Here is a 144,179-nt window from a genome sequence, read left to right as displayed (position 1 = left end):
TTGAAAGAAATTAGTACTACTAAAAAAGTAGTACTGGAGAAAACAATGGGACTGAAAGTTAATAAATCTCCTGGATCTGATGATCTACATCCCAGAGTGTTGAAAGAGGTGGCTGTAAAGATAGTAGATGAGTTGGTGATCATCTTCCAAAATTCTATAGATTCTGGAACAGTTCCTGAAGATTGGAAAATAGCAAATGTAGCCCAGTATTTAAGAAAGGAGGGAAAGAGAAAATGGGGAACTACAGACCTTTTAGCCTCATATCAGTAGTAGGGAAAATGCTAGATTCTATTATAAAGGATGTTATAATGGGACACTTAGAAAATAATGGTAGAATTGGGCAGAGTCAACATGGATTTGTGAAAGGAAAATCATGTTTGACAAACATGTTAAGAGTTTTTTCAGGATATAACTTGCAGAATAGTTAAGGGGAAACCAGTGGATATGGTGTATTTGGATTTTCGGAAGGCTTTCGATAAGGTCCCACACAAGGGGTTAGTAAACAAAATTGAACACAAGGGATTGGGGGTAATATACTGGCATGGATTGAGAATTGGTTAACGGACAGAAAACAGAGAGTAGGAATAAACGGGTCATTCTCAGGTTGGTAGGCTGTGACTAGTGAGGTACCACAAGGATCAGTGCTTGGGCCCCAGCTATTCACAATCTATATCAATAATTTGGATGCATGGGCCAAGTGTAACATTTCCAAGTTTGCTGATGACACAAAACTAGGTGGGAATATGATTTGTGAGGAGGATGCAAAGAGACTTCGGGGAATTTAGACAGGCTAAGTGAGCGGGCAAGAACATGGCAGATGGAATATAATTGGAAAAATGTGAAGTTATCCACTTTGGGAGGAAAAACAGAAATGTAGAGTATTTCTTAAATGTTGAGAGATTAGGAAGTGTTGATGTCCAAAGCGACCTAGGTGTCCTTGTTCATAAGTCACTGAAAGCTAATAAGCAGGTGCAGAAAGTAATTAGGAAGGCAAATGATATTGTCAGGCAAACCCCCCCCTTCCCCACCTACCAAGACTGAGGCACCAATTATTTCGCCTCATGAACATTAAAATGTAAAATTGCAAGCCCCTGACTGGAAAGACATTTGTGTATAGTAACGAGCAGTGTTGGAACAAAAGGGAACCAGTCGTTGCTTCCCCAATACACAGAAGTAGTGGTCAAACCAGTTTTAGTCACGTGACTAGCTGGCTGGAGTTTTTGAATTTGAACTTCCAACAAAGGATTTGAACAGACAACCTTGTGCTCATGGAGTGAAGATCTCTCCTGGAACTGAATCAAGAACTACAGCCTCGCCTGACTGCCTATTTCCATCTCCTTCCCACGGAACTGAATCTTGTGAGAACATGTGAAACTCAAAGAGAGAAAAGTTTCCTATGTGAACAAGGTTTTAAGAAGACTACTGAGCCCCAACGAAACGCAAGATCATATCTTCAATCAAGGACTACAGCGAGCTCGAGAAACAGTAACAAGATATTGCCTCAAACTGTTCTACTTTTCTTCTGCTCTTTTGTGCCCCTATTTGCATGTGTGTATTACGTGTGCATGCTAGCTTAAGCACGTCATATATCCGTAGGCGTGAACTGTATTAGAATTTAAGTTTTAAATTTTAATAAAATTTCATCTTTCTTCTTTAAACCTGAGAAAGCCTGTGTGAATTGGTTTATTTGAGTTATAATTGGAAAACTGTGAACAAGGATTCACAAACAAGGAGCTCAAAACTCAGTGTGTTTAAAATGAAACCCTGTTACAATAAGACCAGATAAAGATAGTAACAGACCTCTAGACACTTTTCGCACCTGGTCACGACAATACGTCGGCCTTTATCACACGAGGATTTGCATACAGGAATAAAGAAGTCTTGATACAGTTGTGTAGAACCTTGGTGCGACTGCACCTGGAGTACTGTGTACAGTTTTGGTCTCCTTACCTAAGGAAGGATATACTTGCCATAGAGGGAGTGCAATGAAGGTTCACCAGACTGATTCCTGGGATGGCGGGATTGTCCTATGAGGAGAGATTGAGGAGACTGGGCCTGTATTCTCTAGAGTTTAGGAGAATGAGAGGTGATCTCATTGAAGCATAAAAATTCTTACAGGGCTCAACAGGGTTGATGCAGGAAGGATGTTTCCCATGGCTGGGGATCTAGAACCAGGGGATACAGTCTTTGAATAAGAGGCAGGCCATTTAGGACTGAGATGGGGTGGAATTTCTTCACTCAGAGGGTGGTGAATCTGTGGAGTTCTCTACCCCAAAGGGCTGTGGAGTCTCAGTCATTGAGTATATTCAAGACAGAGATCAATAGATTTCTAGATATCAAGGGATATGGAATAGTGCGGGAAAAGGCGTTGAGGTAGAAGATCAGCCATGATCTAGTTGAATGGCGGAGCCGAATGGCCTACTCCTGCTCCTATTTCCTATGTTCCTACTGCAACTGATTGCAGAATTCTTTACTGGGAGGTTCCCAGCATGGAGCTGAAGTGATGTCAACAGGTTATCCAAGCACCCAATCACATTAAAGGATTTTCACAGACACCCAAACAGAAACAAAAAGCAGTAAAATAAAGTCATTTAAAAAATTTTTTACATGGAACAAATTAAATATTGGCTTGAAAGTTGAAGCTAAAATGTTCTGAAAAAATTTCAAAAAGGTAATAAAAATAGTTTTAAAATATGCTTATTAAGCATTTTAGATTTGTCCATGGTCTGTTGTTCATTAAATTTTATTACACACATTGCCAGTAAAAACCCAGTTACACCTGACTGAACAAAGTGCAACTTTTTATGGAGTTTCTGACAGCGATGTGGAAGCAGGAAATTTGAAGTTCTCACTGATTTCAATGATTTCTTGCTCTAGGCGTGAGGCAGGGGAGCGAAAGTGCAGCCTGTAATGGAGCACTGAATGACAGACTGCAACTTCAAGATTTCCTTGCTAATCTGTGCAGGCCTGGCATCCTGAAATTGTGGTAATTTTCAGAGCAATAATGATGGTGAACTCAAAATCCGGACTGTTAATCCGGTATCACAGAATCGTCAAAGTGCAGAAGGAAGCCATTCGGCCCATCGTGTCTGCACTGGCTCACCTAATGAACATTTCACTTAGTGCCACTCCCCCGCCTTCTCCCCATAACCCTGCACATTCTTCTTTTTTATATAACTGTCTAACTCCCTTTTGAATGCTTTAATTGAACCTGCCTCCACCACACTCTCAGGCAGTGCATTCCAGACCTTAACCGCTCGCTGTGTGAAATAAATTTTCCTCATGTCCCTTTTGCTTCTTTTACAGCTGGAGTACTGTGTACAGTTCTGGTCGCCACACTAAAGGAAGGATGTGATTGCACTGGAGAGGGTGCAGGGAAGATTCACCAGGATGTTGCCTGGGCTGGAGCATTTCAGCTACGAAGAGAGACTGGATAGGTTGGGGTTGTTTTCCTTAGAGCAGAGAAAGCTGAGGGGAGACCTGATAGAGGTATACAAAATTATGAGGGGCATAGATAGGGTAGATAGGAAGAAACTTTTTCCCATAGCGGAGGGGTCAATAACCAGGGGGCATAGATTTAAGGTAAGGGGCAGGAGGTTTAGAGGGGACGAGGAAATATTTTTTCATCAAGAGGGTTGTTGGAATCTGGAACACACTGCCTGAAGGGGTGGTAGAGGCAGGAACCCTCACAACATTTAAGAAGTATTTAGATGAGCACTTGAAACGCTAAAGCATACAAGGCTATGAGCCAAGTGCTAGAAAATGGGATTAGAATAGATAGGCTTGATGGCTGGCATGGACACGGTGGGCTGAAGGGCCTGTTTCTGTGCTGTATAACTCTATGACTCTATGAATCTATGACTCTCATTACTTCAAATCAATTGTCATGGTCCTGTAGTTTTTTGTCGGAATATGCAGTTTGCCTTTAAGGCTTGCAAGGGATCAGTATTGCTTTAAGAACCAGCAAGCCTCAGGAGTTATAGAATGGTGCATTTTTGTTGCCTTAGAAACAGCCATTTGGAGACTGCGATTCAAAGGGTGCATTCTCGTTACCATAGATATAGCCACTGGGAGTGAGTTTCATGCGATACATTTGTTGCAATTCAATTTTGAACTGGCTTTGAGTGAAAGGACAGAGCTGTGATGAGAACAACTGAAAAAGAGCTCTCAACCATTTAAATTGAAGGACGAGGATTGTAGTCTGTTTATTATTATCTCTCAAAATTCTAAAAAAAAAGTCAAGCCAAAACAGAGATCTCTGGTAATTTAAATTGAAGAAATGGAAGTTAGACTGTGACAATCTTTTATCCCTCAAAAACTCTAAAGACAGCTTATTTCCATTGAAAGTGTTTGCAAGTCGTTAATTGTTGAAATTTGTGGAGAAGGAAAGCATCACCTACTGAAGTTAGACTACGGACTGTTCTACTGTGGAAGAATCTTTTATCCCATATCAGACGACTGTGAGGACTTCAAGCAACTTGGACTGTAAATTTGCAAGGACTCTCATTTTTTCTATTTTAAATGTTGTTTATATTGTCATAATGTTTAAGAATTTAGTTATTTTAATTAAAGAGTTAATTTGTTGATTTAAAGACACCTGGTTTGGTTAGCCTCATTTGGGGGTTTAATAGATGGTACAATTTGGTTGCGTCTCTCTTTAATTTGGAAAGTTTCAAATGATATGTTAGCCGATCTGTGGAGCGACGGGATTGAATTAACAGTGCGTTGGTCCCACCACAATCAGAATTGTATATTTTGATTGGGGGCTTTGACAGGAGCGGTCGGTCGTAACACTGTGCTCTCTCGTTCTCGATCCTTACTCTCTATCTACTCTGTCCAGACCCCTCATGATTTTGAATGCCTCCAGCAAAACTCCTCTCAGCCTTCTCTTCTCGAAGGAAAACAGTCCCACCTTCTCCAATCTATCTTCATAACTGAAGTTCTTCATCCCTGGAATCATTCTCATGAATCTTTTCTGCACCCTCTCTAATGCCTTCACACTGTGGCACAGTGTCACAGTGGTTAGCACTGCAGCCTCACAACTCCAGCGACCCGGGTTCAATTCTGGGTACTGCCTGTGTGGAGTTTGCAAGTTCTCCCTGTGTCTGCGTGGGTTTCCTCCGGGTGCTCCGGCTTCCTCCCACAGCCAAAAGACTTGCAGGTTGATAGGTAAATTGGCCATTATAAATTGCCCCTAGTATAGGTAGGTGGTAGGGGAATATAAGGACAGGTGAGGATGTGGTAGGAATGTAGGATTAGTATAAATGGATGGTTAATGGTCGGCACAGACTTGGTGGGCCGAAGGGCCTGTTTCAGTGCTGTATCTCTAAATCTAAATCTAAATCTAAAATCTAAATCCTCCCTAAAGTGTGGCGCCCAGAACTTGATGCAATACCCTAGCTGAAGCTGAACTAGTGTCTTATACAAGTTCAATGTAACCTGTTTGCTCTTGTACTCTATGCCCCTATTAATAAATTTCAGGATATTGTATGCTTTATTTACCACTCTGTTAATCTGTCCTGCCACCTTCAATGACTTATGCACATATACACCCAGGTCCCTTAGCTCCTGCACCCCCTTTAGAATTGTACTCTTTATTTCATATTGTCTACGAACATACGAATTAGGAGCAGAAGTAGGCCACTTGGCCCCTTGAGCCTGTTCCACCATTTAATAAGTTCATGGCTGAAGTGATTTCTCCACATTACCACCTACCCCCGGTAACCTTCCACCCCCTTGATTATCAAGAATCTATCTACCTCTGCCTTAAACATATTCAAAGACTCTGCTTCCACCATCTTTTGAGGAAGAAAGCTCCAAAGACTCATGGCCCTCTGAGAGAAACAATTTCTCCTCATCTCTGTCTTAAATGGGCAACCCCTTCTTTTTAAACAGTGACCCCGGTTCTAGATTCTCCCACGTGGAAACATCCTTTTCACATCCACCATCCTGTCAAGACCCCTCAGGATCTTATATGTTTTAATCAAGTCTCTCCATGTTCTTCCTACCAAGATGCATCACTTCACATTTCTCCACATTGAAATTCATCTGCCACCCATCCACCGATTCCACCAACTTGTCTATGTCTTTTTGAAGTTCTACACTATCCTCCTCGCAGTTCACAATGCTTCCAAGTTTCATATCATCTGCAAACTTTGAAATTGTACACCATGGTCTTGGTTATTAATATATATCAGTAAAAGCAAGGTTGTTAACTTTGCTTCTCTCTCCACAGATGCTGCCAGAACTGCTGAGTTTTTCCAGCACTTTCTGTTTTTATTCCCAATGCTGACCCCTGAAGAACTCCACTACAAACCCTCCTCCAGTCCAAAAAACATCAATTGACCACTACTCTTTGTTTCCCGTCACTCAGCCAATTCTGTATTGTCATGGATCTGTATTTTTTTTTCCCTCGGATTAAAACAGTGAGCCTTGAAGACTCTATTAAGAACAGTGCACCTTTAAGACAGAGAGCGAGGCTTTTGGATTTCCGAGGCACAGTGTGCCAGCTGCACTTGTTACCTAGACGACAGCAGGAGGGAAAGGTCACATGGTACAATGTTTTGATTTGACTGTATGTAAAACTAGCAAAAACCAGTCTGAACCAGCCACCAGTGAGGCGTGCTACTGAAGAAAAGAGTTGTCTATTACCTTTCAGCAGAAATTCTACAAGGAACTACAGGCCAAGTTAATTGCCAAAGAAGGAAAAAAGACCTCTTTTTCAAAAAAGACCATTTGTATTGCTGAAGGTAGCAAAATTCCTTTTCATTATTTCCAAGTCAGGAAGTATTTCCTTCAAGATTCAATCTCTCTTGACTGATTGTATTTGTATTTTCTGGAATTCACCAGTGGTCTTGATGCCTGCTGCAGCCGAAGTGTTATGAATGTCTATCTACTGAAGGACTTTCATCAAATCTGTGCAAAATCTGTGAGAGGCATTTGATTATTTTCACACATCGGGAACATAACCCACAAAGACTTACGTATTTATTCTTAAGAAACAGCTAATTTTAAAAAACAATTTTTTTTTTTAAAGAAACTGGTTAACCATGATTTTTGAGTGTATATGTGTGAATGGGGAAGTTAGGTTAAAATATGAAGTTATAAGGTGTTACGACCAGGTGAGATAGGGGTCTAGGAGTTCCCTCTCAGCCTTTGCCATGTCTAACTGTGTTATATATGTATATATTGTTATACTATCTGTAAAGTGTTAGGAACTAATTAGCTCAGAATTAGTTGTTATGTTTAAGTGTTTCAATGGGGACAGGGGCTCATTCACAGCTGCACTGGGGAGTCATGTTATATGTAACACAAGAATCAGGTTCCACAGCACAAAGCATGGTGCTGAATTAAACAAGACTGACTCCATCCTTTTCCAAGATTAAAGTGTGATTCTTTCCAAGTGTAGGCTAGTTAGGCAAGCATGACAGATTTCCTCCCCTGAAGAGAATTTTTACAACAATCTGGCAGTTTCATGATTATCAATGAGACTTGCATTTTATTTCAGATTTATGAATTAATAGAATTTAAATTTCCCCCAGCTCCCGTGGTGGGATTTGAACTCATATTTCCAGAGCATTAGTCCAGGCCTTTGAATTATTAGTCCAATAACATTACTGCTATGCTACTGTACCCTTCAACAATGAAGGGATCTGGGGAGCAGGTAGGAAAGTGGAGTTGAAGTAGATCAGCCATGATCATATTCAATGGCAGAGCAGGCTTAAGAGGCCAAATGGTCTACGCCTGCTCCTATTTCTTTTGTTCTTCTGTTTTAAAGACATTAACAAAATTAAATCTGGATAAATGCATACTTAAGTTTCCATTCTTTGGTGCCCTATTTTTAGTGATGCATCACATGCTAATCCTCCTGAAAGGTGTTATTATGCAGTGAGTTTCATAGGATTTAGGAACATAGGAGCAGGAGTAGGCCATTCAACACATTGAGCCTGCTCTGCCATTTAATACGATTATGGCTGATCATCCACTTCAATGCCTTTCACCCACACTATCCCCATATTCCTTTATGTCATTGGTATTTAGAAATCTGTCAATTTCTACTTTAAACATACTCAATGACTGAGCTTCCACAACCCTCTGGGGTAGAGAATTCCAAAGATTCACAACCCTCTGAGGAAAGAAATTTCTCCACATCTTGGTCCTAAGTCGCTTCCCCCTTATTTTGAAATTGTGTCCCCTGGTTCTAGACTCCCCAACCAGTGGAAACATCTTACCTGCATCTACCCTGTTTATCCCTTTAAGCATTTTATAGGTTTCAATAAGATCACCTCTCATTCTCCGAAACTCTAGAGAATACAGGCCCAGTTTCCCCAATTTCCCATCATAGGACAGTCCTATCATCCCGGGAACAGTTCTGTTGAACCTTCGTTGCACTCCCTCTGTGGCACTAATATCCTTCTTAAGGTAAGAGGACCAAAACAGCACACAGTACTCCAGGTGCAGTCTAACCAAGGTTCTGTGCAATTGAAGCAAGGCTTTGCTACTCAAATCCTCTTGCAATAAAGGCTAATATACCATTTAGTCTTCCTAATTGCTTGCTGCACCTACATGTTAGCTTTCAGTGACTTATTGAGAAAGGACACCCAGGTCTCTTTGTACATCAACACTTTCTACTCTCTTACCATTTAAGAAATACTCTGCACATCTATTCCTCCTACCAATGTGGATAATTTCACATTTTGCCACCTTATATTCCATCTGCCATGTTCTTGCCCACTCATGAAGTCTATCCAAATCCCCTTGAAACCACTTTGAATTCTCCTCACACACATTCCCAGCTTGTTTTGTGTCATCTACAAACTTGGAAATATTACATTTGGTCCCCACATCCAAATCATTGATATATATTGTGAACAGCTGGGGCCCAAGTACTGATCCTTGCGGTACCCCACTAGTCACAGCCTGTCAACGCAAGAATGACCTGTTTATTCCTACTGCTTTCTGCCTGTCAACCAATCCTTAATCCATGCCAGTATATTACCTCCTATCTCATGTGCTTTAATTTTGCTAACCAACCTCCTGTGGGGGACTTTATCAAAATCCTTCTGAAAATCCAAGTATACTACGTCCATCAACTCCTCTTTATCAATTCTGTTTTTAACATCCTGAAAAGACTCCAACAGGTTTGTCAAACATGATTTCCTATTCATAAATCCATTTTGACCATGCCCAATCAGATTATTATCCATTTATCACATCCTTTAGAATAAATTCTAGCATTTTCCCAACGACTGATGTAAGGTTAACAGGTCTGTAGTTCCCTGTTTACACTTCCTCTCCCTTCTTAAATAGTGGGGTGACATTTGCTACCTTCCAATCTGCAAGAACCATTCCAGAATCTATAGAATTTTTGAAGATGATCGCCAATGCATCCACTATCTCCATAGCTACCTCTTTCAACACTCTGGGATGTAGAATATCAGGTCCCGGGGACTTATCAACCTTCAGCCCCATTAATCTCTCCAACACAAGCTTCTTACTAATACTAATTTCCTTTAATTCCTCATTCTCCCTAGTCCATTGGATCTCGAATTCTGGGAGATTTCTTGTATCTTCCTCAGTGAAGACAGACGCAAAGTAATCATTTAGCTTCTCTGCCATTTCTCTATTCCCCATTATAATTTCTGCTGACTTTGCCTGTAATGGACCCACATTTGTCTTAGCCAAATGTTTCCTTTTTACATACTTGTAGAAGCTTTTACAGTCCGTTTTTACGTTTTTTACTAGTTTATATTCATAATCTATTCTCCCTTTATCAGTTTCTTGGTCCTTCTTTGCTGTATTCTAAAATCCTTCTAATCCTCAGGTTTACTACTATTTGTGACAACTTCATAGGCCTTTTCTTTTAATCTTATACAATCCTTAACTTCCTTTGTTAGCCACAGTTAACTGCCTTTTCTTTTTGGGTTTTTGTGCCTTGAAAAAATGTATAGTTGCTGTAAGCTATGTAATAATTATTTAAATGCTATCTATTGCCTATGTACTATCATACCTTTTAATGTATTTTCCAAATCCACCTCTGCCAATTTCCCTATCAAACCTTCATAATTTCCTTTGTTCAAATTTAACACACTGGCTTCAGATTGAACTACCTCACTTTCAAACATAATGCAAAATTCTATCATATTATGGTCACTCATCCCTAAAGGTTCTTTTACAACAAGATTATTAATTAATCCTTTCTCATTACATAATACTAGATCTAAAATAGACCGGTTCTCTAGTTGGTTCCTCCATATACTGCTCTACAAAACTATCCTTAACACACCCCAGAAACCCGTCCCCAACAGCATTAGTGCTCATTAGGTTTAAGCAGTCTATATGCAGATTGAAGTCCCCCATGACTAATGTATTACCCATGCTACATGCTTCTCCAATCTCCTGATTAATACCATGCCCTGAAGTGATTTATGACTTTACCCCTTTTGTAGGGACTAAACCAAATCAAGAGAACATCCCCATGAATTTCCTTTAATCAAGTTCAAAGCAGATAAATTCTCAGACACATATTTGGTTCCAAAGAATTGCACTAGCTTTCCCTCAAAGAAAGAAAACTAACAGAGAATTTTACCATCTTTTGGATAGCCAACTTTTAATACTTTTAAGGCTAAGTCAAATATCCCAGATATTATAAGGGTCTGGGAAACTCTCTTCAATACATATCTCTCCACTTAAAGAGACACATAGAGGGATTCTTGTAGTTGTATGCAGAAGACTACAGAAGTCGATTTATTAACTTTAATATATTTATTAAAGAACTTAACATGCAATAAACTTAAGTGCATAAGTATATCACAATATCAAATATTACTGAGAGATGCAACATATTCTTATTTTTAACATAGAATCCAAACGTTTAACCTTGCTAATATTACAGCAAAATTATCTTAGAATATCCAGAATATGTATCAAAATTTAAAGTAAATTTGTACCTTAAATCCCCAAATAAGGCATGGGATGAGAAGTGTTGTCAAGGATCCAACACTCCTAAGTATGTACTGCAGAACCTTGTATTTTTATACTATTTCTAAGGTGTCATATGACTTTTGCATTAGATATGACCTTTCTGCGTTCCCTTTTAAAATCTATAATTTAATTTAATGTTTTACTGGAATTTGATGTTTGTGAGCTTTTAGCTGATCAAAATGTTCATAATTGTGTTCACTTGACCTCTCTTGTTCCTGTGAGTACGTTCCATTTACTATTAATTACCCTTTCCATGGCACCCACAGCAACCTCTGGAGTTGACCTGTCTGAACAACAACCCCATAAACCAATTAAGTTTTATTGCTACCTCTTACTGAGGTCATACAGGAGATTTCAATACGTGTGTTTATCTCCCAAGTCCCTGGTAACAGCAATTCTATTCTAACAGAGACCCCTAGCAACAGAGATTCTATTCTAACAAAGACTTTGAAATGTTTAACTCTTCCATCTTAAAGGGGAACTTCAGTGAGCTCTGAAAACAAACTATTTATTCAATCTTTAACTCTAAATGCAGAATACACTATTTCCAAATTCTACTTAATCAAGCCTATTATACCAATATTCCTTCACAGCCCCATACTACCGCCACTGTTTGGTGGCCTATAAACAACTCCTATCAACGTTTTCTGCCCCTTGCTGTTCCTTAGTTCCAAACAGATTTTACATTTTGTTCTTCCGATCTGAGATCCTCCCTTACTAATGTACTGATCCCATCCTTTATTATCAATTTTATTATCATTTTCCTTTTTGCTTGTCTTTCCTAAATGTCAAATATCCTTGAATATTCAGTTCCCAGTCTTGGTCACCCTGTCGCCACGTTTCCGTAATGGCAAATAGATCATACCCATTTAAATCTATTTCTGCCTTTAAATCGTCGACCTTGTTGTGAATGCTGCGTGCATTCAGGTAGAGTGCCCTTAACCTTGTCTTCTTGACATTATTCTGCATTCTAAGCCTATTTGATGTTCGCCTTTGTTTCGCCTTCCTTTTAATGTTGCTTGCGACTTTTCTACTTCCTGTTACCAGCTTTACTTCCTTCCAATTTCAGCAACCCCTCAGGTTCCCATCCCCCTGACAAACCAGTTTAAACCCTCCCCAACAGCAATAGTTGAGAGGATATTAGTTCTGGTATAGCCAGTCCATCTTGTACAGGTCCCACCTGCCCCAGAACCAGTCCCCATGCCTCAGAAATCTGATGCCCTTCCTCCTACACCAATTCTCCAGTCACGTGATTAATCCTCCTATTCCTTTGCTCACTAGCACGTGGCACTGGGAGTAATCCTGAAAGTACTGCTCTTGAGGTCCTGATTTTTAATTTCCTTCCTAACTCTCTAAAATCTGCTTTCAGCACTTCATCCCTCTTCCTACCTAAGTCATTGGAAGCAATGTGGACTACGATCTCTGGCTGTTCACCCTCCCCCAGAAGGATATTCTGCAGGCGTTCCGTGACATCCTTGACCGTGCCACCAGGCAGGCAACACACCATCCTGGAGTCACGTTTACTGCTGCAGAAACGCCTGTCTGATCCCCTGACTATCGAATCCCCTATTACTATTGCTCTTCCACTCTTCTTCCTCCTCTCCTGTGCAGCTGAGCCAGTGGTGGTGCAACAGACTTTGCTCTGTTTGCACTCCCCTGAGGAACCATCACCCTCACCAGTATCCAAAAGAGTAAATGGAGTAGCAAGCAAGATAGACTCAGGGGACTCCTGCAGTGCCTGTCTTGTTCTCTTAGACTGCCTGGCAGTCACCCATTCCCTCTCTGCCCTGCATGCTCTGATCCTGCAGTGTGACAACCTCCCTAAACGTGCTATCCACGTAGTGCTCCGCCTCACGGATGCACAACAGTGACTCCAGCTGCCGCTCGAGTTCCGAAACCCGGAGCTCAAGCTTGTGCAGTTGGTGACACTTCCTACAGATATGTTCGTTTGAGACACATGGCATGCCCATGACTTCCCACATACCGCAGGATGTACATTCCACTTGGACGAACTTACCTGCCATGCCGTAACTTTAAAAACTATTAATTACAATTAGAATAAGTAAAATAACATACCAGTTACTCACCAATCAGTTTCTTCCCATACCAAAGTAAGAGGCAGCTACTGGATGTAGAAAAAAGGAGCACCTCCCTCAATGAACTTTCTGATTCACCAAACTCCCACTTTACACTCTGTGCCCTCAAATCAGCACTCAGTGCAGACAAAGCAGTATTGAGGAAGCCCTACTTTTATACTTTCTGAACAACAATTGATTCAAGCTTATGAAAACCAGTTTAATCCAGCTACCTAAGCAACTAGCTGCAGCTGCTCCAGAGAGTTTGTATATCCGTTTTAACGCTGGAATAAAACTTACCTTCTCTTAATTTAAGGAGTAATTTTTAGTTAACTGCTAAATTGAAGAAAAAAACTAGACTTTAGATAGAAATTAACCCTGAAAACCCCTTCTCACCTGACTCAGCAGTTCTCAGTGTAGATTTCTTATGGGTGAGAATGGGAAATGCTGTCCATTACCTTGGGAAGCTAGGTAAATGAAAAGAGTTGTTTAGGTACTTTGGCTGCTGAAACACTGGCTTACTGAAGGAGAAATGTTTATGGATTGACCTTGTTGCCTTGAAACAAATGCTATCAAGAAAGGAAATCTCTAAATTTACATTTAAATTGGGCAAATGCAAGCCAGTAACTGTCGAACTGTTTTAAATAAAGAAATGCAAGTACAAAGAAATTGTCTGGGTCCTAGGGGAGGAGTATGTCTCAATATAATGCATTATATGGGAAGGGTGCAGTGTAGATTTACTAGAATGGTAACAGGAACAAGCGACCTAGTTATGAAGAGATATAGAAACAGGGGTTCTCGCTTTAGAGCAGAGAAAGTTAAAAGAACATTTGATAGAGGTTTTTAAAATCATGAAAGGTTTTAATAGAGTAAATAAGGAGGAACTCTTTTCAGTGGCAGAATGGTCCGTAACCAAATGACACAGATTAAAAGTAATTGACACAAGAACGAGTGGGTGAGATGAGCAACACATATTTTTACACAGCAAGTTGTTTTGATCTGGAATGCATTGCTTGGAAGGGTAGTGGGAGAGGACGCAACAGTATCTTTCAAAAGGAAATTAGGAAGTGGCAGGTCAGAGAGGGTGGGGTTTGCAGGGGAGTTGGCGGGGAGGGGCAGTGGAGGCAAGGGGATCGGGAAGCGCAGGACAGGGCAGAGACAGATCGTGGAGAGGAGTGGGGGGTTTGCTGGTGTGGAGAGAAGGCGGTAGGGAGGTGAGCTGAGGTTGCAGCAGAGGGCCTGGTGGTTAGAAGAGCAGTGGGGTGGAAGGGGAGTGAGTGTTGGTAAGGTGGAGGGAGGTTTGAATAACAGGCATGGTGGATGAGCGGGTGACGGACCAGGAGGTAGCAGAGCCGCAGTGGAGGAGGGAAGGGACCAGCTAGAAGATGGTTTGAGATGAGTGCAGCCTGAAGATAGCACCTGTTTGCACGCGCGTCGAGGGCGGTGCGCACGCGTGTCGAGGGCAGTGTTTGGGCGGTGCGCACGCGCCAGGCGAACCCAGGGACGGGAGCAGGTGAGGGAGAAGGAGCGAGGCTGTAACGGAAATTTTGGTTTTTTACAGGTAAAGGGGATTATTCTGAAATAAGATAAAAGGCGGTGTTGTTTAAAAGTGGGAGAGGTTGATCATTGTTGAGAAGATGTTTTAATTGCTGTTGTATGAACCCGATCGTATTTTTGCGGCGCAACTTCGCACAGATTTAAACGAACAACAACCGTAATTGAGATAAACGTTTATGGAGTTGGGCTGTCCCGCCACCGGGACAGGCTCTCCACAGCCCTCAGCACAAAGAGATCCTTACAAAATTAACGCCAGTCTTTCCAGGTGCAGTCAACCCCAACACAAGTATTGGAGTTTTTCAGACCATAAAATTACTCGGTCATCAAATGTTCCCCCAACAAGCTGCACAAAATATACAAAATACAGTTTAATTTACAGTGGTCGTTAAATCTGCCTTTAGCTCTGATCATTGATACATCAATCCTCCTACAGCCTGTCTTGAGAGGAGTAGAGTTGGTTGAAGAGCAAATGCTCTCCTGGTGGCTTCAGATGAAGAAGGCCATGAATGAGGAAACTTCATAGCTAGGATCTTGGGCATGTGAAAGACTGGTTGAAGACTGTGGCACCTGGGCTGCTGATGGGGCAGTCTGACCCAGCTGTCTTTGGGAAACCAGGACTGGCATGGGATGAGGCACGAGCTCGGGAGCAACTACATTTGCATAGAAGGCATCTCAGCACTCTCCCTATTATGTGAGAAAGCAGGCGTCTCTTGATGTGCTGATACATGTGTTACTACAGGCAGCAGTTGTAATATCTGGGTTACCATACTTTTTGTACTCTTTAAAGATATTTGTCTGTGGGTTAAGGTAACGAGTTTACTTACAAACATCTTGCATCTATGGCTTCCACTACAATACTCCTCACACAATTTCTGTACAATCTGTGACATCACATGCTTACAATCTATTTATATAATTACCCAGCAATCATATTATACTATATCTCCCCCAAGTCGCTGACTTCTCACCTGAGAGACCAGAGAGGCAGCAGACCTGTGAGGAAACACACCGTAGAGGGAGCTATAAGACCAGCCCGAAGCTTGGGGAAGACACTTAACCTGGGAAACCACAAAGGCTGGCTCTGGCGAAAGTCGGCGTGTGCTGGTTGAAGAAAGAGTGAAAAAAAATTCAAATTGGCACCACAGGAATGCTTAGAGCCCTAAATGACAAGTGCAATTTTTAAAGGGACTGTTATTGTACAGTTTTTAAAAATGAATAGCAAAGTCTTTCCATGCTCTTTCCCAACCCCCCAGTGGCATTAAACATCATTCCTGCTCTTCCCAACACCACCCCCTCCGGAATACCTAGAGTGATTATATAACCTTTCCCCCCACCAAAGTTTGGAACCTTTGTCCTTTACCCCTTCCCATCACCACCCCCCGCCCAACCTATCTGAAGTGTTTGACCCTGCTCCCTTTTTCCGCACTGAGAAAATCACCTCCTCCACCCTCCCTCCCCACAGATGTCGCGCCTCGTTTCCCCGAATGGGGATTCGAATGCGCAGCATTGCTAACTGCCCGAATGAAGGTCGGTGCTGTGAATAAGGAGGCGACGTGACCTTCATTAATTCAGGTGGGGTAATTTATTTAAATATGGAAATGGTGGTCCCATCGCCGAGTGGTGGGGGTGGGGGGCTTCCACGAGGCCTCTCCACCTCTGTTGGGGTCAGTAGCGGGCCTCATCCGTTGCGATCTTCTTGCTCCCCACCCCCCTGCCATCGTTCCCGGTGTCGGAGACCCTTTAAAATCCAGCCCATGGAGTCTGCAAAGGGATATAGATAGGGCAAAGATATGGCAGATGGAGTATAATGTGGGAAAGTGTGAATTTGTCCACTTTGGCCAGAAGAATAGAAAAGCAACAGATTAGTTAAATGGAGAGAGATTGCAGAACTTTTAGATGCATACGGATCTTTGTTTCCAAGTACACAAAACACAAAAAGTTAGTATGCAGGTACAGCAAGTGATTAAGAAGGCAAATGCAATGTTGTCATTTATTACAAGGGGAATGGAATACAAAAGTAGAGATGTTTTGCTACAGCTGTATAGGGCATTGGTGAGACCACATCTAAAGTATTGTGTGCAATTTTGGTCTCCTTACTTAAGAAAGGATATAATTGTATTGGAAGCAGTTCAGAGAAGGTTCAGTTGACTGATTCTTGGGATGAGAGAGTTATCTTGTGAGGAAAGGTTGGACAGTTTGGGACTGTATTCACTGGAGTTTAGAAGGATGAGAGCTAATCTTATTGAAACATACAGGATTCTGAGGGCACATGACAAGGTGTATGCTTTTTTTATTTAGACATACAGCACTGAAACAGGCCCTTCAGCCCACTGAATCTGTGCCAACCATCAACCACCCATGTATACTAATCCTATATTCCTATCACATCCCCACCTTTCCCCTACCACCTACCTATACTAGGGGCAATTTATAATTGCCAATTTACCTATCAACCTGCAAGTCTTTGGCTGTGGGAGGAAACTGGAGCACCCGGCGAGAACCCACGCGGTCACAGGGAGAACTTGCAAACTCTGCACAGGCAGCACCCAGAATCAAACCCGGGTCGCTGGAGTTGTGAGGCTGCAGTGCTAACCACTGCGCCACTGTGCCGCCCCGTTGAAAGGATGTTTCCCCTTAAGGGAGAGATTAAAACTAGGGGGCACAGTCTCCCATTTAGGACCGAGATGAGAATTTTTTTTCTCTGAGGGTCGTGAATTTGTGGAGAGTGGTGGTGGCAGGGTCATTGAATGTTTTTAAGGCAGAGGCAGACAGATTCTTGACAAAAAAGGGAATCAAAGGGTATCGAGGCTAAGTTGGAAAGGAGTTGAGTCCACAAACAGATCAGCCATGATCTTAAGAATGGCGGAGCAGACTCGAGGGGCCGAATAGCCTACTCCTGCTCCTAGTTCGTATGTTTGTTCATCAGGATAAGTAATGCTGTGGTGTTTTCACAACTCTGCCTCAATGTGTTCTCCTTTCACTTGAAGGTGTTTGAGGTTTGAGTCTTTTAGTTCTTCCTGCTCACTTGCTTGTATTTGAGGGAACTATTCGATGACTCAAGTTCTCTATTCCTGTTGTCCTCTGGGTTATCTGTTGACTGCAGCATCACTGGTTCATCAGCTCTCTCTGATGACTGATTCTCTTGCTTTCCATTTGTTTCTTCTGCAGTGCCAGTACCAATGATCCTCTGTTCCTTTTCATCATCTCCTGATCAGTCTGCAAAATGTATGATTGTGCATATGGTGATTTCTGTATCACTTTTCCATATTGAGTCTGGTCTTGAACCCAAACTGATTCTCCAGGTTGGATGTCTGACAGATTTCTCACTCTGTAGCATCTATCATAATTAGTTGCTTGAATTGACCACCCTCTATCCTCTCCCTTACTTTTCCAAGGCTTCTGCACTGATTCGTGGCTTTAGTGTGCTTGGAATTATCAGAAGTAGTGTCTTCCCATTAACAATTCGCATGGAGCTAACCCATTCTGTAGTGGTGTTGATCAGTAACTTAACAGTGCCAGTTGAAAAGCTTTGTTTTTCTTCAATAGCGTCTTTACAGTTCATACATCTCTCTGTGCTTCTCCATTGGCCTGAGGGTACCTCGGTAAACTGGTGACATTGTTAGGACCGAGGTAGGAGGAGTACACTGTCTTTTCTGGTTCCACTTCTCCACAGGTCACAACATATATTTAAATTTTTCCCAATTTCTGATATGGTCAATCATATACTCTACCCCCGAATAAAATACACACAACCAGATTTCTTTCATAAACAATAAAATTATCAGTATTTTATAAAACAAGACTTACCCAGTAATGAAACAAAGCATTAACACACAGATTGAACCAAGCTGAACCAAAATAATATCTCAGAAGTGAAACCAAACAGCAAATCAGAACATCCTGACCCTCATAAATCTTGACACGTCACTTCACTGTAAACATCTTCCCCAGGTCACTGGTTTCTGATGTTTGTTGAGCTTAAGGTATGTGACTTTCAGTAAAAGGTTGTTTTAAACAAGTCTTCTTAGTGACCCTTGTAAAAAAAATTTCCATGGAGTCTTTTCAACGAAAACAAAGTCCAGCTTCTATGAAATTTTCAACCTTCCAGAAAATAAATCCATTTCCACAATTTAAATATGAATCGTCAAAAAATATTTAACAAAAAACAGAAGCACTTTCATAACAACATGAACAAATCCATATGTTGTAGTAAACTGTTTGAAACTTTCATTGACAAATTCCAATCCATTGTCAGAAAAACAAAAGGTTAGTATGCATTGTATACCCATTGGAGTTTAGAAGAATGTGAGGCGATATTATTGAAACATATAAGATCTTGAGAGGACTTGATAATAGTGGATTCTGGGAGGATGTTTCCCCTCGTGGGGGAGACTAGAGCTAGGGGACACAATGAGGTCTGCCTTTAAGACAGAGATGAGGAGAATTTTTTTTCTCAAAGGGTCATTACTATATGGAATTCTCTTCCCCAGAAAGTAGTAGAGGCTAGGTCATTGAATTTATTTAAGGCTGAGTTAGACAGATTTTTGATAGTCAAGGGAGTCAAGGGTGATGAGGGGCAGACAAGAAAGTGAAGTTGAAACAACAACCAGATCAGCCATGAACTTATTGAATGGCCTACTCCTAAGTCCTATGTTCTTAAATTCTTGTATCACAATATCTGGAATGCCAAGTGTAGCAAAATTTTCTCTCAAAGATTTATCACAGCTGCTGAACTCTGGCCATGTAGTCGCTTAACTTCAACCCATCTCGAGTAATAGTCAACGACAACAATGAACAACTTCCCTTTATGCTCAAAAGATCCATTCCTAGACACTCAAATGGTCTGGACAGAAACGAAGATGACATGAGTGGCTCTCTCATCTCTTGTCTGGTAGTAACACATGTGTTGCATCTGGATATCATTTCTTTGATCTCTTTTGATATACCAGGCCACCATACTGAGTTTCTCACTCTTGCTCTACATTTGGTAATTCCTAAATGACTTTGGTGTAATTTTTCCAAGAGATCCAATATTAAAGCTCTTGGGATGACCAAACTTTTGTCATAGACTAGCATATCATTCACAATACTTAGAAGACTCCTTTGCTCATGCCATTTCCTTAAAACAGGGTTATGTGGCATATAGTCTGACCAACCATTTTGGTAATATTCTCTTATTCTTTCGCATATTTTGTCGTCTTTCTGCAAATTTCTGATTTCGCTCAATTTCTGAGCTGTTGCCAGTAAATTCTCGGTTATTGTTAAAGCAAAGACTTCTATCTCCTCCAAAAGTAGGAGATCTCCTTCTTCAGGTCTTCCAATTGCTGCTCATAATAATGCATCTGTTGTTATCTGCTGTTTCCCTGAACCATAGGTGGTCGTCGTATTATTCCTCATTAGTCTTAGTTGAAATCTTTGTAAATATTTGTACCCTTGGAGGTAACTTTGCTAGCTCTTCTGAATTCAACAGTGTCACAAGTGGTTTGTGGTTGATTTCAATCTTAAACATAAGACCCAATATGTAGTCCAAAATTTTGTCCAATGCCCAGGTTGTTGCCAATGCTTCCTTCTAATGACTGCACATCTCTGTTCAGTTTCAGTTCTGGACTTTAATCAAGACTGCACCTAATCCTGTTGCTGATGCATCTGCTGCAATTATGGTCGTAAGCTCTGGATCATAGTGTGTTAATACCTCTGATGAAGTTAACATCTCTTGGATTTTCTCAAAGGACTTTCTGTGGATTTCTCCCCAACACCAGATATTACTGCTCTTTAGCTGCTGTCACAAAAGCTTGTTTATAGGAGGTATATTTGGTAAGAATTTCTCTACCTGCTTCACCATTCACATGAATCTTTGTAGTTCCGTTATGTTCTTTGGTTCTGGGAAATCTCTTGTTGCCTTCGTCTTTTGTGTATCTGACTTGATACCCGACCCATCAATTATGTGACCAAGGAACCTCACTGTTGGTTGCGAAAATACAAACTTTTCATTCAATATGAGAGCTGCTTATTCTAATCTTTGTAATACTAATCTTACCTTGTGTTGTGTTCTTTCTGGTTTGCTCCATGAATTAGGATGCCATCCATGTGACAGATTATCCCCTCTTAAACCTTTCAGGATCCTTGTTATCATTTTCTAAAAGATCTCAGGTGCTGATGTAATACCGAATGGCGACCTGTTGTGACAGAATCTTCCAAATGATGTTATAAATATTGTCAACAATTTAGACACTTTGTCCAAAGGTAACTGTCAAAATCCACCATTTGCACCTAATTTTGTAAATATGGAGCTTTTTCCCAGTTTTGTCAAACTTTCATCCACTGATGTTGTTGGGTGGATCTCTCTCCACTGCTTTATGAAGTTCAGTGAGGTCTACACAAATTCTTATAGACCCATTTTGTTCCTTTACTGGAACCATACCAGAGCACCATCTAGTAGGTTTAATTATTGCTGATATCACTCTTTGGTTCGACATTGCTTCTATTTTTTTTAACCTTTTTGAGGAGTTGGTGAATAAACACACTGGCGCTGTTTCTTTTCTCAGTGATGTGATATTCTGTTTTCAATGTTCCCAATCCTCTAAATACCTTCAGTTATTCAGCCCTAAAAACTCTTGGCTGCTTCTCTTGTCTCCTTAATTTCTTCTACCCTACATAACAGTTTCAGGTCGCTGCAAACCTTCCTGCTGAGTAATGAATACTCTAATTCTTATTAATATACAGCATTTCAGGAATCTCTTTATCCTCATATCTTAAAGTCGTTCTTAGTTCTTCTGTAACTTTCATCTCTGTGCCTCCAGGCCCTTATAGCTTCTTGTTTGTTGTTCTTTATCTTCCCTTTAGCCATGGTTCCTTATCCAATTGACAGAAACCACTGCCCCTGTGTTTAATTTAAAGCTAGTTTAATTTTCTCCTACCATGATATCTGCTGTCCAACAATTTTCATTGGCTCCTTGTATTTCTCCTAAGAAAGGAGTTTCAGTTGTTTGCTGATCTTATACCTCGTTTATTCTCTTGTTTAAATGACTTGTCCCTTTGCTGATCTGCAGTATCTCCTTCTTGCTGCGATATATGGACCGGAAATGTTCCTTTTTACAACATAAAGATTCTGCCCCCCATGGCTGGGCAATTTTCCTGCCGGTGCCTCTCTCGACCACACCTACTGCAATTCAGTGCTGCTGCCTCTAAATGCCTTTCCACTTTTCTGGCTTTTTGGCGCCATTCCTTTTGTTTTTATTCCCACAAACTCTTCTGAGTCTAATGCCTTCAAGATCGGACTCTCCCTGTCGCCTCGAACTACGGGTCGGTTGAATTTTCTATCCTTCGCCTGTCTGCTCAACTTAAGTCTTCCCTTGACTATAGCTATATGACAGCAAATTGTCTGTAATTCCGGCTATGATTCTATCTTGAATCAACTCCTGACGCAAGCTTCCATATGCGCAATCTCCTGTGATCTTCTATAGGTCATTAATAAACAGATCAGTGCTTTTCCCTTTTCTCTGGGTACGCTTATTAAACTTTGCCTGTTCAACGATAATGTTTTTCCTGATCTTGAAATACTGTTCTAAAGATTTTATAACTTCAGCATAGTCTGCTTCTCATCGATTCCTTGTGTTATAAGAATGTCGTCTGCACATTCCCCATGGCAGACAACAATGTACTGAGCTGTACCTTGTCTGGTCTCTGTGCTAAACCTGACGCAGAACGGTACCTGTCAAACCTCTGGACCCATTTCAGCTGCACCTCGGCTTGGTTTGGGCCTACTACCCACTCAAAGTTCTTTGGCAAGGGCAATGACTTTTCCACCACCTTCTGTTTTTCAATGTTTTCATTTCTTCACTTTTCTGCTGCCACCGTATAATACCCGGGTTACTGTACTCTTTGTACCAAATGCAGATATTAGTCTGTGGGTTAAGGTAACTGCAGTTTACTTACAAACTTCCACTACAATACTTCTCAGATGAGGGGCTGAATTTAATTTGGGCATCACGCTGCGTGGCGGCACCCTTTAAACTCAGCAGGGTGCCCGCATTTAGCAGCTGCTGCAGAGCCCCCGCGATACTTCGCGTGGGGACTGATTAGAATCACTGCGCCGAGCAGCACCCCCCCCCCCTCCCATTTATTTTTTGTTATTCGTTTGTGGGTGTAACTGGCTAGGCCAGCATTTATTGCCCATCCCTAATTGCCCTCGAACTGAGTGGCTTGCTCGGCCATTTCAGAGAACATTTAAGAGTCAACCACATTGTTGTGGGTCTGGAGTCACATGTAGGCCCGACCATAGTGAACCAGATAGGTTTTTACAACAATCAACAATGGTTTCATGGTCATTATTAGACTAGCTTTTAATTACAGATTTATTAATTGAATTCAAATTTCACCATCTGCTGTGGTGGGATTCGAACTCATGCCCTCAGAGCATTAGCCTGGGCTCTGAATGACTAGTCCAGTGACATTACCACTACACCACTGCCTCCTTACGTAGGGAGAGGTGGGACATTTGGCGCAGTGAGAGGCATTTTGACAGTTGTGCAGCAGGTGTTGGGGCCCTATTTAAAGCACCCCAGTACCTGCTTCCTGACAACTGTCAAAAATGTATTTACCTGATGGCTGAAGAGTGGGGCTGCTGTCAATCTGGCAGCAAAGCAGAAAGTGCTGGAGAAACTCAGCAGGTCAGGCAGCATCTGTGCGTAGAGAGGCAGAGTTAACTTGACCAAGTTCACAGACCTGAAAGTTAACTCTGCTTCCCTCGCCACAGATGCTGTCTGACCTGCTGAGTTAGCCCAACACTTTCTGCTTTGCTGTTACATACTTACCCTGCTTTGTCCCAGTGTCCTATGAAGTTATGATCCTCTTCTTCCAATCAAGTGTAACATTCCTTCTTGCAGGCATGCCGCACCTGCATGAATAAACTTAATTTTGCAAATTCCAGGACATGAGACTTAAATATACCATAAAAGGCAAATACGCAACAGAAATAAAATCATAATTGAAGAATAATTACCTATTATGAGCATCTAATCATCTAACTGTGCAAAGCCGCAGACTGATATGCATTTGGAATCTGTATTAATTTCTCTGCTATTATCTGAAAATACATGTAATTGCAATTATACAATTTTTGTTTAAAAAGACAGGAAAATATGTTCATATTCTAGCTGCATTGCCAACTAGAAATATTACACCAATAAACATGATCAGCTGCTGCAGAAGCAAAGTGTTTGTAAACATGTGTCAATGTGTAATAGTTGAAAAACTATGACAACAGCATAGATTTTCCCACCAGTCCTGCATTAGTTTTCAAACATGTACAAGACAAACCTTGCAGCCAGAAGTTAAAGCTGTTACACGGTGGAGTCACCTTTGTATTTAAAGGACCACACCAAAAGCCGAGGATGGCAGAGGGCGCCCCATAGTGCAGCAATGCCTCCCTGCTCACTCTCCTCCAGGCTGTGTGGGCAAGGTGAGAAGTCTTTTTCACCACTGATGGTAAGAAGTGGCCCTCCTGCCCGAACAAGGCAGTCCAGCTGGAGATAACAGGAACTGAATAGCGGTGGGGCCATCCACTGTCAAAGGGTCCAATGTTGGAAGGGGATGAACGAGCATTTCTCCAGCCAGCCAGGGCCCTGCTAGGCCTCATGTCATCCACATCCAAAGGGCAATCAGATCAGCAGTCTTCCTCCAGTCAGGCTGCCAGTGCAGAGGTTGCACTAAGAAGGGGCAACCTCTCCGTTTACAGAGAACACACTGACACAAATGGGAATGCACAGGTGTCACAGCAATGTAAATGCATCTTTCACTAAATGTTCCTCATCAGCATATGTGTCCTTTTCTCTGTGTGAATGACGTGTGCCAGCATGCAGCGCCAGTGTCACATCCCTTTGCACCGGTGGCCCTTCAGGAGAGCCAATGTTTGCAATAACATCATTGCCATGCCACCATTACTCATGGGTGTCTCCACGGATGCAGTGACATGGACATTGGCTCAGTCAGCTGCTGCCTGTAATGGTTTACACAGGGATGTTGCTGATGTGGACTCGTGCACAGCAGGTGAGCGAGGGTGATGTGTGGCTTGCAGAGCTCATGTCGGTTCCGATGGAGCAGACAGCCTTTGTCTGATAAGCCACTGCCATATGTCCCTAGCTTACTGCTAGCCCTGCGTGCAGAGCCTGGGTGCCACCTGCCCTCCCATGCATCTTTCATGTTGCAGGTCTTCAGCGTCCTCATAGTCCGAGGAGGAATCCTGTTGACGTCTCTCCTCATCATGCCAGTCCTGGCCCCTATTGGGTTCGTAATTGTGCACAGCAGCAAAGAAAGGAGCTGGCCTTTTCGGCCCGTAGTACAGGGCATCACCCTGTCCATCCAGGCATTGGAAGCACTCTTTCAGCATGCCAATCGCCTGCTCGATGGTGGCTCTTGTAGCTCTGTGTCTGACATTGTATCTCTTCTCTGCAGCAGTGGTGGGGTCTCTCAATGGTGTCGGGAGCCATGTCTTTAAAGGTTAGCCCTTATCTCCAAGACGCCACCCCTCCAACTGAGCCAGTTCAGTGAGCAGTGGTGACAACTGGGACTGGCGCAAGTCCCAGGTGTCTTGGCAGCTGCCTGAGAAGCGGTTACAGATTTGCATGAAGCATCTGAGGTGTTCACATACCAGCTTCACCTAGATTGAGAGGATTTCTTTAATAATGACGTCTGCAGGTGGTAGCCTGGTGGGAGGCGTGATGGCCACATGAGTGCAGTCTATGAACTTTACAACCTATGATTTTCCGGCAATGGTGCTGAAACCAATGGCCCTCTGGGCCTAGCTGTGAGAGTCCGTCCTGAAGCGGACATACTCACTGACCCTCTGGTGCAGGGCATTGGTGACCTCCCTGATGCAACGGCGCACTGCTGACTGTGTGACCCCACAAAGGTCTCTGGTGGGCCCCTGAAAAACTGCATAGGTGTCAAGCTTGAGAACCGCTGCCACTATGAAGACCAAAGGCATGGGATGTCCACCATAGCCCATGAGCTTCAGGTCATCTTTGATCAGGGCACAGAGACGTGTCACCATCCTCTACATGCGCAATCGCCTCTGACACTGGTGCTCTGACATCTGATGGCATGCCATGTGGGGCCTGTGGATGCACAGCAATCGTAATGGCGAGCTCCCCTTGGGGGCTGCTGCTCACGACCAGGGATCTCTACATGGATTGCACCTGCCTGTTGATTTTGCCTTTAACGCATACGGATCCTCAGGAGCAGATGATCACACAATGTAGGATGCGCCGTACCTATTTCCATGTCATAAATAAAGGTGAACCCTTCATGTATTCGAAGGTTCCGAACAGGGCATGGATTGGTGTTGATGGGCACATCAGCTGCTTTCATGGATCAACTATGTGGTGTGCCCTGGCATTGCCCATCTTGGCCGACACTCAGAGAGGCACAGCATGACCACATCAGGATCCTACCAGCTGAATCGATTGCCCCCACCATCCATTCAACCTTCATGCTCCTACCGTTTCTGGCACCCTCCCTACACACAGGGTGACTAAAGTGCCATTGCTCCTTCACAAACACAAACAAACGCAGAGCGTACGCTGTTTACGGAGGGAGGGTACACAGTACCTCCCTTCATGCCTGCAGAGCTTTCCCTGCAGTAATCCCAGACCCCCTCCATCCTCCCCTTAAGAGTGCAGAGCTGCGACCCCTGTAATCTCCCCCTCCCTCCTCCCTTCCAGTATGCAGAGGGAGACCCCTGTGATTCCCCCCTCCCTCCTCCCTTCCAGTATGCAGAGTGTGACCCCTGTAATCCTCCCCTCCCTTCTCCCTTTAAGAATGCAGGGAGACCCTTGAAAATGGAATTTACCGTCTGTCGTGAAACCTGTTGCCATCGATGGCTTTTGAAATCGTGAACGGGACGGCACGTGACAGCAGCCCGTTCAAAGTAAAATCAAGAACTGTTAATGGAGAGGTGGCGGGCTGCATAATCTGCAGAGGTAAATACCATTTAACATATTCTAATTGGGGTGCTGCCGCTGCGCAGCGGGGTGTGGGGGGTGCCGCACCGAGGACCCCTGCCGCTGGTAATTTGTGGCGGGCCCTTCTCAACGCACCGAAGACCCCTGCCGCCGGTAATTTGTGGCGGGCCTCTCCCCGCAGAATTTTATCTGCTCCTGCGCTGCGATCTGTGGCCGGTAAAATGCAGTCCAAGGTTCTGTACAATCCATGACATCACATCCTGTAATGATGCTTACAGTCTATTTACATAATCTACCCAGCAACAATCTACATTATACTACAGCAGTGCATTTTAATAAGGCCTAAAGACAAACCGAATAATTGATTTTATTCAGTTAATTTTGAACTTGTACAAGACTTTAGGTCACTTTTGAAGTATTGGAAGAGTATGAAAGTAATGGAAAAAGTGCAGTGTGCAGGACTGAGCGGTTCCGTCTATAGAGAGGTTTAACAACTTCAGGACTTTTTAATAGACCTGCGATTCAGGTGACATTTTAGAGATCTTCAAGTTATGATGAGGTAACTAGTGGTTGAATGTGTCCATGGATCAGCAAGACAGGAATGAGAGGGCACTAATTTAAGGTATTCATAAAATTAAAGGAAAAATATTTGCACAAATGGTGGTTATAATATGAAATTCATTTTCACAAGGTATTATTGAAGCAGTGCATAAATTATTTTAGAAGCAATTGTTGAAACCTACAAGGAGCAAGCAGATAATGGAATTCAGCCAGATGTTTCATGGAGAAAACCGCGATGGAACAACTGAACTGTTTGTTTGCTGTAACACTTATGATTTGATTTCAGATTTTAAACAAATAGACTCATAAGACACGCTATGAATGGAGGAATCAGCACTGATGAGTATAGCTTTGCAGACTAAAACTGTTAATTGGACCTTGCTGTGTGCAAATTGACTGCTGCATTTTCCTCCATAAGGATTGTGCCAGAGTTCTCTGGATAACTAAAGATATAAAGATTAAAACGAAACAGAAAAAGGAGGCTTTTGACAAATGTTTTGTTGATTACATGGTAGAGAACCAAGCTGAATATAGAAAGCGCAGAGATCCAATAAAGGAATGAGGGACAAAGACAGAGTAAGGTTAGTTTACTGGCTAACATAAAATGGAACCCAAAAGTATTTTATAACCACATAAGAAGTAAAAGCGTAGTCAAAAGAAGTGTGGGTCTATTTGGAACCAAAAATGAGGTCTCTGTGTGGATGCAGAGGGCATGGCTGAGGTACTAAATGAGTTTTTACTTTTTATCTGTCTTCACTAGAGCAGAGGATGCTGCCAGTGTAGCATAACAGAAGCGATTGTAGTGATATTGGAGGGATAAAAATCTATAAAGAGGATGTACCTAAAATGTTGGTGATACTCAAAGCAGAAAAGTTGCTTGGTCTGGATGGGATGCATCCTAGGTTACTGAGGGAAGTTAGGTTGAAATTGTGGAGCTCTGGTTACAATTTTGCAATCCTACTTGAATAGGCTGGTGCCAGAGGACTGGAGGATTGAAACTATTACACCCCTGTTCTTTTTTTAAAAAGGGGAAAGGAATAAACCCAGCAACTACAGGCCAGTAATCCGAGACAAAGTTTTTGTGACTTGGAGAAGTATGAGATAATTAAAGAAAGGCAGCATGGATTTGTTGAAGGCAAATCGTGTTTGGCTAACCTGAGTTCTATGAAGTAACAGAGAGGTTAGCGTGATTGATGTTGTGTATCTGGACTTTCAAAAGGCATTTGAGAAAGTACCATAACAGACTTGTTAGCAGGATTAAAGGGACAGTGGCGTGTGTGTGTGTGTCAGGAAATTCAAAAATGTAGTACACCATGAGGAACATACATACCTAAAGTGCTTAAAATAAAGTGAAAAGAACAATTAATAAAGTTAAATTGCCAGTACAGCAATGTAGACAGCATTTGAAATTAAACAGGGGAACAGAAGGCAATAATTCATAGATTGCAACATGGCCACAGAAAGAATAAGATTGGCAGTTAACTATTGTAGGATGTAATATAAAATATTTAAAAAGGAAAGGACAGAAAATAGGGGTGATGGGGTGGCTACTTATTAGAGATAGCATAATGGCAGCAGAAAAAACGATATAGCATTAAGATAGAAACCAAATCCATTTTGATTGCAATAAAAGCTAAGAAGGCGTTGATCATTCTAATAGGGATACTACAGATTATCGAATAATGAGAGGGAAGTGTAGGAAAAAAATATGTAGACAAATCTGTGAAATGAGTAAAGTCAGAATAATAACTGGGGGAGATTTCAACTACCCCAAATAAACGGGCAAAAAGAGGTAGTGAAAGGGGATAAAGAATGGAAATTTTACACTGCACAGGATTCCTTTCTTACCCAGTATGTAAGAACGCCACAAAAATAGTCACTGCTGGATCTAGTAATGAGAAATCAGCCAGAGATATGGGGGGGTATCTTGGCAGGAATAATCACAGCATAATATGGTTTAAAGATAATGATTCTGAGAGAGAAATGTAACATAAAGACTAAAACAATAGATTGGAAAAGCTAATTATTTGAGGATGAAGCTAGAACTCTGGAAAGTAAACTGGAAAATTGCCAAAGAGATCAAACAGCAGTGGGAAATATTAAACAAAAAAAATATTATAGATCAGGAGAAACATATTCTGCTAAAAAAGCAAGAACAAGCTAGTGGACAATGTGACACCATGGATGAATAAAGATATGAGGGTGAAATTAAATCTATACAGAAAAGAATACGCTAAGTACATGGAAAATAAAGGAGCGATGGCAAAGGGAAACACAGAGGTTAAAAAAGACATTTTTAAAAAACAATTAGGAAGGCAAACTGGAATTACAAATGAAATGATCAAAGAATATAAAAATAAATACAAATGTATTCTATAGACACAAATAACAAAAGGACAATTGAGATAAGAACAAGAAGAACATAGAGAAGCTGAAAAACAAAGAATAGCACGGATTTCAAAAGGGAAAATCATGCTTGGCGAACCTTATTGAATTCTTTTGAACAAAGGCTAGACTTTGGTATTGCAGAGGATGGAGTATAGATGGATTTCATAAGGCCTTTGTTGTAGACTCATGACTAAGGTCAGAGTATGTGGAATCAAGGAACAAGTGGTAGATGGATAACAAATTGGCTACAAAACTGAAACAGAGTAGGGTGTAAAGGAAATTACTCAGACTGGTAGAATGTGGCAAGTGTTGTTTCACAGGGATCAGTGCTGTCGACACTGTTCAAAATTTACATCAATGATTTGGACTCCAATCATAAGTACAATATCAAAATTTGAGGTTGACACCAAATTGGGAATTAATTAATTTATTCAGAGATACAGCACTGAAACAGGCCCTTCGGCCCACTAAGTCTGTGCCGACCATCAACCACCCATGTATACTAATCCTACATTAATCTCATTACCCTCTCACATCCCCACCTTCCCTCAGTTCCTCTACCGCCGACCTATACTAGGGGCAATTTATAATGGCCAATTTACCTATCAACCTGCAAGTCTTTGGCTGTGGGAGGAAACCGGAGCACCCGGAGAAAACCCACGCGGTCACAGGGAGAACTTGCAAACTCCGCACAGGCAGTAGCCAGAATCGAACCCGGGTCGCTGGAGCTGTGAGGCTGCGGTGCTAACCACTGCGCATTAATTAATTCTGAGATGCATGCAACAAAATACAAGAAGACCTTAACAAACTTTCAGAACGGTTGTGTAAGTGGCAAATGAATTTCAATATTGTTAAGTGAGCTGGTGCATTTTGGTTGGAAGAATAAGGAGGCCACAACTCTTTGGGAAACTAGTAAATGGGGTAGAGATGCAAAGGGGTCTTGCAGTACAGGTGCACAAATTATTAAAAGTAGCAAAAGTGGGTGAACAAAACCATAAAGTGTCAAAGCATTAGGATTAATCTCTCGAAGAATTTGAAAGCCAGGAAGTTATGTTCAATTTATGCAGAAATTTGGTTAGGTGACACTTAGAGTACCATGAATGATTCTGGTTTCCATATGACTAAAAGGGTACAGAAGCACTAGAGCAAGTGTAAAAAAAGGTTTACAAGAATTGTCAGAACTGAGAAGGTACAGCTATCAGGAAAGACTGGGGCTCTTTCCTCTCAAACAGGGATGACTAAGAGTTAACCAGATAGCCTGATAGAGGAGTAAAATGATCAAATGGTTGGATAGGGTGGATGTAGAAAAGATATTTCCATTTTTAGATGAGTCAGAAACTAGGGGCCACAAATATAAGACAGTCACTAGTAAATCCAGTAAGTAATTCAGGAGAAATTTACTTACTCAGAGATTGGTGATAATGTGGAACTCGCTACCACATGGAATACTTGAGGTGACTGGCATAGTATTTAAGGGGTAGCTCCCTACATGAGGGAGAAAGAAATAGATATGTTGATCAGGTGAGATGAAGTAAATAGTGCGGGAAACGGCTCATGTGGAAAATAAACACTAAACATCCTGCTTCTGTACTGTAAATTTGAAAAAATATATGTAAAATAAGCCATTGAATTTTTTGTCATTGACCCCATATAGTAATTATGGAAACATTTCATACTCTTGATTTTGGAATGTTCTTTTCATAGTTGACATTACGCAGCTGATCTTTGAGAACAATTTCCCATCTTGATTTTTTGCATATTTCTGTAAGGTGGCTGCCGAGAATACAGCAGAAGATGGACTTCACCTTAAGAGTAGTGTTAAGCTTCTTGATGAGCACCTCGTGTACTCGTGAAAGTGTGGTAAGAAATGAATGAGACATCAATATTATCACTTAGATTCTTAATTTTATAATTTTTTTTGTAACATTATTATTTTGATGCAGGTAAACAGTTCAATGATGTCCACATCACAAGGTTCGTTTCTTGTAAGTAATTTTGCTGTCAGTTTTTTTTCAAATTTGACAATATAACTGGATCTCCCACATAATGTAGGTTTAAACCAAATATAAAGACAAGGAAACAAAGATCTTTTATAATACTAGTGATCTCCTATGTGTTTATAGATTAAGATTGCAATAGAGACCTGCCTGGGGCTGTTTCATTATGCCAGGAATTAAGGTTCTAAATGCAGAGATTTAGTTTATAGAATATATTAAAAGGAAGTTATACTCACAGACAACACAAATTATAATGTGAAGACTGTGGGATACCTCATTATAGATGGCGAATTCGATCGAGGGTAATTCACCCCCCCCCCCCCCCCCCCGCAGGTCTTTCCTAACTTCCATACAATATTCCTGCTTTTTATTGTCAGCTAAAAGGCCAATGTATCATGCCTCCCCCGTAACCTTCACTCTTGATTGTACAGTACATTATATCAATATCAGAGAATGGGTTTTGTAACAAAAACTGCCCTTACTTGCACAAAAAAGGTAAGCATATAGTCATCAAACAGATAGATGTACCTATTCAAAGATTAGAATGACACAAAGCGATTGATGATAGTTACAGTCTTACTAAACGGTTCTTTGGTAATTTGAACTGTTTTGGGGCATTATCTAGATCCCAACCAATTTCAATAGATTTTGTAAAAAATGTATAAAATAAATCCCTGAACAGAAAATGGATTCCTTCTAGTGTTCCTAATAGTGTTACTCATGATAAGTTAGACGTTATTCTGTTGCTGTAATGCAAAGGGCAGGGTGACTGGATATGGAGATGGTGGAACTGGTGTACAGCTCCATGAGGAGATGGTGGTGAACTTAGCCACTGCAGTCCTGGATGACGATGCTGCTATTAAGTAGAGAATGCCAGGATATTGACTCTGACGATGAAGAAAGAGCATTGTATTGCTGAAAACAGAGACATGTTGTCGAAGCTTTTCATCTTGCACATATGACGATTCGCAAGAATACCAATGTAAGGGAAAGCAACAAATTTATACTGTATGAGAAGAGAAGGCTGATTGGTTGGCAAGTGGAGAATGCACCAATTTATGGTGACTGACAGTTAACTGCCAAGCTTTGTTTGAAATTTAAACCAGGCAGCTTGACTCTGATTGGTCAAGGCATTGTCCTGAGGAATGAACCAGCGAATGGCTGTCACTTATTTTGTTTAGCTGAAACAGGCATAGTTTGTGTACAGCAAACTCAAGTTCTGTACTACAAAAGGACTAAGTATGTACAAGATGGTGTGATGAAAGGAAACTTGAAGGTGATATTGTAGGTATGACATTGTTGCTCTTGTCCTTTGTGGATATTATCTTTTGCTATTGTTCATTCACTGACGCACAAGCATATGCTGCACCTCAGCAGCATAACATATAATAGGGATAAATTTTACAAGGCACGCAACAACAGTGGAGCAAATTAGACTAAATTATGTAAATGATTTAGATGAAGCCAGGCCACATCTTGTGGTAAAGCCATTTCAGTCTATGGGGAAAGTTACACTGTAGCTGTTCCCTCCCCAAAAGGCTGTTGATGCTGGGTCACTTGAAATTTTCAAGATTATGATTGTTAGATTAAAGGGTATCAAGGGATATGAGTCAAAGGGAGATAAATGGAGTTGAGGTACAGATTAGCCATGGTCTAACTCGTGGTTTAAGGGACTGAATAGCCTTTTTCTGTCTGAGTGTTCTATAATTAGATTTTTGGGATATTCATAATTACAATTTGGGCAAGGACAGGTTTTAATCTGCTAAATTTCAACATTTATGTTCTGAATATTATCTGGTTTATCTGTAGATTATTAATTGAAGCAATCTGCATGTCGGCAAAATAAATGCAACCATAAAAAAAGGAAATAAACATCAAATGCTGTGGGTTGGATTCTATGTTGCTGCTGCCGAGTATGGCGGCGACCGTAAAAGATGGCGGCCCGCATGCACGGCTTTCACTCTGTGGAGCCGCTGTGATCTTATACGTGGCAGTTCATTAACGTGTAGGGCGGACTGCCCCCCCGGATGACGTGGAGGCATCGGGCGAGCCGTCCCCGGCAACAGTGTCCGGCGCCACTGCGCAAGCGCCATTTTTAAAAGACTTAGAGCTCTTGCTGACAGTTTGAATTATTAAAGGGACAGTGGATCTGAACTTATTAAAAATAATTGCAGAAATATTCCCAGCCCCTCTCCCACCTCCCAATAGCATTACATGTCATTCCTGCCCTTTCCCCAGAAATACTTACTTTGAATATATGATCTTCTCCCCCCCGCCCCCCGCAAAGTTCAGCATCTTTTACCTTTACCTCTTCCCATCACCCTCAGACCAATCAAATGAGTTTGACCCTGCTCCCTCTACCCGCCCCCGCAATGATAAACTTACCTCCCTCCCCACCCACCCCCAGAGGTTTCGCGCCTTGTTTTCCCGAACGGGGATCCAAAGGCACATCAGTGCTGTCCGCCAGGATGAAGATCACGGTGGCACATGAGGAAGGCAACTGGAAATTCATGAATGCAGGTAAGTTAATTGTTTTACATACTAAATTGAGGTCCCATGGCTGAGCAGCGGGGAGGAGGGGGTGGTGCTGCAGATGGCACCATGAGGTCTCGCTGCCACCAGCAAGATCAGGACGGGCCCTGCCAGCGTTGAGACCCATGGCGGGCCTCATCCAGGCAAACTTCATGCCCCCCCTCCCCCCCTGCCACAGAACTCGACGTTGAGGCCTCTATAAAATCCAGCCCTATAAATCTACAAACTGAAAATGTCACCAGTTTATAAAGTATCTGGACCAAACAGATAAATTAATTTTTCAAACATCAGAACTGAAAAATATAAGGCTCTGTTTGCTGACAGTGCAACCATGATGTGGCGCAGTAGTGGCAGTGTGCAAATGCAGCCTCATAGACTGAAACGTCACTGTCTGCGATGTCTTGGGCAGCTGCCAGGAATAAAAATGACACTAACACAAGAAATGCTGGAATCACTCAGCAGGTCTGGCAGCATCTGTGGAAAGAGAAGCAGAGCCAACGTTTTGGGTCAGTGACCCGAAACGTTGGCTCTGCTTCTCTTTCCACAGATGCTGCCAGACCTGCTGAGTGATTCCAGCATTTCTTGTTTTTGTTTCAGATTTCCAGCATCCGCAGTATTTTGCTTTTATAAAAATGACACTGCTCAATTTGTCACAAAACAAATTAAACCCAAACCCCCTCAATAGCTGCGATCATCACCTCCATCCCAGCCCCAAATGCATCCCGCTTCCTCCTGCCATCACGCTTCTCTTTGCTGCTCCCTCCTGTGCCTGTCTGCTTGCCGTTTGCTCCTTGCCTCACCGCTGCCTCTCCTCAGCCACTCATTCCCTGCCTCAATGCTCCCTCCCCCCAGCTGCTCGCTTCTCGCCTTGCCACTTCAGCCGCTTGCTCCCCGCTCTCCCCCCCCTCCCCCCCAACCCTGGCCACTCACTCCTGGCCTCTTCGCCTCCCCCCTCTCAGCCACTTGCCCCCTGCGTCGCTCGGCCACCCCCCAGTGGCTCGCTCCACCACCCTCGGCGGCTCGATACCTGCTGCTGCTGAGGTGGAGCGGTGGGGAGCGATCGGCTGAGGGGAGTGAAGCAGTGATCAAGTGGCTGAAACGGCAAGGTGGGGAGCGATTGTCCGAAGGGGGAGAGGAGGTGCGGCCAGGAGTGAGCGGCCGGGGGGTGGGGGGAGCGGTGAGGCCAGAAGCAAGTGGCGGAGGGGTGGCAGCGGCGAGTCCGGGAGCGAGTGTCCTGGGGTGAGAAGCGGTGGGGCCAGAAGTAAGCAGCTGAGGCAGGGAGAAGTGGCGAGGCTGGGACCAAGTGGCCGAGGGTGGGGGAGGGAAGCGGCGAAGGGGGATGTGAACGGCTGAAGTGGGGTACTGTTGGGGGGGAATGGAGCCATTGAGAGGTGAGGCAATGCTGGGACGTCATTGCGTCTGGTGTCATTGCAGGTGACGTTGGTGCGCACACATGCAGATTCATATGGTCAAGCTGGCAAATGTTCGGACACACTGATGATGTCAGCAGTCACACTGTGCATGCTCTGCGTTGTCAGGAGACAGTCTGAAAATTTTAAAAGTAACAAGCGCTTCAAGGTGGGAGGAAATATTAGTGAGATGGTCTATAACCAGCAACAATGACAGATTATTTTTGTGTCCAATAATGGAAAGTGGCATTAAAGCCAAAAACAAAATGTTCTGGGAACACTCAGCCGGCCAGGCAGCATCTGTGGATAAAACAGTTAAGTACAGAAAGCAGGAGTTGATGCAGTAGGAGAGACCAAGAAAGAGACAAGATGATGGGTACTAATGTAACCATTGTATCTAGTGTGTTTAAAATATATTAAATGCATAACGTGACCATAACTAAGTTATATTTACCATTTCTCATTTTAAAGAGATACAGTGAAGAGTCAAGCTATGTTTTGACTTTAAAGCTGAATGCGCAACTTAATTTCTATTCACAATATAATGTTGAACACAGGGTTTCCAAAGAAATCCAACTTAAAGTTTTATTTATTTTGTGCTGTATTTTTGAAATTTGGCTCTTTAACACAGAAGCCTGAATTTCTCTGTGGTATGCAAGCATTTTATTTATTTATCTTTTTACTGAATGATTTAAACACTGTTTACATTACTATGAATATCTTGCACAAAATCTACAGGAATAATTGTCCTGTTATCTCCAGGAAAGGGAGTATCAAGGCTGAAGGTGGGGTTTTAATTGGTAACAATGAAAAGTAGTTTAATAAATAGTTCAAGCTATGCCTTTCAGAGGCCTACTCTGTAGGTTGAGTAGCTTTCATTGTGAGCTGTGAACATTGTGTAGGTGTCAGGAGTTACAATTTATAATCAGTAGCATCACTTTGCACTGATGCTAAGTAGTTGTGCAAATCTGAAGTCAGGGCCAGACCTAAATTCTGAAGAAAAGCACTCACTCTCAGGAAGGGGGAATTTCTGTCTGTTTCACTCCAGGGTCCAGTGAGGACATGACTCTACATTTAAGGATAAAAATTAATTAATATTGAATCAATGATTAAAAATGCAGTACTGGTACGTTAATAGCATAGTAGATGGTTGGTTGTGGAATGTGTACTTTGACGTGTTTCCCATATTGTTAGTTCTTAATCTTAAATGCATCTTTGAAGAGTGTGGAAAGTGTAAGTTCCTAGGAGCCTGATCACTTTACTGCACTTATTAGCAGCATGTGTCAAAAGGCAGGGAGCAGGTTCCCTGCTTGAGTGTTCAATCAAGAAGTCCTAGTTGGGAGGGGAGGTAATCACCTACCTACCATAGAGGCTGGGATAACTCGAGGCGGAGACAGCTGACTTAGCAGCATTTATGAATGCCTGGGAGCAAGTTACCTTTCCACCCTCCCAGATGTAAATTGGCGTCCAAATAATGAGTGGAAGATACTCAAAACTACCCTGTTACTTTATATATATCTCAGACTCAATTTTCAGAATGTATTGATGATCAGTTTTCAGCAGTGAAAGTAAGAGGTGAAGATTTTTAAAGGAAATGTAATTTCAGGGCAGATAGAGTTCAATTCTGAGGATTTTACAGTGTGTCATTTATAAATATATTTTGCCAAAAAGAATGCAAAATATTACACAGATACACCCAGCAAATTCCTTTTCAGGAATTGCCAAATCAGTACACATCAGTGTACATTCTGCTTGAACCAGTCCAAAACTGTCAGTCATGAAGCTTTTTACCTGTCTTCACTTGACACCCTTCCCAAGGTCCCCAGTGTCAATCAGATGACACTTTTCACCACAGAATTTGTTCCATGACTTGCATTATCTTTTGCCCACATTCGTTCTTGCAGAGCCTAATGTACATCTAAAATAATTGTTTTGTTTTGACCTGATTGTGATGAAGACGAAGTATATATATCTTAAGAAATATTGCATCAAACATATATGCTTTGTGAATTTCAAAGTGAATTAAGGACTTCCTGAATAGCTGTCCAGATTCCTAGCATACATTTGACTCAGTTGTAGCAGTTTTTTGAATCGGAAAGTTGTGGATTCAAACCTAACTCCAGGACTTAACACCATTTTGGTAATCACCTACCCACTTTAGTGTAGAATTGTGGGATGGGATATCTTACTATGTTGAAAGTGCTAAACAATGTTGTTGCTGCATTGCTGGAGATGTTACCTTTCAAATGAGATTTCATTAGAATATACAGCACAGAAACAGTCCATAATAATATAAAATCAAAATACTGCAGATGCTGGAAATCTGAAATAAAAACAGAAAGTGCTGGAAATATACAGCCGGTCTGGCAACATCTGTGGAGAGAGAAACAGTTAACATCAGGGGTTCTGATGAAAAGCCACAGACCTGAAAAGTTAACACCACAGAAATACACCATTTGACTGAACTAGTTTGTGTTGGTCTTTATACTCCAGGAGTTTACTTCTATTTCATCTACCTCATTTCAGTCTTTCAGCATGTCTTTTTATTCTGTTTTCGCTTGTGTATTGAAAAGTTTCATTTTGAAAGCATCTATACTGTTCGCCTCAGACATTTCCTGTGGTATTCAGTTTCATGTTTTTCCACTCTGTGTAAAGATATTTGCCTATTGGATTTATTAATAACTATCTTGTACTTTACTTCTAGTTTTGGATTCTCCCATAAGTGGAAAAACTCTCTCCACATCTACCCTGTCCAACCATCCATAATTTGAAAGTCTTCTATCAGGTCACCTCAAGTCTTTTTTCTAAAGACAAAAAAAACAAACCATTTAATCTTTCCCAAAACCTGCAATCTCTCAGTTCCAGTACCGTCCTTGAAAATCTTTTATTGCCTTTCTCCCGTGCTTCTATGTTATTTTTAGAATATTGTGTAATGAGGTGGGATTAATTAATGATCTCATAGTTAAGGATCCTCCAGGGAAGAGTGATCATAGCATAATAGAATTTCAAATTCAGTTTGAGGGTGAGAAACTGGAGTCCCACAGAAGCATTCTGGAGTTAAACAAAGATAATTACATAGGCATGAGGACAGATTTGGCCCTAGCGACTGGGCAGGAAGACTAAAGAGTAGGACAGTTGATGAGCAGTGGCAGATGTTGAAGGAGATATTCAATTACTCCCAACTAAAATATATTCCAGAGAGGAAGAAAGATTGCAAGAGGGGGAAAAAACATCCATGGCTAAGCAAGGAAGTTAAGGATAGCATAAAGACAAAAACTAAGGCATACCATATTGCAAAGGTCAGTGGCAGGCTGGAAGATTGGGAAACTTTTAAAAATCAACAAAGGATTACTAAAAAAGTCATAAAAAGAGCAAAGGAAAATTACGAAAGAAAACTAGTGCAAAATATTAAAATGGATAGCAAAAGCTTCTATAGTATATAAAAGGGAAGAGAGTAGCTAAAGCGAATGTTGGTCCCTTGGAGGATGAGACTGGTGAGTTATTAGTGGGGAACACAGAAATGGCGGAGACATTAAATCAGTATTTTGTCTCAGTTTTCACAGTGGAGGACACTAGTACCATCCCAATAGTAACAGGTAATGCAGAGGTTATAGAAAGGGAGGAACTTAGAATAATCACCATCACCAGGGAAAAGGTACTGAGCAAACTATTGGGATGAAGCCCCCAGGGCCTGATGGCCTACATCCTAGGGTCTTAAAGGAAGTGGCAGCGGAGATAGTGGATCCATTGGTTATAATATTCCAAAATTCCCTGGATGCGGGAAAGGTTCCAGTGGATTGGGAAAATGCTAATATAACGCCGTTATTCAAAAAAGGAGGGAGGCAGAAAGTAGGAAACAGTAGACCAGTTAGTCTAACATCTGTCGTTGGGAAATTGTTAGAATCCATTATTTTAAGGAAGTAATAACAGGATATTTAGAAAGTCAAACCGCCATCCATCAGAGTCAGCATGGTTTTATGAAGGGTAAATCGCATTTGACTAATTTGCTAGAGTTCTTCGAAGATGTAACCAGTAAAGTGGATAATGGGGATCCTGTAGATGTATATCTGGACATGCAGAAGGCATCTGATAAGGTGCCGCACACAAGGTAAGATCACATGGGGTTAGGGGCAGTTTATTAGCTTGGATAGAAGATTGGCTAACCAACAGAAAACAGAGTCGGGATAAATGGGTTATTTTCTGGTTGGCAAGATGTAACTAGTGGGGTGCCACAGGGTTCGGTCCTCGGGCCCCAACTATTTACAACCTATATTAATGACTTGGATGCAGGGATAGAAGGTACTATACCAGATTTGCAGATGACACTAAAATAGGTGGGCTAGTAAGTTGCAATAAAGAAATAAGAAATTTACAAATGGATATGGATAGGTTAGGTGAATGGGCCAAAATTTGGCAGATGGAGTTTAACGTGGATAAGTGTGAGGTTATCCATTTTGGTCGGAAGAATAGAAAGACAAATTATTATCTAAATGGAGAGAAACTTCAGAGTGCTTTGGTGCAGAGGGATCTGGGTGTCCTAATGCATGAATCGCAGAAAACTATTATGCAGGTGCAGCAGGTAATAAGGAAGGGAAATGGAATGTTTGCATTTATTGCTAAAGAAATAGAGTATAAAAGTAGGGAAGTGTTGCTGCAACTGTACAAAGCATTAGTGAGACCGCACCTGGAGTATTATGTACAGTTTTGGTCCCCTTACTTGAGGAAGAATGTAGTTGCATTGGAGGCAGTTCAAAGGAGGTTCACTAGATTGATTCCAGAGGTGAGGTGTTTGTCTTATGAGGAGAGATTGAGCAGTTTAGGCCTTTACTCTCTGGAGTTTAGACGAATGAGAGGAGATCTAATTGAGGTATATAAGATGATTAAGGGGATTGACAAAGTAGACGCAGAGAGGATGGCCGGAATTTTATACTGGGCGGACGGGGGTCAGATGGGAGCCGGACTCGGACGTAAATGTTGGTGCCAAACCCGCTTCCGCCCAGCCTTGGGATCCGTCCCGTATTTTACGGATCCCCAGGCTTTAATTGGCCCGAGGCGGGACTTCCACCCACTTGAGGGAGGAGGCCCCGCCTCAGTGAGCTGCCGGCCAATCAGCGGTGGCCATTGCTGGGACTGCAGCCCAGCCGACTGAGGAGGATACCAAGGAGCCGGGACTGAAGGTAAGTTTGGGGTGCCTCACCAGGGGAATCGGTCGTTGCCCTGGTGAGGCTAGGGTGGTCGTTTGGGGGGAGAGGGGCGTTTTGGATCCCGGGGTTGGGTTGGGAGGCGGAGGCGGCCCTCAATCAGGCACCCTGTGCCCGATTGCCAGGCCCCTCCCTGGGTGCGGAAAGGCCGGCAGCTATAGCTGGGCGGCCTTTCACGTCCCCGGCACACCCACTTGCCATGGGTAAAATACCCGTGGAGGCGGGCGAGGGTCCTTAAGTGGCCATTTAAGGGTCTTGATTGGCCCTGGACAGGCAGGCCGCTTCTCACCCCCCGCCCAACCTCCGTAAACTTGGTCGGAGGCGGAATCAGGGCGGTTAGGCCTCCCGGAGCCTGCTGCTCAATTTTACGCCGCCCCCACACCACCATCCGACCTGCTGGGCGGCGTAAAATTCCGGCTAATGTTTCCTCTGGTGGGGCAATCTAGAACAAGAGGTCATAGTTTTAGGATAAGGGGTAGCAGATTTAAAACAGAGATGAGGAGAAATTACATCTCTGAAAGGGTCGTGAGTCAGTGGAATTCATTACCCCAGAGTGTGGAGGATGCCAGGACATTGAGTAAATTTAAGGAGGAGATAGACATTTTTAATTAGTAATGGGTTGAACGGTTATGGAGAACGGACAGGAAAGTGGAGTTGAGGCCGAAATCAGATCAGCCATGATTGTATTGATTGGCGGAGCTGGCTCGAGGGGCTGAATTGCCTACTCTGCTCCTGGTTCTTCTGTTCTTAGAGTTATGGAGTCCAAGACACTCAGGACGCAAAAATAAATATACCAGCTTGTAAGGTCTACAGGAGAGAAAGGGAAGATGGTAGGGGGAGAGAAGCAGCCTGAGTAATTATGGTGTCAATGTGAAGTGGTAGATTGTATGAATGCAGGGATTAGGGGCTGAATTTTCAGGGGAGGGAAGGGAGAAGGGCAGGGGTGAAAATACTGTTGGCAGCTGCCGTGCCGCTTTCCCAACGTTGTTGTCGGGGAGTTTCACCAAGGTGGGGGGAGGGTGGCCCCATCTATTAACCACGACAATTACGATTTTTAAAGAGCTCAATGCAAGGACAGCCTCCGTCACAGGCTACTGCTGCACAGATGCTCCCTCCATCAGAAGAGCCAAGGAGGCCAAAGGTGTTGGCACTGCAAGAGGGGTGGCACCTCTTCCTTGATGATGGCCTCAGTCCTTGTCTGGCGCTCTGGATGGATGGAGGGGAGCAGCAGCTGGGACGCATTTCTGGGTTATCAGTACCACTCACCAATCAAGGCTGCATAGTGTGACATGCATCCAGTGTATGTCAGTGCACCGGTTCCTGCATGCAAGTGTTGCTGTATATGGCTCTCCATGTGGTTGTCCACTATCTCAGTGGAGCAGCTCATGCGCTTGAAGCCCTGAGCCATTATGGCGCACGTAAGCTGGATGGACTTCTCCATTCTCAGACCATGACTTCGCACTGCTTCAGGCAACTCCACATGTGGGAGAACGTCTGTTGCTGTTATCTGGTAGAGCCTCCCTTCCTGTGACTCTTGAAGCTCTACATCTGTGCCCAGCTGAGCAAGGCTGTGTCTGTCCTCCATCCTCCAAGGGGGCTGCTCATAGTTGCTACTGCTTCTGGCACCTTCTCCTGCATACTAGTGCTGTGGTCATCACCCAGTGCCATTGTATCCAACCGCACGTAAGGACCCACAGAGGTGACAGTATCTGCGGTGGTAAAAGGTGTGCTTATAAGATGTGATGGTACTTGTTCTGGGTCTGCTCTGGCTACGCTTGGCCTGGTGATGTGGCAGGGGTTGGTCGTTGCTCCTGGATATTGGAACTTGTGGGAAAGACAAGAAGAGAACATGATAATTAACCTTGGAGAGCAAAAGCCTGTGCAGTGCTGGGGCTTCCTGGTGCAGCTGAGTCTTTGACACGTGGGATGCGGTGGAGTGCATTGCATCTCCTTTGTATATACTTTTCAGTTTGTATTCACTCTGTCCACATGGATTCCCATTTTGCCTTGCCCGACTTCCTCGTGGTCAGTGACCCTGGCAATGTCCATGGCTCCCTCCTCCATGGTGATAACGTGCAGGAATGGAACCCCCTCCTCCCGTCTGGGTCCTCTTGCAGGCATTGAGCGCATTTCTCCTGCTAGTACAAAAGGGAGGGAGCTGAGGCACTGTGGCCTCTATTAGCAGCTGGCATTCACCATATTCATTAGAAGCTGCATGTTTCACTGCTGGCAGGTGCTCAGCAGCACTATGGCTCTGAGGGGTCAGTAAGTGCCCTGGGCACACACTCCTCCCATGTTCAGGAGCAGCATGCGCCCTCAGGCTCCTCAGCTGGTGTGTCTGCTGGAGGGTGACTACCCAGAGGCCTGGCCTGAGGGTTCAGAGTTGCACTCACCTTGCCAGAGCAAGTAAGGTCATTGAACCTCTTCCAGTTTCTGCATGCCACACTCCATCTGCTGACTGTGTCAGCTATCTTCATCCAGGTTTGCTTGGTCTGGGTGGGTGACCACCTCTTACCACCTTCCAGGAGAAGGACCTCACTCTTCTCTTCCACGACCTCGAGGACCTCCAGGTCCACATCAGCGAATTGAGGGGCTGCCCTGCCCTGGGTTCCAGGCCTGTACCTCTGCTGAGACATTTTCAAACAGAAGGCAAAGCAGTGAAACAGCAGCCACAGTAATGGCTGCTGTGTCTGCTTAAATTGGGCTCACAGTTGCACAGTTCTGCCTCTGTTCCTGTCCCTGCAACCACAAATTTGCTGCCAAACCTTCTCCAAGCCAATTAAGGGGGTGCCCTTGTGAAAATTGGGGTGAGTGACTGTTTCCCCCAGGGCAGGGTTCAGGACCTGGAACTGGTCCCAATGTCTGTTGCTTGCCCCAGAAGGAAAATCCTGCCCCAGACAAAGACGGAGTGGTTTTAATAGGGGATTTTAACGTTCATATAGATTGGGATAGGCAAACTAGCACATGTCAGAAAGGTAGTGAATTTCTTGAGCGTCTTGTGATAGTTCTCTGCAGCAATATGCCCAGATGCCAACAAGAGGGCATGCCATATTAGATTTAGTAATGAGTAATAACCGGATGTGGTTAACAGCCTAACAGTGCGTGAACCTTTATCTAATAGCGATCATAATAAGATCGCGTTTAATGTAGTGTTTGAAAAGAAGTGCACACAGCGACTAAGATTTTAGATTTAGGTAAGGGTGACTTCATTGTGCTGAGACAGAGATTGTTTGCAGTAAACAGGGCAAATCTGTTAATTGGTAAAATCTCAGAACATCAATGAGAGTTGTTCAAAAAATAATTGAATGTGCTGCAGAACCAGTTTATATCCCAGAGGGGCAAGAACTCTACTTGCCAAAAAAAAGCCGTGGTAGAATAAAGAGGTAACAATGTAAAACTAAAAGAAAAAGCAGACAAAAATGCAAACAAAAAGCACAGATCCTGGCAAATGGGAAAAATACAAAAAACAGCAAATGGTGACAAAATGAGTAATCTCTATAAAAAGGGAATATGAAAAGAAATTTGCAAGCGATATTAAAGTGAAGATATATGTACAATATTAGGAAGCATTTGAAAACTAATAACGGTGACATTGTCATTGATAGTAAGGAAATGGCAGTCAAGCTTCATCCTGGAGTATAGTTACTAGTGGTGTACATTAAGGATCTGTTTTGGGGCCACTGCTGTTTGTCGTTTTTATAAATGACCTGGAAGAGGGTGTAGAAGGGTGGGTTAGTAACTTTGCGGATGACACTAAGGTCGGTGGAGTTGTGGATAGTGCCGAAGGATGTTGTAGGGTACAGAGGGACATAGATAGGCTGCAGAGCTGGGCTGAGAGATGGCAAATGGAGTTTAATGCGGAAAAGTGTGAGGTGATTCACTTTGGAAGGAGTAACAGGAATGCAGAGTACTGGGCTAATGGGAAGATTCTTGGTAGTGTAGATGAACAGAGAGATCTTGGTGTCCAGGTGCATAAATCCCTGAAGGTTGCTACCCAGGTTAATAGGGCTGTTAAGAAGGCATATGGTGTGTTAGCTTTTATTAGTAGGGGGATCGAGTTTCGGAGCCACGAGGTCATGCTGCAGCTGTACAAAACTCTGGTGAGACCGCACCTGGAGCATTGCGTGCAGTTCTGGTCACCGCATTATAGGAAGGATGTGGAAGCTATGGAAAGGGTGCAGAGGAGATTTACTAGGATGTTGCCTGGTATGGAGGGAAGGTCTTACGAGGAAAGGTTGAGGGACTTGAGGTTGTTTTCGTTGGAGAGAAGGGGGAGGAGAGGTGACTTAATAGAGACATATAAGATAATCAGAGGGTTAGATAGGGTGGATAGTGAGAGTCTTTTTCCTCGGATGGTGATGGCAAACACGAGGGGACATAGCTTTAAGTTGAGGGGTGATAGATATAGGACAGATGTGAGAGGTAGTTTCTTTACTCAGAGAGTAGTAGGGGCGTGGAACGCCCTGCCTGCAGCAGTAGTAGACTCGCCAACTTTAAGGGCATTTAAGTGGTCATTGGATAGACATATGGATGAAAATGGAATAGTGTAGGTCAGATGGTTTCACAGGTCGGCGCAACATCGAGGGCCGAAGGGCCTGTACTGCGCTGTAATGTTCTAATTCTAATTACTTTGCATCAGGTTTACAGTTGAGGAAGAGGTTAGTATGCCGGACATCCCAAGGAAACTAATATTAAATCAGGGACAGGAACTCACCAAAATTAACATAAATAAAATAACAGTAATGAAGACAATAATATCACAAAAGAGTGACAAATTCCTACGGCCAGATGGTTTCCATACCAGGGTTTTAAAGGAAATATGCAAGAATATTGCAGATTCCCTAACAATAATCTTCCAAAGTTCTCTTGATTCGGGAACCATTCCATTAGACTGGAATATTATGCATGAGACTCCACTATTTAAGAAAGGTGAGAGAGGGAAAACAGGAAATTATCAACCTGTTCGCCTGACATCTGTTGTCGAAATATTACCAGAGTGTATAATTAAGGATAGGATGACTGAACACCGTGCAAATTTTCAGTGGATCAGAGAGCATGAATTTGTAAAGGGTAGGTCATGCCTGATGAGGTGTCTAAAGTAGTGGGCAGGGAATATCCACGCATATTGTTCAAATGGACTTGGAGATGGCATTTTGTTTATTCATTCATGGAATGTGGGCTTTGCTGGCAAAGCCAGCATTTATTTCCCAACCCTAATTGCCCTTGAACAAGGTGATGTTGAGCTGCATTCTTGAACTGCTACAGTCCATGTGGTATAGGTACACCCACAGTGATATTAGGTAGGGAATTCCAGAATTTTGACCCAGCGACAGTGAAGTAACGGCGATACAGTTTCCATTCAGGATGGTGTGAGACTTGGAGGGGAACTTCCATGGTTTCATGATGGTAGTGTTCCCATGCACCTGCTGCCCTTGTTCTTTTAGGTAGTAGCGGTTGTGGGTTTAGAAGGTGCTGTTGAAGGAGCCTTAGCGAGCTGTTGCTGTGCATCTTGTAGGTGGTACACACTGTTGCCACTGTACGCCAGTGGGAGGGGAATGAATGTTTAAGGTGCTGGATGGGGTGCTAATCAAGTGGGCTGCTTTATCTTGAATGGAGTTGAGCTTCTTGAGTGTTGTTGGAGCTGCACTCATCTAGCCAAGTGGGGAGAATTCCATCACACCTCCAGACTTGTGTCTTATAGATAGTGGACTGGCATTGGGAAATCGGGAGGTGAGTTACTCGCTGCAGAATTCTCTGCCTCTGACCTGTTCTTGTAAGCATAGTATTTGTGTCAGATTCAGTTAGATTTCTAGTCAGTGGTGACCCCCAGGATGTTAATGGTGAGAGACTCATCGACTGTAATACCATTTCAGAGATCCTCAACCCATTCAAAAGGAGGCTGGATATGCACCTCAAGTACTCTAATTTGCAAGGCTACGGACCAAATGTTGGAAGGTGGGGTTAGAATAGGTGGATCGTTTTTTGGCCAGCACACACACGATGGGCCAAGTAGCCTCTTTCTGTGCTTTAAATTTTCTATGATTCTAATGATGAGTGGAGATGGTTAGAGTCTCTTTTGTTGGTGATGGTCATACCTGATACTTGTGTGATGCGAATGTTACTTGCCACTTGTGAGCCCAAGCCTGAATGTTGTCCAGGTGTAGCTGAATGCAGTCACTGACTGCTCCAGTATCTGAGAAGTTGTGAATGATACTGAATCTTATGCAATCGTCAGCAAACATTCCCACTTCTGGCCTAATGATGGAGGGATAGTCCATTGATGAAGCAGCTGAAGATGATTGGGCTAGGACACGACCCTGAGGAATTCTTGTCTCAATTTCCTGGGTCTTCAACCACTACAACCATCTTCCTTCTTGCTAGGTATGACTCCAGCCAGTGGAGAGTTCCAACCCACCAATTTTACTGAAGCACCTTGATGCCATACTCAGTCAAATGCTCCACTCTCACCTCAGCTTTTGAATTCAACAACTGTTCACCATTATTCTCTGTTCCTGTCACTTAGCCAATTTTGTTTCCATGCTACTACTGTCCCTTTTATTCCATGGGATCTAACTTTGCTGATAAGCCTATTATGTGGTACTAGATCAAATGCCTTTTGGAAGTCCACATCAACCACATTATTCCAATCGGCCCTCTCTGTTATCTCATCAAAAAATTCAAGCAAGTTAGTTGAACACGATTTGCCCTTAACAAATCTTTGCTGGCTTTTCTTTATTCATTCACATTTATCCAAGTGACTGTTAATTTTGTCCTTGATTATCATTTCCAAAAGATTTCCCACCACCGAGGTTAAACTGACTAGCCTGCTGGGCTTATCCTTACACCCTTGTTCAAAATTTACAGTTCACCAGCCTTCTGGCACTGTCCCTGTATTTAAGGAGGATTGGAAGATTATGGCCAGTACCGCCACAATTTTCGCTTTTACTTCCCTCAGTATCCTTGGATGCATCTCATCTGGCCCTGGTGGGGCCTTAGCTTTAACCTTAAGTGCAGCCAGCCTATCTAATACCGCCTCTTCATCAATCTTTGGCCAATCCAGTGTATCAGCTACATCCTTTCACTATGACTCGGGCAACATCTTTTTTCTTGGTAAAGACAGATGCAAAGTACTCGTTTAGTATCTTAGCCATGCCCACTGTCCCCGTGCATAAATCCCCTTTTAGGGTCCTAATCAGTCCCAATCCTCTACCACCTTTTTACTATTTCTATTTGGATTCCCTTTTATGTTGGCTGCCAGCCTCTTCTCATACTCTTTTCTTTCTGTTATTTATTTTTTCACTTCCCCTCTCAACCTCTATATTCAGCCTGGTTCTCAATGGTATTATCCACCTGATATCTCTAATACACACCTTTTTTTAGTTTCATCTTTCTCTCTCTCTCAACCGTCGTTCAGGGAGCCCTGGCTTTGGATGTCCTACCTTTCCCCCTCGTGGGAATGTACCTTGACAGTACCCGAACTATCTCATTTTTAAAAGCAGCCCATTGCAGCTTTGCCTGTCAGTCTTTGATTCCAATTTATCTGGGCCAGATCCATTCTCACCCCCTTGAAGTTGGCCCTCTCCCAATTCATTATTTTTACTCTTGATTGCCCCTTGGTCTTTTCCATCGCCAACCTAAACTTTATGATACTGTGAGCACTGTCCCCTAAATGTTCCCATATTGACACTTGATACACTTGACCCACCTGATTCCTCAGAACCAGATCCAGCAATGCCTTGGGCCTCATTCCTCATTGGACTGTAAACATACTGATGAAGAAAATTCTCCTGAACACACTCTAGAAACTCTTGCCCTCTCTGCCCTTTACACTATTACTATCTCAGTCTATATTAGTCATCATTATATTAGTCCCCATTATGACTACGTTATAGGTTTTGCACCTCTCTGTAATTTCCTTGCAAGTTTGTTCTTTTATATCTTTCCCACTAGTTGGTGGCCTATAAAATACACCCAACACTGTAATGGTATCTCTAATGTTTCTTAGCTCTATCCAAGTAGATTCTGTTCTTGATCCCTGTTAGATATCCTTTCTCTCCAGCACTGTAATGTTACTACCCCTCCTCCTTTCTTTCCTTCCCTATCTTTCTTGAATACCTTGTCTCCGTTATTGCGCAACATTATATTTTCACTTAGCTACCTGTGCCTGCAGCTCACCAACCTTATTTACGTACTGCAGGCATTCGCATACATGCACAGTACACCTAATTTAGATTTTATTATATTCCCTCTTACTCTGACCCCATCTAATACCTCACTATTTCCTACTCTAGTGCTATCTGTCTTTCCCAATTCTCTGTGCACCTTGGTTTTCCTCACTAACATTACCTTCTGGTTCCCACAGTCCTGCCAAGTTAGATTAAACCCTCCCCAATAGCATTAGCAAATCACCCCCCCATAGAACATTGGTCTTGTCTCTGTTCAACCCTTCTGGCTTGTCCAGGTCCCATCTTCCACCCCTCCCCTACCCCCAGAACTGATTCCAATGTCCCAGGAATCTAAAGCCCTCCCACCTACACAATCTCCAGTCACACATCCATCTGCTCTATCCTTCTATTCTGTACTCACTTGAGTGCGGTACTGGAAGTAATCCGGAGATTACTACCTTTGAAGACTGGCTTGCTAGTTTCTTTCATAGCTCCCTAAACTCTGCCCGCAGGACCTCATCCCTCTTTCTACTTATGTCCGATATGGTGCCGATATGGACCACGACTGCTGGCTATTCACCCTTACCCCTCAGAGTCCTCTGCAGCCGCTCAGCAGCATCCTTGAGCCTGGCTTTAGGGAGGTAACTTGCCATCCTGGATTCATGTCTGCAGCTGCAGTAAGGCCTGGTTGTTCCCCTAACTATTGAATCCCCTGTCACTATTACTTTTCCAGTCTTCCATCTGTTGCTGTGATGCTGTCTGTATACCCCAGATGAACCATCACTGTCGCCAGTCTTCAGAATGGAATACTGGTTGGAGAGTGAGATGCACTCAGGGACTCCTGCGCTACCTGTCTGGTCCTTCTTGACTGCCTATCGGTCACCCATGCCCTCTCTACTCACATACCCTTAATCTGTGGGGTGAGCAGATCTATAAATGTGCTATCCATGAAATTCTTAGCCCCAAGGATGTGCTGCAGTGATACCAGGTGCTGCTCAAGCTCTGAAACCGAGAGCTCAAGCTGCTGCAGCTGACGACACTTACTGCACATGTGGTTGTCCAGGATACGAGAATTATTCCTGGAGTTCCCACATGGAGCATGATGTGCACTCCATAGGACCAGGCTGCCATGCCATACCTCTGTTTGTTGGACTATTAAACTTACGGCTTAAATAAATTAAGATTCACCAATCAGTTGTTACTCTTGTGCTGCTGTCACTTTATTTTATAGGGAGGTTAACTGAAATGGTTTAACTTAACTCTTATTATCCAAATATTTTAGATTATAATTTCCTGAAAAATTTAGAACCCTTCAGTGTTACTATCCCTTGCTATTTAATTGTAGCTTTATCTCTGAATTTAACTAATTAATTGAACACTGATTTTAAATTATCAAATTGGCCTCAGTTTTATGCTAATTAATTGATCTAGTCTTACTTTAAAGTTGATTGATTTTAAATTCATAGCTTATTGGTGTACCCACCCCATGTGACTCCTTGTCCTGTGACATCACTTGGCAATATTTTTTTTAATTCATTCATGGGATGTGGGCGTCGCTGGCCAGGCCAGCATTTATTGGCCATCCCTAATTGTCTTTGAGAAGGTGGTGGTAAGCTGCCTTCTTGAACTGCTGCAGTCCACGTGGGGTAGGTACACCCACAGTGCTGTTAGGAAAGGAGTTCCAGGATTTTGACCCAGCGACAGTGAAGGAACGGCGATATAGTTCCAAGTCAGGATGGTGTGGGACTTGGAGGGGAACTTGCAGGTGGTGGTGTTCCCATGTATTTGCTGCCCTTGTCCTTCTAGTTGGTAGAGGTTGCGATTTGGAATGTGCTGTCTAAGGAGCTTTGGTGCATTGCTGCAGTGCATCTTGTAGATGGTCCACACTGCTGCCACTGTTTGTCGGTGGTGTAGGGAGTGAATGTTTGTAGACGGGGTGCCAATCAAGTGGGCTGCTTTGTCCTGAATGGTGTCGAGCTTCTTGAGTGTTGTTGGAGCTGCACCCATCCAGGCAAGTGGAGAGTATTCCATCACACTCCTGACTTGTGCCTTGTAGATGGTGGACAGGCTTTGGGGAGTCAGGAGGTGAGTTACTCGCCTCAGGATTCCTAGCCTCTGACCTGCTTTTGTTGCCACGGTATTTATATGGCTACTCCAGTTCAGTTTCTGGTCAATGGTAGCCCCTAGGATGTTGATCGTGGGGGTTTCAGCGATGGTAATGCCGTTGAATGTCAAGGAGAGATGGTTAGATTCTCTCTTGTTGGAGATGGTCATTGCCTGGCACTTGTGCGGAGCGATTGTTACTTGCCACTTAGCAGCCCAAGCCTGGATATTGTCCAGGTCTTGCTGCATTTCTACACAGACTGCTTCAGTATCTGAGGAGTCACAAATAGTGCTGAACATTGTGCAATCATCAGCGAACGTCCCCACTTCTGACCTTATGATTGAAGGAAGGTCATTGATGAAGCAGCTGAAGATGGTTGGGCCTAGGACACTACCCTGAGGAACTCCTGCAGTGATGTCCTGGAGCTCAGATGATTGACCTCCAACAAACACAACCATCTTCCTTTGTGCTCGGTATGACTCCAGCCAGCGGAGGGTTTTCCCCCTGATTCCCATTGACCTCAGTTTTGCTGGGGCTCCTTGATGCCATACTCTGTCAAATGCTGCCTTGATGTCAAGGGCAGTCACTCTCACCTCACCTCTTGAGTTCAGCTCTTTTGTCCATGTTTGAACCAAGGCTGTAATGAGGTCAGGAGCTGAGTGGCCCTGTCAGAACCCAAACTGAGCGTCACTGAGCAGGTTATTGCTAAGCAAGTGCCGCTTGATGGCACTGTTGATGACACCTTCCATCACTTTACTGACGATTGAGAGTAGGCTAATGGGGCGGTATTTGGCCGGGTTTGACTTGTCCTGCTTTTTGTGTGCAGGACATACCTGGGCAATTTTCCACATTGCAGGGTAGATGCCTGTGTTGTAGCTGTACTGGAACAGCTTGGCTAGGGGCGCGGCAAGTTCTGGAGCACAGGTCTTCAGTACTATTGCTGGAATATTGTCAGGGCCCGTCTCCCGTCTCTCGCTGCTGCTTCTCTCTCCTACTGAGCTTTGTTGCTCTGCCGCTGCTGGTGGTTCCCGTGCTGTTTTTAAAGGCTCATCTGTCTCTCCCGCTGTGCTTTGCTGCTCTGCTGCTGCCAGCTTTTTCCACTCTGTTTATAAATGCTTCTCCCTCCAGCTGTGGTTTGCTGCTGCCATTGTGAAGCACTTTGAAATGTTCTGAGAACATGAAAGACACCTTATAAAAAAAAAAGTGCTTCTATAAATCATCTTTTAAAATGTTGAAGGTCCATCGGGCTGATTTCCTACTTGTATGGTGTGAGCTGACCATAATGGATCTGAAGTACAGTGATGGAGACCACGTGCACAGCATTTGCACCCACAGTAGAAATTATGCACTGTTTCAGTCAGGCAGGACTTTGCACAGGTAAATGCGCATTTACCTTTTCTTGGGAGAAATTGTGAAGGCGAGGATTCCCTAGGCAGGACACTGAGAGTTCTGGTGCACATTACAATCTGACCTCATGCCAATCCCTTCTACAGTCGTAGTGATGCCAGTGGTTGTCACATTTGCTTTTACCTTTTATGTCTCAGGCTCATTCCAGGCAGCACTCATGATGCCTTTATTTTAAAGCTGCCCACCATGTAAGCCATTCATCCCCTTGAGTAAAAGCAAAATGCTGCAGATGCTGGAAATCTGAAATAAACACAGAAAGTGCTGGAAATACTCAGGTCTGGCAGCAGCTGTGGAGGGAGAAGCAGAGTTAATGTTTCAGGTCTGTCACCTCTCATCCCTTTGAGCCTCTTTTGCCATTTAACTAGATCATGGCTGATCTATATATCAACTCTGTTTACCTGCCTAGGTTCGATCCCTTTTAATACTGTACGTAACGAAAGTCTATCAGTCTCAGTTTTGAAATTTGAATTAGGCTCAACAGGTTTTTAGGGGAATTTTCCAGATTTCTGCTACAATTTGTATGACGAAGTGTTGTCTGACATCACCCCTGAACAGCGCATCTTTAATTTTAAAGTTATGGCCCCTTGTTCCCCACCAGAAGTAGTAGTTTTTCCATCTACCTTATCAAGTCCTTTAATCATCTTAAGCACCCCAATTAGATCATCCCTTAGCCCTTTATGTTTAAACCTAGTCTGTAAAGCCTGTCCTGATAATTTAATCATTTTAGCTCTGGTATCATTCTGTTGCATCAGTACTGCACCGCTCCAAGGCTAATATGTCCTCCCTGAGGTGTGATGTCCAGAACTGAATGGAGTACTCCTGATGCAGTCTAACCAGAACTTTATATAACTAATTGAAGTTTCCAATATGATAAGAGGAACAGATAAGGTAGATAGAGATAAATGATTTCCGTTTGTTGGTAAATCTAGGACTCTGGGCCATTGCCTTAAAATTAGAGCCAGACCTTTCAGGAGTGGAAGTAGGAAACACTTTTCCAGACAAAGATGCCAGATCAATTGCTAATTTTAAAACAGATTGATAAATTGTTAACCAAAGGTATTAAGGGATATGGGGCAAAGGCAGGTTAGGTTGCTAATCTACCCTGATCTGATTGAATGGCAGAACAAGCTAGGGGGCTAACAAGCCTCCTTCTCTGTCCCTATTTTATGCCTTCAGATACTCAAGAACTGTTGCTTGACCAGCCACAGCACGCCCAGAAGGTGTTAAAATAACTCCACACAAGTGATGAGGAAGCACCTTCACTTGGTCTGCCACTTGCAGCCGCCAGCTCAGATCCTGGCTGTGCGTGCAGCTCAGAGGCTAGTATAGAGCCAGGACCTGCAAGTGGTGAGACACTGGGCACTATTGGGCTGCAGCCAGAGAGGTGGATGGGCCAGTTCGTTTGCCAGCTCCCAGGAGGGAGAGTTCGCAGAGAGTTTTGCTACTGGGTACTCAGATGAGGACTTCAATGGGTGGCATACAGGAGAATGCTGATTTTGATGCACACCGAGTTGCTTGTACATTGTCATATCTGCTACACAGTCTGCTGTGACTGCCAAGGAGCCAAAGACTTGCGGGATGATAGGTAAATTGGCCATTGTAAAAATAAAATTGCACCTAGTGTAGGTAGGTGGTAGGAGAATTGAGGGAAGGTGGGGATGTGAGAGGGAAAATGGGATTAATGTAGGATTAGTATAAATGGGTGGTTGCTGGTCGGCGCGGACCCGGTGGGCCAAAGGCCCTGTTTCGGTGCTGTATCTCTCCATGACTCTATGAGCATGGAGGAGTCTGGCTCCACCATGGCTGAGGGCATCGTGCAGAGCTTGGAGCCCATCATTTCTATTGTGCAAGTGGTTGCCAACTCCATTATAGCACTAGCAGACCTAACTGTTATGGAGAGTCTGGTGGCTTCTGTCTCAGCTTTCATCCAGCACAGGCAGAAGCCACCCAGTGCCTTTGTGTTGCAGTGGAAGCTCATATTGAAGTCATGCAATCCATGTTTGCTGTCAAGCAGGCTCGGACTGCTGCCATTATGGCTGTGGATCACAGTGCTCAAAGGAGCAAGCAATTCAGCAATGTGTGTCCTCCAACAGATTATTAGAATAGCTGAGGTGCTGCCATGTCAGAGCAGTTGTGGTTCCATGGTGCACAAACTTCCAGCCCTCTCCTTGGATGGCAGCATTCGTGCTCCCACCGCTGCCACTCCAGCAGTGAACATGCTATTGCGTCTTGGACGGCCAGCCAGCCCAGACGACTGCCTCCCATGCCGAGGTGGTGCAGTCTGAAGCCAGGCCCCCAAGGCCGAGAGCTGCTCAAGAGCACCTACAAGGCCACCTGCAAAAGTCAGTTGCCTTCCATCAACCATGTTGCAGCCACAGGGGTAGCACTGCGCATGAGTACTCAACCGGCAAGAACACTTGCATGTTAAGCATTAAGGGAATGCACAAGGGTGAATAGTTCTGTTCTGTTTGTATATTGGAAGTTTTGTTGGATAAAGATGTTTAATGAGAAGGTTTTTGTGGGTGCCCTTTATTGTTGAATGTGGCCAAGGGGACACTGTGATGGGCATCTCAGATGGATGTAATGATGCGGACTGGTGAATCCATGGTGATCCAGGGAAATAGTTATGCGGAAAGTGAAGCCTGAGAAGGCACTGTCTGACAGCTCATTCAGAGTGAAGGGGTTTCGGATGCATCCTCCCTGTCTCCTCCTCCTCAACTTCCTTTTTCTCCTCCCCCTCCTGTGGTGGCCTCTAGATTCCTGGCTATGCCCTCATGATGGCAAAGTTATGCAGACAGAACAGACCAACCCAAACTTCAAAACCCATTCCAGTGTGTACTGGAGGGCTTACCCCGAGCAGTCACAGCAGCGAAACCATTGCTTAAGCAGTCTGATTGTCTGTTCCCATGATATTTCTTGTGGTTCTCATTATCCACTTGCTGTCCTTTCACGGTCAGATGACTGGATGTTGTGTTGGGGGGGTGGTGAGGTGGGGGGGAGGGGGGGGTGTTCGTCAGCCACCTGTGCAGTGGGTAGCCTCTGTCTCTGTGCAGCCGACCTCTGGTTCTCTTTGGAGGCCCAAAGACAGGTGTGCTGACTGTCACAGGCTGAATGCATTGTGGCTGCAACTAGGATAGTGGCAGACACTAACATGATGTATTGGGAGTGGTTGTACAACAACTGCACGTTTTTAGAAAGGTAGCCCTTGCGGTTCCTGTACCTCTATCCACTGTCATGGGCCCACAGGGCCATATGCGTGCAGTCGATGATTATCTGCTCTATAGGGAATGCCTGTCAGAGCCACATGCCCTCTCATCCTGCTTGCCCCTGCTGAGTGAAAAGACGATACATTCTCCCCTTCTAGAATAGATAACCTCTGTGACTTCCCAGCTGCTCTGCTGGATGGCATATTGGGGCATGTTGGAGATGTTGCCTGCTCCTGCTTCAAAGATCTAGTGTAATGACCCCAGTTGAGACTGTTAACTTTAAAACAAAGGATATGAATTCCCCAGACTGATTTAAAGAATTACATGACAAGATTTCACATTTTAAGACTTTTGCTATGACAAGTAAACTAAAAATCAATATTAATTAAACAGTACTTGGTAGGTAGCTAATACCCTAAGTTACAGAGAAAGGTATTTCCCAGTGACGTATTAAAACAATTGAAAACCCCACACCACATTTATAAATTACAGTGTTCTCATGGAGTTGTTAACTTAGCAGCTAAAAGTCCCAAACCTCTCCCAGTTGTAATGGGTTGGATCTCCCAGTCCTTAACAAAGTCAGTGTCCTTTCACTCGCTTCTTTCAAGCACACTCGATCTGGACTTGCATTAATAAGGCAATCTCTGGTGACCCTGTTGGTCTTTTCTCCTCTGCAAACCATGAGTCTCAAACTGGATTCAAATCTTAACAGCCCTGTGTTCTGAGTCTTCTGAGAGCAGTTGTTTACTCTCTCTTCTGAGGCTGTGCAGCTCCTGCTGGTTTCCTTGTGTCCACTACTTCCATGGCAGAACGAATGGGCTGCAAGTTCTGCGATTTGCCCTGGGAAACATTGCAGCTGGACTCCTCCATGCTCCAAGCCAGTGATTGAGATCTGTCTGGCAGGCCTGCAAATGCACCAGGCATCTCAGTATGCATCAACATCGGCATTTTCCTGTAGTCTGCCCCAACAAGGTCCTCATCTGAGTCCCCTGTAGCAGAACACATCTGTGACCTTGCCCTCCAGGGAGATCGCAAGGATGCTGGCCTATCCCCCCGTCCTTGTTGCAGCCCATTCATGCCCGGTCACTCACCATATGCTGATCCTGATTCTGCACTATCCTCTAACTTGCGCATAGTGCCAGTATCTGAGCTGATGGCTGTGGGCATAAGGTTAAATGACGGTGCCTCCTCTTCACTTTTGTGTGCTTGCTCTTCCTCTTCCTCATGGCTTTTTGGAGGTTGAGTAGCCATCAGTTCTTCCTATGCAAAAATACAAAATCACAAGGGGGGGATTAGAGTGAGGGAAGAAAGCAAGAGTTCCCTGGTCACTCCATCTGCAGTTACCATTTCGTGGCATCTTTCAAGATGAGGGTGAGGAGTGAATGGACAAGGTGCATCATCCTCGATGACCTCGGCGGTGTGGGTCATCTCCTCAAGGGCTTTGAGGGGATGCCGGCATGCTGGTCCTCCACTGGTCTTCCGGCTTTTCCGCTTGTTGGGTGCCACCTTCTCCTGCCAGAGAGAGTGCAGAATGTTATTGACTATGGCTGGAATTTTACCTGTCCCGGTGAGTCGGTGGTACGGGAGGTGGAAGTGGGTGCAGCAGTCGCTTCCGCTCTGTGCTCAGCTGTGGCCTTAATCGAGCGCTAACTGACCAATTAGCATCTCGGTGGTGGCTTACTGCTTGAAAAAGGTGCGTGCAGGCAGGGGTGGGACTAGAGCCAGAAGAAGGTGCTGAAAGCCATTTAAAAGGGCTTTCAGCACCTTCAGTGGCTATTAAAGGGCAGCTTTCATCAGGGAGGATGGTGGGAGGACCTAGAACTGAAATCAAGGAATATACCTGGCTGAGGGGGAAAGGAGTGCCATTGCAATTAAAGGGGCGACCCATTCAATATCCATAAATCTACCAGAGACCTTGGAGGACTAGAACCCGCTTGTAGCAATGTCAGAGAGAGCCAAACGCATGGCCCTAAGATTCACAGATGACTCCCTGCATGTCCTCCTCCAAGGCGGGAGGTTCTCTTCACAGCAGACAGAAGGAGGAGGCCTCCCCAGGTCATCAGAAAGGCATGGTTGGAGATTGCGGAGGAGGTCAGCAGCCACGGGGTTGTGAGGAGGACATGGCTCCAGTGCCACAAGCGGGTCAACGACCTTTTCCATTCTGCCAGGGTAAGGGGCATGTCTCAGTCATTGTTGTTTTGTACTTACACGGGCGGGTTACCAGGTGTTGATGCTGCAAAGTTGAAGCCATCCATCTCTAGTGAATGGCTGCAGCCCTGGCATGGGCCATATGCTGGGCACATATGAGACGCACAATGGTCCAGAAGTGTGCCAACCGCACAGTTCAATGGCAATGGTCCCAGAGGCAGCATGCAGCACAAGGGATGAGCGGGTGCTCCCTCAAGTCAAGTAACTGAACTTCTTGCCATGTGTTTCCACAGGAGAAGAGGGCCTAGAATGCCAGAGAGAGGACACGAGCTGGTGGCGGTATTGCCAGTGCTGCACTTCTGACGAGTGTGGAGGAGGAGGCATTGTTGCTTGCTGGGGAGGACGGAGGACGCTCGGTTGCCAATGATGAGGCTGGAGTGCCTGGCCAGGAGGTTGCACACCCCAGAGTGTGGGTGGGGGTGGTGCTGGCTCAAGCAATGAAGGTTCCTCGTGAGTTCAAAGTCTCACATGTGGCCACACTGCAGTCTGTGACATGTCCATCAGTCAAAACTGTTGTTCACACCTGATCATTCTGTTTTCCCCTGCAGATGAGACACAAGAACGGCCAAGCAATGTCTCAGAGGAGAAGGAAGGGACCTCAGAGGGTGCAGCGTCACATCCTTACCACACACCAGCTCAGATACAGTCACTTCAGCTGGGCTGGTTGCGTCTTCGAATTCATGTTTACAACCTGGTGCCAGCACTGCACAAATGCCAGACCAGCTGCCAGAGGCAGTATCAGCTGATGCCTCTGAGACTCAGAGGACTGTGGGAGGCCAGGCCAGTGCTGAGCCCCATGCTGATGATGACCCTCTGAGGACATTCATTTGGCGGGAGATGCTGCAGGTGCAGTGTGAGGTACATGGAGATCTGGCGGAGTTACCAGAGATAATATGTGCTCTGGCTCGGACTATGGAGGTTTCCATCCAGGCCATGAGTTCCACACAGTCCCTGTCATCTGCGCAACTGGCTTCCTCCATTGACAGATTGGCGGCTGCAGTGGAGGGGTCGCTCCAGCAGGCCCTGCCAAACCTCACAGAGAAAGTGAGCTCCATGCAGCAGTGCCTCAGTGAGCTGTTGACGAGGCTCCTGTGACTTCCAACAGCTGCTCATCCATCTGAGGTCAGCAGGGAGGCCCAATTGAGCCTCGTGAGGGCACAGTCAACAGCTGCATGCATCTGGGGGCTCCTGTCAGGGCACTCGTGATGTGTACAGTGGCTCCTTGTCCCCTCTATCAGTGACATTAACACCTCAGAATCCCAGGGTGAGGGAGGGTGGTCCTGAGACTGCTCAGGGTCACCTCAAAATGCCAGGGCTCTCACGGCCTCGGACAGTCAGAGGATGTCCGTCAAGGTCATCCCAAGCCATGGGGCATCCTGAAAAGCCACCTGCCTCTGCTGTGGCTGGCGGCGAGGGGTCGACACGCATGAGTACCGCAAATGTTTTAAGAAATCATATTAACTGCATGTAGGGTCACTGGTGCGATTTTTAATTATTTATTTGTTGTTGGACTATACACAAATCTTATTAAATTTCTCACTTGGCTTTCTCATCTGTTTCAAGTCAATGATGATGTATGAGGTGATCTTTTTGTTCTGCATGAGATGGAGACTTGGGGAGGTGCACAATTGGGCCTTGTTGTGTTTGAGGGAAAGGTGGACTGTTGCAACTGCGATTAGCACCTGCAGGTCAGTGCTTTTGCGCTTTCAACTGATGTGAATGCCTGAATTCAGGTTGACATGTCCATTGCTAGCATACTCCGATCAGCAGAAACGCCTGAATATCTGAGCCACCCCAGCCTCCCTTGTACTCAATTCCTGTAAACCTCTAACTCCTTCCCCCCGATGTTCTTGTGGCTGTGGCCCTTCCTCCTCCTCTTCCTGCTCAACCCTTTCACCCTCCTCGTCCGAGGATGCCTCATGCTGAACAATGTCCTCATCATCCAGGGCCTCCCTCCTCTGCAGTGCCAGTTTATGTAAGGCGCAGCAGACGACAGCAATGTCAGCTACGCTTGCTGGCAAGTACTGAAGGGCACCACTTGAGCAATCCAGGCACCTAAATCTCTTCTTCAGAAGACCTGTGCTCTGCTCAATGGTCACTCTGGTGGTCGCATGGCTCGCATTGGAATGTTCCTCTGCTTCATTCCGTGGGTTCCTCGCAGGTGTCATCAGCCACATCTTCAGCGGGTAACCCCTGTCGCCAAAGATCCATCCTTGCAAGCACTCGGAGGGGCTGAATAGTGTTGGAACCTGGGAGTTCCGGAGAATGAATGCATTGTGACTGCTTCCTGGAAAGTGAGCACACACCTGCATTAAACTCTTACGGTTGTCACAGACAAGTTGTACATTCAGTGGGTGAAACCCCTTTCGATTAATGAAGGCCCTTGATGGGCCTGCAGGAGCTCTAATGGCCACATGTGTACAGTCAACCGTGCCTTGGACCATGAGGAACCCAGCCTCTGGCTCTCACGGCTTCACTGGCTGAATTTGTCTGGAATTTGATGAACTGGTCGGCATGACTGAATATGGTATTCGTCACCACCTCAGTGCAGTGCTGTGCCGATGACTGTGAGATTCCGCACGTCTCCTGTGGAAGCCTGGAATGAGCCTGTTGTGTAGAAGTTCAGAGCGACTGTGACCTTTAGCGCGACTGACATTGGATGGCTATCCACACAGTTGGAGCAGGCCTCCGCTGCCATTACCTTGCACAGAGATATGACAGTCTCTTGACACAGGCATAGTCTTCTACAGCACTGGCGCTCCAACATCTGCAGAAAGTTCAAACACGGCCGGTAGACCCTGCCTGCTGGATAGACTCGTCTCTTCACAGGTCTTTGCTCCCGGTGCACTCTGTGTTCTTCTGCCCTTCCCCCAGTACCAGGCTACAGTTGGCCATCGGGTCGCTGATTTCCCTGGCCACTTGTTCGCCTGTCCCTCCTTGTGGCGTTCTCTTCCTCGCTAGAGGAGCTGCCTCCAGAGTGGATAATGCCGATGGCTGCAGTGTCCCAAAGATGTAATGAGGACAGCTATTTGCTGTCTGCTGCAAGGACAGGCACTCGCAACCCTCCTCCCCTGCACAGAATAAATCACTGATGCCATTGCCCTACCAGAAGTTTAACTCGTTCAGGTGAACCCTGGAGCGCCAGCAATATCAGCCCCGGCCTTGCAATCAACACATAAATCAAACAGAAAGAAATGAAAAATCCAGTACCTCCAGCTCCTTCACAGCTTCCGTGTTCATGACCCCACCTTTGACCCATTTACCAAACATAAAATGTGACAACTGACGTAAAATGGCTGGCAATTGCATTTTCAACTACTTCAGTTGGCCCTTAATTGATGTAAATCGGACGGTGAGCGGCACCTCCATCTCACCTGCCGTTTGACCTGCATAAGATGGGGATTGGGCATAATGACGTCGGTGACTCGACCCGACGTCATCGCCTGCCATTTTTCGGCTCAGCTGCCTTGGAGGATGCCTGATTTGAGCAGGTAAAGTTCCAGCCTATGTCAGTGTACTTGGGTGATGTGCCTGCCATAGCTGAATAGCTATAGGTTTGCGGAGGTGTGGAAAGTTTGTGTGGCTGACATGATTTGAAGGTGTATTTATGTACGGTGTAGTATAAGGATGTTAGGGGTAAGTCCTGAATGTCAGGGAGTGTTACTGGTAAGTGATGGGAGTGTAGTGCATTGCGCAGTGTGAAAGGCGGGTGGTCTGGTGGGTCTGAGATGTGGTGCAGATGCATTTACTCACCTTGACCACTCAAGTGTTATCATGAAACTTCTTTCTACATTATTGCCCTGTCCTGAGGATGACATTGTGGGCACTTTCTGTGCTTGCCACCTGCTCCCATTCCCTTCTGAGGTTCTGTCTGGAAGACTTCCTTCCCCCCCCACCCCCTCAGCGGCAGCAAGGCTTCTTTTCTGGCCTCCACCTGTCTGACCAATGCCTCCAAAGCAGTGTCACTGATTAGGGAAGCCATTTCCCTGGCATGTTGCAACATATTCCTTACTGTAAAAACAATGATGAAGCTATTGGCACTCACTGTTACTAATATAGATATTGGACAGCAACTTCTGATGCAATATATGCAGTTAAATGCGGAAATCCAGACGTTGCTGTCCAAGATACAATATTCCTCCAAAAACTTACTGTTTTCCTGTTCAAATATATTGAATGACATGACATGAAGTTGCTGTTCTTACCTCATTGATATGAACTAAACTTGGCAAAAAAAGTTGGGCCTTGTTTTTTCTTCTTTTTTTCTGTCTCTTTTATCATTCTAAACCAAATTTTCCTTCTTATTTTACTTTCTGTACCTGATTTGACATTGAATTAAATACTCTAACTGACACTTCCTGGTTCAGACGCTGCGCTGCTCATTAATTATTCTTCAGTTAGTTAAGGAGATATACAGCTGCTTGATCTACTCACATAGGTTCACCCAGAAGCTCTATAGAGGGTGCTGGACCTTTTGGATTGTTGACTGACAGGAACCTGCTGTGCAAAAGCCCATAGAAATTCTATGGGAAAATGCAAGTCCAATGAAACTTCATTGCCCAAAGCAAAATTCAGCCCAGTTCTGTGTCTGCATTCAAGTCCCCTTAACTATCGTCTTTATTGGAAAAGAGGGCTTTGCTCAGGTAAGGAAAGGAGAATCAGCAGGTGAATTTTTTTTGTGTGCTTTATGTAGTGACTCTGGATGAGGAGAGGGAAGAGTTGGCAGCAGGTCCCTAACAGCCCCTAATATTAAAGAATGATATGGGAGGCAACAGAGAGATCAGAAATAGTGTGGAAGGATCAAAATTATGTTTAAAATAACATAATTCTATTAAATTATATACTTCAAATTGTTATTGACTTTCAGATGTTTTCCACGAAATCGAAACAGACTTTGCAGAACTGGATATAGGTAGCAGAATAATGAAAATTAACAAACATCTGGGTAAGAAAATTGCTAACTTAAAGTTTTTGTCCAATTATTTTAGATATTTCCGAAGAAGGGTCACTGACCCGAAACGTTAACTCTGCTTCTCTTTCCACAGATGCTGCCAGACCTGCTGAGTGAATCCAGCATTTCTTGTTTTTGTTTTAGATATTTTCATGCTGCTCTTACAAAGGCCAATTGCTGTTTGTTGGACCTCTCTGTGTGCTCATTGGATGCTGTGCTTGCCTGTATTTCAACTGTGGCTGTAGTTTAAGTGCTTTATTGGTGTGAAGCACTGCGGGACATGAGGATGTTACGGATGAAGATGAAAAGCATTCCTTCCTTAAGGGTTGAAAAACTTAGGAGGCATGTGCCCAGAATGCCACTGGTAGAAATTTGCCCAGGCTGCACAAAGCTAGGATTCATGGAATTGCACCACTGTGTATTACACCCAATGAAAGCCAATACCATTACACAGAACATAATATTCACACATTTTAAGTTAGTAACACAAGACTGTAATTGTGTGACACATTATGGGGGCAGTATCCGGGGTTACAAATGATGTACTTGGTTTTGTAGAAGGAGAGGGTGATTATAGTACTTAGCAGGCAGAACTAGATTCTAGCAGTAACCTATGATGGGACCTCCTGCACCAGAGGAACAGTGCATGACGAGGCTTTGATCCACTAGGGAAGTTTCAATCATCTCTGCCATCTACTAAACCAAGACGTACAGTGCAGTCTACCATCCACTTTGCAGTACCAGGTACAATAAAAGTCACCACCACTTTTAACTTCAACACTGTGCTTTTAGTTACCAACAGAAAGCATCTCTGGGATCTGACAGTAATCTCACTGCATTAAAGAGATCCCAGATACTGGTTAACAAGGTAAGCTCCCACATCAGGTTGGAGTGAAACAACAGGACAGGCAGATGCATTTTTATTATAATTATGCCTTTCCTAGTGTGCAAGCATTGCAGATTGTATGCATATAGCCATCTTTCATTGAGAATCCTCTAGAGAATCATAGTTGTTAACCAAGCTTGATTTGGGCAGCACAGTGGCGCAGTGGTTAGCACCGCAGCCTCACAGCTCCAGCGACCCGGGTTCAATTCTGGGTACTGTCTTGCGGAGTTTGCAAGTTCTCCCTGTGACCGCGTGGGTTTTCGCCGGGTGCTCCGGTTTCCTCCCACAGCCAAAGACTTGCAGGTTGATAGGTAAATTGGCCATTATAAATTGCCCCTAGTATAGGTGGTAGGGGAATTAGGGAAAGGTGGGGATGGGATTAATGTAGGAATAGTATAAATGGGTGGTTGATGGTCGGCACAGACTCGGTGGGCCAAAGGGCCTGTTTCAGTGCTGTATCTCTAAATAAATTTGTTTCTCATGAAACTAGTTAATAAAGCTGTATGAATGTGACATTGACAGTTGAGATGAATAGTTCTGCATGTGGTTTCCTCACGTATCTTATAAAGAACAATATAAGTTAACTCTTTCACAGTTAGAATAATGGTTCTCTGCTTTAAGTATTGCATTTCTTGATGTTGAGGAAGAGACATAGGTTTGGTCCAGTGGGAAGTAAAATGTAAAACAAACTTAAACTCAAACCCAACCGCCTCAGACCCTCTCATTCCGGTTTTAACGATGGCAGGATAGACAGTGCGAGTGACGGACCCTTTCTCAGAGGACAGGTACCTCATTTAAATATTGTAATAAAGCTGGATACCTCATATTTTTTTCTCTGTTCCAGCTTTAATGCTGGCTGGGAAACCCAGGAGTCAAAAGGAGGTGAGGACTGCTGCATCAAAGTGGTAAGTGTGTTTTTCAGCACAGCTTGTGTGTCAGGAGGAGCAGGAGTGCTTCCCTACGCCAATCCAAGCAAACCTGTAAACCTTCCCAGCAATTGGGCTCCCCTCCCTCTCACCATCAATCTAGCTGGCTGCGGCTAGGAAACTGATTTCAAAAATGGTAATTGGGTCCTGCTGTTTAATTCAACAGGACCTAAGGGAAACTTGCCCTCATGCAAAACTGGCTGCAAAACTGCCATCCCTGCTGCCCTTGCGCCTCTTAGTAGATATTGAGGCCCCGAGGCAGGAAGAAAGATATACAGTTTCTTTTCTTATTCTAATTTGATTTTTTTTTAAAGTAATTTGAAAGCAAACCAAGCCCTTTTGAGTTGGACAGGAAGGGAGGGTAGATGATGGGAAGAGAGGAGGGCAAATAATTAAAGGCGAAGCGCTTTCGGTTTCTTACCACCAGCAAAACGGGGAGGGAGATCATAGGAGTTGATTGGGTTGTTAAAATGGGATAAGGGAAAAGTGATGGGTGAAAGGGGAAGGTAGGACAGAGAAAGGGTTTGAGAAGCAGCAGGAGTGATAAGTATAACTTATAGAGGGAGAGGTTGAAAGAGATCTGCTATGATATCACTGTTCCTGCATTGTATCCTATGTCATACCACCCATTTCCTCCCATCCAAAATAAAGAAGGAAGAGACAAGTTGGACATTATGTTCTTTGGGTGGAAAATTAAGTTTGGGGTAAACAATTTTGGCTTGTGATGTCTTGCACCTGATCAGATCGGAAGTTTATCAGCTGCCAGTGTGAAAGTGTTTGGAACACCTTACCTGAAAAAGGCGTTGGGCGTCTTAAATATCCACATTGGGGTCCTAACAGCAATTTTAGGACCTAATGAAAAGTTTCTTTTTATCAGTTGGACAGAACATGCATGGCACTGCTGTTCTGAGTCCTGAAAGCGACTGCTGGAGATCACAAACAAAAGAGTAAGGAAACAATTTTATACTTTAATTTCTGTGGAGGCAGGAAGAGCAGGACAGGAGTGCTCCTGTTAGCTGCATGAAAATAGTGCTGACCATTGACAACTTGAACTTGCTTCCGTTCGTATTACCTCCTCCCACTTGGAAGACCTACCTGCTTGGTGCCGAAGCTGGTCGACATTCTGAAGGTCCCGACTGACGAGCTGCATTGGCATGCCTGAATGGCACTCGTAGTTCACCAGTTTCATGCAGATGAAGCCTGAAGCCCAATTTCAATCCAGACTTGAGCCAAAGTCTTTGGGTGCATGTTGCAAACCAGCGGCCCATTTTGTGCTAGAAACCAATGCTACTGGAATTCCTCCCCAGAGGGAGAAGCAGAAGATGAGAGAGAAAAGGAAGAGTTAAGGGGAGAGTCACATAGGAGAATAGAAAAACAGACATTGAAGAAGAACAGTCCATTTCTGAGGAGCACTGCATCAGGAGGTTGCGCTGTAATTGATCTATGCCTCATACTTGCTTCCTGATGGACAAGGTGGCATTCTTTACCATTGCCTGTAAAAGTCGACTGCCCTTTGCTCTTTCACCTCAGGCTCTTTCCAGGCTGCTACAGGGGATATACCCGAATCTTCCAGTCTTTACAGTTTACAGCTACATAAAGCAAGTAGATCATCGATGCCCTCCTTGACAGTGCTAACCATTCCATTAACTTCCCAATGGTCATCAAGTCAGAATGAGAGAGCGGAGGCATTTTTAGCAGTGGTTTGCTCCCTTTGTGTCCAGTGCATAATAGATTAAACTCATATAGCTATCGAGGCACCAGAAGATGAGCCAGTAGGTTTTGTGAACCGGAAGAACTTCCGCTCTATCAATGTACAATTGGTGTGTGATCATTGCAGAAGTATAATGCAAGTTATGTGGCACTTTGGCTGGCAGTTGCTGCCATATCTTCCTTCTCTGAGACTCATCTGTGCTCCTTGCTTTTCCACCTGTCCAAGAACATAAAGATGACTTCTAGGGAAAAATGGATACCTACTACAGACATGGCTGATCCCATTTGTCGGATAGTGTTTAATATAATAGGAAAAGTAGCAATACTGAGGTCAATATCTTCATATTAGGTTCTGTGTGATAGAGGCGAACACAAGCTTTAGATTAGGACATTAGAATTCCACAGAGCTAATTTAGAGATGACTGGGTAGATCTTGCGTTTGTACGATTGTGTAAAGTAGGTGAAAGAGAGTTGGCTGCCTGTTCTGCATCTCTTCTAATTTTTATTTCCATTGAAGTCTAACACAGAATTTTGCTAAAATAAAAGCAAAGTTCTGATGAAAGGTTATTGACCTGAAAAGTTAGCTCTGTTTCTCTCTCCTCAGAAGCTGCCAGAACTACTGAATATTTCCAGCACTCTGTGTTTTTTATTGTAGAATTTTGATAAACTGGCTTAAAGTTTTTTCTTAGTTGTTTTGCCTCTTCCAGGAGATTTTGTGACAGTGGGAGAAGGGTGGGATAGGGGTTATTGGTACTGTGTCGGTTGCACCATAATGTGAATGGATAGCCTTAATGGCCCAGTTGGTCTGTTCCTTACCTTTTTCATATGTTAAAACTAGGAAAAGTGGCTACTAACCAACTAATGAGAAGCTCCTAAAAATAATGAATCCTGATTGACCAGTCAGGAGAACCTATCAATATTTCTTTTTAAATATCAAAAAAGTGAATCAGGAGATTCACTCTTTTTTTTGGAAAGAAAACCATCTCAAAGATTCTGAGTGCTGTACCTGAAGCTAAAATGTAGTTACTACTTAACGTGCCTCTGTGTGCTTGCTGCCTGCCCTTTTGCTGATCCTCTTCTCTGAAGTGACTGGGTGCAAGCACCAATGACCACTCTCTGTGGATGCTTTTTTTCTGCTTCTGCCATCATTGAGTCAGGGAAATGAGGCAGGAGGTGTGATGGCATAATTCCTGCCTTCCACATTTCATTTAGATTCTTGCACCTAAAGCAAGGTTCTAGGCCTCTGCCACCCTTAGGGAAACAACCCAGAGGTAACTGTGCAATGCAGAGGAGGCAGTGACCCAGTATTACCAGAACCTCTTTAATCTGCTTGCTGCCTGTCAAATAGGCTTACATTCCATACAACATAGTGGTAAATTGGAGCACTAATATTCAAAATAACACTGTCTTTTGTGTGTTTGAGTAGCTTCATTAATCTTTTTTACTGAAGACTTCAGTCTCTTACAAAATCTTGGATTTGTACTTGATAATTTTGTCCACAGCTAGGACTATATTAGCTGATGGTAAATCCTACAGTCTGAGCATGTGCAATGTGCTTAATTTTCTAATTTGCATTAAGAGCATTTTTTCAGCCCAACTGGTAGAATGCTTTTCTTCAGTTTTGACAATATCTCTTTGCTTAGTTTTATTCAGTATTATTTGAAGAAAATTGAGAGTAGAAATTTCAAAAGCTTAACTTCAGGTAAAGCTCATAGTCTGTATTGTTTTAACCAGAGGGTCTGTGTACTTATTCATTTGCACATGTAAATGCAAGAAAGAGAGAGTACTTTGATTATATCACAGAATCGTTACAGTGCAGGAGGCCATTCGGCCCATCGTTTCCGCACTGGCTCTCCGAAAGAGCAATTCCCTCAGTTCCATTCCCCTACTTTCCCCCATAACCTTGCACATTCTTCCTTTTCATAGAACAGTCTAATTCCCTTTTGAATGCTTCAATTGAACCTGCCTTCCCCACGTTCTCAGGTAGCGCATTCCAGACCTTAACCACTTGCTGCGTGAAAAAGTTTTGCTATGGCACTTTTGCTCCTCTTACCACATACTTTAAATCTGTGCCCTCTCATTCTCGATCCTTTCATGAGTAGGAACAGTTTCTCTCTATCTACTCTGTCCAGACCCCTCTTGATTTTGAATGCCTCCATCAAATCACCGCTCAGTCTCTTCTTTGTGGAAAACAGTCCTAACTTCTCCAATCTATCTTCATAACTGAAATTCCTCATCCCTGGAACCATTCTCATTAATCTTTTCTATACTCTCTCCAGTGCCCTCACGTCTTTCCTAAAGTGTGGAGCACAGAACTGGATGCAATACTCCAGCTGAGGCCAAACTAGTATCTTATAAAAGTTCAACATAACTTCCTTGCTCTTGTACTCGATGTCCCTACTAATAAAGCCCAGGATACTGTATGCTTTATTAACTGCTCTCTCTCACCATGTCCTGCCATCTTCAGTGACTTATGTACATACACACCTAGGTCCCTCTGCTCCTGCACCCCTTTTAGAATTGTGCCCTTTATTCTATATTGTCCCTCCATGTTCTTCCTACCAAAATGAATCACTTCACATTTCTCTGCATTGAACTTCATTTGCCACCTGTTTGCCCATTCCACCAACTTGTCTATGTCCTTTTGGAGTTCTACACAATGCTTCCAAGTATTGTATCATCTGCAAACTTTGAAATTGTGCCCTGTATACTAAGGTTCAGGTCATTAATATATATCAGGAAAAGCAAGGGTCCCAAAACTGACCCCCGGGGAACTCCACTACAAACCTTCTTCCAGCCCGAAAAACATCCATTAACCACTACTCTTTTGTTTCCTGTCACTCAGCCAATTCTGGATGCATGTTGCGACTGCCCTTTTTTTCCATGAGCTACAAGTTTGCTCATACGTCTGTTGTGTGACACTGTATCAAATGCCTTTGGAAAGTCCATGTACACCACATCAACAGCATTGCCCTCATCAACCCACTCTGTTATCTCCTCAAAAATCTCCAGCAAGTTAGTTAAACATGATTTTCCCTTAAGAAATCCATGCTGGCTTTCCTTAATTAACTCGCATTTGCCCATGTGACTTTTGATTTTGTCCTGAATTATTTTTTCCAGAAGTTTCTCCACCACCGAAGTTAAACTGCCTGGCCTGTAGTTGCTGGGCTTATCTTTAAACCATTTTTTGAACAAGGGTGTAACGTTTACAATTCTCCAGACCTCTGGCACATTCACAGAGTCTAAAAAATTTTGGCCAGTGCCTCTGCGATTTCCACCCTCACTTCCCTCAGTATCCTTGGATGCATCTCATCTGGTCCTGGTGTGTGATCCACTTTAAGTGCAGACAGCCTATCTAATATTTCCTCTTTATCAATTTTAAACCCCTCTAATGTCTGATTTACCTCCTCTTTCAACATTGCATCTTCTTCCTTGGTGAAGGCAGTTACAAAGTATTCATTTAATACCTCAGCTATGTCCTCTGCCTCCATCCCCTTTCTGGTGCCTAATTGGCCCCACTCCTCCTTTTATCACCCTTTTACGATTCATATGCCAATAGAAAACTTGGGGATTTCCCTTAATGCTAGCTGCCAGTCTCCTTTCATGCTCTCTCTTTGCTTCTCTTATTTGCTTTTCCACTTCCCCTCTGGATCTCCTATATTCAGCTTGGTTCTCAGTAGTATTTTCTACCTGGCATCTGTCATAAACACACTTTTTCTTCTTTATCTTAAGCTCTACCTCTTTTGTCATCCAGGGAGCTCTGTATTTGTTTCCCCTGCTTTTCCCCTTTGAGGGAGCATACCTTGACTGTGCCCAAACTATCTCTTCTTTGAAGTGAGCCCATTGCTCATCTAGCGGTTTTCCTGCCAGCTTTTGACACCAATTTATTCGCCCAACTCCATTCGTACCCCATTAAATTTGGCTTTCCCCTAGTTAATTATTCTTACCCTGGATTGCTGTTTGTCCTTTTCCAGAGTCAGCCTAAACCTGATGATACAATGATCACTGTCCCCTAAATGCTCACCTTCTGATACTTGATCATCATAATCATAAGATCATAAGAACTAGGAGCAGGAGTAGGCCATCCGGCCCCTCGAGCCTGCTCCGCCATTCAATAAGATCATGGCTGATCTTTTCGTGGACTCAGATCCACTGACCCGCACTCTCACCGTATCCCTTAATTCCTTTATTGTTCAAAAAGATATCTACCTTAGCTTTAAAAACATTTACTGAAGAAGCGTCAACTACTTCACTGGGCAAGGAATTCCATAGATTAACAACCCTCTGGGTGAAGAAGTTCCTTCTTAATTCAGTCCTAAATCTGCTCCCTCTAATCTTGAGGCTATGCCCTCTTGTCCTAGCTTCACCTGCCAGTGGAAACATCCTCTCTACCTGTATCTTATCTATTCCCTTCATAATTTTATATGTTTCTATAAGATCCCCCCTCATTCTTCTGAATTCCAATGAATATAATCCCAATCTACTCAGTCTCTCCTCATAAGCCAACCCCCTCAACTCCGGAATCAACCTAGTGAACCTCCTCTGCACCCCCTCCAGTGCCAGTACATCCTTTCTCAAGTAAGGAGACCAAAACTGCACACAGTACTCCAGGTGCGGCCTCACCAGTACCTTATACAGCTGCAACATAACATCTCTGCTTTTAAACTCAATCCCTTTAGCAATGAAGGACAAAATTCCATTTGCCTTCCTAATTACTTGCTGTACCTGCAGACCAACCTTTTGCGATTCATGCACAAGGACACCCAGGTCCCTCTGCATAGCAGCATGCTGTAACTTTTTAACCATTCAAGTAATAATCCTTTTTACTATTATTCCTACCGAAATGAATGACTTCACATTTATTAACATTGTATTCCATTTGCCAGATCTTTGCCCACTCAATGTATCTATGTTCCTCTGCAGAGTTTCACAGTCATCTGCACACTTTGCTCTGCCAATCATCTTAGTGTCATCTGCAAACGTTGACACCCTACACGTGGTCCCCAACTCCAAATCATCTATATAAATTGTAAATAATTGAGGTCCCAACACCGATCCCTGAGGCACACCACTAGTGACTGATTGCCAACCAGAATAGCACTCATTTATCCCCACTCTCTGCTTCCTGTTAGTCAACCAATCCTCAATCCATGCTAATACTTTACCCCTAACGCCATGCATCCTTATCTTATGCAGCAGCCTCTTGTGCGGCACCTTGTTGAAGGCCTTTTGGAAATCTAGGTACACCACATCCACTGGGTCCCCATTGTCCACCTTGCTCGTAATGTCATCATAGAATTCCAAAAGATTTGTCAAGCATGACCTGTCCTTCATGAACCCATGCTGCGTCTGCCCAACGGGACAATTTCTATCGAGATGCCCTGCTATTTCTTCCTTGATAATAGACTCAAGCATCTTCCCCACTACAGAGGTTAAGCTAACCGGTCTATAATTCCCCATCTTTTGTCTACCTCCCTTTTTAAACAGTGGCGTCACATCTGCTGTTTTCCAATCTGCTGGGACTACCCCAGAGTCCAGCGAATTTTGGAAAATTACTGCCAGTGCACCTGCTATTTCTCCCGCCATCTCTTTTAGTACCCTGGGATGCATTCCATCAGGGCCAGGAGACTTATCAGTCCTTAGTTCCATTAGCTTGCCCAACACTACCTCTTCCGTAATAATGATTGTTTCCAGGTCCTCACCTACGTTCGTCTCTTTGTCAATTACTGGCATGTTATTAGTGTCCTCCACTGTGAAGACCGATACAAAATACCTGTTCAATGCCTCGGCCATTTCATCATATCCCATAACTAAATTCTCCTTCTCATCTTCTAAAGGACCAACATTTACTTTAGCCTCTCTTTTTCGTTTTATATATTTATAGAAACTTTTGCTATCTGTCTTTATATTCTGTGCTAGTTTTTTCTCATGTTCCATCTTACTTTTCTTTATAGCTCTTTTTGTGGCTTTCTGTTGACCTTTAAAGTTTTCCCAATCTTCTAGTTTCATGCTGTTTTTGGCCACTTTGTGTGCCTTCTCTTTCAATTTGATAGCCTCCCTTATTTCCTTAGACACCCATGACAGATTACCCCTTTTCTTGCAGTCCTTCCTTTTCACTGGAATATACTTTTGCTGAGCACTTTGAAAAATTGCTTTGAAAGTCCTCCACTGCTCGTCAACTGTCCCACCATAAAATCTTTGTTTCCAGTCTACTTTAGCCAAGTCCTCCCTCATTCTATTGTTGTCCCCCTTGTTCAAGCGCAGGACCCTGGTATTGGATTTTATCTTCACACTCTCCATCTGTATTCTAAATTCAACCATACTGTGATCACTCCTTCCAAGAGGATCCCTAACTATGAGGTCATTAATTATTCCTGTCTCATTATACAGGACTAGATCTAGGATAGCTTGCTCCCTCGTCGGTTGCATTACATACTGTTCAAGAAAACTATCACGGATACACTCAACGAACTCCTCCTCAAGGCTACCCTGACTGAGCTGGTTCGACCAATCTACATGTAGATTAAAATCCCCCATGATAATTGCCGTACCATTTTTACAGGCATTAGTTATTTCTTTGTTTATTGCCCGCCCCAATGTGATGTTATTATTTGGTGGCCTATAGACTATGCCTATCAATTACTTTTTCTTCTCAGAGTTTCTAATTTCCACCCAAATGGATTCAACCTAATTCTCCATAGAACCTATATCATCTCTCAGCACCGCCCTGATGTCGTCCTTGAATATCAGAGCTACACCACCTCCCTTACCTTCCTGTCTGTCCTTCCAAATAGTCTGGTACCCCTGGATATTTAACTCCCAGTCATGACCAACCTGTAACCATGTCTCCGTAATGGCTACCAAATCATATTCATTCGCGATGATTTGTGCCATTAAATCATCAACCTTGTTACGAATGCTCCGAGCATTCAGGTAAAGTACCTTTATGCTAGCTTTCTTACCCTCATGATTTCCAACATCTCTAATAATAACTCCTGAGTTATCCTTCCTTTCTTCTTCTTTCATAGTCTGCCTTGAACTTAAACCCTCCTGCACACATGTTAACCAGCTGCTTACCTTTTTATTTACCATCATACTCTCTGTCGTTTTATTTATTCCCTTTCCCTTCCCCCCGACTCACTAGTTTAAAGTCCTAGAGACCACCCTATTTATCCTTTTCGCTAGAACACTGGTTCCAGATCAGTTCAGGTGGAGACCGTCCCATCGGTACAGATACCCCCGGTTCCAAAACTGATGCCAATGCCCCATGAAATGGAACCCCTCTTTCCCACACCACTCCACTTGGACCACCTCATTCCCAAGAACCAGGTCTAGCAGTGCCTCCTTTCTCGTTGAACTAGCAACATACTGTTGTGGAACGTTTTCCTGAGTACTCTCTAGGAACTCTTGCCCCTCACTGTCCTTTACACTACTATTATCCCAGTCTATGTTTTTATAATTAAAGTCCCCCATTATAAATACCCTATAATTTTTGCACCTCTCTGTAATTTCCTTGCAAATCTGTTCCTCCACGTCCTTACCACTAGCTGGTGACCTATGGACAACACCGAGCAATGTAACTGCACCTTTTTTGTTCCTAAGTTCCAGCTAAATTGATTCTGTCCTCGATCCCTCTGGGACATCCTTTTTCTCCAGCAGTGCAATGTTCTCCATAATACCAGCACCCCTCCCCCTTTTTTCCCTTTCGTATCTTTCCTGAATACTTTGTAGCCAGGAATATTTAGCACCAGTCCTGCCCTTCTTTGAGCCATGTCTCTGTTATGGCCAAAACATCATATTTCCATGTGGCAATCTGCGCCTGTTCCTCACCAGTCTTATTAACCACACTCTGTGCACATTAACCCTGATACAGAGTTTATTACTTTCTCCCTGACTCTGACCCCACCTAATAACTTACAATTCCCTACTCTTGTGCTATCTCTCTCCCCCAGTATTCTGTGCTCCTTGGTATTCCTCTCTGATACTTGCTGCTGGTTCTCACACCTCTGACAAGTCACGAGTATTGCTTCCCTCCAATCTGAGCTCCCTCAGGTTCCCATCCCCCTGACAATTTAGTTTCAACCCTCCCCAACAGCACTAGCAAATCTCCCTGCGAGGATATTCATCCCAGTCCTGCGAAGGTGCAACCTGTCCATCTTGTACAGGTCCCACCTGCCCCAGGACTGGTCCCAATGACTTAGCCCTCCCTCCTGAATCAGTTCTCCTATTCCTATGCTCACTTGCACGTGGGACTGGGAGTAATCCTGAGATTACTGCTTTTGAGGTCCTGCTTTTTTAATCTACTTCCTAGCTCCCTATAATCTGCTTTCAGGACCTCATTCCCCCTTCTTATCTATGCCATTGGTACCAATGTGGACCACGACCTCTGGCTGTTCACCCTCCCCCAGTGGATTTTCCTGCAGCCGCTCCATGACATTCTTGACCCTGGCACCAGGGAGGCAACACACCATCCTGAAGTCATGTTTACTGCCGCAGAAATCTGTCTGTTCCCCAAACTCATGACTCCCCTATCGTGACTGATCTTCCACTCTTCTTCCTCCCCTCCTGTGCAGCTGAGCCACCTTTTTTTGTATTCATTCATGGGATGTGGGGTGTCGCTGGCTATGCCAGCATTTATTGCCCATCCCTAATTGCCTTTGAGAAGGTGGTGGTGAGCTGCCTTCTTGAACCACTGCAGTCCATGTGGGGTAGGGACACCCACAGTGCTGTTAGGAAGGGAGTTCCAGGATTTTGACCCAGCAACAGTGAAGGAACGGCAATATAGTTCCAAGTCAGAATGGTGTGTGGCTTGGAGGAGAATTTGCAGGTGGTGATGTTCCCAAGCATTTGCTGTCCTTGTCCTTCGAGGTGGTAGAGGTCGCGGGTTTGGAATGTGCTGTCTGAGGTGCGTTGCTGCAGTGCATCTTGTAGATGGTACACACTGCTGCCACTGTGTGTTGATGGTAGAGGGAATGAATATTTGTGCATAGAGTGCCAATCAAGCTGGCTGCTTTGTCCTGGATAGTGTCGAGCTTCTTGAGTGTTGTTGGAGCTGCACCCATCCAGGCAAGCGGAGAGTATTCCATCACACTCCTGACTTGTGCCTTGTAGATGGTAGACAGGCATTGGGGTGTCAGGAGGTGAGTTACTTGCCACAGGATTCCTAGCCTCTGACCTGCTCTCGTAGCCATAGTATTTATATGGCTACTTCAGTTCAGTTTCTGGTCAATGGTAATCCCCAGGATGTTGATAGTGGGGGATTCAGTGATGGTAATGCCATTGAATGTCAAGGGGAGAAGGTTAGATTCTCTCTTGTTGGAGGTGATCATTGCCTGGCATTTGTGTGGTGCCAATGTTACTTGCCACTTATCAGCCCAGGCCTGGATATTGCCCAGGTCTTGCAGCATTTCTACATGGACTGCTTCAGTATCTGAGGAGTCGCGAATGGTGCTGAACGTTGTGCAATCATCAGCGAACATCCCCACTTCTGACCTTATGATTGAAGGAAGGTCATTGATGAAGCAGCTGAGGATGGTTGGACCTGGGACACTACTCTGAGGAACTCTTGCAGTGATGTACTGGAGCTGAAATGATTGACCTCCAACAGCCACAACCATCTTGCTTTACGCTAGGTATAACTCCAACAGCTGAGAGTTTTCCCCTGATTCCCATTGACTTCAGTTTTGCTGAAATGCTGCCTTGTTGTCAAGGGCAGTCACTCTCACCTCACCTCTTGAGTTCAGCTCTTTTGTCCATGTTTGAACCAAGGCTGTAATGAGGTCAGAAGCTGAGTGGTCATGGCGGAACCCAAACTGATCGTCACTGAGCAGATTATTGCTAAGCAAGTGCCACTTGATAGCACTGTCGACGACACCTTCCATCTAACTGCTATGAAGTCAATAAGGAATGAAATAGGACGGACCACCCGGCATCGACCTAGGCACCCATAACGACAACGGCAAACCCAGCCCTGTCGACACTGCCAAGTCCTCCTTACTAACATCCGGGGGTTTGTGCCAAAGATGGGAGAGCTGTCCCACAGACTAGTCAAGCAGCAGCCTGTCATCATCATACTCACTGAATCATATCTTACAATGTCCCTGACACCCTCATCACCATCCCGCCGGTTGTCCTGTCCCACCAGTGGGACAGACCCAGCAGAGGTGGTGGCAGAGTGGTATACAGTCGGGAGGGAGTTGTCCTGGGAGTCCTCAACTTCGACTCCAGACCCAAAGAGGTCTCCTGGCATCAGGTCAGACATGGGCAAAGATACCTCCTGCTGATTACCACCTACTGCACGTTCTCAGCTGATAAATCAGTACTCCATGTTGAACAGCACTTGGAGGAAGCACTGAGGGTGGCAAGGGCACAGGATGTACTCTGGGCGGGGGACTTCAATGTCCCTCACCAAGAGTGGCTCATTAGCACCACTACCGACCGAGCTGGCCAGGTCCTAAAGGACATAGCTGCTAGACTGGGTCTGCGGCAGGTGGTGAGTGAACCAACAAGAGGGAAAAATATATTTGACCTCATCCTCACCAATCTACCTGCCGCAGCTGCATCTGTCCATGACAGTATTGTGTCTGTGATTCTTTGGTAGGAGTGACCACCGCACAGCCCTTGTGGAGACAAAGTCTCGTCTTCACATTGAGGATACATGATACAGATCATAACATGATTGTATTCTTCATTAAGATGGAGAGTGAGAGAGTTGATTCCGAGACTAGGGTCCTGAATCTAAGTAAAGGAAACTATGAAGGTATGACACACGAGTTGGCGATGATAGATTGAGGAACGTTACTTAAAGGATTGACAGTGGAAAGGCAATGGCTAGCATCTAAAGGGCGCATGGATGAATTACAACAATTGTTCATTCCTGGCTGACGCAAAAATAAAACAGGAAGGGTGGCTCAACCGTGGCTTACAAAAGAAAGTAGGGATGGTATTAGATCTAACGAGGAGAAATAGAAAATGGCCAGAACAAGCAGCAAATCTGTGGATTGGGAGCTGTTTAGAATTCAGCAAAGGAGGACAAAGGGATTGATTAAGAAGGGTAGAGTATGAGAGTAAACTTACAGAGAACATAAAAACTAACTGTAAAAGCTTCTAAAGATATGTGAAGAGAAAAAGATTAGTGAAGACAAATGTGGGTCCCTTACAGTCAGAAACGGGGGAATTTATAATGGGGAACAAAGAAATGGCAGACCAAATAAATACATACTTTGGTTCTGTCTTTACAAAGAAGGACACAAATTACCTCTCAGAAATGTTGGGGAACATGGGGTCGAGTGAGAAGGAGGAACTGTATGAAATCAGTCTTCGTAGGGAAATGGTATCAGGGAAATTCATGGGATTGAAGGCCACTAAATCCCAAGGCCTGATGATCTTCATCCCAGAGTACTTAAGGAAGTGGCCCTAGAAATAGTAGATGCATTGCTGGTCATTTTCCAAAATTCTATGGACTCTGGAACAGTTCCAACGGATTAGAGGATAGCTAATGTAACCCCACTATTTAAAAAAGGAGGTAGAGAGAAAACAGGGAATTATAGACCGGTTATCCTGACATCAGTAGTGGGGAAAATGCTACAGTCCATTATAAAAGATGTAATAGCAGAGCACTTGGAAAACAATGACAGGATCGGACAAAGTCAACATAGATTTACAAAAGGGAAATCGTGCTTGAAAAATCTACTGGAATTTTTTTGAGGATGTAACTAGTAGAATAGATAAGGGAGAACCAGTGAAAGTGATGTATTTGGACTTTCAGAAGGCTGTCTATAAGGCCCTACATAAGAGATTACTGTGCAAAATTAAAGCACATGGGATTGGGGGTAAGGTACTGACATGAATAGAGAACTGGTTGGCAGACAGGAATAAACAAACAGGTAGGAACAAACAAGTATTTTTCCGGGTGGCAGGCAGTGACTAGTGGGGTACCGCAGGGCTCAGTGCTCGGACCACAGCTATTCACAATATATATTAATGATATAGATGAGGGAATTAAATGTAATATATCCAAGTTTGCAGATGACACAAAGCTGGGTGGAAGTGTGAGCTGTGAGGAGGATGCAAAGAAGCTCCAGTGTGTTTTGGACAAGTTGAGTGAGTGGGCAAATACGTGGCAGATGCAGTATAATGTGGATAAATTTGAGGTTATCCACTTAGGTGGCAAAAACATGCAGATTATTATCTGAACGGTGATAGATTGGGAAAGGGGAAGGTGCAGTGAGACCTGGAGGACCAAGGACAGTGAGTCCTTCTTTCACCAGTCGCTGAAAGTAAGCATGCAGGTGCAGCAGGCAGTTAAGAAGGCAAATGGTATGTTGGCCTTCGAGTACAGGAGCAAGGATGTCTTGCTGCAATTATATAAGTCCTTGGTGAGATCATATCTGGAGTATTGTGTGCAGTTTTGGTCCCCTTATCTGAGGAAGGATGTTCTTGCTGTGGAGAGAATGCAGCGAAGGTTCACCAGACTGATTCCTGAGATGGCAGGACTGATGTATGAAGAGAAATTGGGTTGATTAGGCTTGTATTTGCTAGAGTTTAGAAGACTGAAAGGGGATCTCATAGAAACCTACAAAATTCTAACAGGAATGGACAGACTAGATGCAGGAAGGATGTTCCTGATGGTGGGGGAGTCCAGGATCAGGGGTCACATGCTAAGGATAAGGGGTAAGCCATTTAGGACTGAGGTGAGGAGAGATTTCTTCACCCAGAGAGTGGTGAACCTGTGGAATTCTCTACCACAGAAAGTAGTTGAGGCCAAATCATTAAATATATTCAAGAAAGAGTTATAGTTCTTGGGGCTAATGGGATCATGGGATATGGGGAGAAAGTAGGAACAGGTTACAATGTTTGGATGATCAGCCATGATTGTATTGAATGGCGGAGCAGGCTAGAACGCCGAATGGCTTACACCTGCTCCTATTTTTCTATGTTTCTATACCCTCCATCGTGTTGTGTGGCACTACCACTGTGCTAAATGGGACAGATTTCGAACAGATCTAGCAATGCAAAACTGGACAACCATGAGGCGCTGTGGGCCATCAGCAGCAGCATAATTGTACTCAGCTACAATCTGTAACCTCATTGCCTAGCATATCCCCCACTCTGCCTTTATCATCAAGCCAGGGGGCCAACCTTGGTTCAATGAAGAGTGCAGGAGGGCATGCCAGGAGCAACACCGGGCATACCTTAAAATGTGGTGTCAACCTGGTGAAGCTACAACACAGGACTGCTTGCATGCCAGACAGCGTAAGCAGCATGTGATAGACAGAGCCAAGCGATCCAATAATCAACGGATCAGATCTAAACTCTGCAGCCCTGCCACATCCAGCCGTGAATGGTGGTGGACAATTAAACAACTAATTGGAGGAGGTGGCTCCACAAATATAGCCATCCTCAATGTTGGGCGAGCCCAGCACATCAGTGCAATGGATAAGGCTGAAGCATTTGCAACAATCTTCAGTCAGAAGTGCCAAGTTGATGATCCATCGCGGCCTCCTCCAGAAGTCCCCAGCATCACAGATGCCATTCTTCAGCCGTACGATTCACACCACTTGATATCAAGAAACGACTGAAAGCACTGGATACTGCAAAGGCTATGGGCCCTGAGAACATTCTGGTGATTGTACTGAAGACCTGTGTTCCCGAACTTGCTGCGCGCCTAGCCAAGCTGTTCAAGTACAGCTACAACACTGTGGAAAATTGCCCAGGTATGTCCTGTACACAGGACATACCCAACCCAGTCAATCACCATCCCATCAGTCTACTCTCAATCATCAGTAAACAGGAGTCTTCAAAAAATATTAATAATGGAAGCACCTTCATGACAATGTATGTAAGCACACAAAGTGCGATAAATAATGGTTGGTGAGCTACAACCACAAATAGTCGTGTGAGAATACGATGTAGTAGCAATAACGGAAAAATGCCTTAAAAATGGTGAGGACTGGCTCCTTAAAATTCAGGGTTACAAAGTGTTCAGAAAAGGTAGGGAAGGGAAAAAAGGCAGGTGGGGTGGTAGTACTGACTAGGAAAGAGAGGATGTCCTTGAGGGGGCAAGGACAGAATCCATTTGGTTAGAGTTGTGAAGAAAAAAGGGTATGATCGTGCTACTGGGCGTGTTCTACAGGCCTCCAAATAGTGACGAGAGAGAAGCAGAAGCAAATCTGCAGGGAAATGACAGAGATGTGCAAGAACTATAGAGTGGTGATATTGAGGGACTTCAGTTACCCAAATATCAATTGGGATGATGTTAGAATAAAGGGAAAGGGGAGGGCAGAATTTCTGAATGTGTTCAGGAGAATTTTCTTGACCAGTATTTTCTCAGTCCAATTAGGAAGAAGGCATTAAAATCAAAGCAAAATACTGCAGATGCTGGAAATCTGAAATAAAAATGAAAGCATCTTCCCATTTGTTCTCTTTTCCCCCACTCCCACTTTATTTGCTTAAAACCTATTACATTTCTAACCTTTGCCAGTTCTGATGAAAGGTCACTGACCTGAAATGTTAACTCTGCTTCACTCTCCACAGATGCTGCCGGACCTGTTGAGTATTTCCAGCACTTTTTGTTTTTTATTTCAGGAAGGAGGCATTGCTGAATCTGGTGCTGGGAAATGAGGTGGACAATTGGATTCAAGTGATGGCAGGAACAATTGGGAAAGGTTTAGATTGGTATTGGAAAAGATTAAAGAACAATCTAAAGTAGAACATCTAAATTGGAAGAGGGCTAATTTCAATGGGATGACGGGATCTAGCCGGGGTAAAATGGAATCAAATACTGACAGGAAAATGGTCGTGGAAGAATGGGTGATCTTAAAGGAGGACATGGTTCAGATGCGGGCTAGGTACATTCCAATAAGAGGGGAAGGTAGGGGAAGCAAAACCAGGGTTCCTCGGATGATGAGGAAGATAGAGAATATGATAAAACAAAACGAGGGTAAATAATGTACATCAGGTGAATTCTTCAGGCAAGAACTAGGCAAAATACAGTAAGTTGAGAGGGAAGCGAAGAGGACAGTAAGACTGGTAAAGAGAGAATATGAGAGTAGAATAGCAGTTAACATACAGAGGAACCCAAAAATTTACCGGCATGTAAATAGTAACTGGGTAGTAAGAGGCGGGCTGGGGACAGAGGGTGGTATTTGCTTACATGTGCAGTGCAAGACTAGAATACTTAATGTGTATTTTGTATTGATGTTTACTAAGGAAGAGGATGCTGACAAAATATCGCTAGAAGCAGAGATGGGAGTGAAAATTGATAGGCAGGATGTACTGGAATGGCTGACTATGCTTAGTGTGGGTAAGTCACCTGGTCCAGGGATGTGCAGAGGATGTGCTGGAGGATTGGGAGTGGCAAATGTGATATCTATATTCAAGAAAGAGTGTAAGGACATTCCTAGTAATAACTGGCCAGTCACTTTAACATCAGTGGTGGGTACGGTTTTCAAAATCATAATCAGGAAAAGAATTAACAGGCAGTTGGAGAACCAATAAGGATTTGTAAAATGCAGATCGTGCTTGACTAATTGCATTTTTGATGAAGTAATGGACAAGGTTGATGAGGGGAATGCAGTGGATGTTGTCTGTATGGATTTTAAGAAATCATTTGACAAAGTACCACATAAAAATCTGGTTCAAGAAACTGAGGCTCATGGCTCATGAGCTTCAAGACAGAAAACAGTGAGTCATGGTAGATGGTGGTTTTTCAGAATCGAGGATGGTAGACAGTGGTGTTCCCCAAGCGTCAGTGCTGGGACCACTATAAATGAGTTGGATATTGGAATACAGAGTGTTACGACCAGGTGAGAAAGGTGTCGAATCTCTTTCAGCCTTCACCTGGTCTTACTGTAACAGGGTTTAATTTTAAACACAGTGTTTTGAGCTCCCCCTTGCTGAATCCTTGTTCACGGCTTTCCAATTACAAGGCAAAGCAATGAGCACAAGCAGGCCTTTTTAGGTTTAAAGAAAGAAAGTGAAATTTATTTAAACTTAAACTCTAATTCGGTTAACGCCTACTGATACACACTGTACCCCACGATAGAATGCATACGTGATAAGCACATGCAAAGAGTAGAAGAAACATAAATTAGAGAGGTTTGAGACAATATCAGAAGAGTTTTTTGTTACTGTGCTTCGAGCTCACTATAGTCCTTTTGTAGGTAGTTCTTGCTTGTAGGTAATTCTTGCTTTTTGTTGGGAACTGGTATTCTTCTTAAACCTTGTTTGCTGTAGGAGACTTTTCTCTCTCATGGTTCATGTGTCTTCAGTGGCTTTCGAAGCTAGTGACAGTGAGATAAGAGCAGACAGGAGACAGAGGTCTTTTTAGTCCAGGAGCAAACCGCTGTCTGAGTTCAGATTCTCTGGAAAGTTAAAAAAAAAAAAGCCCAGTTAGTCATGTGACTAAACTGGTCTGACCACGTCTGTTTGTGTATTCGGGCATCTTAGCAGTTAACATGGAATGCTAGCCTCGCCACCTTTAACTTCTGGTAATCAAAAGTCCATTGTGGATTAGATTGGAGCAGGGAATGGTCCCTTTGTCCTTTCCAAGCCATGCCTATTACTATGCAAATGTCTTTCCAGTCAGGGGCTTGGCAACCCCTTGTAATAGGCCTTCTTTTCTTCCCAGTAACAATTTTAAAATTTAATGTCCATGTGGCGAAATATCTGTGCCCATTTCTTGGCAGGTGGGGGACTGCATGACAGGCGTAAAATTCAAATATTTGCTGATGATACCAGACTTGGAGGTGTGGAGGATGATACAAATCGACTGCAACAGGACATAGATAAGCCAGCAGAATGGGCAGACAAGTGGCAGATGAAATTTAATGCAGAGAATTGCGAGGTGAAACATTTTGGCAAAGGAATGAGGAGAGGCAATATAGACTTAATTGGCTCCAAAATAGGCAGCAGGTGTAAAAAGAAAAGTACGGCCCGCATGCATGGGGACCATGTCGCGGAGACGCCACGATTTCAAACGCGACGGCTCATTTGCATGGCCACCCCCCCCCCCCCGATGATGAGGACGGGGCAGGCAAGCCAATGCTCAGCCACCAGTGTCATTTTTAAAGGGCTTACAGCCCTCAATGTACATTTAAAATTTTTCTTCTTTTTTTTCTTTTGGGCCTCCTTATCTCGAGAGACAATGGATACGCGCCTGGAGGTGGTCAGTGGTTTGTGAAGCAGCGCCTGGAGTGGCTATAAAGGCCAATTCTGGAGTGACAGGCTCTTCCACAGGTGCTGCAGAGAAATTTGTTTGTTGGGGCTGTTGCACAGTTGGCTCTCCCCTTGCGCCTCTGTCTTTTTTCCTGCCAACTACTAAGTCTCTTCGACTCGCCACAATTTAGCCCTGTCTTTATGGCTGCCCGCCAGCTCTGGCGAATGCTGGCAACTGACTCCCACGACTTGTGATCAATGTCACACGATTTCATGTCGCGTTTGCAGACGTCTTTATAACGGAGACATGGACGGCCGGTGGGTCTGATACCAGTGGCGAGCTCGCTGTACAATGTGTCTTTGGGGATCCTGCCATCTTCCATGCGGCTCACATGGCCAAGCCATCTCAAGCGCCGCTGACTCAGTAGTGTGTATAAGCTGGGGGTGTTGGCCGCTTCAAGGACTTCTGTGTTGGAGATATAGTCCTGCCACCTGATGCCAAGTATTCTCCGAAGGCAGCGAAGATGGAATGAATTGAGACGTCGCTCTTGGCTGGCATACGTTGTCCAGGCCTCGCTGCCGTAGAGCAAGGTACTGAGGACACAGGCCTGATACACTCGGACTTTTGTGTTCCGTGTCAGTGCGCCATTTTCCCACACTCTCTTGGTCAGTCTGGACATAGCAGTGGAAGCCTTACCCATGCGCTTGTTGATTTCTGCATCTAGAGACAGGTTACTGGTGATAGTTGAGCCTAGGTAGGTGAACTCTTGAACCACTTCCAGAGCGTGGTCGCCAATATTGATGGATGGAGCATTTCTGACATCCTGCCCCATGATGTTCATTTTCTTGAGGCTGATGGTTAGGCCAAATTCATTGCAGGCAGACGCAAACCTGTCGATGAGACTCTGCAGGCATTCTTCAGTGTGAGATGTTAAAGCAGCATCGTCAGCAAAGAGGAGTTCTCTGATGAGGACTTTCCGTACTTTGGACTTCGCTCTTAGACGGGCAAGGTTGAACAACCTGCCCCCTGATCTTGTGTGGAGGAAAATTCCTTCTTCAGAGGATTTGAACGCATGTGAAAGCAGCAGGGAGAAGAAAATCCCAAAAAGTGTGGGTGCGAGAACACAGCCCTGTTTCACACCACTCAGGATAGGAAAGGGCTCTGATGAGGAGCCACCATGTTGAATTGTGCCTTTCATATTGTCATGGAATGAGGTGATGATACTTAGTAGCTTTGGTGGACATCCGATCTTTTCTAGTAGTCTGAAGAGACCACGTCTGCTGACGAGGTCAAAGGCTTTGGTGAGATCAATGAAAGCAATGTAGAGGGGCATCTGTTGTTCACGGCATTTCTCCTGTATCTGACGAAGGGAGAACAGCATGTCAATAGTCGATCTCTCTGCACGAAAGCCACACTGTGCCTCAGGGTAGACGCGCTCGGCCAGCTTCTGGAGCCTGTTCAGAGCGACTCGAGCAAAGACTTTCCCCACTATGCTGAGCAGGGAGATTCCACGGTAGTTGTTGCAGTCACCGCGGTCACCTTTGTTTTTATAGAGGGTGATGATGTTGGCATCGCGCATGTCCTGGGGTACTGCTCCCTCGTCCCAGCACAGGCATAGCAGTTCATGTAGTGCTGAGAGTCTTGCAGGCTTGGCACTCTTGATTATTTCAGGGGTAATGCTGTCCTTCCCAGGGGCTTTTCCGCTGGCTAGGGAATCAATGGCATCACTGAGTTCCGATTTGGTTGGCTGTATGTCCAGCTCATCCATGACTGTTAGAGGCTGGGCTGCATTGAGGGCAGTCTCAGTGACAGCATTCTCCCTGGAGTACAGTTCTAGGTAGTGCTCAACCCAGCGGTCCATCTGTTTGCGTTGGTCAGTGATTATGTCCCCCGATTTAGATTTGAGGGGGGCGATCTTCTTGATGGTTGGCCCAAGAGCTCTCTTCATGCCATCATACATTCCTCTGATGTTTCCGGTGTCTGAGGCCAGCTGAATATGACTGCATAGGTGTTGCCAGTAGTCGTTTGCGCAACGCCTAGCTGTTCTTTGTGCAGTACTTCTGGCTGCTTTAAGTGCTGCGGATGTTAAATCGCTGGGGGCTTTCTTGTAGTTCAAAAGTGCAATGCGCTTAGCGGCTATGACAGGTTCCAGCTCTTCATTATGAGATTGAAACCAGTCTGCATTTCTCTTCGCACTTTTGCCGTAGGTGGTCAAAGCTGACTCATAGATGGCGTCTCTGATGTGGGCCCACTTGGTCTCAGCATCCCCTGTGGGAGTGTTTTGAAGGGCTGTTACAAGTGAATTTAGAAATTTTTGTAACAGCTGTGGGTGAGAAATTCTGCTCGTGTTGATGCGCGGGTGGCCCTTCTGCTTGGAATGATGCAACTTCTTTGGTCTGAGTCTAACCTTGCTGCACACCAGGGAGTGGTCGGTGTCGCAGTCCGCACTGTGGAAGCTGCGTGTGATTTGAACACTGTTTAAGGCGGCTCGCCTTGTGACAATGAGGTCTAGCTGGTGCCAACGACGTGATCTTGGGTGCCTCCATGAAACCTGGTGACAGGGTTTAGTGTGAAAGAACGAGTTGGTGATGCAGAGGTTATGATAGGTACACAACTCAAGCAGTCTCTGCCCGTTCTCATTCATCCTTCCAACGCCATAGCGCCCAAGGCAGGAGGGCCATGAGTCATGGTCGGCCCCAACCCTGGCATTAAAGTCCCCCAGCAGGAATAGGTGTTCGGTGTTGGGGATGCTGCTAATGATGTTATGGAGTTGTTCATAGAACTGGTCTTTAGCTTCAGGTGCGGAGCAGAGTGTTGGAGCATAGATGCTGAGTAGGTGTACTGGACCAGAGGTGGTGAGCAGTCGGATGGACAGTATGCGTTCCGAGCCATTTGAGGGAGGCTCTATCATGCTGAGCAAGGAGTTTCTGATGGCGAAGCCCACTCCATGCTGTCTTGGTTCTTCAGGATCCCTGCCCTGCCAGAAGAAGGTGTAGTCTTGCTCTGCTAGAGAGCCACTCGCGGGGAGGCGAGTCTCCTGAAGTGCTGCAATGTCTACATTGAGTCTACTGAGCTCGTTGTTAATGATGGCGGTCTTCCGAGAATCGTTGATTTGTGTAAGGTCTTCCGACAGGCCAGGACACATAGTTCTGACGTTCCAGCTTGCAAAGCGAAGGGCTGGTACCTTCTTTCCTTTTTTCATGTTGTTTGGTGCGGTGTATCAGTCCACCTTTCGGGCAATGACCCTGAGCTCCAAGCACCCATTGAAGCAGGCAGACTGTGGCGGGACAGAACCTTATTGACCGGGGGCTGCCCGGTTTGAGGCGGGCGGTAGCTGTCCAGTGAGGTGCAATGACCTCTCCCAGTTAATGTAAAATTTTGCAAACATGAATAAAATGACCTTTCTCTGCACTCTCCTCTCACCCGCCCCGCCCAATGGCATTTCACAACATTCCTGCCCTTCCCCCCCCCCCCAGAATACCTGCCTTGAAAATTTGCCCCCCCCCGCCCAAGTTCTGAACCTTTGTCCTTTACCCCTACCCATTACCTGCCCCCCTGACCAATCCGCAGCCATTGTAACCCTGCTCGCCTGCCCCCCCACCCACCCGCACAGAGAAAATCACCTCCTCCCCCTTCCCCACAGGTTTCGAGGGCACAGGATTGCCGGCTGCCAAAATAAAGCTTGCAACGTGGTGGCTAAATCGTTTTGGCTTGCATGGTAAGTAGCAATAAACATATTTTAATGTGGATCCCATCGCCGAGCAGCAACGCAACTGCAATGAGGCCTCGCTGCAGCTGCTGACATCAGTATGGGTGTTGGGGTTGGGGTTGGTGGCAGGCCTCCGCCGTACTAATTTTCATTGCCCACCCTGCCCCTCCCCACTACTGTTCCCGGTGGCGGAGCGCCTTTAAAATCCTGCACAATTCTAGAGTGTACAGGAACAGGGAGACCTTTGGGTTTGTGTGCACAGGTCCTTGAAGGTAGCAGGGCATAGTGAGAGAGTAGTTTGCAAATGTCATGCAGTACCCCCACCTGCCAAGAATGAGGCACATTAATTTTGCCACATGGACATTAAATTTTAAAATTGTTGCGGGGAAGAAAAGAAGGCCTATTACAAGGGGTTGCCAAGCCCCTGGCTGGAAGGACATTTTCTGCATATTACTAGCAGACAGTGTTGGAACAAAGAAACTATCCCCTGACCCACCCAATATACAGAACTGAACTGGTTAGACCAGTTTAGTCACATGACCAACTGGCTGTTGGAGGTTTTTTTTTAACTTGCCACAGAGAATTTGAACTCAGAAAGCTGTTTGCTGCTGGACTGAAAAGACCTCTCGTAGCTGGCTTGCCGCAGTCTCTCCTGTCTGCTCTCGTCTCTTTCTCATGGAACTGAAAACCATTGAAGTCACATGAACCCCAAGAGAGAAAAGTCTCCTACAGTGAACAAGGTTTATGAAGAATACTGGGCCCCAACGAAAAGCAAGACCATATCTTCAGTCAAGGACTACAGCGAGCTTGAAGCACAGTAACAAGAACCCATTTATTTATTTTATTTATTTAGAGACACAGCACTGAAACAGGCCCTTCGGCCCACCGGGTCTGTGCCGACCATCAACCACCCATTTATACTAATCCTACACTAATCCCATTATCCTACCACATCCCCATCTGTCCCTCTGTTCCACGACCACCTGCCTATACTAGGGGCAATTTATAATGGCCAATTTACCTATCAACCTGTCTTTGGCTGTGGGAGGAAACCAGAGCACCCGGCGAAAACCCACGCACACACAGGGAGAACTTGCAAACTCCACACAGGCAGTACCCAGAATTGAACCCGGGTCACTGGAGCTGTGAGGCTGCGGTGCTAACCACTGCGCCACTGTGCCGCCCATCCTCAGAGATTGTCTCAAACTGTTCCACTTCTTTTCTTTTGCTCTTTTCTGTCTCTATTTGCATGTGCATATCGTGCATGCATACTAGCGTGGGGTACGGGGTGTATCTGTAGGCGTTAACCGAATTAGAGTTTAAATTTAAGGTTTAATAAATTTCACTTTTCTTCTTTAAACCTAAGAAAGCCTGTTTGTGCTCATTTCCTTGCCTTATAATTGGAAAGCGGTTAACAAGGATTCACCAAGGGGGAGCTCAAAACACAGTGTGTTTAAAAAAAACAAAACCCTGTTACAGTAAGACCAGGTGAAGGCTGAAAGGGAACCCCTAGACCTCTTTCTCACCTGGTTGTAACACAAAGCATATGGGACTTTGAGCTTTATAAATAGAGGTATTGAACCTTTATAAAGCTCAGGTTAGACCACAACCAAAGTATTTTGTCCAGTTCTGGTCGCCACACTTTAGGAAGGATGTGAGGGTCCTTGAGCAGGTGCAGAGGAGATTTACCAGAATGGTTCTAGGGATGGGGGATTTTCATTACAAGGTTAGGTTGAAGCTGGGGTTGTTCTCCTTGGAGCAAATGTGAGGGGAGACTTCATAGAGATGTACAAGATTATGACAGGTTTCGATAAGGTAGACAAAGAAAAGCTGTTCCCATTAGCTGATAGTACCAGGACTTGGGAATACAGATTTAAGGTTTTGGGCAAGAAATGCAGTGGGGATGTGAGGAAGAACCTTTTTACGCAGCGATTGTTACTGACCTGGAACTTGTTACCTACAAATGTGATAGACGCGGAGATGTTTAATGATTTCAGAAGGCAATTGGATGGGCACTTTAGGGAAATAAACTTGCAGGCCTACAGGGATTGAGCAGAGGAATGGGACTGATTGGATTGCTCTACAAAGGGCTGGCATGGACTCAATGGGCCGAATGACCAAATTCTACGTCATTATGACTCTATGACTGTGACTCAGTGACTCTAAGCAGGGAGTATATGCAAATACAAGATTTCTTAATATCTTAATGTATTAAAAGTCTTGTGTTGCTACACAAATCAAGGTATTGTGATGGAATCTGTGTTTGCAAAGTTGGTTTGTTTTGGACCTTGACTGAGAGGGAGACTGGAGTTGAAACAAAAACTAGAAATGAAACTAGGAACTATATCGCTATTCCTTCTCTGTTGCTGGGTCAAAATCCTGGAACTCCCTCCCTAACAGCACTGTGGGTGTACCTACACTACATGGATTGCAGTAGTCGAAGAAGGCAGTTCACCACCATCTTCTCAAGGGCAATTAGGGATAGGCAATAAATGCTGGCCTTGTCAGTGACGCTCAGATCCCATGAATAAATAAATAAAAAATTATGCTGTAATTGAGGACAGTAAAGTGCAGCACAGGGAGTGGGAGTACTCTCACACATATATCATCTGAAAGAGGCTTCTGCCTTTGGGATTTATTTGTGATGCTTTTTAATTACACTCTTCTAGGAATCTTGAAGCACTGAATTAGTATCAGAAGTGTTGTGGAATTGTTGTGTCATTCTTCCTGGAATTTCTTTCTTGAACTCCTTCTGGGGTTAATAACCAGAGGGCATAGATTTAAGGTAAGGGGTATGAGATTTAGAGGGGAGTTGAGGAAAAATGTTTTCACCCAGAGGGTGGTTGGAATCTGGAACCCACTGCCTGAAGGGGTGGTAGAGGCAGGAACCCTCACAACATTTAAAAGTATTTCGATGAGCACTTGAAACACCATAGCATACAAGGCTACGGGCCAAGTGCGGGAAAATGAGATAAGATTGGATGGGTGCTTGATGGTCGGCACAGACATGTTGGGCCGAAGGGCCTGTTTCTGTGCTCTATAACTCTATGGAGTTTTATGTTGCCGTCAAAGTACTTCCTTCCCACTGTACATCATGCAGCAACGCTTTTTGGGATGGTTGGAAGAATCCAAGCACCCTGCTTTAATGACGAAACCATTGAGCAATTGTTGATGGACATGGAACAAAGGAAGGATGTGTTCTTTCCCTGCCATGAGTACAAAGTCACCATGCAAGTGGTCTGCTGAACATGGCAAGAGAAGACAATAGTGATCAATATTTAGAGCACTGCCAACAGGCTGTGGCTCAACTACACGAAAATGTAAGCCACACACTTTTACTGTTATATTCTATGTGACATATCTGGCATAGCGATGACCCTCAACCTCTAACTTTTATTTCTACCTCTAACTTCCATCTGCAGTTATTTGCCCATCGAATCTTTGGGGTACTTTCTGTCAATTTTCTTCTCAAGCCTTTCTTGATTAGTATTGTCAACAATATACTACAAACACCACCCTCCAAGACCAATTGCATAGTCCAACCATACAGCAATGTAATCACTCTGGAGATCTCTTTACAACATTAAATGGGTCACGATATGTAATTCCTTGCCAGTTAATTTTCATTTCTTCACAGGAGAAAGCAGCATCCATCAGGACACTGATTATAGCCACTGGACGGGGTTGGGATACAGTGTGTCCAGTCCGAGGAGTAGATCCTTCAGCTACAGGAACATAACTTGGAGGAGCAGGGAGGAGATGGGAAAGTTGGACGCCTGCTGTTAACTTTACTCGCCATTCTATTCATGCCCCCATTTCACTGTGACATCCCGGAGCAGTTTAAAGGCAATTGCTTGCAGCCTGTTGACATGAAGGGCTATTACCTCTATCCATTTTTGTGTTCATAAGTACAACTGAGGAAGATAGACTGGATCTCCAACAGTGCCTTTACTAACAGCTAACTTAGCACTTTGTCACAACATCATAATTTGGCAAGCATAAGCTCAGTTGCATTCACCTTGGGAGGATTGACTGATAAAATGAGGGTAGTACACTGGGTGATATGCTAATCTAGGACAGCAGAAAGAAGAAAAGAAACCACCATGATAGAGTGCAGATTGTAGCTGGTTAGGCGGTTGTCCAACATTCTATGACCCTGCTTTGAACAGAAGAATGTTCTTGGAGCACAAAAGAGTTTGTAGTATTTGGGTCTGTGTTTAGTAGCTGAAAACACATTGACCAGTCCTTTACTCAGAGCTCCTCTCACTCCACCACCATAACTTTACTGTAATGTGATGGAAACCTGTTTCTGCATGTAAACAATATTTTTGTTGCACTTGCAGTGAGGTTACTACAGCAGAATGGGAGAAGCTCCAAAGAAATTTCAGGCCATGGTGATATGTTTGTTCAGTGTTGATGTATTATAGGTAGAGGCTTAAGGGCCATCTCCCATGCAGTTCTTCAGAGGCCTTTTATCCAGTCAGGATCTCTCATGAATCCATAGACGACTGTTATTTAGGTCTTTCACTGCAAGGTTTCCTTCTCACTGGATAGACTTATCAAATAACTTGCCCCAAGCCTGGACAGAACCAATCAGTGCCTTCCACGACTTAAGACCAGCAGGCAGAGTAACATAGAGGTCAAGAGCAAGGACTAGACTGAACTGTAAATGGATGAAATAAAAACAAGAAATGCTGGAACCACTCAGCAGGTCTGGCAGCATCTGTGGAAAGAGAAGCAGAGTTAACGTTTCGGGTCAGTGACCCTTCTTCAGAACTAGAAAATATTAGAAATGTCAAAGGGTATAAGCAAGTGAGGCAGGCGTTGGGCAAGAGATAACAAAGGAGAAGGTGTAGATTGGACAAGGCCACATAGCTGACCAAATGGTCATAGAGCAAAGGCAAACAATATGTTAATGGTGTGTTGAAAGACGAGGCATTAGTACAAATAGGGTGTTAACGGACTGAAGGTTGAACAGCAGCAAGTACAAACATGAAAAAAAAATAGTGGGTAAGCAAACTGAACAAACTAAGATGAAATAAAATAAACATTAAAAAAAAGTTGTAAAAAAGAAAAAATAACAAAAAATAAAAGTAAAATGGGGGGCCCGTCATGCTCTGAAATGATTGAACTCAATGTTCAGTCCGGCAGGCTGTAGTGTGCCTAATCGGTAAATGAGATGCTGTTCCTCGAGCTTGCGTTGATGTTCACTGGATCATTGCAGCAATCCCAGGACAGAGATGTGAGCAGGGGGGAGTGTTGAAATGGCAAGCAACTGGAAGCTCAGGGTCCTGCTTGCAGTCACTTGTCTTATGTATTTGTAGGCCACCAACTGGAGATGCTGGATATGTCTCTGGCAGAGCCCTAGAAGCATTTGGAGGCAAAAAGGTTGCGGGTGGTGGTGACTTTGACAGCCACTGGAAATGTGTGGTACAGGTCCAGCAGGATACTGGAGATATCTGTCACCGCCTGAAACAACAACCTGAGCCTCCTACAACACTGCTGTTCAGGCATGTGAAGAAAACTCAGCCTCCCTCTGTAAAACCTGTTTCGTAGGTAGTGCCTCCTGTGAGCTGCAGTTCTCTACTGCTTCCCTCTCTGAAGCTCCCCTCTCTGCTGCTGCTCTCACTTCTGTCCAGCTGCAGGTCTCTGATGCTGGTGGCGGTGGTCATATTGATCCTCATCTGAGGTGCAATCTAAAGCAGCCATAGCACGATCCATCCTGATGAGGTTGAGAAAATCTCCAAGGTGGAGAAAGCAATCTCTCAGCAAAAGTGCTGTGTGCACCTTTCCCACAAGCAGTTGCTGTTCAGCTTTCGTCTTGTCTTCACTGACAATTTTCTGGAAACCCATGGAAGTTGAGTTAAAATTGAAAATGTGTTTAAATATTGCTTGAATTGAGTGATAAACATATGTTAACTGGCACACAGCCTACCCGCTGTAATGAAATGCAAAATTCGGCAAGTTGGAGCCAGCCTCCTGATGTTCTGTAATTTTCCATGATTTAACCTTCCACTCGCACCCAGCCCTTTGCACTAGAATTTTCCTCATTGTTTCTTGCTGAGATTAGAATTAGAATTAGAATTAGAATTAGAACATTACAGCGCAGTACAGGCCCTTCGGCCCTCGATGTTGCGCCGACCTGTGAAACCATCTGACCTACACTATTCCAGAGATGTAGAAAGAACTGCAGGAATAATAGTCTGCTAGTATGTAACACCTTGAAGGTACCCTCGTCTTCTTGTATTGCCTCATCCTATTTTATAGGGGATTTACACCAGTCTCTTCCATCCAACAGGGTTTCCAGCTCATCTTCCTTCTCGCTCCACATAAGAGTTCTCCCACCATCCTGCTGTAACTTCGTTAGATGATTCACAGAGGCCACAGAAAATGGCATAATTCACAATTTCTGCTGTTCCTCCAGGGTTTCTGACAAACTTACAGCGGGAAATTCAGAGAACCCTACTGAAAATTCCAGTTGCAGATCTTTGAAATCATTTTCTTCACTAACTTAAAACCGGGTTTAGCATTTTTTTTTAGGTTTTTCTTTTCATAGAAAGAAGACAGGAGAAAAAAAATTAACTGATAAAGCTCAAATAAAATAAACAAAAGTCAGTAAAAACAGTCTTTATTCATTCTGAAAGTCACACAAACGCAAGAAAATAAGCAAAAGAATTAAATGACAACTCATAATTAATTCCACAATTCATGGATACCACTTTATGTGGTTCATCATCAGAGTCTCTCTTAACCCCTTAAGAGTTTTATTTTTAAATTAAAAGGAACCTGAAGATTCCAAATGATATTTCAACATTCAACAAATCAGGTGTCAGTGGGGCGGAGAAGAGGCTGAGTACCTTCATCCCATAGACTTCACTGGGCTAAGAAAAATGCCATTATGTACGTCTGCGGGGTTCATGGATTTATCTCTGCTGCTTCATGGTTGATTCTCCACTCCTCAGTTTCTGTTTCCATAGGATAACCTTCAGAAGGGATTACCCCCTCTCCAGAATTATTTCTGAACCTAGATATTGATTGTCAGTGTTCCAAGATATCTGCAAGTCATCCCACCATTATACCTTTGACTCCAACGTTGATCTTTCTCAAGTTGTCTCCTTCCTATCCTTTGTTTGTGACCAAAACATGTCTCTCTTAATCCCTGTTGTACCTTTGTAATCTGAATTCTCTTTGTGCATGCATTTGACTGCTACTCCAGACCCAAGGCTATTACTTTATTCTCCCTTTATTTTCTGTTGGCACCTCTTCGGCCTTTTTCTCCTGTTTTGTCCTTTTCCTGTTACCCAGTAATGCCATCGGATAATTCGTCCCCACTAGTTCCTACCCCACCCCATGACTACTCCTCTGCCTTTCTACTCTGCTGTTGCCATTCCAGACTTGAATCCCCCCTGTGTATTTTGGCATTTTCCAAAGGGCGCATCAATATATTTGCTGCTACCTGCCTATAAGAAGGAGCTCCAATTACCCAGCCACTCTCACTGACCTTCCTGACCAGCACACCCATATGGTCCAATCTCACCAACCTCCTTCCTATAATATTCTCTGCATCCCCTCCGCCCTCACCTCCAACGAGGACGAGCAGCTCATAAGTTTCTTTGCCAGTAATATTGAGACAATACGTTTATTTGCCTCTGCCACTATCCCTTGCCTACCAAGCCTAATCACCCACCCAGACTACTCCCAGCCCTAACCTTTTTCCTGCATCTTCTATGAGCATTTTGGAACTGAGGTCTTAGGGCAGCTGAGGCCCCAAAGGAATTTGTTGCAAGCTATGTCTTTCTTTAGTTCCTCTTGTGTCTCTTCTCATGCCCCCTCTGAGTTTATCTTGCCCATGAAATCCACCTCCTCCAACCTTCATCCATTTCTACTAAAGCTGTAACCACCTAACCTTCTTTCCTGGCCCTCATGCTAATTGGCATTGTGAATGCTTCATTATCCTCCCTTTCAAAAGGCTGTAATCACATCCTTCTCAAAAAAACCCACCCGTAACACCTTTGTCTTTGCAAACTATCGCCCCCATCCCTAGTATCACCTTATTAAAGTGGATGAGGGACTCTTAGGGTTGTACATGCAAGTAATTACTGCTTGATTAAATAGCTTGTCGTACCATGAGATCCTGAGTTACTGTTCCCTGATCTTCAGTCCATTGTGAAGGGTTAGTTATACAGCATTCTTGGGTGAAGAGTGTGCTAGTGCACAGAGAGCCAAAGGAAAAAGAGGGAGAATGGCTGATGTCTGCACATCCTAGTCAGGTCACTAAAATGTTTGTTGCATTTAGTAAAGTTGTGACATATTCTTTTGATTCTGTTTCATGCATTGCTGTCTTCTTTGCCTGTCTCTGCTAGATTATTCTGTTTTAAATGTGGTGCAAAATCAGTCATGAGATATCGGGCTGCATTTTATTCTGGCAACAGGGGTCCCAGCAGCAGGCCAGAAGGCGGGGGCAGAACCTGCCTTGGCGCTCTGTCGCCACCCCACCCCTGTCACCTATTTAACAGCAGACAGACAATTAACTAACTGCTGTTGGGGATGTTGTCCCTTTAAGGGTCAAGGTCCCACCTCCAGAGATGCTGGCCAATCAGAAGTCTGGCAGCTCTGCAGTACCGGTAGTGCCACTGGGAAAGGTGGTCACTGCCAAGAAAGGAGAAGAGTGATAAAGATGCTGGGAGAGTTAAGTGGGGTCGGGGTCACTGGAGTCATTCAGCAGGCCCTGGCTATGAGCTGGGGTTGGTTGTTGGTGAGGGGCTGAACGTTTCTTCTCTGGGGAGTGGTGAGGGTGGGTGGCGGTGATTATCGGTGGGGGTGTCCTCCGGGGCCTTTGGATTGCCCCCAAAGGAGGGACCCCCCCAGACCCTGCGAGGAGGTTTTCCCACAGTGGCCGGCCCCTTCTCCTTCAGCAAAATTGAGGTGGAGATGAGAAGAGGCCCTTGTGGCCATTAATTGGCCACTTCAGGGCCTTAATTGGCCTGGGGTGGGGAAGGCTGTCCTCGGCCTTCCCCACCCCAGACAAAATGGCAGGGGGCCCGGGCAACGTCAGAGCGGTGCCCAGGCCCCATGTCCTTTTATTTGCCCCCTGCCTCTGTGCCTGCCTCCAAGCACAGAACAAAATTAAGCCCATCCAATCAAGCCCAATCCAATTACTTACCTGCTGCTTTGATGTTCAGTCAGAACAGGCTTTTTAAAGGCTACACTCTAATTTCCATGCACTCCAGTACATAAATCCCATTTTACACGGGATTTATACCAAGCATTGCTTCAGTGGATGGGCGAATAAGCTAACTTCCGAAATTCTAGTGTAACTAGCTTTCCAAAACATTGACAGGCGCAACTAATTTTCCTTTGTTATAAAAGTGGTTCAACTTAATATGTGGACATCCCAGGCTGTAGTCTGTTAGGACAAAGTATAAGGCCAAAACCTTTAAAGTTATTAGACTTCTGAAGTCAGAAGTTTAGCAAAGTGGTCGCAATCCAGAACTTTACTGTTCCTAGTACCACAAGCAATCTTCAACACCACTTTTGTGGGGGAGGGAATTTGAGTGTTCCATGTTGCAAACTCGTTATACATTCAATTCCATACTGTAGGTGTGCTTTTTGGTGGCTGATCAGATCTCCTATGTCAGGAAACAAATAACTGCCAAGACCAGCAGGAATTGGCATCTCTATGCCACATTTTCATCACTTTATCACCCTAAATCCTATTGAAAATTGGTGCTAACTCTGAGGAAATTTAAGAATTAATCAAATCCTTTCTAAATGATACCTTAAATAATCAGTGCCTTTTCTGTCTTTCAAGAATGTGAATCTGTGTCTTGATATATTTTCAATACTGTTCCTTTTGTGGAATTTTCTAGCTTCCAATTGCAATTTTATATAGAACTGCTCATTTTCTGTATGCCAAAAGAGTTTCCTGAACTTTGTGGATTTTGAAAACAAGGCACGAAAATTATATAGTCAAATATAAACTTAACCAATCATGAAATCTATTTATACTTGGAAAATAGTGTGTTTGACTATCTCTCAAGCCTATTAACTAGGATGTTTCCTCTAACTAGATTGCTAGATCCCGTGTAAAATGGTATTTATATACTGGAGTAACATTCCAGTAGCATAGGCTTGGTGTAACTTTAGCTGCCTATAAACTCCCTAAGCACAATACTTGTGTTTTAAAGAGACAGCTACTAAATCAAAACTTAGCCAAAAATGAATCACTGTTGTCACAACAGCTATAGATATATTTTTTACTTGACAATTTGTTTTTCTCTTTTCGTAGTGAACACTTTTGCCTGGAAGCACTTCATAGGTGGCGATATTAATGTTGACCTTACCAGATCTGCTAAGATATGTCAAAAAGGTGGCAACAGTTGCTTATGGACAATCTCAAAAGATGGCAATGTTTATATACCTTATAATTTCAAATCAAACTTTAGTAAGTAATATGAGTTACTCTTCTAAAACAATTTTCCTTAGTTCATTATAAAATTGTTATTAATCTAATTCTTTTAAAAAATATAACCTTGCTATTCTACTTGTGCATGCAGTTTGGATAATGTGAGTCTAAATTTATTGTATTGCGCTATCTTAACTCAATTGGTTGCACCATTGGCACTAAATCTGAAGGTTGCGGTATCGAGCTGTATTCTGGCAGTTGAGTACATAATCTAGGATAGATTTCAGGATACTAGGCAGTAGTCTTTACAGAGCCCAGGCTGCAAGTTGGGCATGAATAGGAGCTTAATATTCCAAGCTATAGGGTCTTTCGGAAGGATAGGTAAATATTGCAAGAGGATAATATTGAAGCAGTTGAAAGAAAGGATATCACTATGGATGAGAGGCAAGTGGAAAAACCCATTTAATTAAACAGCAAAGGATGGAAGATGGTGGAAGTTATCAACAGACCTCTTAACAGCAGAGATGCAGTAGCAGGATGCACAAAATTACAGATGAGAGAAGTATGCAGCAGAGGCATTGCTGTTACAATGAAAAATTTTAATTTTTATACAGACAGGGAGATGCAAATTGCTCAAGTAGCAAATTGCCCTGGGAAACTCACACATCTGCAATTAATTTTAAATTGGGCTGTGGCGGTGCAGTGTGGACTGTGGGAACTCAATTTAAATATATGAGACAGTCAGAGGCCATGATAAATGCCGCCATAAAAAAGGTGGTGGATACGTACCTGGTGTGTTAGAGATGTCTTCCTCATGTTTAATTCTTTAATTGCAATCCTCTCCCACCCATCGTGGGGGGCAGATGGGGGGGGGGGGGGGTTCAATACCGAGGCCAATATGTTTTAGAACCGACAAGAAAACAGGCCATACTGGATTTAATAATGAGCAAGAATGAATTAATATACTGACAGTAAGGGACCATCTTTCAAACTATGACCATAATATGAGAGTGTTTGACATTAAGTCTGAGAAGGAGTAATATCCCACACTAACTACGGTTTTAAACTTTGAAGGAATGAGACGTAAACTGAAAACATTAAACTGGGATGAGCTGTTCACAGGTAAAACTGCAGGAAAACAGTGAGAGACATTCAAAGGAGTATTTAGTACAATACAAAACCGGTACACATCCCTAAAGAGCAAAAGTTCCACTCGTTCGATGAAGCAAATACGGGCAGCATGAGGTAAGACGCAGTATAAAACCAAAAAAAAATGGTTTCCATTCAAGCCATGAAAAGTGGTAATCTAGCAGACTGGGGACATATAGAAAGCAACAAAACTTTATTAAACAAGTATTTTGTATTTATTTTCACAGTAGAGGAGGAGGTTAAAACTGTGATGAAAGGGAACTAAAATCAATCAAGGGGAGGAACTTATTGAATTCAATATAAGTATCAAAGAAAGAAAAATACCCAGGAAAGATAAATTGGTCTGTTTCCTAAATGGTGAGAAATTAGGGACTTTAGAGGAGAAAAGAAATTTGGGAGTTCAAGTATACAAATCACAAAAGCCAGTAGAAAGGTAAGCAAATCGAAACCAAGGAAAGCAATCAAAGCAGCGAATGGGATGTATAGCCAGTTGTATAGAGCCTTGGTCAGACCGACCCCATCTGGAATACGAAGTTCAGTTTTGGGCACCGCATCTCAGGATATAGTGGCCTTAGAGGGGGTTGCTGCGCAGATTCGTAGAGGATTAGATTATGAGGACAGGTTGCATAAACGTAGCATGTATTGCCTTGAATATAGGAGATTGAAGGGTGAACTCATCAAGATGTTTAAAAAGTTAAAATGATTTTATAGGGTAGATACAGAGAAATTATTTCTTCTGGTGGGAAAATCAAGAACAAGGAGACATTATCTTAACATTAGAGCTAGGTCATACAGGAGTGAAATCAGAAAGCACATTTTCATGCAAACAGTGGTAGAAATTTGGAACTTTCTCTCCCAAAAGTTGGTGAATGCTTGGAGCTTTCAAAACTGCAATAAATAGAATTTTGTTATATAGGGGTATCAGGGGATATGGAGCAAAGGCAGGAAAATGGAGTTGAGGTGCAGATCAGCCATGATCTAATTTGCTGCATTCATTCATATGATGTGATTGAAGCTAACAAGGCCAACTGTTATTGCCCATCCCGAATTGTCCTTGAGAAGGTGGTGGTGAGCTATCTTCTTGAACTGCTGCAGGCTTTATTGTACACCCACAGCGCGGTGAGGTAGGGAGTTCCAGGATTTTGACCCAGTGATGACAAAGTAATGGTGATATATTTTCAAGTCAGAATGGTACATAACGTAGAGGGGAACTTGTAGGTGCCAGTGTTCCAATGCACCTGCTGCCCTTGTTCTTCTAGGTGGTGAAGGTCGCAGGTTTGAAAAGTTCAGAATACCCAGCCTCTGACTTATGCTTGTAGCCACAGTACTTATGTGGTCTGAGCTTAGAAGTTTGCTGGCGGAACCCAAACTGAGCATCAGTGAGCAGGTTATTAGTGAGTAGGTACTGCTTGATAGCAATGTTGATGACTTTGCTAATGATTGGGAATAGGCTGATGCAGTGATAATTGGCCTGATTGGATTTGTCCTGCTTTTTGTAGACAGAACATACCTGGACAATTTTTCATTTTGTTGAGTTGATGCCTGTGTTGGAGCTGTACCGGAACATCTTGTGTAGAGGCGTGGCTTGTTCCGGTGCACAAGTCTTCAGCAGTACAGCTGGGATGTTGTCAGGGCCCATAGCCTTTGCTGTGTCCAGTATGATCAAGTTGAATGGGAGAGAAGGCACGATGGGTTTCTTTCCCTAATAACCTACTCGTCCTAATGTTCCTAAAACACTCTGAAGTTCTGAGTGCATTGTTCAGAGTGTCATCTTTCAAATGAGAGGTTAAACTGAGGCTTTGTCTGTTCAGGTAGATGTTACTGATGCTATGGTATTTTCTAACAAGAGTTTTGGTGTTCTAGCCAGCTTTCTTTGTTCAGCTACACCACTTGAAATAAATTAACCAAGTAATCACCTCATGGCTGTTTGGGGATTTTGCTCTGTGAAAATGACTTGCTGTGTTTGCTTGCATAACAATGACTGCATGTGAAAATTGTTTGTTGCACTTGGCTAATTCCATGGCCTGTAGTCCTGGACATGATTAGATGAGTAGGGTACATGTTGGGCACTGAGGTCTGCTGTCCACCTTTTGCATGCCATTATGTGGCCAGGGAGCAAAATAGAAACAGAATATGGGTACATGCATGTAGTCCTCTTAGTACAGCTCCAAAAAATGTAAATGAGGTACTGGCCCCATAACTTGTCATTAGTGTCAGGAAAGAGCTGATGCTGTGCAGAAGGAATGAGAAGGAAATGTGTTTGTCGGCCTATATCCACTGCTCCATGTGTATGGACCAAGATGTCATTAACTTGACATGTCAGAAGAAGTTTGCCTTGGAAGATATGAGGGCAGCAGTGACAGAATATGGGAGGGGGAATTTGACTTCTGCCTGAAATTGATGTGAAATCAGTGAAGTGGCTACACTGTAACTGAAGCTGACATTGGGAGGCCCAAAACATTTTTTGCATTGTGCTTCTTCTGAATTCCACTGGCATGCTGTAACACCCCACTGTAGCTCTGCGGTTGTGAGAGGGAATGAAAACGACTATATTAAGCCAGCCACCTAGAGAAGCTGAATGGCCTATCCCTGTTCCTATGTCCTCTCTAAACCTCTTCCTCCAGATATATTCCTCTATACATATTTATGGGCACCCCCTTTCAACCTTGCCATCTCACAGGGCTTCTCTGCTCCCATGATCATTATCACAGACAGGCCCATCTCTGACCAGTTCCTTGCATCACTTATCACCCACATCCCCTTATAACAGTATTTCCTTCTGCATGCATTTCAGGAAATAAACTATCTGCCAAATCACTACAACTGCACTTTTAGGACTGGATTTAGTGGAGCCATCAGGGCTCCCGGTGCAAGGCCTAAAAGGCAGTGGGAACCCTGCCTCAGCCACTCTGAGCTCCCCTGCCTCTATTTAACAGTGCTTGAGCAATTAAGTGCCTTTAAAGATGGGGATCCCGCCTCCAAGAACTGCTGGCCAAACAGAGAGCTGGAAGCTCAATAGTATCGGCAGCACCACTGGGGATGGTGGCCACTGCTGGTACTACAGGAGGCCTTCGAGCCAGGCCCAGCACTGGAGACCCAGACCTCAAGTAAGTGAGGTGGGGTGTCCGGAGCAGTCCACAGTGGATTGAGGGTGGGCGATGAGTGTTGGGGGGCGTTGTGTTCTTTTCTGTCTGTGGGCCACAGATTTCCCACAAAGGAGGCCCCCTCCCCCAAGCATACAGGGAGCTTGCCTCATTTTACTGGGCATCATCCCCGGGTGGTGGAGGCACCCCCCACCCCCCCGGAAGGAGCCCTTAAGTGGCTGATAATAGCCTCAATAACGGCCTCAATTGGTCTTTGGGCGGGAAGGCCTTTCCTGCCCCCTACTTAATTACTGTGCAACAAGAAGGCAATGGCCCTCCATCCCCCACCTCTTGCTGCAATTCTGTAGGTCCCCCTGCCTCCTAGCCTATCTCTGGGGGCCCATTAAATCCAGCCCTCAAACTCCAGACCGCCTAACCTTTGGCTGTCAGCTTTGTCACAGTGCAGCTGTTGAGTAAAACCTTTACTCTCTTCCAAACTTCTGTTCTCCTTGGTATGGCCCCCACCTTCACTCCCTCAAGTTCAAATTGACTTTAGTGTATTTTGTGCACTCCTGGTTTAGCCTCTCTCACCAGATCTGGCTGGAATATATAAAGCATTATGGGTTGTCACTCTCTTTGCCAAAACCACCTTCTACTCCAGGATCATTCTTGAGAACAAAGATAGCATTTGGCTTCATCTTGCCACCAGCCTACTCCTTAAACCACTTTTCCTTGCCTCCAACACCCTCACTTCCAACGATAAGTGCGGAGAGCTCATGAAATTCTTTATCACAATGATTGAGACCATCAAATCAACTGCTTCCCCTTTCCCACCAACTCAATACTTCCCCAATCTCCCCCGATCCCTGTCTTTCCCTTGCTTCTCTCCTATCTCCCTTCATGCTCTCTTTCTCTGTTCATCTGGTCCATGACACCTACCTACTGCCCCTTTGACCCCTAAACTGCTGGCCAGTTGACATTGGAAATGGTTCCCTCTCTTTATGTAATGTTGCCTTTCTTTCTAAACCACCGTTATCAATCCTCTCCTCAAAAATACCTCAATTGCCACTGTATGTCAAACCACCATTTCCTTTCCAAAGTTCTTGAGCAGGTTGTTGGCTCCTAAATATGGTCTGTCTTTTTTGTAATCTCATATTCAAATCTCTCCCATCAGTATTCTGCCTCTGCCATAAGCACTGAAACGGCACGAATCAATGTCACAATTTCATGGTGTCTGAATATGACTGTGGTACATTGTTGCTCCTCCTTCTCCAACTCTCTGAAGCCTTTGACATGGTCGATCGCACCATTCTCCCTCAATGCTTCTCTGTTGTCCAGCTCCACTGATGCATGTGGATAAATTCTACAAACTACACTTATTCATAATGCACAGATGTGCTTTGTAACTTGTTTTAACTGCTGTAGGAAAAATATCCAGCTGAAGTCCAGACTTTGGAGACAGGGGAATCTTTGAAGTAAAAACTTTAATTAAGGTATTATAAGACACAAAAGATAATTCAGTGGGTAAATGTAACCAAGTTATTTTGAAATCTGAAGTCTTTGGATATTTTATCTTGTTTAAGGTCTTCTTTTGGATATTAGTAGGTTGATCTGACTAAACATTGGGATGTTAAGTGGGTTGGGTTGGGACTTCTGCTCAAGAGTATGATTCCATGAGCACTCTTAGCTGTGTATTTACCTCTGCAAAAATATAGAAAGATAGAAACTTTACAGCACAGAAGGAGGCCATATAGCCCATCATGCCTCAGTCAGTCAAAAAGAAGCCTAGTCCCACTTTACAGCTCGTGGTCCCTAGCCCTGTAGTTTACAGCACTTCAGGTGCATATCCAAGTATTTTTTGAATGCTAGGAGAGTTTCTGCCTCTACCGCCTTTTTAGGTAGGGAGTTCATGACCCTCACCACACTCTTGATTAAAGAATTTCTTAACTCCCTTCTCATCCTTCTGCCAGTTACTTTATATCTATGTCCCCTAGTTATTGATCTCTCTCTCAAGGGATATAGGTCCTTTCAATCCACTCTTATCTAGACCCTGATTAGTTTGTGAAATTAAATCTCTCCTCAGCCTCCTCTGTTCTGAAGAAAACAATCCCAGCCCATCTAATCTTTCCTCAAAGTTAAAATTCTCCAGTCCTGGCAACATCCTCACAAACCCTATAACCTCTGTACCCTCTCCAATGTGACTACATCCTTCCTGTAATGCAGTGACTAGAACAGTATGCAGTACTCTAGCTGTGGCCTAACTAGTGTTTTAAACTGTTCTAACATAATTTCCCTGCTCCTACATTCTGTGCCCCAGCTAATAAAAGAAAGTATCCCTTATGCCTTCTTGACCACCTTATCTATCTGTCCAGCTACCTTCAGGAATCTGTGGACATGCATGCCAATGTCCCTCCGTTCCTCTACACTATTCATTATGTTATCATTTATTCCCTTGCCTTTTTTTTCTCCTCAAATGCATTCCTTCACACTTCTCCAGGTTGAATTCGATTTGCCCACCTGACCAGTCCATTGATACTTTCCAGCGGTATACAGCTTTCTTTCTCACGATCAACTACATTATCAGTTTTGATATCCTCTGCAAACTTTTTAATCATGCCCTGTATATTTAGGTCGAAGTCCGGGATAAATAGCATGAAAAGCCCTGTGGAACTCCACACTCACAAAAGCACACGTCGACCATTACCCTTGGCTTTCTGCCAATGAGTCAACTTTGGATTCAGCTTGCTATTTTCCTTTGGATCCCATGTGCTTTTATTATTCTGTCTTGTGGGACCTTTTCAAAAGCCTTGCTAAACTCCATGTAGACTACATTAAATGCACTACTCTCCTGACCCTCCATGTTACAAAAAGTTGAATTAAGTTAATCAGACACAACCTTCCTTTAACAAATCCATGCTGACTGAATGTGATTAATCCATGTCTTTCTGAATAACGATTTATACTGTTTCTCACAACATCTCCCAATAATTTTCCCGTCACTGAGGTTAGGCTGACTGACCTATAATCACTTGGTCAATCGCTCCCTTTTTAAACAACGGTATAATGTTAGGAGTTCTCCGGCAACACACCTGAAGCCTGAGAGGATGGAAATTTGATGGCCAGCGCCTCTATTATTTCCTCCCTTGCTTCTCTTATTAACCTGGGATATATTTCATCCAGGCCTGGTGATTTATCTACTTGCAAAGATGCTGAACCGCTTAATGCTTCCTCTGTCACTATGTTTATCCCATCTAGTATTTCACCACTCTTCCTGAACTATAATGTCTCCTTGTCCCCACCTTTTGTGAAGGCAGACACAAAGTATTAATTAAGAATCATGCACATGTCTTCCACCTCTACACACACATTGCCATTTTGGTCTGTAATAGGCTTTATTCTATCCTTAGATATCCTCTTGCTCTTTATGTATTGATAAAGTATCTTTGGGTTTTCTTTGATTTTACTTGTCAATGTGTTCTCATGCCCTCACTTGGTTTTCCTAATTTCCTTTTTAATTCCACCCCATCACTTTCTATACTCCTATAGGCATTCTGTAGTTTTGAGCTCTCAGGATCTGACATGAGCTTTCCTTTTTTGCCTTATCTTGCCCAAGAGAGACTAGTTTTGACATCCAGTAGAGTGCAGTTTTGGGAGTCTAATAAAAGGAATGAAACCAGACGGATTAACCCAGGCACTGCAAACCCTGCCCTATCAACCCTTCAAAGTCCTCCTCGGGGGGCCTCTGCCAAAATGAGAGAGCTGTCCACAGACTAATCAAGTATGACGTAGTCGTACTTACAGAATCATACCTTACAGACAATGTCCCTGACACCACCATCGCCATCCCTGGGTATGTCCTGTCCCACTGGAAGGACAGACCCACCAGAGGTAGCAGCACAGTTGTATACAGTCAGGAGGGAGTTGCCCTGGGCGCCCTCAACATTGACTCCGGATCGCGTGAAATCTTATGGCATCAGGTCAAACCTGGGCAAGGAAACCTGCTGATTATCCCTACCGCGCCCCCGCTCTTGGCTGATGAATCAGTGCTTTTCCATGTTCCAGTTGGAAGAAGCACTAAGGGTAGCAAGAGCACAGAATGTACTCTGGGTGGGGGACTTCAATGTCCATCACCAGTAGTGGCTCAATAGCACCACTACTGGCCAAGCTGGCCGATTCTTAAAGCTGCTAGACTGGGTCTGCGGCAGGTGGTGAGGGAACCATCAAGAGGGAAAACCTACTTGACCTCATCCTTACCAATCTACCTATTGCAGATGCATTTATCCATGACAGTATTGGTGGGAGTGACCATCATAGAGTTCTTGTGGAGGTGAAGTCCTGTCTTCACATTGAGGATACCCACAGTGTTCTGTGGCACTACCACCGTTGTAAAGGGGATAGATTTCGAACAGATCTAGCAACTGGGCATCCATGAGCTGCTGTGGCCCATCAGCACCAGTAGACTTGTACTCAACCACAATCTGTAACCTCATGGCCCGGCATTTCCCCCACTCTACCATTACCATCAAGAGGGGACCAACCCCGGTTCAATGGAGAGTGCAGGAGCAGCACCAGGCATACCTCAAAATGAGGTGTCAGCCTGGTGAAGCTACAACACAGGACTACTTGCATGCCAGACAGCGGAAGCAGCATGCAATAGACAGGGCTAAGTGATCCCACAAGCAATGGATCAGGTTGAAGCTCCGCGCTGTTGCCACATCTAGTCATGAATGGTGGTGGACAATTAAACAACTAACTGCAGGAGGTGGCTCCACAAATATCCCCATCTTCAATGATTGGGGAGCTCAGCACATCAGCAAAAAAGATAAGGCTGAAGCATTTGCAGCAATCTTCAGCCAGAAGTGCCAAGTGGATGATCCATCTCGGCCTCCTGTGGTCTCTGACAACTTTCCAGCAATAGACTGAAGACTTGTGCTCCAGAACTAGCTGAGCCCCTAGCCAAGCCGCTCTAGTACAGCTACAGCACTGGCATCTACCAGGCAAAGTGAAAAATTGCCCAAGTATGTCCTGTACACAAAAAGCAGGACAAATCAAACCCGATCGATTACTGCCTTATCAGTCTACTCTCAATCATCAGCAAAGTGATGGAAGGGGTCATCGACAGTGCTATCAAGCAGCACTTGCTCAGCAATAACCAGCTCACTGATGCTCTGCTTTGGTTCTGCAAGGGTACTCGGCTCCTGACCTCATTACAGCCTTGGTCCAAACATTGGCAAAAGAGCTGAATCCAGAGTTGGGGTGAGAGTGACTGCCCTTGACATCAAGGCAGCATTTGACCAAGTATGGCATCAAGGAGCCCTAGCAAAACTGGAGTCAATGGGAATCAGGGGAAAACTGTCTGCTGGTTGGAGTCATACCTAGCACAAAGGAATATGGTTGTGGTTGTTGGAGGTCAATCATCTCAGTCCCAGGACATCACTGCAGCAGTTCCTCAGGGTAATGTCCTAGGCCCAGCCATCTTCATCTGCTTCATCAATGACCTTCCCTCCATCATAACGTCAGAAGTGAGGATGTTCGCTGATGATTGCATAATGTTCAGTATCATTTGTGACTTATCAGATATTAAAGCAACCCATGTCCAGATGTAGCAAGACCTGGACAACAGCTTGGGCTGATAAGTGGCAAGGAACATTCGTGTCACACAAGTGCCAGGCAATGACCATCTCAAACAAGAGAAAATCTCACCATCCCCCCTTGATGTTCAATGGCATTACCATCGCTGAATCCCCCACTATCAACATCCTGGGGGTTACCATTGACCAGAAACTGAACTGGACCAGCCACATAAATACTGTGGCTACAAGAGCAGGTCAGAGGCTAGGAATTCTGTGGCGAGTAACTCACTTCCATCTCCCCAATGCCTGTCCACCTTCTACAAGGCACTTGTCACGAGTGTGATGGAATACTCTGCACTTGCCTGGATGAGTGCATCTTCAATAATGCTCAAGAACCTCAACACCATCCAGGATAAAGCATCCCCCTTGATTGGCACCCCATCCACTACCTTCAATATTCATGCCCTCCACCACTGACACACAGTAGCAGCAGTGTGTACCATCTACAAGATGCACTGCAGCAACTCACCAAGTCTTCCTCGACAGCACCTTCCAAACCTGCAACCTCTACCACCTAGATGGACAAGGGCAGCAGATGCATGGGAACACCACCACCTGCAAGTTCCTCTCCAAGCCACACACCATCCTGACGTGGAACTATATTGCCGTTCCTTCACTGTCGCTTGGTCAAAATCCTGGAACTCCCTTCCTAACAGCACTGTGGGTGTACCTACACCCCAAGGACTGCAGCAGTACATGAAGGCAGCTCACCACCACCTTGTTGAGGGCAATTAGGGATAGGCAATAAATGCTGGCCTAGCCAGCAATGCCCACATCCCATGAATATATTTTAAAAAAAAAAGAGTGCCACAATTTTTCATCATGGGAACTTATTTGTTCTGCCTTCCAGTGCTCTAACACTGATTTATCTCAAGTAGTTGTTTCCAATCCACTTCTGCCAAATCACATCTCAGCTAAATACAATTGGCTTTTCCCCAGATTAAAACTGTAGCTCTTGGTTTATCTTTGACCTTTTCTATAAGTATGCTAAATCTAAATAAATTATGATCACATCACCAAAACACTTTTGTGCAGAGACCCCTTCCACCTACCAGCTTCATTCCCTAAGACTGTGGCCAGTGCTGCCCTTCATCTTTTGAGCTTGCTACTGGCTAAAAAATGTTCTCCTGAATGCATTTTAAGAATCTGCACACCCTTTACATGCTTTTATCCCAGTTTTTATTAGGGTAGTTTAAATTCCCTTTTACTGCCATATTGTTTCTGCACTTCTCAGCAATTTGCCTACATATTTGCTCTTCTATCTCCTTCTGACTCTTTGGGGATCTATAGTGTGGTGATCCCTGTTTGTGATCAACAAACCAAAAGAACCAAATTTACTGAATAACCCCAATAGAAAAACCAAATGGACAAGATTTCACATTTGTAACTTTTACTTTCACAAATAAACCAGAATCAACATAAATTAAACATGAATTAACAGACAAATCACAGTCAATATCTATATTACAAATGTCCACTCAGCATATATGGCAGCCACAAACTTCTTCACAGCTCTGAACTTCCTCAGATAGTTCTCCAGCTTCTTTCTCTCTTTCAAGATGCAGCCATTGATTCTCATTCAACAGCTGCTCCCCTTCCACCCGAACTCCACGGGTACGGTCTTCATCAAAAATGCCACTATACTGCAGAACCTCCTCATCTCGGCTCACAACAGTTTTGATCATGTGGATCCATCAGTATTACCTTAAGTAACAGAAACAGCTGCGGCCACTCGTATTTCCCTCTGGATTCCTCCTGCACTCTCTCCAGCTTGCCTGCCTACTGCAACCTTGTGATCTGAGCTTGGTTGGTTCTGAGTCTGTTTTATCTGGTTCCAACCAGTTCTGTCTCTTTGGAACCTTTAAGTTTTTAGTTCTACTTTTAGTTAGGGACTGTCTCAAAAAAAGCTTTTAAACCAGAGTCAATGCACCTAACAGAACATTCAACAAGTCATCTGTTCAGACAACAGCTTGCACATGCTCCTCCACTAGTCTCACAAACTGTAGACTCCATCACAGTAGTAAACTCCCAGCAATGTGAGGGGTGGTGCTGTGGCACGCTGTCTCTTGCAGCTTCAAGGGGCCAACCTGCAACATCATGAATGTCCCAACCTCAGAAGTCCTGTCAGCCAGCTGTTACTTATAATAGGCAGAACCCATAGAAAGATTGATACCTGGTATCAGACAGGCCTCCTGGAAAACTCTTGGAAGAATCTTTCATGCAATACATTTGTTCATTTTTAATTTCATCTATTGATTCTTCCTGGGGAGTATCAAGCAGGGAAAATTCCCTGTAGGATATTTTGACATTATGATGTAACGAAATATTACCAAAGTGATTCCCCTACTCGCAGTTTAACAGTAATATCTTTCCTATTGGTTAAACAAATCTTGTCCATACATCTGCTGCTCAACCGGCTTGGAAGAGCTCTCAAGAAATTACTTGGACATCTTTTCAATACTCTTATTGTCAAACATGATAAATTTTGAGTTGGAAACAACACAAGACATGATACCATCAAAATGTTGCTGTGGAAGGAGAAACAAACTGGGACAGAATCCATTTTCACCCTTTCCTCTGGCACAATTACCTTTTTTATTGATTTTTTTTCTATTTCCCAGTGCCACTGCTAGCTCTTCGCAAGCTTATTCGAATATGGGGTTTTATCCTTTCTATCTTAACTGTCTTAAGAACTTTTTTTGATCTCTTCTTCTTATGTCATGTCCACCTTATTAGTCTCCCTGGTAAAAACTGAAACAAGGTAGCTATTCAATATTTCTGTTTTTTCACCGTCATTACCTGTAAGTGGTACATCCCTCGGTGGCTCTATACTCATCTTAATTTTGCTTTTGATAGAGGTATCTGTAGGATATTTTATGGTTCTGTCGTGCAGCTCTCCACCTACCAAGAATGAAGCATATTAATTTTGTCACATGAACATTGATTTTAAACTTGCTGGGAAGAAGAGAAGGCCTGTTACAAGGGCTACCAGACACTTAGCTGAAAAACTTTTGCATACTAACAGACAGTGTTTGTGGAGACAAAAGGACCATTCCCTGACACATTCAACCCACAATGGATTTTGATCACCAGACATTGGAGGTGTAAGGAAGAGACTACTAAGGTGATACAACCCACAAAAGCCAGGACTGGTTAAACCAGTTGGTCATATGAATAACTGGCAGGTCCAGGGTTTTTTGAACTAACCACAGAGTTTTTGAACTAAGAAAAAGTCTGTTTGCTCCTGGAGTGAGAAGACCTCTCCTGTACGCTCCCATTTCTTTCTCACAAGCCTCTGGACCCACTGAGAACACATGAACTTCAAGAGAGAAAAGTCTCCAACATCGAACAAGGTTTAAGAAGAATACTGGGCCCCAATGAAAAGCAAGACCTACCAACAATCAAGGACTCTACAGCGAGCTTGAAGAACAGTAACCAAAACCATCTTCAGATATTGCCTCAAACTTTTCCACTTTATTTCTTCTGTTCTTTTCTGTCTGTATCTGCGTGTGTGTATCGCGTATGTATGCTAGCATGGGCGCGTCACGTATCCGGAGGCGTTAACCGAATTAGAGTTTAAGTTTCATAAAGTTCAACCTTTTTTCTTTAAATCTAAGAAAACCTGTTTGGCTAGTTTCTTTGCCTTATAATTGGAAGTTAGCAAACAAAGATTCATTAAGGGGGAACTAAAAAAAAGGTGTGTTTAAAATTAAACCTTGTTATGGTAAGACCAGGTGAAGGCTGAGAGGAAACCCTAGATCCCTTTCTCACCTGGTCAGAACAGTTCCTTTTTATATTTTTGCCCACCCGATTTTTTTTTACTTCTTTCCTAACCTCATTGTATTCCCTTTTGTCATGCTGTCCTTTATTGTCTATTTACTTAGTATCCTTTTCTTTAATTTTATTTAATCATCTATGGTGTTTTATTATTAGCCAGCTGGTTCCTGTTTTAACTCAGAATATATTTCTCCTGAACTCTGTTGATCACTTTTTGTAATATTTCCCACTATTGGTCATCTTTTTGAATCATAGAATCATACAATAATTACAGCACAGAAGAAGACCATTCAGCCCATCGTGTCTGTGCTGGCCCTCTGCATAAGGAACTCAGCAGGCTGGATTTTGCCAAAATCATTGGAACCCCGACGTCAGGCTCAATTCCAAGTCAGGAACCCAGAGGTGGCCCTGGCGGGACATCAGACCTGAGCTTCGCAGAAGCAGCTAATTAAGAAACCGTCTCCTGGAGCCCTGACCAGTTAAGGACAGCAGGCGTATCAGGGAATTGGCAAGGTCCATAGGAGGGCCCGCAGTGATGTGTGGCTGAGGGCCCCACTGGGGCAGGCGTGCGCTGCTGATCAACATGGAAGAATGCAAGGGCACCTCTAGATAGAGGCAGCCTCTGAAGAAGTGTAAAAACTAAGCGTGACCACAGATGCCAGGCCATGAATGTAAAGGGAGGAGCTTCTGCACAGGATGGTTAGCAGCCACAGCTCTGGCCCTCTGGCTTCCTCTGCTCCGGGGTGTGTGTGGTGGGGTGGGTGGGGGGGGAGTGAATTTAAAGGAGGCCTCGCTGGCACCCTGGCCTGCCACAGGGTGGCCATCTCCAGGCAGCAGCCAGTCTATCCACGTAACTGAAGTCCCTCATCCCTGGAACCATTCACGTAAATCTTTTCTGCACCCTCTCTAATGCCTTCACATCCTTGCTAAAGTGTAATGCCCAGAATTGGATGCAGTTGAGGCCGAACCTGTGTTTTGTAAATGTTCACCATAACTTCCTTGCTTTTGTACTCTGTGGCCCTATTTATAAAGCCAAGTATCCCATATGCCTTTCTAACCACTTACCCAAGGATGTGATTGCACTGGAGAGAGTGCAAAGGAGATTTACCAGGATGTTGCCTAGGCTGGAGCATTTCAGCTATGAAGGCTAGGCTAGGCTTGTTTTCCTTAGAGCAGAGAAGGCTGAGGGGGGACCTGATTGAGGTATACAAAATTATGAGGGGCATAGATAGGGTAGATAGGAAGAAACGATTTCCTTTAGCAGTGGTGTCAATAACCAGGGGGCATAGATTTAAGGTAAGAGGCAGGAGGTTTAGAGGGGAATTGAGGAGAAATTTTTTCACTCAGAGGGTGGCTGGAATCTGGAATGAACTGCCTGAGGGGGTGGTAGAGGCAGGAACCCTCACAACATTTAAGAAGTATTTAGATGAGCATTTGAAATGCCATAGCATTCAAGACTATGGACCAAGTGCTGAAAATGGGATTAGTATAAATAGGTGCTTGCTGGCCGGCACAGACACGGTGGGCCGAAGGGCCTGTTCCTGTGCTGTATAACTCTATGACTCTTTGACTCAACCTACCCAATCTTCAGTGATTTGTGCACATATACCAAAAAGTCCCTTTGCTCCTGCACTGCTTTTAGAATGATATCCTTAATTTTATATTGCCTCTCCTTGTTCTTCCTACCAAAATGTATCACTTCACACATATCTACATTAAATCTCATCTGCCACATGTCCGTCCATTCCACCAGCCTGTCCATGTCTCCTTGAAGTCTACCGCCTCACAGTTCACAATACTTCCAAGATTTGTGTCATCTGAAGTTTGAAATTGTGACTTGCACACCCACGTCTAGGTCATTTTTTTTAATTTTAGAGATATAGCACTGAAACTGGCTTTTCGGCCCACCGAGTCTGTGCCAACCAACAACCACCCATTTATACTAATCCTACATTAATCCTATAATATCAATCATTTAATATAAATCAAGAAAAGCAATGGTCCTACTACTGACCGCATGGGGGATTCCACCACATACCTTCCTCCAGTACGAAAAACAACCGCTTACCAATCCTCTCTGTTTCTTCTCACTCAGCCACCTTCATATCCATGCTGCCACTATCCCCTTTATTCCAAGGCCTTTAACTTGGCTGACAAGCCTGTTATATGGGATTTTATCAAACATCATTTGGAAGTCCATGTACACCACATCAACCACATTACCCTCATCAACCCTCGCTGCTACATCATCGAAAAACGCAATCAAGTTAGTTAAACATGGGTTTGGCTTTCATGAATCTGTGCTGGCTTTCCTTAATTAATCCATATTTGTCCAAGTGATTGTTAAGTTTGTCCCAGATTATCGTTTCTAAAAGCTTTCCCACCATTGAGATTAAACTGTTGTGTGTTATATACAGGATAATGTTTTTCAGGCAATAAATGGGGACCTATGTCTCCAATAGGGCGGGCAGGAAGCAGGCACTTAATACGAGCTGGAAGTGCACCATCTGCCATACTGTGTAGGAATAAAATAGGCGTCCAGGACCCTTGCCTGAAACAGTCTTTAGACCCTTTACATGTGCAAATGAGGAGCCTGACATCTATGTAAAGGCACCTGTGTCAAATTGAGTTGTCTTCAGCTGATGCCAGGCCAGCTGCATTAAGAAAAACAAGATTAAAGGAACCACTGGAAGATTTCCATCAAAAAGGTAAGTTTTAAAAAAAATAACAATTTGAATGTGGAGCCAGGCAATATAGGAGCACATCTGTCACTTCGCTGCATCCTTGTAGATCGTTGCTAGGAACTCCTCATCCCCACCCAGATCACATGCCTTCCCAATTGCCTTTGTTTCCAGTCACATTCCATCCTGTCGTTTCTCCTCCCAATAGCCTTCTCTTCCTTTTAAGCACTTAACAGAGATAGCAGCCAGCCTGAAATTCTTGCCTCTTCACCTGCGAGCTTCTTGGGAAGGGCCAGCAGGTATTTGCAGCTCATTGGTTTCATTTAAATGAGGCCTGAGGCCTAATATTGTGTCTCAGCCTCCCCATTTAGGCACAGGAATCATTCCCCGCACCCAGTTTGCTCCAATGAATTTCTAGGCTGTAATCTTTACTGTAGTAAAAACAGAAAATCCTGGAAATACATAGGGGGCTGAAATTTATGATAATGATGGAGGCTGTAATCAATAGCGGTCCGCATGTGCGGGCCGAGCTTCGCGAAGCCACCGCAATATTGAACGCTCTTGAACACAACTGGACTCCACACAATTCATTTATGTTGCATCAGACAACATAAAAAGAACTCATTACATGGTGACAGCTGTGGCGAGAAAGCAAAGTGTAAGCTTGAAGACCACAGGGAAAACAGCTTTACAGCTAAAAGAGAAAAAGTGAAAAAAAAAACTAGCCCAAACAAGGAAAGAAAAAAACAGTTACCTCTAGCTGTAGAAGACAATGCTGAACGACAGGTTGAAAATCAGTCATTGCGATCGGGTGAGTCATTGTCCTGATGGTCTAGGAATCCCTGTTGAGGACTGGAGAATTACAAGTGTTACACCCTTGTTCAAAACATGGTTACCAAATTTCCCAGCATAAACTGGAAAGCCATGGATATCCTATCCGAATTCCAATTTTTCAAGCAAAGGATACAGGTATACTTCACAGACCAAGTACTTACAGAAACAGAAAAACAGGCTGTAAAAATACCAATAGCAATTGGAAATGAGATTTTACACAGAATCAATACCTCAGGCTGAACTGAAGAGGACCAGAAAGATCCCACAAAGATTTGGAAAGTGCTGGAAGATCAACTCCAATTAAGAGTGAATTTTCGAATTCACTGCCTGTAATTGATGTCTTTCAGGCAACAGCCACAGGAATCAATAGACCAGTTCGTCAGCAGATGCCGTGGTAAGGGCAGTGATTGCAATTTTTCATAAGCTGTGCTGTCAGACCAAATAATGGAGCTTGTGATTGTATCAACACCCATTGAAACATTTCACTAAGACCTCTTGGGGAACAAGAAAGGTCACAGCAATGATGGACTGCTGGAAGATGGCAGGAAGTATGAAGACAACAGCACCTGAAAGCACTAGGTGCAGCCAACAGTATTGGCATGATAACCAGGTTGAAAAAAGCAAGCAAGTTGTGTGGTATGGGTGTTTGGTCCCACTCACCGCGAAGTTGTTCTACATGTCAAGACCTGTGCAAGGCGTGTGGTGCAAAAGGACACTGGGCCTGCCTATGCAAGAAATCTGGCTCCAAAGACGCAGCCAGAAGTCACAGTAGAACAACAACAAACAGGCAACAGGTGTAGCAACAGGGCAACACCAGCAAGGAAACGCAAGAGACCTGCATAAATGGAAGCCGAGATACAAAGTCCACAGCGAAACAGACCCGAGACAAGACTCAGAGAGAAGCAATCCTCAGTCAGAAGATGAGCAAGCATTTCACAAACCTGACACATCAGGCTGGATTTTACCTTAGGCAGACAGGAATTTGCCACCGATGTAAAAGTCGGTGGCAAACCCACTCCCACCTAGCCGAGGGATCCGACCCGCATTTTATGGGTCCCCAGACTTTAACTGTCCCGAGGCGGGACTTCCATCCGCTTGAGGGAGGAGGTCCCGCCTCATTGAGCTGCCGGCCAATTAGAGGGCCAGCAGCTCTTAGTCCCACCAGCGCCACCGGGAGCGGTGGCCACTGGTGGGACTGCAGCCCAGCCGGCGCCGTGGAGCCCAGACTTCAGGTAAATTGGGCTGGCCTCACCGGGGTGGGGGTGGGGAGGGTCATGGGGGTGTGGGGGGCTGATCAGTTGTTGTGGCGGCGAAGCAAGGGTAGTCGTTTGGGGGGAGGGGGGATGCATCTTGGGTCCCAGGGGTGGGTTGGGAGGCAGGGGCGGCCCTCAATTGGGCACTCTGTGCCCAACTACCACGGCACCCTCCCCCCCCTGGTGCACGGAAAGGCCGGCAGTTATCGCTGGGTGGCCAATCATGTCCCCAGCATGCCCTCTTGCCATGGGTAAAATACCCATGGAGGTGGGCGAGGGCCCTTAAGTAGCCACTTAAGGGCCTTGATTGGCCTTGGGTGAGCGGTCTGTTTTCCCCCCCGCCTGACCGTCGTAAAGTTGACTGGAGTGGGGTGGGTAGGTCTCCCGGAGCCTTCCGCTCAATTTTACGCCATCCCAATCCTCCCCCATGCCACTATCTGACCCGCTGGGGCGGCATAAAATTCAGCCCATCATGTCAATGAAGTAAAACAACTGGAAGCTTTTGCCACGATTAACATCATGTGCCTGAAGAAAGCTGGCAGACATATACTCAGGGTTAAGATTGACAGCGGCGCTTGTGCAAATATCCTACCAGTCTGAATCCTCAAAGATATGTACTGGAGTTGTTGGCTATCAGTGATACAACTGATAAGTTATCTGCATACAACGGGTCACCCATTCCTTGCAGTGGAACACTGACAATGCAATGCAGATATGGCAAGTCAGCATGAAAACCATAAACGTTCTACCTAGTAGACACAAACGGACCAGCAGTGGCAGGGCTACCAGTGTGTAAAGACGTCAACATCATAACTATTCACGAGAGCATTGCCAAGGGGAAATCATCAAGGGCTGGAACTCGCTTGCAGACTCTGGCTAACATCAAACGGTGCAATCTGGAATCCCAGCAACAGCTATGCGGCGCCTTCAGTTCTGCTCTCTAGAGAACTGCCAAGCACCACAACGAGCCAGAACGTACAGGTATCTCCATGAGACCAAGTACTGTTCACCCCAACAAGTCCTTGACCTTGAGCCCCAAGCCTTGAGACCCAGAGGATGAGGATAGAAGAACACGCAATGTCCTGAAGAAGCGGAGAAGGAATAAGTTGAAGCATTGTCTATTGGCTGTTCAAGATGAGACGCTGGAACTTTCAAGAATGGCAAGGCCTCAAAGGTGGTTATCTTGAGAAAAGCAACAGAGTATGTTAGCAGGCTGAAGGCAGAGAACAGAAACTGAATGTAAAGAGGGAGAAACTTCAGAAAGAACAGCAGTAGATGAGATGTGAATTCCCCAAGCAAGATTTGTCAAACCACCGAGTCAATATATGGACTTTTGAGTCTCTATACTTGTAAATTTTATAATCTATAATCTGTGTAAATAATTTTGATATCTAATTTTATGTGTTTTTACTTTTAGCATATGAGACTTTTCTTTGGAAAGAAGGGGAATTTTGTATGATTGTTTTTAAGAGTGATGTCCCTTTAAGATCTAAGTAGGCCAATGAGCTAAGTACCAGGATGCAGTCATGTGACCTGGAGCCAGCGTCGCTCTGCAAATATAACACCCACCCCTGTAAATAGTTGGCTCTGAACCATATAATAGTTCAGCTGTTTAATAAACTTGTTTGAGATCAACTTTCAGCTAACTGGACTCCATGCATCTCATTGATGTTGCATCAGACAACATAATATAACTCGTTACATGGTGGCAGCTCCTCTTTACATACCATTTGAAACAGATAAGAACTTGAGGGGCCTTGACAGGGCGGATGTAGAAAGGATGTTTCCCCTTGTGGGAGAATCTAGAAATAGGGGTCACTGTTTAACAATAAGGGGACACCCATTTAAGACAGATGAGAAGAAATTTTTTCTCTCAGAGAGTCGTGAGTCTTTGGAATTCTCTTCCTAAAAAGGCGGTGGAAGCAGAGTCTTTGAATATTTTTAAGGCAGAGGTAGATAGATTCTCGATCAGCAAGGGGGTGGAAAGTTCATAAGAACTAGGAGCAGGAGTAGGCCGTCCGGCCCCTCGAGCCTGCTCCGCCATTCAATAAGATCATGGCTGATCTTTTCGTGGACTCTGATCCACTTACCCGCGCTCTCACCGTATCCCTTAATTCCTTTATTGTTCAAAAAGATATCTACCTTAGCTTTAAAAACGTTTACTGAAGAAGCGTCAACTACTTCACTGGGCAAGGAATTCCATAGATTAACAACCCTCTGGGTGAAGAAGTTCCTTCTTAATTCAGTCCTAAATCTGCTCCCTCTAATCTTGAGGCTATGCCCTCTTGTCCTAGCTTCACCTGCCAGTGGAAACATCCTCCCTACTTGCATCTTATCTATTCCCTTCATAATTTTATATGTTTCTATAAGATCCCCCCTCATTCTTCTGAACTCCAATGAATATAATCCCATTCTACTCAGTCTCTCCTCATAAGCCAACCCCCTCAACTCCAGAATCAACCTAGTGAACCTCCTCTGCACCCTCTCCAGTGCCAGTACATCCTTTCTCAAGTAAGGAGACCAAAACTGCACACAGTACTCCAGGTGCGGCTTCACCAGTACCTTATACAGCTGCAACATACCCTCTCTGCTTTTAAACTCAATCCCTTTAGCAATGAAGGACAAAATTCCATTTGCCTTCCTAATTACTTGCTGTACCTGCAGACCAACCTTCTGCGATTCATGCACAAGGACACCCAGGTCCCTCTGCATAGCAGCATGCTGTAACTTTTTACCATTCAAGTAATAATCCTTTTTACTGTTACTCCTATCGAAATGAATGACTTCACATTTATTAACGTTGTATTCTATCTGCCAGACCTTTGCCCACTCACTCAACGTATCTATGTTCCTCTGCAAAGTTTCACAGTCATCTGCACACTTTGCTCTGCCACTCATCTTAGTGTCATCTGCAAACTTTGACACCCTACACGTGGTCCCCAACTCCAAATCATCCATATAAATTGTAAATAATTGCAGTCCCAACACAGATCCCTGAGGCACACCACTAGTGACTGATTGCCAACCAGAAAAGCACTCATTTATCCCCACTCTCTGCTTCCTGTTAGTCAACTAATCCTCTATCCATGCTAATACTTTACCTCTAACGCCATGCATCCTTATCTTATGCAGCAGCCTCTTGTGCGGCACCTTGTTGAAGGCCTTTTGGAAATCTAGGTACACCACATCCACTGGGTCCCCATTGTCCACCTTGCTCGTAATGTCATCATAGAATTCCAAAAGATTTGTCAAGCATGACCTGTCCTTCATGAACCCATGCTGCGTCTGCCCAACGGGACAATTTCTATCGAGATGCCCTGCTATTTCTTCCTTGATAATAGACTCAAGCATCTTCCCCACTACAGAGGTTAAGCTAACCGGTCTATAATTCCCCATCTTTTGTCTACCTCCCTTTTTAAACAGTGGCGTCACATCTGCTGTTTTCCAATCTGCTGGGACTACCCCAGAGTCCAGCGAATTTTGAAAATTACCGCCAGTGCACCTGCTATTTCTCCCGCCATCTCTTTTAGTACCCTGGGATGCATTCCATCAGGGCCAGGAGACTTATCAATCCTTAGCTCCATTAGCTTGCCCAATACTACCTCTTCCGTAATAATGATTGTTTCCAGGTCCTCACCTACGTTCGTCTCTTTGTCAATTACTGGCATGTTATTAATGTCCTCCACTGTGAAGACCGATACAAAATACCTGTTCAATGCCTCGGCCATTTCATCATATCCCATAACTGACTTCCCCTTCTCATCCTCTAAAGGACCAACATTTACTTTAGCCACTCTTTTTCGTTTTATATATTTGTAGAAACTTTTGCTATCTGTCTTTATATTCTGTGCCAGTTTTTTCTTATGTTCTATGTTACTTTTCTTTATAGCTCTTTTTGTGGCTTTCTGTTGACCTTTAAAGTTTTCCCAATCTTCTAGTTTCATGCTGCTTTTGGCCACTGTGTTTGCCTTCTCTTTCAATTTGATAGCCTCCCTTATTTCCTTAGACACCCATGGCAGATTACCCCTTTTCTTCCAGTCCTTCCTTTTCACTGGAATATGCTTTTGCTGAGCACTTTGAAAAATTGCTTTGAAAGTCCTCCACTGCTCGTCAACTGTCCCACCATAAAATCTTTGTTTCCAGTCCACTTTAGCCAAGTCCTCCCTCATTCTATTGTTGTCCCCCTTGTTCAAGAGCAGGACCCGGGTATTGGATTTGATCTTCACACTCTCCATCTGTATTCTAAATTCAACCATACTGTGATCACTCTATGACTCCTTCCAAGAGGATCCCTAACTATGAGGTCATTAATTATTCCTGTCTCATTACACAGGACTAGATCTAGGATAGCTTGCTCCCTCGTCGGTTGCATTACATACTGTTCAAGAAAACTATCACGGATACACTCAACGAACTCCTCCTCAAGGCTCCCCCGACTGAGCTGGTTCGACCAATCTACATGTAGATTAAAATCCCCCATGATAATTGCCGTACCATTTTTACAGGCATTAGTTATTTCTTTGTTTATTGCCCGCCCCAATGTGATGTTATTATTTGGTGGCCTATAGACTATGCCTATCAATTACTTTTTCTTCTCAGAGTTTCTAATTTCCACCCAAATGGATTCAACCTATTTCTCCATAGAACCTATATCATCTCTCAGCACCGCCCTGATGTCGTCCTTGAATATCAGAGCTACACCACCTCCCTTACCTTCCTGTCTGTCCTTCCGAATAGTCTGGTACCCCTGGATATTTAACTCCCAGTCGTGACCAACCTGTAACCATGTCTCCGTAATAGCTACCAAATCATATTCATTCGCGATGATTTGTGCCATTAACTCATCAACCTTGTTACGAATGCTACGAGCATTCAGGTAAAGTGCCTTTATGCTAGCTTTCTTACCCTCATGATTTCCAACATCTCTAATAATAACTCCTGAGTTATCCTTCCTTTCTGCTTCTTTCATAGTCTGCCTTGAACTTAAACCCTCCTGCACACATGTTAACCTGCTGCTTACCTTTTTATTTACCATCATACTCCCTGTCGTTTTCCCTTTCCCTTCCATCCGAGTTATTGGGGGTAGGTGGAAATGTGGAGTAATCAGTTCAGCCATGATCTTACTGAATGGCGGAGCAGGCCGAGTGGCCTACTCCTGCTCCTAGTTCGTATGTTCGTCTTCCTTAGAACTGAAGACTGAACAATAAACAGGTATTTTACCGATATTGGAAATAATAGAAAGATAAAGGTCGAAGTGGGAGAAAATCAACAGAGCAAATGGTAAAATATCCTGCAGTTTTTTTAATATAAATCAGTTAGATGTTGTGTACAATTCCTGAAATAATGCAGAAACAAATAAGGACAAAAGAATGTTCAGATAAGGAAAAGTCATGAAATAGGCCTGCACATTAAGTGCTGGATTTTACATGGCTCTCTCCGAGGTAGGATCGGAGATGAGGGGGGCACGGAGTATCGTGACGGATGGCAGGGAGGTGTGGAGGGCCCATCGCCTGCCTGTCGCCCAGCTATCTTCCTGGGGGGAGATAGGCCGACAATGGCCTTCCGACCCAGAGACTAATTGAGACTCTTAAGAGGCCTATTAACGGCCAATTAGGGGCCTCTTCTCGCCGCCACTGGGAAATTACTAGTGGCTGGTGGAGGCTGGGGGCGGGGGAATGCCTTGTAAAACGTGGCACCCTCCCTGCGGGCTAGGGAGTGTCCCCCCTTTTTGGGCAATATGTGCCCCACAGAGAACCCCCACCAGGAACCAATTCACCCTCTCCCCCCCGCCCCCCCCCCCCCCCCAGAACCCCTCCCTTCACCTCGACCTCAAGGCCAGCCCCCCTCGCCTGTGCCTTCCAGACTGGTCCTGGCAACCCCGCCTTACTTACCTCTTCTCCGGGGTTCCACCTCTGGGCCTGGGTCCGAGGTCTCTGCAGTACCGACACCATCCAGAACAAAGCAGCCCGCTTGATTGGCACCCCATCCACCACCTTCAACTTTCACTCCCTTTATCGCTTCGCACAGTGGCAGCCATGTGGACCATCTACAAGATGCACTGCAACAACTTACCAAGGCTCCTTCGACAGCACCTTCCAAACCCGTGACCTCTACCACCTAGAAGGTCAAGGGCAACAGATGTATGGGAAGTCCACCACCTGCAAGTTCTCTTCCAAGCCACACACCATCTGACTTGGAACTATATCATGGTTCCTTCACTGTTGCTGGTCAAAATCCTGGAACTCTCTTCCTTTCAACACTGTTGGTGTACCTACACCCCAAGGACTGCGGCTGATTCCTTCCATCATATTGATGATGATTGGGAGTTGGCAGATGGGATAGTAATTCAGAATTTGGTTTGCTTTTTGTGGTCAAGCCATATCTGAGTAATTTTCCACATTGACGGATAGATTTCACAACAGTAATTGTACTGGAACGGCGTGGCTAGTGGTGTGGCTAGTACTAGAGCACAGGTCTTCAGCATTATAATCAGGATTTTGTTGCAACACAAAAACTTGGTTCAGCCCATCCTTGATAACGCATGGAATGAATCAAACAGGCTAAAGGTTGGTATCTGTGATGATGGGGACCTCATCAGGAGACTGAGATGGATCACCCACTCAGTACTTTATGTCTGAAGATGGTTGCGAACCAGTCAGCGTTCCCTTTTGCACTCAAGTGCCGTGTTCTGCCATTATTGAGGACAGGGATGTTTTCGAGCCTCCTCCTCCTTCTCCTGTTAGTTCCTTAATTGTCTGTTGCTATGCATAACTGAATGTGGCAGGACTGCAGAACATTCCTCTGATCCATTAATTGTTATGTCGCTTAGCTCTGTTGATTACATATTGCTTCTGCTGTTTAGCTTGGTGTGGTCTTGTATTGTAATTTCACCAGCTTAACACTTCATTTTCAGTTATGTCTGTTGCTGCTTCCGACATGTTCTTCTGCTCGCCTCATTGGAATAGATGATTAGATCATAGAAATAAGAGCAGGAGTAGGCTATTCGGTCCCTTAAGCCTGCTCTGCCATTCAAAATGATTGTGGCTGATCTGATTGTGGCCTTAACTCCATTTTCCTGCTTGCCACCCCCCCCACCCCCATAACCCTTGACCAAAAATCTGTCTAACTGAACCTTGAATATATTCAATGACCCAATGTCCACGCTGTCTGGGGAAGAGAATTCGAACAATTAATGACCCTCTGAGAGAAGAAATTTCTCGTCATTAATGTCTTAAAACTAAGACCCCTTATTTTCAAACCATACCCCCTACTTCTAGATTACCCCACAAGGGGAAACATCCTCTCAGCATCTACTCTGTCAAACCTCCTCAGAATCTTATATGTTTCAATAAGATCACCTCCCATTCTTCTGAGCTTCAATGAGTATCAGCCCAACCTGCTGAGCATTTCCTCATAAGACAACCCCTTCATCCCAGGAATCATCCTAATGAACCTTCTCTAAACTGCTTCCAATGCAAGTATATCTTTCTTTAAGTGAAAAGACCAAAACTGTATGCAGTACTCTAGTTGCGGTCTCACCAATGCCCTGTACAGCTTTTGCAAGACTTCCCTTTTATACACCACCCCCTTTGCAATAAATGCCAATATTCCACTTGCCTTCCTAATTACTTGTGTTATGACTGAGGCGGTTGGAGTGCACTGTTTATGCTAGTTCCACTTCTCCACAGGTCACAGCATATATTTAAATTTTCCCACTTACCAATACAGTCAATCATATACTCTATTTTTCCCAGAATAAAACACACTAACCAGGTTTCTTTAATGAACAACAAAATTATCAGTTTATTATAAAACAAGTCTTAACCAGTAATGAAGTGGATTTCTCAGGGTCTTTTATAGAGGCGCTGGAAAGCTGAGCTAGGTTGCAGTCTTCTCTCCTTCCTTGGGAATTCTCTCCTTCTTCTGTAGGCTTTTTTAAAGAGATGGAACAGGCTGGGCTGAGCTGGGGTTCTGTCCTGTCAAGGAGTGTATGACTGACACTTCTCTGCACACATCTTCTCCCAGTTACTAGGGTTTCTGTTCTATTTTTAACTTGAGTCATGTGATAACCAGTAAACATTCTTATCAAACCAGTACCAGTGTCCTCTTAATGACCCTCTTGAGAAAAAAAACTGGTCCAACATTTCTTCAGTTTGACTATGAATTCCTTTAAAAAATATTTTTTAACAAAAACAGAAGCACTTTCATAACAATTGCTGTACCTGTATGCTTACTGCATGTATCTGCAGTCTTTCTCCATTTAAATAATATTCTGCTTTTCTGTTCTTCCTGCCAAAATGGAAAACCTCACATTTGCCCACGTTATACTCCATCTGCCAAATCTTTGTCCACTCTCTTAACCTATCTGTAACCCTTCACAGACGCTTTGTGCCTTCCTCACAACTTGCTTTCCTATCTGTCTTTATATCACCTCCAAATTTGGCTACAATACACTTGGTCCCTTCATCTAAGTCATTAATATAGATCATAAATAATTGCGGCCCCAGCAGTGATCCCTGTGGCACTCCACTAGTTACAGTTTGACACCCTGAAAATGATCAGTATATCCCAACTCTCTTTTCCTGTTAGCTGTGCTAATATATTACCCCAACACCTTTTATGTGGGGTTGATCATCTGGTCTGATAGTGATGGAAGAGTGAGAGTTAGGACTGCTAGTGCGGTCCAGACCATGGTACCAATGGGCAAGGGACTGCACAGGAGGGAACAGAAAAGAGTAGAAATGCAGTAGTTATAGGAGATTCCATAGTTCATGGACAGACAGTCATTTCTGTAACCGTCATCATGTGTTCCACATGGTGTGTTGCAGCTCTGGTGCCAGGATAAACGACGTTGCAGAGAGGGTGAAGAATATTCCGCAGGGGAAAGGGAGTGAATCAGAAGTTGTGGTACTTGTTGATACCAATGATTTAGAGAGGGCAGGTATTGAGGTCATAGGGTCAGATTTTCAGAAGCTAGGGACAAAGTTAAAAAGTAGGAACTTGAAGGTAATAATCTCTGGATTACTCCCAGTGCTGAGCCTACCAAGAGTAGGAATAAGAAGATAGGGAGGATCAATGTGTGGCTTGCGGTATGGTGCAGGAGGGAGGGCTTCAGATTCTTGGGACATTGGGACCATTTCTGAGATAGGAGCACCTATTCAAAAGGGAGGGGTTGCACCTCAACAGGGCTGGCACCAATGTCCTTGTGGAGAGGTTCACTGGTGTGGTTGGGCCGTGTTTAAACTGAATTTATGGGGATGGGCACCAGCATATAGAAGTAGAAAAGAGGAATAAGCTGCATCAAGTGAGAGAATTGGTAGTACTAGAGAAGGAAGTAGTGCCATATTAGACAGAAGCAGACTAAGAAGGACTATGAGGAATACAAAGCCAGGCATACAATGCTTGCATACAACTGCACAAAATGTGTTGAATAAGGTCGGTGAGCTACAAGCTCAAATAGCCATGCGGGAATACGACGTAGTAGCAATAATGGAAATGTGGCTTAAACGTTGTGAGGACTGGGCACTTAATATTCAAGGATACAAAGAGTTCAGAAAGGTAGGGAGGGAAAAAGGTAAGGTGGGGTAGCCGTACTGGTTAGCAAAGACATTTTAGTGTTTGAAAGTGAGGACATCCTTGAGGGGGCAAGGACTGAATCCATTTGATTTGAGCTGAAAAGCAAGAAAGGTACGATCATGCTACTGGGGTTATTGTATAGGTCTCCAAATAGTGAAAGAGAGATAGAGGAGAAAATTTGCAGAGAAACCACAAGGATGTGCAAGGACTATAGGAGGTAATACTGGCAGACTTCAATTACCCAAATAAAAGCAAAATACTGCGGATGCTGGAAATCTGAAACAAAAACAAGAAATGCTGGATTCACTCAGCAGGTCTGGCAGCATCTGTGGAAAGAGAAGCAGAGTTAACGTTTCGGGTCAGTGACCCTTCTTCGGAACTTCGGAGTTCCGAAGAAGGGTCACTGACCCGAAACGTTAATTCTGCTTCTCTTTCCACAGATGCTGCCAGACCTGCTGAGTGAATCCAGCATTTCTTGTTCAATTACCCAAATATCAGTTGGGATAATGTTAAAGGAGAATTTCTGAAATGTGTTCAGGAGAACTTGCTTGACCAGTATGTACTCAGCACTAAAGGCCTGCTACCCAACCCGAACCTGACATGTCGGGGTCGGGTCACACTTCCAGGTCTGGCATTCAGGCTCGGGTCGGGTCACGCCTGATCGGACACGCTCTATCACCACCTCAGGTAAGTGACTAATAATTTACTTTTTGGACTTTAAAGGTGGTTTTGCTACAGTTATTTTAAGCTTGTGCAGGTAAGGAACAAAGTGAAAAATGGAAGGTAGGTGAAGTGATGGTCGGGCACGGTGAAACTTGGAAGGAGGGGGCGTGCTCAGGGTCGGATGGGGTTCTGTCGGGCTTGGGTCGGGTCTCATTTGTAGATCCGAGAAGGCCTTTACTTGGCACAACTCAGAAGGAGGCATTGCTGGATCTGGTGCTGGAGAATGAGGTAGACAAAGTGTCTGTAGGGGAACACTTGGGCGAGATTGATCATCGTATCATAAGATTCAGATTAGTAATGAAGAAAAACAAGAAACAGTCTAAAGTAGAACTTCTAAATTGGAAGAGGCCTAACTTCAGTGGGATAAGAGGGGATTAGCCAGGGTAAAATGGAACCATAGATTGACAGGCAAAACTGTAACAGAATGATGGTGATCTTTCAGAAGGAGATGTTTCAGGTACAGGCTAGGTACATTCCAACAAGGGGAAAGGCAGGGGAACCAAAGCCAGGAGTTCTTGGATGATAAGGGAGTTGGGGATTATGATGAAACAAAGAAAGAGGGTGTATGATGCCTGTCAGGTGAATTCTCCAAGCGAGAACCAGGCTTAATACAATAAGTTGAGATGGGAAAAGACTGGCGAAGAGAGAATGTGAGAATAGAATGGCAGTTAACAAAAAAGGAAACCCAAAAATTTTCTACTGACATTTAAATAGTAAGCAGATAATAAAAGAAAGGTGGGTATTGTTGGCAACAAAGAGGGTGATATATGCTTAGAGGTGCAGTGCAAGGCTAGAATACTTAATGAAATGAGTGTTTTGGTGTTCACTAAGAAAGAGAGTGCTGACAAAATATCGGTGGAAGTGGAAATGGTAGAGGTAATGGATGGGCTGAAAAGTGAGAGGAAGGATGTACAGCAAAGGCTGGCTATGCTTGGAATGGATAAGTTGCCTGGTTCAGAAGACTTGCATCCCAGGTTGCATAAAGGAAGTGGGAGCAGAGATAGCAGAAGAGATTACCATAATCTTCCAATCTTGCCTAGATGTTGGGGAGTTGCCAACAAATTGGCTTAAGGACAGAAAACAGCGAGTTGTGGTAAATGGTTATTTTCCAGACTGGAGGATGGTAGTCAGTGGTGTTCGCAAAGGGTCAGTGCTAGGAGGACTGCTTTTCTCGATATCTTTAAATAACTTGGATATTGGAATACAGAGTAAAGTTTCAAAATTTTCTGATGATACCACATTTGGAGGTGTGGCAAACAGTAAGGATGATACCATTCAACTGCAACAGGACATAGAAAGGATAGCAGAATGGGCAGACAAGTGACAGAGGGAATTTAATACAGAGAAGTGTGAGATGATGGGATTGGGGGAAGCAATATAGACTTAATAGCACCATTCTAAAGAGTATGCAGGCTCAGGGGGATCTAGGGGTTCATGTGCATGGATATTTGAAGGTGACAGGACACATTGAGAGGGTAGTTAGCAAAGCATATGGGATCTTGGGCTTCATAAATAAAGGTATTGAATACAAAAGCAGGGAAGTTATGCTGAACCTTTCTAAAGCTCTGGTTAGGCCATGAGTAGAGTATTGCATCCAGTTCTGATCACCACACTTTAGGATGGATGTGAGGCTCCTTGAGAGAGTGCAGAGGAGATTTAGCAGAATGGTTGCAGAGATGAGGGATTTCAGCTGCAAGGTTCAGTTGGAGAAGCTGGGATGGTTCTCCTTGGACCAAAGGAGATTGAGGGCAGATTTGACAGAGATGTACAAGATTATGACAGGTTAGATGAGGTAGACAAAGAAAAGTTGTATCAATCAGCTGATGGTACAAGGACTAGGGAACACAGATTTAAGGTATTGGACAAGCAATACATGGAGAATGTGAAGAAAAATGTTTTTTATGCAGCGAATAGCAATGACCTGGAACTTGCTGCCTACGAGGGTAGTTGAAGCGGAGACAATGATTTCAAAAGGAAATTGGTTGGGCACTGAGGGAAATAAACTTGCCGGGCTAGGGGAATAGAATGGGGGAATGGATCTGATGGATTGCTCTACAGAGAGCCAGAATGGAATCGATGGGCCCAATGGCCTCATTCTGTGCTGTTATGACTCAATTGTGGTGGAATATATTGCTGTTGATGGCCCACATCTCCTCTGGAGACCCAATATTGAGCCAGATAGGTTCTTCATCTATTCCAATTAGCACAGTTGTAGTGCCACGCAACATGATGGAAAGTGCCTCCATGTGAAAATGAGACTTTGGGTTGGATTTTACCAGCTCTTTGGGGATGGGCTGGGAGGCAGGAATGCTGGCAAAATGGCGCGGGAAGGCATAGATGGCGTGACTGTCATCTTCTCGCCACCATGCCATCTTGCCAGCTGCGGGAGAGGTGGCAGATGGCCCACCTGCCCAGAGACCAATTGAGTCACTGAAGTGGCCAATTAAGGGCTTGTTCTCGTCTCCCATGGCATTTTACCAGCGCATGGTGTGGAGGGGGGGGGGGGGGGGGGTGTTGGGTACATGCATCTATCATGTGGGGAGACCACCAGGTGAACCCTGTTGGGCTCAACGTTGAGGGCCCTCCTCCATTTCATGCATTCTTTGGTCAATGGAGGGGCCACCGGCGGCAATGGCACCGCCTGCCCTGAGAGACCCCACCCCAGCCACCGCACCTATCCCACCCCCCCCCCTCCCACTCGCCAGGGCCTGCTGCACTCAGACCCCACTTACCTGACTTTGAGGGCACACAGCCATCGATGCACCTTCATCTTCCCGGTGCAACCCCAGCAGTAGTTACCATCAGTGATGGCACTGCTAAGCTGCTGGCCCTCTGATTGGCTGGCAGTCTTTGGGTGGCAGGCTTAATAGGAACAGCAGCCCTGGTAGATGCCACTTAATTTGCAGCCGTTGACAAGACACGGTCCCGGTTCCACTGGCCAACGAAGCGGGATCACCCCTGCTTTTGTCCCTGGTGACACAACCCCTGCCACCTATATAAAATTCCGGCCTTTGTGTCCACAAGGATTATACATTGGTCACTCCTACCCATGCTGTCATGAGCAATGCATCTGCAACGGGTAGATTTGTGAGGACGAGATCAAGTTACTTATTCCCTTGTGTTGGTTCTCACCTCAAGCTAGGTCTGGCAGTTATAGCCTTCAAGATAGTCAGTGATGGTACTACTAACCCCCTCAATGATCGACATTGACGTCCTTCACCCAAAGCATACTCTGTGCCCTTTCTCAGTGCTTCCACTAACTGATGTTCACCATGGAAGAGTACCAAGGAGGATGGTAGGTGGCAATCAGCAGGCGGCTTCCTTGCCCATATTTGACCTGAAGCATTGGACTTAATTGGGTGCAGAATCAATGTTGAGAGCTCGCAGGGCAACTTCCACCTGATTATCATGCTGGTCATGCTGTCCAGTGGGATAGGAATAGTGATGGAGAAGTTTGGAATGTTGGCTGATAGATGTAATAGTGTGAGTAAGACTGTGTCAGACTGTTGCTTGACTAATCTGTGGGATCATGCTGCAAACTTTGGTACTCTTATTGTCTATCTTATATTTCTTGCGAATTTACTCTCATAATCTATTTTCTCCCCTTTTTAGTCAGCCTTTGCTGATTTCTAAAATTTTCCCAATCTTCTGGCCGACCACTAATCTTTGCCATATTGTCTGCCTTTTCTTTCAATGTGATACCATTATGCCTTTTCTTTCAACTTGATACCGTGTGAAGTGATGAAATAAGCCTGCTTTTATAAAGAGTTTCAAAATGATCAGAGTCTACTAACACCACCGTGTCAGCCAATAATTGGAGATGGAGTGGGATTTACAACAGGACTCATAGCAAACACTCTATTCTACAGCAAAGTCTATTTGCTCAGTACACAGCATAGTATACAAAATCTGTGCATAATATCGATCCCAGTTACTCATCCCAGTGAGGCCTGCAGCGTGATTGATAAAGGAATTACCTAATCATCTCCATTCTAACTGGCAATAGTGATGTCACTATATGCAGCCCAAAATGATACATTTAAGTTAAATGGAAGTAACCTCAAAAACTGGATAACAAAGGCAATCAACATTTACCACAATAAGGAAATGTTAGTGTGGCATTAACAGTCGAGGACGAGCTGAAGTTTAGCTGCTTTTGAAGTAATTGCGCACTAAAATTACCAAACTTTTGAATATCTGTCTCCATATTATTTTTCAGTTATTTTGTAATTTATAAATAATATGACTGTTTACTTAAGTTTGTGAAAAATTACTATACTGTATTTTTTGTACTTTACATAGATAAAAAACAGCAAAAAGTAATAACTGCTGCTTTAATGCAGCTTAAAATTTTGACATGCATCCAGTTTAAACACAGAACAAATGAGAACGGGTACATTCAGTTTGCTGATGGAGATGGGTAAGTGAAAAAGATATCTGTTATAACTTGGTGTTCCAGAAAAAAAGCACTTACATCCAGTTTTAATTTTGTACTTTTAATCGAGCCATATATTAATGGAGTTTAAAACTCGCTGCAAGCTAATCACCAACCCCTGAATAATTTAATACAAATGTTGAAATGTAAAAATTTGTTTGGCTGAATCCCCAAAGATAGGGAAGTGCTAATGCATATTCAAAAAAAAAAGCATAGGGGCCAAAATCCATGGGATACAATCTCACTGGTTAGGCCTGTTTCATGTTTTCCAGCACTGAGAGTCAATGGGAGGTTATTAAGGAAGAGTAAATGTGTGTATTCTTACACATAATTTACTACTCAAATGAATAGGGTTTGCAACATCAAATGTGAAGTATCACAGATATATTATGCATTGAGTTGATATATTATGCATTCAATTATTAAACATACACTTAACAGCAGTACTTATCACAAATCCTTGTGACTTTTGGCCAGAGAATTCAAACTTGTTACAATTCCGAGGTCAGTATATAGGTTGCTCAAACCTTAGTTAAATTCAAAAATGTACATTTTATACCTTTTTCTCAGCTGTCCTACATGAACATTTGCATATTTCATATTATGTATCATTCAACACTGCTTTGATTGTGTTCTATCCTTATAGCAACAGATCTAGAACTCCCTTTACTTGATTTATATTTCTTTCAAGCTCCAGGCAGTGGCAAATGCTTATCTTAAGTAACGTTTCAAGACATGCCTTCTTACGAATAAACAAAGAAAGCTTTTTTGCCTGTGCTGAAGCCTTTCTTATCCATGTTTCCTTTTTTCATTAAGCAGCTGGTTACAACTTTAGAATTTCTGGAACTTCTCATTATTTTATAATTACACTTTAACAATGATACTTCCCTACTTTATCATCGCATCGATGATTTCTCTCCTTGTTATTCTACCAAGTGAAACTTCTAGTTATAAATTTATTGCCTTCTATACCAATCTCCTGCTTCTGAAAAGGATGATACAGTCACAGATGTTCCCTTCTTCAGAACTTGTTACCAACTAGTTAAAGTTCTTTGCAGTATGCACTGGAACATCTTTTAATTAGCTTTGTTGTCTAAACTGATCACTCTTCAAGGTCAGACTTAATTCAATAGTTTAATTGTCACTGCATCTAAATTGACTTATACTTCCTCACTTAATAGGCATAAACTAAAGATTACTATTATTACTATGTAAAAAGAAATCAATAGCATTAGCAGACTTCTGGACAGGCTGATGAACCCTTCCCTAACAAGGTCATCTCATTAGCATTGGACAGGCGGGCACAAAGAATGAATACAGGTGCATCTTTAGTGGCCTGTACTGCTGGAAATTCCAATACTTACCCACTGTTGGTTAAGGTGGTTGGAGGTTGCCCATGACCATAACCCCTCGCCATATTCTGCTCAGCTCTCTTTTTGTTGGGAGGTCGAACAAGAAAGATTTCTCCATCCCGTGCCCCCCCCCCCCTCCCACAACAGGAGGACTTGCATTTGCCTCAATTGGCTCAATGTGCTGGCCTTCACAGAAATTCCAGGTCCCAAATGAGCCAACGGGACAGGAACCCCAGCACTGAGTGTTCATACCTCAGTTTCAGCTCCACCAACACATTTGTCTTGTAATGGTCAGGCGAATATTCCACCTCTTATGAGGCTTGCTTTATTCTGCTGGCCAGGAGCATTTGTTCCAGTTGATTGAGCTGACCACAATGACAACTGCCCTCTGCATACAATGCTGCTGGTGTTACCATGGTGCCGAAGACTAGCATTTTCACCTCTTTACACATCATTTTAGCAAATAACCAATAAGCAGTAACCAAGGAATTAAAGCATACTGTCAAGCAACTCCCTCCCCCCCCCCCCCCACTCCCGACCCCACATACCAAGAGGCACACATTATTTTGCCACATGAACATTAAAACTTAAAATTGTAAGCCCTGACTGGAAGGATATTTGCATAGTACTAGCACTGTTGGAACAATGGGCACCCAGTCGTTGCTTCCCCAATACACAGACAAAGTGGTCAGACCAGTTTTAGTCACATGACTAACTGGCTGTTGCAGAGAATTTGAACTTCCAACAAAGGGTCTTTTGAACAGAGGCAAAATTTTGTGCTCATGGACTAAAGATCTGTCCTGGAACTGAAGCAAGAATTACCTTCTCTCATGTCTGTCTGCTTCCATCTCCTTCCCACGGAACTGAATCTTGTGAAAACACGTGAAACTCAAAGAGAGAAAAGTTTCCAATGTGAACAAGGTTTTAAGAAGACTACTGGACCCCAATGAAAAGCAAGACTACTTACAAAAGGACTACAGTGAGCTCAAAGCACCTTAACAAGATATTGCCTCAAACCCCTCTCTACAATGTTTTCCTCTTCTCTTTTTGGTTACTATCTGTATGTGAATATCGCATGTGCATGCTAGCATGGGCACATCGTATATCCATAGGCGTGAACCATATTAGAGTTTAAGTTTCAAGTTTTAAGAAAATTTCATCTTTCTTCTATAAACCTGAGAAAGCCTGTGTGAATTGGTTTCTTTGTCTTATAATTGGAAAACTGCGAACAAGGATTCACAAAAAGAGGAGCTCAAAACACAGTATGTTTAAAATTAAACCCTGTAACACTAAGACCAGGTAAAGACAGCAAAAGACCCCTGGACACACTTCTCACTTGGTTGTAACAATACACAAGAATCAAAAAACACTCATGAGATAAAGATTGTAAAAGATGTAGAACGGGCTGCAGGCTCACTATCGCTGAAGTCAAGATCTACCCCAATCACTGTTAAACTCTGAGAAAACTTCTCTTCAATTTCAGGCATCATCATAGAAATTTAGAGCTAACTCCATTCATATAGTGGTCATCACTTCAGCCAATATGCACGTTATTCTTCAAGCGCAAAAGTGAGAAATTTTCATGTTTTCTTGAAGCAAGGAAGAAAGGAAAGCACAGGCCTGGAAAAGGTGCTGCACGCCAACCAATCAGTTCCAAAAGCTAAAGGGATAAAAATTAGTTTGAATTTAATTTAGGTGCAAACTGGTGCAACCAGTAGCCTTTGTGAAACTGATGCATAAGAGCACCACTTCTTAAGAGTAAACAATCCCAGGCTCGTCAATCTCTCTTCATTGCTTGAAATGCTTAAAAGGGGCATGAGTTTGGTTGCCTTTTTCTGAACTGCCTCCTATGCTTGTCTATTCCTTCTGTAATACAGCAGCCAGAATTGTGCACAGAATTCCAGATGTGTTAATCCTGTTGCCTAGTGCAGACTTATTATTGTCTTTTGAGATTAGTGCTGTAACCCTCTGGCTATATATCCTAGGATCTGCTTAGCTTTCCATACTGATGCCAAAAATGATCATTCTCAGTGCCTCCACCTTGATGTGATGTTTGGTGAGAACCATTTTCAAATCAAGACCTACAAAATGAAAGCCTGAGGCTCTTCAGCCAAGGGCTGACCTCTTTTAAGGACCAGCAGCCTCCTTTTGTCCTTCTCTGGCCACTTTATGCTTTTTTTATTCATTCATGGGATGTGAGTATCGCTGGCCACGCCTGCATTTATTGCCATCCCTAATCTATCTGCTCTGCTTCAAGAATATCAACATGTTCTTCTTTTACCTGACTGCATTATGACATTCTGTTACATCTTAAAGAGATTTCAATTTTTATTTGCAGAAGTAGAATCATAGAATGATACAGCATTATGTCCATTGTGCCTGTACCAGCTCTTTGGTAAAGCTATTCAATTAAACCAGTTAGAGCTAACTTCATTCATATAGTGGTACCACATCAACCAATATATACATTATTCTTCAGGCGCTAAACTGAGAAGTTCTCATGTTTTCTTGAAGCAAGGAAGAAAGGAAAGCACAGGCCTGGAAAAGATGCTGCACACCACCCGATCAGTTCCAAAAGCTAATGGGATAAAAATTAGTTTGAATTTCATTTAGGCGCAAACCTGGTGCCACAAATAACCTTTGTGAAATTGATGCATCAGAGCACCACTTCTTAAGAGTAAATTAATGGATGTTTGGAATGTTGTACTATTGTTTAAAAAGGGTGCGAGGGATAAGCCAGGTAACTTATAGGCCCGTCAGTCTTACCTCAGTAGTGGGTAAATTGTTAGAATCTATTCTGAGGGACAGGATAAACTGTCACTTAGAAAGGCATGGATTAATCACGGATAGTCAGCACGGATTTGTTACGGGAAGGTCATGTCTTACTAACTTGAGTTTTTTGAGAAAGTAACAAGGAGGGTTGATGAGGATAGTGCAGTGGATGTGGTTTACATGGATTTTAGTAAGGCATTTGACAAGGTCCCGCATGGCAGACTGGTCAATAAAATGAAAGCCCATGGGATACAGGGAAAGGTGGCAGGTTGGATCCAGAATTGGCTCAGTGACAGGAAACAAAGGGTGTAGTCGACGGATGTTTTTGTGAATGGAATGCAGTTTCCAGTGGTGTTCCACAGTGCTTAGTGTTGGGTCCCTTGCTGTTTGTGGTATATATTAATGATTTGGACTTAAACGTGGGAGGCATGATTGTGAAGTTTTCTGATGACACAAAAATTGGCCGTGTAGTTAATAGTGAGGAGGAGAGTCATGGACTCCAGATTGATATCAATGGTTTGGTTGAGTTGACAGAAAAGTGGCAAATGGAATTCAATCCTGAGAAGTGTGAGGTGATGCATTTGGGTAGGGCAAATAAAGTGAGGGAATATACAATAAACGGGAGGTTATTAAGAGGTGTAGAAGAAGTGAGAGACCTTGGAGTGCATGTCCACAGGTCCCTGAAGGTAGTGTGGTGAAGAAGGCATATGAATTGCTTTCCTTTATTGACCGAGGTATAGAGTACAAAAGCAGGGATGTAATGCTGGATCTGTATAGATCTGGTTAGGCCACAGCTAGAGTATTGCGTGCAGTTCTGGTCACCACATTACAGGAAGGACATAATTGCTCTGGAGAGAGTGCAGAGGAGATTTACAAGAATGTTGCCAGGGCTTGAGAGTTGCAGCTATGGGGAAAGATTAGATAGGTTGGGGTTGTTTTCCCTGGAATTGAGGAGTATGACGGGTGACTTGATTGAGGTGTACAAAATTATGAAGGTCCTAGATAAAGTAGACAGAAAGGAACTGTTTCTCCTGGCAGGGAGGTCTGTTACCAGAGGACACAGATTTAAGGTGATTGGTAGAAGGATTAAAGGGGGACATGAGGAGAAGCTTTTTCACCCAGAGAGTGTTGGGTGTCTGGAATTCACTGCCAAGATCGGTGGTGGAGGCAGAAACCCTCAGTTTTTTTAAAAGCTACCTGGACATGCACCTAAGGTGCTGTAAAATGTGGGGCTATGGACCAGGTGTTGGAAGGTGGGATTCGTTTGGGTGGCTAGCTTATTCGACCGGCGTGGACACAATGAGCTGAATGACCTCCTTCTGTGCTGTATTTTGTTCTATATTCTAATTCCACTCCCCTGTTCTTTCTCCAAACCCTGTTAGTTTATTTTTCCTTCAAGTATTTATCCAATTCTCTTTGAATGTTACTATTGAGTCTGCTTCCACTACCATTTCATGCACAACAATTCGCTGTGTAAAAATAAAAGTTTCCTCATGTCACCTCTGGTTCTTTTGCCAATCACCTTAAATCACTTACTGTCCTTTCTGTCACTGGAAAAAAATTCTCCTTATTTACTGTATAAAAACTGTTCATGATTGCGAATGCCTCTATCGAATCTGTCTACCTTCTCTGCTCTAGGTCTCTCCATTTAACTAGAATCCTTCCCTGATACTGTTGTTGTACATCTTCTGAGCACTCTCTCCAAAACCTTGACATCCTTGAACACAATATTCTAGCTGAGGCCTAACCAGTGCTTTATAAACACTTAGTATAACTTCCTTGCTTTTGAACTCTATTCCTCTATTAATAAAGCCAAGGATCCCATATACTTTTTTAATGGCCTCCTTAATTTGTCCTGCCACCTTCAAAAGTTTGTGTACATACACCCCGAGATCTCCCAGTTCTGCACTCCTTTTATAATTGTATAATTTGGTTCATATTGCCTTTCTTCATTCTTTGCACCAAAATATATCACTTCACTCTTCCTCAGCATTAAATTTCATCTTCAATGTATCTACCCTTATTACAAGACTGTCTATGTCCTCCTGAAATCTGTTACTATCCTTGTCATTGTTTACACATTTCTGTGCTTTATATCATCTGCAAACTTTGGAATGATACCCTATGTACCCATATCCAGGTAATTTGTATCAAAAAGAACAGTAGTCCCAATATTAACCACTGGGAACACCACTGTATACTTCCCTCCTCTTCTTTCTGTCCCTCAGCCAATTTTGTATCCATGCTCCAACTGTCTCTTTAATCTCATGGGTTTTAATTTTGCTGGCAAGTCTGTTATGTGGTACTTTGTCAAATGGCTTTTGAAAGCCCATGTACACAACCACCCACATCAACCCTCACCATTACTTCATCAAAGAATTTAATCAAGTTGGTGAAGTACAATTTGCCTTTAACAAATGTTATGAACCTCATGGGGATCAACAAACCAAAAGAACCAAATTTACTGAACAAACCCAATAAAAAAAACAATGGACAAGATTTCACTTTTATAACTTTTACTTTAACAATCAAAGGAAAATCAACGTAAGTTAAATATGAATTAACAGACAAATCACGATCAATATATATATTACAAATCACACATTAACTATCAGATACATCAAAGATTGCTCTCATGGATTTACTGGGCAGTCCACTCAGCAAACATGGCACTAATTACAGCCACAGAATTCTTTAAAGATTTGAACTTCCTCAGATAGATCCCCAGCTCCTGTCTTCCAAGATACAGCCACCGATTCTCATCCAACAGCAGTTCCATTTCAATCCAAACTCCATAGGAATGGTCTTCACCTAAAATGGCATACTTCTCCAGAACCTCCTCAGCTCCGCTCATGACAGTTTTGATGGAGTGGATCTACCAGTATTATTATCCGAGCCCTTCTGTGACAACCCTATGCACTGTGTGGCCAGTTCTGGTTAATCAGTTACTCTAAGTAACAGAACTAGCTCCTGGATCCAGCCTTCACTTTCTTCAGCCTGCCTGCATTCCACTCCTGTGTGATCTGAGCTCAGGTGGCTCTGTGTCCTTTTATCTGGTTCCAACCAGTTTCAGTTTTCTCAGAAACCTAAAGTTTTGGGTTCAGTCTCTGTTTCCCCAGAAACCCAAAGTTTTAGTTTGTTTCTTTTTCAGTTTTAGTTTCCCTTTTAGTTAGAGTCTGTTTAAAAAAAAAACTTTGAAAGCAGGGTCAATGCACCTAACAGAACATTCGACAAGTCATCTGCTCAGGCAACAGCTCACACACGCTCCCCCACTGGTCCCACAAAACCGCAGATTCCATCACACAAATCATGTTGACTTTCATTTATTAGCCCATACTCTTCTAAGTGGCAATTATTTTTGCCCCAGATTATTGTCTCTAAAAGTTTCCTCACCAATGACGTCGGCTGACTAGCCTGTCGTTGCTGTCTTTATCCCTTTCCCTTTTCTAAAAAAAGGTTTGCAACATTTGCAATCCACTAGTCCTGGGACACCACCCTATAATCCAAGGAGGATTTGAAGATTGTGGCCAGAGCCTCTGCAATTTCCACTCTTACATCCTCAGTAACTTAGGATGCATCCCAGCCAACCTTTTAAGTATCTCCTTTTTATTTTTATCCTATCCAATGTCGCTAATGCCTCCTCCTTTACTGCTACAGTGACAGCATCCTCTTCTCTAATGAAGACAGATGGAAAGTCCTCATTTAGTAACTCAGCCATGCCCTCTGCCTCTCTAAGAAGATCTTTTTTGTTCCTAATCAGCCCATTCTTCCTTTGATTACTCTTTTACTATTTATGTGTTTATAGAAGACTTTTGGGTTCCCTTTTATACTAGTCTATTCTCATACACTTTCTCTACTGTGTTATTAACATAACAATTGTCATAATCCTCCTTTTCAACTCCCTGCAATTAACCCTCTTCTAGTTAAATACTTTTATACTTGATTGTACCTGTCCTTTTCTCTAAACCTGATAATGTTATATGATTTCTGTTCCACAAATACTATCCCACTGAAAAATGCTGTACTCACCCCCTTCGTTCCCCAGAACTAGATCTGCTTCCTTCCTTGTTGGGCTGGAAACAACCTGATAGAAATTTGTTATACACATTTAGGAATTCTCCCCCCGCCCCGCCCTCTCCACCCTTTGCCTTTTACACTGTTTCTATTCCAGACTGTATTACGAAAGCTGAAGTCCCCCATTATCATTAATCTTTAGCTGTTTCCCTTTCTGTAATTTGCCTGCAAATTTGCTGCTCTATCTCCTTCCCTCTATTTGGTGGCCTAAAGCATACCCAGTATTGTAATAGCTCCTCTATTGTTCCTTAATTCTAGATTCTGTCTGTCGCCCCTCAACAACATCCACCTTCTCCAGTGCTATAGTAGTTTCACTGATCCATACTGCCACTCCCCCACCCAGCATTTTTACCTCCCCTATCTGTCCTCAATATCTCGCAGCCAGGAATATTAATTTTCCAATTTTCCCCTTCTTTGAGCCAGTTCTTTGTTATTGCCACTATATCATAGTCCAACTTGACAACTTGTGCCTGCAGCTTATCAACCTTATTTACCCTGCTCTGTGGATTTACAACTATGCAGTCCTAACCTATCTTAGTCTGCTTCAGATTTGCCTGCTGTCTAATTCTTCCTATTTCTGAACTATATTTTACTTTAGTACCATTTGACTTTCCCAGCTTTCTGTACACCATGTTTTACCTCTCTAATGTTTCCTTCTGATGCCAAATTAGCTTAAATTTCACCCCACCATATGGGTTAACCTTCCTGCTCCAGAACTGGTCTCAATGCCGCAGGAATCTGAAGCCCTCCTTTCCTGTACCATTTTTCCAGCCACATGCTAGCCGGTTCTTTCCTACAATTCCTATACTCACTAGTACATTTTCACTCTTACATCCCTCAGTAACCTAGAATGCATCCCATCCAAACTTTTCTACTTTGAAGACTGACAACCTTTTTAAGTATGTCCCCTTTATTTTTATCCTGTCTAATATTGCTACTACTTCCTCCTTTGCTGCTAGAGGGACAGCATCCTCTTCTCTCGTGAAGACAGATGCAAAGTACTCATTTAGTACCTCAGCTATGTCCTCTGCCTCAGTAAGATCTTTTTGACCCTAATCAGTCCCATCCTTCCTTTGACTACCCTTTATATTACCAATAATGCAAAGATTATTACTTTTGAGGTCCTGCTTTTTAACTTCCTCCATTGCTCCTGAAACTCTGGCTGCAGGACCTCAACCCTTTTCCTTCCTGTGTCATTGGCTCCCAAATAGCCCATGCCTCTGACAGTTCCTCTTCTACCCTCTTAGTGATGTCCTTTACCATGGCATCAAGGAGGCAACACAGCATGCAAGGCTCAGATTGGCAGTTGCAGAAATGCCTGTCAACCTCCTGACGATTGAATCCCTTATGACCATTGTGTTTCTATACTTTGCTGTACCGCCACCAGTTTTGAGAGTGCCACGCTTCTGCAGAATTCTTGCACAAACTGCCTCTTCCTACTTTGTTGGTTGGTCACCCACTTATTAACCTGCTGAATTTGTGTAGCTGTGGCGTGATCACCTCCTGGAACTGTGCTCAAGGAAATTCTCAGTCTCCTGTATGCCCTGCATTCAAGCTACTTGTCAAGCTCAGAAACCCTGAACTCGAGTTCTAGAAACTGGATGCACTTCCTGTGCACACAGGATGCATGAAGTGTACTGAAATTCCCACATTGAATAGGAATTGCAGGCAATGGGTCTCAGCTGTCCCAGCATTTTACTTAAAAATATCCCTTTACAACTAATTAATTAATTTGATGATTTTTTTATATATATCATATATATATATATACACAGTTCCCCCTCGGTTTAAAGCATTGAGCACCTTCCTCCCCCCACCACCCCTGTACCGAATTCTCAAGTATGCTAGTAGGTTATCTAATAAAAATAGTGATTTATGTTTTGATTTTCATATTTGCATTTAAGCTCAAGCCTGTGGGTAGGAAAGTTAATTTACAGTATTTTTAAACCTATTTCTCCTAGATGCTGGTCATTTGTAGGACCAAGGATTGGAAAGGCACAAGAAATATCACTATCTACAAAAGGTTGTGTGCATATTGGTGTAATACAACATCAGGTGATGCACGCACTTGGCTTTTATCATGAGCATACAAGAAGTGATCGCCATAAATATATAGATATCATAGTAGATAATATTGAACCAGGTAAGGTGATTCAAAACTTCATATGTAAATGACAGTATCTATCTTTTGCAATAGTAGCACTTTTCTCACAGGCCTGGAGTAAACCAGTACTGTCATACATTTCATTAGAGAAAATCATTGAGTGGCGTACCTCCCTTTGTTTTGGCTTTCACTTAGCATATACAACTCAGAATTCATGGAATATTACATATTGGCTGGGATTTTATGGCCCCCGGAAGTGGTCTAGGAGGCGGGTGTGCCGTAGAATTGAGTGGGGGGGGGCATGCTCGTTGCCCACCTGCCCCCATTGCTATTTCACCAGCGTGGGGTAGGTGGCAAGTGACCCGCCCGCCCTTAGGCCAATTGAGGCCCTTAAGTGGCCAATTAATAATTAATGTTATTTTACCAGCGGCGGACAGCCAATTTACCACTTGAGGAGACTGCGGTGAGAGGGCCTCCTGATCAGGCACCCTCTGCCCCACGGAGGACACCCCAGCAGCACAGGCTGCCCCTGCTAAAACTAACCCCCAGCCCTGCTCTCTGACCCAACCCCCCCCCCACTTTCACCAGTGCCCAGCTGATTGTCCTCAGCGAGGCCCAATCCCCACTTAACTTACCCCTTCTCACTGGGTGCAATCCCAGCAGTGGTCATTGCTGCCTGTGGCGCTGCTAGGACTGTCAGCCCTCTGATTGCCAGCAGTCCTTGGAGGCAGGACTTCCTGTCTTGAGTGGAAATCCTGACTTCTTCCAATTAAAGGCCTGGGCCACGCAAAAAAGCAGTGTGGTTTCCAGGCCCAGTGGAGGCTGGCTCACCCCCAACTTTTCAGCTAGTGAGCGGGGCTGCTGCCTCTTCGTAAAATCCTAGCCATTCTTACCTGCAAAGTGAAATGATTATTGCTTTATGCAGTGCTCTGTCATTTGAGTGCAGCTGGTTCAACTTTTATTCCATGCATTTATTCTTTGGGGAGGTTAATATTGATTGATTGGTACTGTTTAGAAATGCTGACTAGATTTTTTTATTTAAGTATTCGAGCACATTGAGAAATTCAGTGGGCCTAAATTGTATCTATATCATGTTCACCCTCCATTAACTTGAGCTCATCCAAAACTCTGATCCTGTATTCTAGCTCCATCAAGCCTGCCTCTCTCATCATTCCTGTGCTCACTGACCTGCAATGGTTCCTCATCCGACAGCCTCTCAAATTTAAACTTCTCATCCTTGCATTGAAGTTCCTCCATTATCTCCCCCCCGCCCCCCTCCCAACCATCTCTGTATCCTCCTCCAGCCGTATAATCCTCGAGAACTCTGTGTTCCTGCAATTACGGCCTATTGTACATTCCCAATTTCCATTTGTTCACCATTGGTAGCCGTGCCTTCAGCTGCCTGGGCTATAAGCTCTGGAGTTCCCTTCCTAAACCTCTGTCTCTGTACCTTTCCTCCTTTAAAATGCTCCCTAAAATCTACCTCTTTGACCAGGTTTTGGTCCTATCCTAATATCTCCTTATGTGGCTTGGTATCAAATTTTACCTGATAATGCTCCTTTGAAGCACCTTGGAATGTTTTACTGCATTATAGGTGCTCGTATAAATGCAGGTTGTTGCAGTTCCTGCACCCATTTAAGACTGCAGCCCTTCATATTATTTTATGTTTTAGTCAGTTTCCAGGGGTAGATACTGTTCTCTGCAGCTGTGACCAGGAATTTGGAAGGCTGTGTTGCCTGTATAATTCCAGGGTTAAGGTCATCGCAAAACTGGAGAGGAAAGTAGAGAAGGAGGGGGCGGATCCAGTTGCTGTGGTCCATGTTAGGATCCAACGACTGAGGTAGAACTAGAAATGAGGTTCTGCTGAGGGAGTTTGAAGAGCTAAGTTATAAATTAAAAAGCAGAACCATAAAGGTAATAATCTCTGGATTATCTGAGCTACATGCAAATCAGCACAGGGCTGAATAGATTTAAATGCATAGCTGAAAGGAAGGCAGGGGTTTTAATTCATGGGGCACTAGCACCAGTAGTGGGGAAAACTAATAAAGAGAGGGAGGGCTCTTATAAGTCTGAAGAAAAAAGTCAAGGCTGTAGAGCAGAGCAGCAATTTAGGTAAAATCAGGCAGATTATTTCAAGAAGAGTGAGGGCAGGAATTTCCCTGCGAGCTTCAGGACCCTGCCATTAGGCTCACATGGGTATCAGAAGCTCGCATTGTACGGGGAACAGTCATTTGTGATTTTCCCTGAATTGACCAGTTAGTGGTCAGAAAATAGGCTCGCCATCCAATTAAGGACAGCGGCAGCAGGCGGGATGTCGAAGTTGGAGGGCCAATAGGATGCCCTCCAGCACTGAAGAAGCTGAAACTAACCTTTCAAGGTAAGTTGGAGTGAAGTGCCCAACTTGGAGGTGCCCTCTCTCCAACTCTTTAAAATGTAAAATAAAAAATGCCCTTAGCTGACGGGCCACCATTGTGGTGTTTGGGGGTGTGGTGGGGCTGGGGTGCTACCTCCACTCAAGGAGGCCTGCATCTGAGGCCAGGCAGGCAGGCGGGCCTCTAAGCCTGCCTGGAGTGATGGCCCCCCCTCTCTGTTGCCAGAAGTCCACTTCCAGGCAGCTGTCCTGTTCCCCAACACCTCTGGGGACCTGAAGGCCGACTGGAAAATGTCATCTCTGCCGCCACCAACCGCGTCCCCCCCCCTCGTCCCCCCTCCCGCCACCTCCCATTCCGTCTCTGGGAAAATCACCTAGGGATGGGATGGAACCAGGAAACCGGCACACCTGCTGGTGCCGCAAAATTCCATACCTGTCCAACTGCCTCTGTGCCCGTCCCCATCGCGGCCTATAAATTGAGCCAAAGAATGTTTAATAACAGTAATAAGGCATTAGCGACTCAGGCCACATCAAGGAAAATTAGTAAAAAGTTATAATTCAAGGCATTATATCTGAATGTGCAAAGCATTCATAAAAATATAGCTGAATTAATTACACAAATAGAAATAAATGGGTTTGATCTAGTAGCCATTACAGAGACTTGGTTGCAGGATGACTGAGGTTGGGAACTAAATATTCCAGGGTACTTAATTTTTTAGAAAAGATAGACAAAATGGAAAAGGAGGCAGAATAGCCCTCATATTAAAGGATGAGATGAAGGCAGTAGGGAGAAAGGCCAGAAAAATCAGGATGTAGAATCAATGTTGGAGTAGTTTATCGCACAAGATACAATGGTTGAAAAGC

Source organism: Heterodontus francisci, chromosome 14 (genome assembly GCF_036365525.1).
Source record: "Heterodontus francisci isolate sHetFra1 chromosome 14, sHetFra1.hap1, whole genome shotgun sequence".
Taxonomy (NCBI): Eukaryota; Metazoa; Chordata; class Chondrichthyes; order Heterodontiformes; family Heterodontidae; genus Heterodontus; species Heterodontus francisci.
Note: the sequence above shows the minus strand (reverse complement) of the source record.